Here is a 144179-nt window from a genome sequence, read left to right as displayed (position 1 = left end):
TTGCGCACATGTTCCCTGAACATATCTATGCGCAGTTTTGTTTAGTTCTTGCCAATCAGAGCCGTCTTCTTCATCTAATTGGGATCCAAAGGTGCTCTGAAACCCATTTCCAGTAACAGCCTCCCCGAACAGGCGCCGGAATGTGGCGACTAGGGACTTTTCACAGTAACTTCATTTGAAGCCTGCTTGTGACAATAAGTGATTTTCATTTTCATTTCATTTCATTTTGCACTGAAAGCAAAGACTGCAGTTCCGCAATCTGCTTCCGGCACTTTGCGTGATCTAATGAGCTTTGGCTGTGCTCCGTGGTGGCAGTATGGAGTGCTCTTAACGCTGCCTTTAGATCGCTACACTGCCTTTGCAATGCCTCTACCTGTTTCTCTGTCTCTTCTCTTACCAGGACTGCACATTGCATGTCCTGATAGGCCTTCTCATATTGGGTTTGGAAGCTGCTCAGATGCGCTAGACAAGACTGGTGTGCCCGCTTGGTATCATCCACCTCTCCGTCCGTTGCTGCCAACTTCCTTCTTAAATTTATATTCTCTCTCTCGATCTCATTAACATTGACCTTGCTCATTCAATGTCTCTCTTCTATCTCTTTGCGGAGCATCCAAATGACCTCTTCTGTGCCTCGCAATTGTGCCAGACAGGACATGATTGCCAGCGGCTTGCGAGCTTTCCCTAAGCTTTTCTTATGGATTTCTGACAGTTTCTCCCACCAAGTGTGTCCTATACTCCCGGGTCCTGTTTCCTCATTATCACAGAATTCACTCCAAAGCGGCTATCCTTTCCCTTTGGGATATTTTCTGATCTCTTCTTCCCAAACGGGACACTGTTCTACTCTACTGCTGGTCGCTGCGATTTTGAATTCCTGGGGGTTCATAAGGCGTTCCATTGCCTTCTTGCCATTTTTCCTTTCTGAATGCTCTTTTAAAATTTGGAATGAGGGGTACTAAGGCGGTGCTGTAAACACGGGTACGGCGGTCGCTATTTTCCGGAACAAAAACTCCCGACAGTTTTCGCAACAAAAATCTATCAGTTTTACCTTATCGCCATGTTAGTTATGCATGCATTAACACGCTTCCGAATTATGAGGATTGATCAGAACTGCTTGAACACTTGTGGTTTTCTGTTCCCAATTGGGTTCTAATTCAAATTTTGGGTTCTCCTGGAGTGGTTAGGCCACTTCTAAGTCGGGTCCCGTCATAATGTCGCCAGTAAATGTTGCTAACTTTGGTTGGCTCTTAATTCGTTGCCCGTTGTGTCTTTACTTAATTTGCTCTGTTTCAATAACCTTTGCTCTAGAGTCGCCAGGTATCTTTATGATACCTCCACGAGGTTCAAGTTCAAGTGCTGATCAATAACTCAATACACCAGTTAGTAAGATTCAAATCAATGCACATTTATTATACACAGTCAATAACTACTCATGCATAAAACTCGACTTGCTAGCCTATCTCTAACACTATAGGCCTATACTTAGCTTGGAATAGGCCCACCAGGTCAGGGGGACAAATGGCCTTTCGTTCAGGTTCTGAGTCTGTAGGATTCAAAGCTGGAATAGACTGGTAGCTAGGAGCGCCTATCTCGTAGCGTGCGTTGACTGGAGACTTACTTGGTTGATGCAGCAACTCAGGCAGGTCACGTTCAAGGGTTGATTTGAGCTGCTGAGTGACCCTGCCAAGGACAAATTGAACTCGGGGACTCTATTTTATAGTCCCCAGGGGCTTTGCGCCGTTCGGGGCGGACCCCGTACCTGGTACCAAGCGATTGAACTACGTTCCGATCACTTGGATCGATTTCTCCAATACTGGAGCGGTTCCCTGATCGCTGGGTGGTCCCCAAGTGTCCGTTGGCCTTCCTCTGTCTTGGCTCCTGCTGGCGCCGAGGAGTCTTGCTTGGCCTTATTCACCTTAAATGTTTCAATTAAGAAAGCAAATGCAATGTTGTCATTCATCTCAAGAGGCTTGGAATATAAAAGCAGGGATGTACTTCTGAAGCTTTATAAAGCATTAGTTAGGCCCCATTTAGAATACTGTGAGCAATTTTGGGCCCCACACCTCAGGAAGGACATACTGGCACTGGAGCGGGTCCAGCGGAGATTCACATGGATGATCCCAGGAATGGTAGGCCTAACATACGATGAACGTCTGAGGATCCTGGGATTATATTCATTGGAGTTGAGGAGGTTGAGGGGAGATCTAATAGAAACGTACAAGATAATGAATGGCTTAGATAGGGTGGATGTAGGGAAGTTGTTTCCATTAGCAGGGGAGACTAGGACCCGGGGGCACAGCCTTAGAATAAAAGGGAGTCACTTTAGAACAGAGATGAGGAGAAATTTCTTCAGCCAGAGAGTGGTGGGTATGTGGAATTCATTGCCACAGAGGGCGGTGGAGGCCGGGACGTTGAGTGTCTTTAAGACAGAAGTTGATAAATTCTTGATTTCTCGAGGAATTAAGGGCTATGGAGAGAGAGCGGGTAAATGGAGTTGAAATCAGCCATGATTGAATGGTGGAGTGGACGCAATGGGCCGAATGACCTTACTTCCGCTCCTATGTCTTATGGTTTTATGGTCTTAATTTCCCTGCATCCTTTGCGGATCTCCATTTTAAGTCGGGAAGTGGCCAACCCAGGTGGCTACACTCCAATTACCCTGAAGTCGTGAAGCTCTCAGACCTCACATCTCGGACCGTCATCAAGGACTGTAAGGAGACGTTCTCCAGGCATGGTATCCCACTCACTGTCATGAGTGACAATGGCCCGTGATTCAAACATATCACTTCCAGCCCACACTATCCGCAGTCCAATGGGAAAGTTGAAAAAGGGGTGCACATTGTGAAAGAGCTCATCTGCAAGGCCGCGGATTCAGCTTCTGACATCTACCTCGCGCTGCTTGCGTACAGGGCGACCCCACTGTCCACTGGCATGTCGCCGGCTCTAATCCTGATGAACATGGACCTGTGGACGACACTTACAGCCATACACTTGCCCAACCTGGATCACATCCCGGTCTGCAGCAGATTCGGCAGCTCCGAAACCAGCAAAAGCAGGGCTATGATGCTTATGCCACCAATTTGCCCGTGTTATCCCCGGCAGACACTGTCAGGATCAAGATACCAGATGGTGGCTGGTCTGCTCAAGCTGTCGTTGTTCGACAGGCTGCGCCCCGCTCGTCTGTTGTACGAATGGCTGATGGTTCTGTTGTGCAACGAAACAGACGGACAATGCGCTAATTTGCCTGCCCGCAACCGCTTTCTTCTCCGTTTCAGTCCGTTGTTTTGCCACCTCCTGATACCTCGAACTATGAGGCCACCAGTCGAGCTTCCATCCCGCCTGTCAAGGCGCCGTCGTCCCCACCACCAACTCTCTGGCGGTCGGCAAGGATCAGACGCAAGCCCCAGAGACTGGATTTATGAATATTTGTTTTGTTTGGTATGTTCTGTTTTCTTACATTAGACAGCTGTCTTCACATGTAAATACGTTCACATATGCCACCGCTTGTAAATATGTTAATATAAGCCACCACATGTAAATTTGTTCCCATGTGCCAACAAAACATTTTTAAAAAGGGGAGATGTCATGATATGCAGGCATGCAGATAATGATATACAGACAGGCACAGACAGGCAGCTAATGAACACAGAGAACAGGACATGACCAATGAGCAGGCAGGACACTAAGCGGTGGTATCTCACTATAAAAGACACGAGGCACTCACACTCCGCCTCTTTCCACTGATGAACATCTACAGAGTGAGTCAGGGTGTATGTACAGTATCGCACCTCCAGCGCGTGGCGAAGAGCTAGTCTGGTTCAGTCAGACAGAGTAATCACACTTAGGTTAGCAGAGAGTTGAACTCACAGAGAACAGTGCTAACTGTGCTACTGGTTCAATAAATCAGGTTGAACTAACTTCAAGGTCTGGAGTATCTTTTGGTTAAAGCTGCATCCAGTTGCAGCCTGTGTTATCCCAGAGTACATAACACGACACCATTGACCAGAAATTGAACTGTACAAGCTATATAAATACTGTGGCTACAAGAACAAGTCAGAGGCTGGGAATTCTGCGGTGAATAACTCACCTCCTGACTCCCCAAATCCTGCCCACCACCTACAAGACACAAGTCAGGAGTTTGTTGAAATACTTTCCATTTGCCTGGATGAGTGCAGCTCCAAAAACACTCAAGCAGTTTGACATCATCCAGGACAAAGCAGCCCACTTGATTTACACCTCATTCACCACCTTCAACACCCACCCCCTCGACGACTGATGCACAGTGGCTGCAGTTTCTCCCATTTACAAAATGCGTGTAGACTTGTGTGAATAGAATGCTTGAACCTCACAGAGGGACAGAGTGCAAGGCAGCAGAGTGTCACCAGGGAAATAGTCTCTTGCCAATGCCATGAGTTGCAGCGAGAACACAAGCCTGACATCATGGCAGATATTGCACTGCCTTTGACAGTGAAAACGTCTATGCATGTGGTTCCTTCTAAACTGCTTCTGGTGACATTCGCCACATCAATCAGTTTGCACAAAGCCATCTGTCAGGTTGCTGATGCATTCATTGTGAGGCATCAACTGTTCATTTCCTTCCCCATGGAGGCTGACAAGCAGGAAGAAAGCGCACTGGGATTTCCCTGCATTCAGTCATGTGTATGAAACTATACAGTGCACACACACACACAGACATACAAATACACATGCACACACAGACATGCAAACCCACATGTACGTACATACAAACCCACATGTACACACACAGTCATGCAAACACACATGCACACACACAGACATACAGGCACAGGCACAAGCACACATACACACATGCACACACACACAGGCATACAAACACAAACACACATGCAAACATACATACGAACACACATGCACTCACACAGAAATACAAACACACATGTACACATACAAACCCACATGTACACACATACATACAAACCCACATGTACACACACAGATGTGCAAAGACACATGCACACACAGACATACAGGCACAGGCACAAACACACATACACACAAGCACACATACACACAGGCATACAAACACAAACACACATGCACACACACACACAAGCACACATTCACACTCACAAACAACACAGATGCATAAACACACAGACGTGCAAACACACACACAGACACTCAAACACAAATGTGCACAAACAAACACACATGCAAACACACAGACAAACATGCGCACACTCACAAATACAGACACACACACACAGCCACAAACACACATAGATACATACACTCCTTAATGCTCCCCATCAGGAACAAGCTGTTTCTCAACAGGAAGAGCTTCCAATCACTCAATGCTTAACTTGTCTGAGGCCACAGGAAGGGACTCATGCAGGTTAACACCCTGTTTCCTGATTAATAATCATAACACTTTCATCCTGTGCCAGTCCTCAAAACCTCCTCTGTTCCACCCAAACCATCTGGCCGGCATGCGAGCTATGGAGAACAAGGACTAACCCAGATCAAGATTATGAACCCTGTCAGGAACCAGAGCAGAGACATGAGCACTGATAATGAGAGTCACGTAGCAACAGTTGAGAAAACCACCGGTACCCTGAAAGAATGGTTCTGCTGTGTGGACAAGTAGGAGAGATCTTTCATTTGAGCCTCAAGCAAGCGACAAGATTCATTATTATTACCGTAGAGTACTAAATTTTGTCGTGCAAAAGGGATTTGCTTTAGAGCTTCCTGTGGTGTAAGAAGGGGAGCAGGAAAATGAATAAACAGCTGTATGATGCCGAATCAGAGTGAGGCATGATCAATTTGGCTGGAGACGAAGTTGAATTCAAACTGAGGCTTTATTAGTATCTGAAGTGTGGCCTCCTACTGCAGCTGACGAAATGGCTGCGAGCTGAAGGCCACGCATATTTATAACCCGGCTCCTGGGCGGAGCTAGCATGGAGGGGCCCAGGTGAACCTGGAGTGCAGGTTCTACCGTACAACCCTTAATATAGGAACACAGTGCTTTACCACATTCACACCCTGTTAAAATTGAGTCCGGCGGGGATGGTGGATAACTATATACAATTCGCAATCTTTAATATTTACAGAACAGCAAAAAATGTATCTGGTCATCGGGTGGGCCGGTCAGAGGTTCAGCCAGTCCGGCGCTTTGATCGTCCTCTGGGATCGATGGAGTGGAGCCGGCGATTTTGGTGCTGTCGTGGTCGAAGTTGACTCCGGGAGCGTGCTGAAATCCTCTTCATCAATGGGGGTTGGCAGGGGGAGGATGGACAGTCCTGGGGGGGGGGGGGGGGGGGTGATGGGGGAGGTGGGGGAGGGGAGGGTGGCGCCGGGGGCGACGGGGGTGGTGTGGGGGCGGAACCTGCTGGTGCCAGGTCCCTGAGGGAGACGGTATCCTGGCGGCCGTTGGGGAACGCCGCGTAGACGTACTGTGGGTTTGCGTGGAGCAGGTGCACCCTTTCCACCAACGGGTCCGCCTTGTGGAGCAGCACATGTTTACGGAGAAGCACAGTTCCCGGAGCTGTGAGCCAAGTTGGGAGTGATACCCCGGATGTGGACTTCCTGGGGAAGGCAAAAAGACGTTCATGCGGTGTACTGTTAGTAGCAGTGCAAAGTAATGAGCAAATGGAATGTAGTGCATTAGGGAGGACCTCTTGCCAGCGGGAGGCCGGGAGATTTCTGGACCATAGGGCCAGCTGGACGGCCCTCTATACCGTCCCATTCTCCCTTTCTACCTGTCCGTTTCCCCGGGGGTTGTAGCTCGTCGTTCTGCTGGAGGCGAAACCCCTGCTGAGCAGGAACTGGCGTAGCTCATCACTCATGAATGAGGATCCCCTGTCACTGTGGATGTAGGCGGGGAAGCCGAACAGAGTGAAGATAGAATTAAGGGCTTTAATGACGGTGGCAGACGTCATGTCAGGGCATGGTGTGGCGAAGGGAAAACGGGAGTATTCATCGATCACACTGAGGAAATACGTGTGTCGGTCAGAGGAGGGGAGGGGGCCTTTGAAATCCACGCTGAGGCGTTCAAAGGGGCGGGAGGCCTTCACCAGCTGCACGCGGTCCGGCCGGTAGAAGTGCAGTTTGCACTCTGCACAGACCTGGCAGTCCTTGGTGATCGTCCTTACTTCCTCGACGGAGTAGGGCAAATTTTGTGCCTTAATGAAGTGGTACAACCGAGTGACCCCTGGGTGACAAAGGCTGTCGTGCAGGGTCCAGAGTCGGTCTACCTGTGCGCTGGCACATGTACCTCGGGATAGGGCATCTGGGGGCTCGTTGAGTTTGCCAGGGTGATACTTAATCTTGTAGTTATAGGTGGAGAGCTCAATTCTCCACCGCAAGATTTTGTCATTTTTGATCTGGTCGTCCCGAAAGACGTGCTGTTGTTGAACATGAAGGCTACCAACCGTTGGTCAGTGAGGAGAGTAAATTTCCTGCCGTCCAGGTAATGCCTCCAATGTCGCACAGCCTCAACGATAGCCTGGGCCTCCTTTTCGACGGATGAGTGCCGAATTTCGGAGGCATGGAGGGTGCAGCAAAAGAATGCCACGGGCCTGCCTGCCTGGTTGTGGGTGGCGGCAAGGGCGACGTCCGATGCGTTGCTTTCTACTTGGAAAGGAAGTGTTTCGTCTACAGTGTGCATTCCAGCTTTGGTAATATCAGCTCTGATCCGGGCGAAGGCCTTTGCCGTCAGGGGGAAATGAGTGGACTGTATGAGTGGGCGGGCCTTGTCTGCATAGCTTGGGACCCACTGAGCGTAATACGAGAAGAACCCCAGGCAGAGTTTGAGGGCCTTGGGGCAGTGGGGGAGGGGAGGATCCATGAGGGAGTGTGGCCTCCTACAGCAGCTGACAAAATGGCTGCGAGCTGAAGGCCACGCATATTTATAACCCGGCTCCTGGGCGGAGCTAGCATGCAGGGGCCCAGGTGAACCTGTAGTGCAGGTTCTACCGTACAACCCTTAATATAGGAACATAGTGGTTTACCACACAGAGTTTGGTGCAGTAGGTACAACGAGCTGCCAGTGCTGCAAGGCAGCAAATTGTGAAACTTTCCAGAACAATTCTTCCCTCCCTTACCCATTGTACCAACATGACCTGCTTCCATTTGATCTATTCCTGACACCCACCATATTAATATCCACAAACAGTACAACAGTCCTTGCCAAATTACCAAGGTTATGAGGACCAACAGTTATATCAAATCAAAACATGTTAACTTTTAGCAATCTCCATTTTTGATTTCACATTTATAGCGCTGTTGCTTCACAGTGCCAGGGTCCCAGGTTCGATTCCTACCTGGGTCACTGTCTGTGCGGAGTCTGCACGTTCTTCCCGTGTCTGCGTGGGTATCCTCCGGATGCTCCGGTTTCTTCCCAAAAGTCCCGAAAGACGTGCTGTTAGATAATTTAGACATTCTGAATTCTCCCTCTGTGTACCCGAACAGGCGCCGGAGTGTGGCGACAAGGGGATTTTCACAGTAACTTCATTGCGGTGTAAGCCTAGTTGTGACACAAATAAGGATTATTATTATTATTATCTGACAAATGACACTGACGTGAAACTCTGGAACATGTTGTGTGCACTCGTCGACCTACTCTCATGCCTCGATGAGTTGATTTCAGGCTTGGCTGCTGCATCTCTGCTGAGGTAACCTGTGCTAACCGGCATTGCTCTCAACTCACTGGCAAGTAGACTACAGCACTTAGAAGAAAGTTCCACTGACAAGTTGCTTGACAGTGCACCACACCATCAAGAAATGCCAGCTGCCTCTAAGTGGCATCGTCAATGTGCAAAACCAATGTTCCCAAAGAGGTTGAAATGAAACAAAAGAGCAAGTGTAACATTGGCAGTCCACCTATTTTGTTGAAATTAATGAGAGGCGTGAAATTGTGGCTTTGGTTGTGACAACGTGATCAGAGACGTGGCAAACTTTCTTTGTATGAAAATGCAATTTTATTAATTTTGAGCCCTATATACCCCCCACCTGAAATCTGTAAAATGAGAAGGGACACGGTAGCTAAAACAATTTCATGGATTGCTGTCCTGACCATCTTTATTGCTGGGACTCATCTCATATTTTCCACTCAACAAGTTCTTATATAGATCTAAGTCTAAAATAATTTCAAAAAAATGGCTACAAAGCACTGTGGTGCAGAAAGGTAGAACAGGGATTTGCAGTAACACTCCCACTCATAGTGAGTCACCAATATTACTCTCAGGGGGAGGTAGCGTGGAAAAGCTAGAGGGCTAGTCACCTAAAAGTGCTCTTGATTTTGGCAGTTTATGATAGCATATTACTTTCCTACCTTTTTCGCTGGTGATAAGAATATAAGAGCATTTAAACAGTGCCACAACACTGCCTCAGGGTATGACAAAACACTACTTATAATGAGAAGGCAAACGTGGTCGCCAAACCTTGCACAACAACATCACACAATAAAACTAATGAGATTAATGATCAATTAGATTGTCTTCTGGGTTGGTGTTTGAGGGACGCGATTTTACTCAAAGTGGACGGATGCCGTGTTCTTCTTCAAACAGTATCGTGGATCTTTATGTTCATCTAAAAGATGGATTGGACCTCATTTTAATGCAACATTCGAAACATGGCTCCTCTAACAATGCAATATTCATCTCAGTACTAAACTGAAGTATCAGTCTAGATTATGTGTTCAAACCCATAATGGGACTTGAATTCACAATCTTCTGAAGCAGAAGTGAGGTGTTTCCACCTGATAATTCCTATCAGATGATAATTTAAACATTTCAGTGAGTCCAAAGATCAGGAATACCTTCAGTAAGTATACTGAATAATTCCAAATCTAAGATTAAAGGAAAATTTTGTTGCAGAGATTCATCATGTGAGCGTCAGGCAATCAGATCTCAGTCCTGGCACTGAGTGCAATTTTTATTTCGAGATTAAGCCAATGCTCTAAGCAGCTGATTCAGCAGCTGTCAATTTTTAACACAATTTAATTCATGGATTGATATCTCTTTGCATCTCTTTAAAAAAAACTCACCAAGTTCTAGTAAGGTAATAAATTTAAACCAGACAACAGTTGTTTATATATTTCTAGGAACTGTGTAAAGTGTAATTTAATCTGACTCACAGGGACATTCCTTGGCATTATTATAGTCTTTTGCAGTAGCTAAGAACAGCTTGATTGTTACCTAACCATGAACACAAAGAACAGAGGAGAAAATACCATTCTCCCCACTGAGCTTCCAGCAGACTGTGTGCCCCGCCTGTAGGGATAGTTATTGCATCTTATTTTCCACACCTTGGCTGCTAAGAATGTACCCCCCCTGGGCACAATAGGAACAGGAGACACCTGTGGAACCTCTTCCCCCTTTGAAGTAACCCTGGGATTTCAGAGCTTCTCTGGGAGAAGCTTGTCAATCTTGGAAAGGGCCATTGTTCACCCAGCCAGAGCTGCTGGGAACCTTGGAAGTAGCTCTGTCTTTCGGTTTGTGCCCGCACGTCCTGATGGCCCGACATGTCAATTTCCACGCTGATTGGTTAGTTAGAAGATTCACTGAGACACACAAATGGAGTACATTGCATAAATGCACGTATGTAGAAGTTAAACAACACAGGAGGGAGAAAGAAATAGACGGCTATGCTGATGAGATAAGATGATATGGGGTGGGAGGAAGCCAGCATGGACCACTGGGCCAAATGTCCTTTCTCTGTGCTGCATAGTCCACGTAATTCTATGTAATACCTATGAAGAAATTACCCTTTCCAGACTCAGCAGCATCTTTATCTCAGATCGGGGCAGAAGATCAATCACCCACTCCTGGACAATCCAGAAAGGTTGGCAACCTTGATAGCTTCGTTGTTGAAAATATTAGTTCTCCATGGCAGGCATTGGCACCCTTAGCCAAGCATGAATATTTAGGGGCTGTTTAGCACAGGGCTAAATCGCTGGCTTTGAAAGCAGACCAAGGCAGGCCAGCAGCACGGTTCGATTCCCGTAACAGCCTCCCCAAGCAGGTGCCGGAATGTGGTGACTAGGGGCTTTTCACAGTAACTTCATTTGAAGCCTACTTGTGACAATAAGCGATTTTCATTTCATTTCATTTTTCATTTCATATCCAGCAATTAAGTAAATGTATTTACATTTGAAGCACGGCACTCTGGGATAGTGCACGGTACAATTCCAGCCCCACTTGACCTGAAGTCGCAACACAAGAGAAATTAGATGTTACTTTAAAATACTTGAGTTCCTTGGTTGAGCGCAATAAACTGCAGTCACTACGTTTGTAACTTTAACACAAGTAATCTTTTATTTTATTTTTAATCGTTCATGGGATGGCAGCATTTATTTCCGATCTGTTGATATTGCTCCAAAGCTCCCTGAATTTATGGGTGTTAGGGAGTCAACTTTAGTTGCTTGATACTTAAATTACAAATTATGTCCTGCAAAAGTTTAGACATAAAGTTAGAACCCTGGTCAGATTGTACTTCTAAGGGTAGGCTATAGCTTGTGATAAACTGTGTCAACTTTTCCACTACTACCTTAGCTGTAATTGTTCTTAAATATATAGCTTCCAGAAATCAGGTGGTCATATCCATGACCATAAGAACGTACGGATGCCCTGCCTTTGTTTTAGGCAATGGTCCTACACAATCTACCAATACCCGATTGAATGGTTCTTCAAAGACTGGTATGGGTCTCAAAGGCGCTGGTCTAATCACCTGTTGGTGTTCACCTATCACCTGATTCTACAGAATTGCACTACATTATTCTGCAGTCCTGGCCAGGAAAAATGCCTTTTGACTGATGCCTGAGTTTTTTGAATTCCCACATGTTCTGCCATTGATATCTCATGTGCTACCATAGTATTTAAAGATTAAAGATAATCAGCATGGCTTTGTGAATTAAAGATAGTCAACATGGATTTGTGAGGGGCAGGTCATGCCTCACAAGCCCCGTTGAATTCTTTGAGGATGTTGACGAGATACATTGATGAAGGTCGGGCAGTGGATGTGGTGTATATGGATTTCAGTAAGGCAATTGATAAGGTTCCCCATGGTAGGCTCATTCAGAAAGTCAGGGGGCATGGGATACAGGAACATTTGGCAGTCTGGATACAGAATTGGCTGGCCGAAAGAAGACAGTGAGTGGTAGTTGCAGTATTCTGCCTGGAGGTCGGTGACCAGTAGTGTCCCGCAGGGATTGGTTCTGGGACCTCTGATCTTTGTGTTTTTTATTAATGACTTGGATGAGGAAGTGGAAGGGTGGGTTAATAAGTTTGCCGATGACACGAAGGTTGGTGGAGTTGTAGATAGTTTTGAGGGCTGTTGCAGGGTACAACAGGACATTGACAGGATGCAGAGCAGGGCTGAGAAGAGGCAGGTGGAGTTCAACCTGGATAAATGTGAAGTGATTCATTTTGGAAGGTCGAATTTGGATGCTGAATACAGGGTTAAAGGCAGGATTCTTGGAAGTGTGGAGGAGCAGAGAGATCTTGGGGTCCACGTACATAGATCCCTCAAAGTTGCCACCCAGGTTGATAGGGTTGTTAAGAAGGCATATGGTGTGTTGATTTTCATTAACAGGGGGATTGAGTTTAAGAGCCGTGAGGTTTTGCTGCAGCTCTATAAAACCCTGGTTAGACCACACTTGGAATATTGTGTCCAGTTCTGGTCGCCTCATTATAGGAAGGATATGGATGCTTTGGAGAGGGTGCAGAGGAGATTTACCAGGATTCTGCCTGGACTGGAGGGAATGTCTTATGAAGAAAGGTTGAGGGAGCTAGGGCTTTTCTCACTGGAGCGAAGAAGGAAGAGAAGTGACTTGATAGAGGTGTACAAGGTGAAGAAAGGCATGGATAGAGTGGGTAGCCAAAGACTTTTCCCCAGGGCGGAAATGGCTGTCACGAGGAGACATAATTTTAAAGTGATTGGAGGAAGGTTTGGGGAAATGTCAGAGGTCGATTCTTTACACAGAGAATGGTGGGTGTGTGGAATGCACTGCCAGCGGAGGTCATGGAGTCAGAGTCATGAGAGACATTTAAGCGACACTTGGACAGGCACATGGACAGCAGTAAATTGAAGGGGTGTTTGTTAGATTGATCTTAGATTAGGATAAGTGGTCAAAGATACATAAAAGATAAGAGCAGGATAAGAGCAGGCCCTTCGAGCCTGCTCTGCCATTCATCACGATCATGGCTGATCATTCAACTCAATAGCCTAATCCTGCTTTCTCTCCATAGTCTTTGATCCCATTCTCCCCAAGTGCTGTATCTAGCTGTCTCTTGAATATAGGGGCTGGTTTAACACAGTGGGCTAACAGCTGGCTTGTAATGCAGAACAAGGCAGCAGCGCAGGTTCAATTCCCGTACTGGCCTCCCCGAACAGGCGCCGGAATGTGGCGGGTAGGGGCTTTTCACAGTAACTTCATTGGAGCCTACATGTGACAATAAGCTATTATTATTTTATATTCAAAGTTTTAGCATCAACTACTTCCTGTGGTAATGAATTCCACAGGCTCACCACTCTTTCTGTGAAGAAATGTCTCCTTATATCTGTCCGAAATGGTTTACCCTGAATCCTCAGACTGTGACCCCTGGTCTGGACACACCCATCATTGGTAACATCTTCCCTGCATCTACCCTGTCTAGTCCTGTTAGAATTTTCTAAGTCTCTATGAGATCCCCCCCTCATTCTTCTGAACTCCAGCGAGAACAATCCCAACTTAGTCAATTTCTCCTTATATGCCAGTCCCGCCATACCTGGAATCAGTCTGGTAAACCTTCGCTGCACTCCCTCGAGAGCAAGAACATCCTTCCTCAGAGAAGGAGACCAAAACTGACTGCACACAATACTCCAGGTGTGTATAATACACCACGGCCCTGTATAATTGCAGCAACATATCCCTGCTTCGATACTCGAAACCTCTCGCAATGAAGGCCAACATACCATTAGCCTTCTTTACCGCCGGCTGCAACTGCATGCGTACCTTCAGCGACTGGTGCACAAGGATAACCAGGTCCCACTGCACACTTTCCTCTCCCAATTTATAACCATTCAGATAGTAATCTGCCTTCCTGTTTTTGCTTCCAAAGTGAATAACCTCATACTTATCCAAATTTTATTGCAGCTGCCATTGATTTGACTACTCGCCCAACCTGTCCAGATCATGCTGTAGGATCCCTGCATCCTCGTCATAATTCATCCTCCCACCTAATTTGGTATCAGCTGCAAACTTTGAGATGTTACATTTTGTTCCCTCATCCAAATCATTAATATATATTGTGAATAGCTGGGGTCCCAGGACCGATCCCTGTCGTACCCCACTAGTTACTGCCTGCCAATTTGAAAAGGACCCATTAATCCTTACTCTTTGTTTCCACTCTGCCAACCAGTTTTCTATTCACCTCAATGCATTTCCCTCAACCCATGCGCATAAATTTTACACAATAATCTCTTATGCGGGCTTTGTCAAACGCCTTCTGAAAGTCCAAATATACCACATTGACTGGCTCCCCCTTGTCAACTGTACTGGTTACATCTTCAAAGAATTCCAACAGATTTGTCAAGCATGATTTTCCCTTCATAAATCCATACTCTGACTGATCCTGCCACTGCTTTCTAAATGTTCCGCTATAAAGTCCTTGATAATGGATTCAAGCATTTTCCCCATTACCGATGTTAGGCTTAGTGCTCTATAATTCCCTGCTTTCTCTTTACCTCCCTTTTTGAATATCGGAGTGACGTGAGCTGCCCTCCAATCTGCAGGGACAGTTCCAGAGTCTATAGAATCCCAGAAGATGACCACCAATGCATCCACTATTTCCAGAGCCACCTCCTTAAGCACTCTGAGATGCAGATTCTCAGGCCCTGGGGATTTATCCGCCTTCAAACCCATCAATTTGCCCAGCACCATTTCTCTACTAAAGTTGATCTCCCTCAGTTCTTCCCTCTCGCTAAACCTTTTATTTTTCCAGCATTTCTGATATCTGATTTGTGTCCTCTTTTGTGAAGACAGAACCAAAGTATGTATTCAATTTCTCCGCCATGTCTTTGTCCCTTATTATGCATTCCCCTGTTTCTGTCTGTAGGGGGCCTACATTTGTCTTTACCAATCTGTTTCTCTTCACATATCTATAGAAACATTTAGTGTCAGCCTTTATGTTCCCTGCAAGCTTCCTTTCGTACTGTATTTTCCCCTTCTTAATCAATCCCTACATCCTTCTTTGATGAATTCTAAACTGCTCCCAATCCTCAGACCTATTATTTTTCCTGGCCAATCTATATGCTTCGTCCTTGGATTGAACACTATTTCTAATTTCCTTTGTAAGCCATGGATTTGCCCTCTTACCCCCTTTGCTTTTCTGCCAGACAGGAATGAACAGTTGCTGTAGTCCCCCCATGCGTTCCTTGAATGTTTGCCATTGTCTATCCACTGTCATCCCTTTAAGTAACTCTCCCCAATCTATTAAGGACAACTCATGCCTCATATCTTCATAGTTCCCTTTATTAAGATTCTGCACCCTAGTCGCCGAATCAACTACTTCACTCTCCATCTTGATAAAAAATTCTATCATGTTATGGTCGCTCATCCCCAAGGGGTCTCGTACAGCCAGATTGGCAATGATTCCCTTCTCATTACACAGTACCCAGTCTAAGATGGCCTGCTCTCTAGTTGGTTCCTCCACATTTTGGTCAAGTAAACCATCCCTTATACATTCCAGGAATTCCTCCTCTACAGCATTGTGGCTAATTTGATTTGCCCAATCTATGTGAAGATTAAAATCACCCATGATCACCAATATTCCCTTATTACATGCATCTCTAATTTCCTGTTTGATGCCATTCCCAACCTCACAACTGCAGTTTGGGGGTCCATATATGACACCCACTAATGTTTTTTGCTCCTCTGTATTTCAGTGTAGATGGGCTTTAGAGTGGTTTCACAGGTCGGCGCAACATCGAGGGCCGAAGGGCCTGTACTGCGCTGTAATGTTCTATGTTCTACCCATACAGATTCCACATTGTCAGAGCTGATATCCTTTCTCACTACTGTGTTAATTTCCTCTTGAACCAGCAGTGCCACGCCACCACCTTTTCTTTTATGCCTGTCCTTCCTAAATACTGAAAACCCTGGGACATTCAGTTCCCATCCCTGGTCACCCTGCAGCCATGTCTCCGTAATCCCAATTATATCACAACTATTTACATCTATCTGCGCGATTAGTTCATCCACTTTATTGCAAATGCTCCGTGCATTAAGGCACAGAGCCGTTAATATTGTCTTTTTCACATTGTTTGTCTTGCTCCCAATATTTTTCTCTACTGCCCTGTTTGAATTTTGCCCTTGGTTTCTCCACCTATCACTTTTCTTCTTCACTTTTCTACCTTTTGTTTTTGTCCTTGCTCCCTCTTTCTCTGACTCCTTGCATAGGTTCCCATCCCCCTGGCATATTAGTTTAAACCCTCCACAACTGCTCTACCAAGTAGCCCTCCTAGGACATTAGTTCCAGTACTGCCCAGGTGTAACCAGTTCAGTTTGTACAGGTCCCACCTCCCCCAGAACTGGTCCCAATGCCCCAGGAATCTGAAACCCTCCCCCTGACACCATCTCTTCAGCCACGTATTCATCCTATATATCCTGTCATTTCTACTCTGACTAGCACGTGGCACCGGTAGTAATCCTGAGATCACTACCTTTGAGGTCCGATTTCTTAACTTCCTTCCTAGCTCCCTGTATTCTGCCTTCAGGACCTCATCCCTTTTTTTACATATGTCGTTTGTACCGATGTGTACCACGACTACTGGCTGTTTACCCTCCCCTTCCAGAATGTCCTGTACCCGCTCCGAGACATCCTTGACCCTAGAACCAGGGAGGCATCGTACCATCCTGGAGTCTCGTTTGCGGCCGCAGAAACGCCTGTCTATTCCCCTTACAATTGAATCCCCTAAAATGATTGCACTGTCACATTTATTAACCCTCCCCTCTGCAGCAGATTCAACCGTGGTGCCACGGGTTTGGCTGTTGCTGTTTTCCCCTGAGAGGCCATTCCCCTCAACAGTATCCAAAATGGTATATCTGTTCTGCAGGGGAATGGCCACAGGAGATTCCTGCACTACCTGCCTAGGTCTCTTGCTCTGCCTGCGGAGTCTGAGCCTGCAGTGTGACCAACTCTCTATATGTGCTATCCACGATGCTCTCTGACTCGCAGATGTGCCACAATGTCTCCAGCCGCTGCTCCAGCTGTGGTCGGCACAACATCGGGTCCGAAGGGCCTGAACTGTGCTGTACTGTTGAGTCGGTCCTCGTTATTGTCCTATTTAACTACGATATTTGGGCGGTACCACTAACTGATGAACAACCATCCATTCTTTGTCTGCAGCTCTATGAGGAGGTCTCCACTTCCTCCTCAGAACCTCATTTTTAATGTAATAGCACTCTGAAACCTCCTCAGCTTCAACTTATGTAAGAACTGACTATTAATAGATGTAACCCTGGATCTGCCACCTGGACCTCAATTAATGAAGTCCTATCAAACACTTCCTTGGAATTATCCTCATCCTTAAGGATAGTTTTGGCTATTCTACCATCCAATGTTGGTGTGACTTCCATCTCTGGTGGTGGACTTTGTTTAGCCATTGCCTTGGCCACCACACATGATGGAAAAATATATGGAAATTGTTCCTGTAACTGTTCTGTCTCCTTATCTTCCCTTGGACTCTCTGTAATCATGGGTGAAGCTACAACCTTTATTCCTGCCAAATCATTCTCCAAAAGTAAGTCTACTCCATCCACTGATAACTTCTTAACCACTCTGAAAACTACTGGGTCTGATAATAAATCACATTGAATTGTACTTTATACAATGGAACTGGGGAGTTTTTTGGCTTCTGACCCTTTACTCCATGATCTCCTGCCTCCAGTGTAGAGAGGAGCAACTCACCAGCAGTGTACGTAACCAGCCCTTTTTCAATGGGAACATTGAGTGTACAGAGCAATCTGTAACTATGCAGGACATGATCAGTAGCATATTGTAAAGCCTCTCCTGATCTATTACTACAGCCAAATAGACCTTTAAGATCCAATCACCCTCTCAATGACCATTTAGATAGAGGTACATGGTGTGCCGTAACACTCTTAAGCTGCTGTTCCTGCAATTCTTAGAAGAGTAACAACCCATGGCAGCAAATTTTCATATCCACAAGTTATATGTTCATTTAGCTATTTTCGTGGACAAAATTGTTGAGGCAGAAAACATTGGGGTACTTTCAGAAAAGCTGACACTCATGCAAAGAATTATTTTCTTCTGGTTATACATAATCTGGACATTGAGCAAGTAGGTATCCGTTTTTATGAAGGAAATTGAGGGGGTTAACAGCCTCATAATGGTACATGGTTGTCATTTGTGTACTGTGCACAGGAACCCAGAAACACAGTAACGCTGGATAGCTACATAATTGTTGGTGTCCCAAATTGGATGACTTTCCCAAGTGACGTAAAAGTCATGCAGTTACCTGACCGCTGCGGCCAGATGGTCCCTCTGCTGATCTCCTGAGGCAGCTTCATATAAGCCAATGGCATTAATATTGAACACCTATAACAATTTCACAGTCACAAACAAAGTTAACTGGACAAATTGGCACCAGTCTTCATACAGTAGTTGACACAGCTCATCTATTGCCTTTCTGGTAAAGTATACTCCTCAAATGCAATGCTCCTCCCTCAGGTCTTCATACTATTTGTGTGGCATGTAAATCCTTCAAGAAGAGGGTAATATCTTGCAGGGCATATTCTTTTCCAACACTGGCTCACTCTTCACTTTTCCATTTTGCACTGCTTTTCTATCTCCTTCCTTTAAATAATAATCCAGGGAAAGCCAATTGGAAGTCTGGGGCGGGATTCTCTGTTTCTGAGATGAAGTGTTGATGCCAATGCAGAATTTGTGGACTTTCACGACAGAAAAACTGGAGCCGCATCTGGGTCGATTCCACTACTATTAATGGGCTAGCAGAGGTGCCGCGTGGAACAGATTCAATTCCAATAAAAAACGGTGTGGGATTCACCGGATCTGTGATTGACACTTGGGAGGCTGACAGGCTGCAGCCACACATGCACATTACACTCCCCACACCTACTCATCCCAGCCAACAAGATGGCACTGGTTGTGCCGGAGCACGCCCATACAGCTCATGGGTCGGCTGGGGCCAGAGGGCACCCGGGGGGGGTGTCCTGGGGAGACACTATACGACCCGTGACACTAAGTTCAAAGTGCGCTGTTCGCGGTGTGCACAGCTGCATGGCTGCCTTGCCAGCTGCAGCAATGGTGTTCCGTGCCGGTCCACCCCCAACCCCACAGTCCACTTCTTGGCCACCTCCCACTGTTCCCCCCAGCCCTGGCAGAAGCTCCCCAGTCAGCTGCAACTTCAGCACACTATGGCGACTATGACACGTTCCGTACCCCCTCTCTCTCCCTCAGCAGCCACCACGCCGTTTTCACAATTTTTAAAAGCACAAGTGAACCATGCCGTTGGGAACTCGGCCCATCAGAGAATACTGGGTCGGGCCCTCTAATGGCATGCAAACGGTACTTGCTGTATGTGTGTTCCGGAACGCATTGACGCCGCTATCGAGTCGACGGTGAATTGCAATTTGGCGTCGGAACAGATTCGCCGCCCAATCATGTTTCCTGATTTTGCCGTCGGCTATCGAAGAATCTCACCCCTGGTATCTGGCACTCAGTATCTCTTGCTGTCTTACTGTGAGTAGAGGCAAAAATATACATCACAGACCGCAGCATGTTAACTCTATTGAAGTGCAAAGCAAAAATGACCACTATATGAAAGTTTTCTTCACAACTCTGGCATCTCTCATGAAAATTTCTACTTGGTTCCGGATCAAAAAGTAAAGCACTGCCACCTGTGGTTCCAGCAGCAATTTTATTTCACCTCTATGTCATTCTAATTCACCCATGGGACACTGAGAGTTCAAGTCATGGATTTTAGAATCTCCAACCAAATTTCTTCTCATTTTAATATATGAGGATAAGGAGCGTAATATATGAGGATAAGGAGCGTAATTCTCCGGTATCGGCGCGATGTCTGCCGACTGGCGCCCAAAACGGCGCAAATCAGTCGGGCATTGCGCCGCCCCAAAGGTGCGGAATGCTCCGCATCTTGGGGGGCCAAGCCCCAACCTTAAGGGGCTAGGCCCGCGCAGGACGAATTTCCGGCCCGCCAGCTGGCGGAAAAGGCCTTTGGTGCCCCGCCAGCTGACGTGGAAATGACATCTCCAGGCGGCGCATGCGCAGTGGAGGGAGTCTCTTCCGCCTCCGCCATGGTGGAGACCGCGGCGAAGGCGGAAAGAAAAGAGTGCCCCCATGGCACAGGTCCGCCCGCGGATCGGTGGGCCCCGATCGCGGGCCAGGCCACCGTGGGGGCAACCCCTGGGGCCAGATCGCCCCGCGCCCCCCCCCAGGACCCCGGAGCCCGCCCACGCCGCCTTGTGCCGCCGGTAAGGTAGGTGGTTTAATCTTCACCAGCGGGACAGGCATTTTAGCGGCGGGACTTCGGCCCATTCGGGCCGGAGAATCGCGGGGGGGTGGCCGCCAACCGGCGCGGCGCGATTCCCGCCCCTGCTGAATATCCGGTGCCGGAGAATTTGGCAACCTGCGGGGGCGGGATTCACGCCAGCCCCCGGCGATTCTCCGACCCGGCGGGGGGTCGGAGAATCTCGCCCCAGATTCCAATAGCATGGATAAGCACAGACAGGGAAGACCGCAAAGCACCTGGAGAACTGCCATCAGAAATCTGGTTGGGAGAATTCAGCCCCAGCATGCACACGCAAAATTCATGCTGTATGGATTGGATGGCAGGAACTAGCCACATACACCAAGCAAATTTGGGACACACTTGTTTGAAATGAAATGAAATGAAATGAAAATTGCTTATTGTCACAAGTAGGCTTCAAATGAAGTTACTGTGAAAAGCCCCTAGTCACCACATTCCGGTGCCTGTTCGGGGAGGCTGGTACGGGAATTGAACCGTGCTGCTGACCTGCCTTGGTCTGCTTTCAAAGCCAGCGATTTAGCCCTGTGCTAAACCAAATGTATTCTTACCTGACGTAAGCTATTAAGAATTCCTGAATACTTGTATTATTCTGGAGTTCATCGACAATGGTAAACCTTAGACTAAGGCACAGAAATAACCCGTAGAACATGAGAGAATATTTTAATAAACTTATGCATCCGTTGGTCAGTAATCCAACTGGTTCTGTCAGCCACGGATATCATGCCTAGGGGAAATTTGCAAAGGGTGCATTTATGGGTGAGAATTTAATGTTAGCCATTCCTGCCTTATTTACCTTTTGCAACTAGAATATTCTTGTTGACTGGCTGTTCATGAACTGAGTTTGCTAGAATATTGGGTGGCAGAGTAGCACAGTGGTTAGCACTGTTTCTTCAGAGAGCCAGGGTCCCAGGTTCGATTCCCGGCTTGGGTCACTGTCTGTGTGGAGTTTGCACGTTCTCCCTGTGTCCGCATGAGTTTCCTCCGGGTGCTCCAGTTTCCTCCCACAAGCCCTGAAAGACATGGGGCTGGATTTTCCGCAGCCCCGCGCCAAAATCGCGTTTGGCGCGGGGGCGTAGAATCAACTTTCACGACGAAATCAGGCCCGCCGCCGGTCCGGCGATTCTCTGGGCCCCGTAAATCGGCGCGTTCGCGTAGTACTCTGTGCAGCTGGGGGGCCATTGCCAGAGGCACGCCCAGCGATCCTCCGCTCCCAACCGGCCGTGGAACTAACATGGATTACTAACATTGCCAGTCAGGATGCTCGCGTGGCGGCTGCAGGCTCAGTCCATGGCAGCCCTGGGTGGGGGGCTGGGGTATCGGGCACCGGGGGGGGTGGCCAGGGAGTGGCCAGGGAGTGGCCAGGGAGTACTTGTGGGTGGTCAGATCTTCGGGCACTCGGCCGATCGGGGGGGGGACTACATCATTCAGCTGCATCCACGGTCCGAGTCCGCCATGGCGCTCGGCGCTGGAATCCGCCGCCGTGCGCATGCGCAGACTCGAAACAGAAAGTGTGGGGGCCCGTATCCGCAGTTAAAGCTGCATAAAGCACGCCGGGTCCCTCCTAGCTCCCTGAAGGTGAGTGAATCGACTGTTATTTTTATGAGGAAAATCGAGAGTGCAACACATGGGCCGGGATTCTCCCCTACCCGGCGGGGCGGGTGGTCCCGGCGTGATGGAGTGGCGGGAACCACTCCGGCGTCGGGCCACCCCAAAGGTGTGGAAGTCTCCGCACCTTTAGGGGCCAAACCCTCACCGTGAGGGGCTAGGCCCGCGCCGGAGCGGTTTCCGCTCCACCGGCTGGCGGGAAAGGTCTTTGGTGCCACACAAGCCGGGGCAGAAAGGTCTTCGCCGGGCGACGCGGGTCCGCGCATGCGCGGGAGCGTCAGCGGCTTCTGACGTCATCCCCGCGCATGCGCAGGGGAGGGGGTCTCTTCCGCCTCCATCATAGTGAAGACCATGGCGAAGGCGGAAGAAAAAGAGTGCCCCCACGGCACAGGCCCGCCCGCGGATCGGTGGGCCCCGATCGCGAGCCAGGCCACCTACCCCCGGGGCCAGGTCGCCCTGCGCCCCCCCCTCCCCCCCAGGACCCCGGAGCCCGCCCGCACCGCTTTGTCCCGCCGTTCAAAAGTTGGTTTAATCCACGCTGGCGGGACAGGCATTCCAGCAGCGGGACTTCGGCCCACCGCGGGCCGGAGAATCGGCGGGGGTGGGCCCGCCGACTGGCGCGGAGCGATTCCTGCCCCCGCCGACCGGTGCGATTCCCGCCCCCGCCGAATCTCTGGTGGCGGAGACTTCAGGACACGGCGGGGGCGGGATTCATGCCAGCCCCCGCAATTCTCCGACCTGGCGGGGGGGGACATAGGGCGTCATTCTCCACCGGCGGGAGTCTCCGTTTTGCCGGCGCCCGGGGGTTTCCCGACGGCGTGGGGCTGCCCCACAATGGGAAACCCCATTGACCGGCCGGTGTTACGGAGACTCCCGCCGGCCGGTCGGGGCAGAAATGTGGCGGGGCGGGTAGGAGAATTTCGTCCATAGCCCCATTTTGGGTGAATCCAGCCCCTGCTGTTCGGTAATTTGGACATTCTGAATTCTCCCTCTGTGTACCCGTATAGGCGCCGGAATGTGGCGACTAGGGCCATTTCACAGTAACTTCATTGCAGTGTCAATGTAAGCCTGTTTGTGACAATAAAGATTATTATTATTATTATTGTTTGCATAGAGCCGAGAAATTGATAGGAATCTTTGGTACTCTAGAGATTCGGAGTGTTGTTTACACCAATCATTTGTGGTGCCTTTGGAAAACAACAGACATTTTGGCAGGGTTGCTAACAAGCATTACATAGAGGCAACAAAAATAGCTAAAAGCAGTGACAAAAATATGGGCACTCCCGCCTGTTCTCCAACAGACTATTTCTGTGTCCTCTGGGTTCCCAATTAAAGTCAGCTCTTTAACCATGACTGATAGTTTTTGTCCTCAATGGAATTATCGGGACACTGAGTCACTGAGTCATCGTATAAGATTTCAACTCCACTGCTGTTACCGTAACATGAAAATATAATTTCCAGTATTCATTCCGGTTCTGTTCCCCTCTTTGACAGAAATCTTGCCGCTATCAACCTCATGACTAACTTCACCATTTCCCAATCAAACTCCTATTCAACCAACTGCCAGCAGAATAAGGAATATCTTTTATTCAAAGGGTTGCTCAACTTCTTTTCCTGGCATTCTTTAGTTTTGGCACAACAGAATCTCTCCACCAATAAATGTGAACAAACATCCTTTTGCCATTCAGAGCAAACAATGCACAAAACACCCACCGGAGCGAGGAAAGCACAAAGGCATGCGACCTCTCAGCTGCGAAGTCCTCACACCAGAAAGGATTCTTTTGCTGGCATAGACCAGACATTTCTTTCCCAAATTCCCCGCAGAAGCTGCAGTAACAAGTGGTCAGTCTTATGGAAAGCAGTGACACTGATCCTTTCAACAAATATCCCACCCAAGCGTAGGGACATTTTTGAAAAGATCCTCAACTACAATAACAAGAGCAAAAAGAACATGGGCTTCTTCATTGCCAAGTATATATCACCTGTCCAGCTGTTTCTGCTGCTTCTCTTCCCTTCCTCTTGTCCGCCAAGCTGAGCCTCCCCCCACGGCTACCTGCTCTATTCGGGAACCTCCATTTCACTCCTGTTTTTTCCCAATTCTACCCACGACCCAGCCAAGTACACCTCATCCATGCAACCTTTTTTTTGTCCTTTTGCCCTCGCCCCCACTAACCTGCTGACCATTCAATTTCTCTTGCTGGCCCCAATGCTAACTGACAGTAAAAATTGTTTTCCCACCTCAGGGCGCCGAGGACCTGGGTTCAATCCCGGCCCTGGGTCACTGTCTGTGCGGAGTTTGCACGTTCTCCCGTGTCTGTGTGAGTCTCACCCCTGTGTTAATCACCACTGTTGTATATATTAGGAGATGTGTGGTAAGGCCCTGTACTACAGGTATGGGGGTAGTCCCTGCCTACTGGCTCCGCCCAGTAGGCAGAGTATAAATATGTGTGCTCCCTATACAGCAGCCATTTCGCCAGCTGCTGTAGGTAGCCACACATCTTAGAGTAATAAAGCCTCAGTTGTATTCAACTCTCGTCTCTGTGCAATTGATCGTGCATCAACCCCCACAACCCAAAAGATGTGCAGGGTAGGTAAATTATCGACGTTAAATTGCCCCTTAATTGGAAAAATCTTTTAAAATACATTTTTAAAATAATTTGGGCAGCACAGTGTCACAGTGCTGCCTCACAGTGCCAGAGACCCAGGTTCAATTCCGGCCTTGGGCGTCTCTCCGTGTGGAGTTTGCATGTTCTCCCCTTGTCTGCGTGGGCTTCCTCCCACAGTCCAAAGATGTGCAGGTTTGGTGGATTGGTCAAGATAAATTGCCCGTAGTGTTCAAAGGTTAGGTGGGATTATGGGGTTGCAGGGATGGGGTGGGGGAGTGGGCCTGGGTGGGGTGTTCTTTATAGGTCGATGTGGACCCGATGAGCTGAATGGCCCCCTTCTGCACTGTAGGGATTCTATGATTCTATGACAAGCAGAGTCACAGAATTAGTAACAGTGCAGAAAGAAGCTTTCACCCCATTGTGGCTGCACTGGCTTTCCCAATGCCTACTAGTGCCAATCCCCCGCTTTCTTCCCATCCCCCTGCATATTCTTCCTTTTCAGGTAACAATTTAATTCCGCTTTGAATGCCTCGAGTGAACCTGCCTCCACCATATTCTCAGACAGTGCAACCTAGACTCCAACCACGCGCTGCATGAAAAAGCTTTTTGTCATATCGGTTTTGCTTCTTTTACCAATTACTTTAAATCTGTGCCCTCTCGTTTTCAATCCTTTCACGAGCAGGAATAATTCCTCCCGACCTACTCTGTCCAGGATGTTGAATATTTCTATCAAATCTCATCTCAGCCTTCTCTTCACCAAGGAAAACAATCCCAACTTCTAGTCATTTTCATAGCTGAAGTTCCTCATCCTTGGGACCATTTCCATGAATCTTTTCTGCACTCTCTCTCATGCCTTTACATCTTTTCTAAAGTGCAGCACGTAGAACTGGAAGCAATGATCCAGCTGAGGCTGAACTAGTGTCTTATTCAAGTTCAAGACATTATGGGCGCGATCCAATGGCCACGCTGCACCCGGCAAGCAGCTTGAAAAGCACATCTACCCGGCTTGTTGCGCCTCGCTAGATCCAACGGGATCTCGTGAGACATTGCAGTGTGAATCCCGTCCACAATGGCAGCCTGGCACTGCCAAGGTGTCCAGGTGGCACTGTCATCTGGCTTGCGCACTGGCAGGGTGTCAGGTTGACACTGCCAGGGTGCCAAGCTGGCATTGTTTTGCGTGAGCGATCGAGACCGGGTTTCCAGGTGTGGGTACTGGGGGGTCGGGGGGGGGGGGGGGGGGGGGGGGTGATTGTTCCCGGGGCGTCATAAATGGCGTCCTGATCTCTCACTACAATGGGGAGTTCCGCTGAATGGAGCTCTCCGCTGCACAAAACGGGGCTATATAAATGCATGATGTTATTGCCCTTGCTGAGCTTTTTTAACAGTACTGTTGCTGTAAGACTCCCAAAGTATGTATCAGGATGTACCATATGATTTCTGCAGCTGTCAATTTGCATCCTAAGCTCCCCCTTTTGATACCATCGTCTTGACTAAGATCATCACTCTGGCTGTTCCCCCAGTACTGCCTTCATCCCCACTCCCTAAAATACAAGGAACACAGACTTGAAAGGACATGGCAGACAATTGGTTGTTTACTATCCACGGCAGATATGGCTGCAGCATATACAATTCGATCCTGCTCTCATCCTGCAAAACATCTCTCTATTTCTATTATCATCCTGGAATGCAAAGATAATCTCTGCCTTCCTTGTAGTTGAAAACTGTTATTATAACCCTCCTGGAGGCCACCGGGTCTGTGTCCCCGTGGTCTCACCTGAGTATGATCTCCCCAGATGAGGGGGCGGGGCTACACCCATAACCAAAGGTGACCTGTGACATAAATTGGCCCGAGTGTGGGTCAGGGCACGAGAGATCCTTCAGGAGTAGAGTGTGTAGTGAGTAAGTTAAATAAAACCTTTTTGTTCCTATCCACTATTGCTTCCTCAAGGTCACCTGCCTGGATACAACTGTCATCTTAAACTCCTCTACCCATCCCCTCCATCCTCAAGTATGAGGTGCTCATTGACCATGAGTGGGACCATTTGATTAGCTGCCTCTGCCAGTTCACTTCCTTCCTCCATGGACCAAACGTCTTCTAAGGTCTTGTCTTTCCCTTGATCTGAATGCACATTGTTAGCTTGTTTCTCTCTTATTTTGTTTCATGCCCACTCCAAGCTTTTCCTATCCAGGTGACCCAACTCCTGCCTCCTTGATCCTGTTCCCACTGGACTGTCCACCACTCACCTCCTGACCCTTGTTCCACACGTTAGGTGGTATTATTAATGGTTCCCTTTCTTCAGATGTAGTTCCTTACTCCTTCAAATCTGCCATAATCAGCCGCAGCTCATCAAAAACTAACCCTTGACCCCCGCCTCCCGTCCTTGCAAACTATTGACCCATCTCCAACCCCTATTTTTCTCAAGCATTTTGCCGCCTCCGAAATCCCTGCTCATGCATTGAAGAATACCATGTTTGAATATCTCCAATCTGGTTTCCACACCTGCCATAGTGCTTAAACAGGCCTTGTCAAAGCCAAAAATGACAAAGGTAACTGTGACAAAGGTAAGCTGCTCACCCTCCTCAACCTGTCTGCAACTTTCGACTCAGTTGGCCACACCATCCTCCTCTAACACCCATTGTCTAGCTGGGTGAAACTGCACTTGTTGGTTTCATTCATAGATATCTAATTATCGCCAGAGAATCACCTTGTCTTCCTGCGTAGTTCCCAAGGATCGATCCTTGACACCTTTTTGTTTCTCAATAACATGATACACCTTGGCAACATCACCTGAAAACCCATTGTCAGTTTTCACACGGACATTGATGACACCCAGCTCTATCTCAACACCATCTCTCTCGACCTCTCCATTGTCTCTGAAGATCCAATACAGGATGACTAGAAAATTCTTCCAATTAAATATTAGGGTGACTAAGGTTATTGGATGGAATCTTTCCTTTTGGGGGATAGAACCAACCCTACCAGCAACTTAGTTTTTTAAAGATTGGGGCACCATTTGTAAAGGCTGCTCCAGTACACAAAAGTAAAAATTGAATCCTCCTGCACCAGTCCACGCAATACCCCTTTGGTCACTGCCCTCTGGCACATCCCCTGGATCTGCAGCGCCGAGAAACATCCCTCTATCCAACGGTACTTTGCCGTTTCTTTGTGCCTCAGGGAATTTCTCCCCACCAAGGCCGCACTTAGAAGCTCACCAGCAGGAAAGGCTCCTCACAGATCAGGGCACCATTTATCCAGCAGCCCCGATCTTTCCTTCAGTTGCGCCCCCCATGGTTTTGATCCCCCCCTTACCCTGACAACCTTTGTAAGATCCTCAGGAAGCCTGTCTCAACCCTCTCTACCTGGCAAAGGCCCTCCTGGGCCCGACCCCTGGTAGTGCCAACTTGGCACATGTGAACCCTGGCACTACCATCCTGGCACACTGGCAATGTCACCCAGGCACCCTGGCAGTTCCAGGATGCCAGTTTGGCAATGCCAAAATGTACAGGTGTTAGGTTGGCAGTGCCAGGGTGCCACCCTGCCTAGTCCCCAACCACCTAGGACGCCAAAATGTCCTGGGAGACCCCCCCCCTCCTCCCACCGAGGTGCCATTACGCCTGGTCCACGTTTGTGTTGACCAGTAGTAAACGGCACTCTGGCAAGGTCTTGTCGGCACGCTGTTGTGTCTCGGGCGCTAGATGAATCCGGTGTCCGGGTACTTAAATAAGCAAGACACAGATCGCACTAGGCGGGTCAGGTGACTTGCACAAGGTTTCATGCCCGGCGTGGAGCGTGCACGCGCTTGCTGAATCGCGCCCATTGTCTTAAGTGGCTTGGTGTCGATCTCTGCTTTATAATGCTCACTGATGCACATCAGGATAGTTCACTGTGTTAAAGATATTATGTAAAATAAGGTTGTTAGGCAGAATGTTCTCATTTTTCTGCAGAGTGGTGCAGCAGGTGGAAGCCATCGGCCCCAAGGATGGCTTCCTCTGCCTTATTTAGCCACTTAGGCAAACAAATGGTAAAGGGTGTGTCCCACAATGTCATGCTGGCGGAACGGGCTCTGATTAAGCCTACGCTGCCGACTTCCGGTGGCGGCTATGAAGGAGTAGGTCGCACATTTGGTGGCTCCGGCTCGAGTCGGACCTTTGGACCTTTTCCCCCGATTTTTTACAGGACTTGATTTGGAAAATTGATGGTAGAGGCAATTGTTGATTGGATTCCCACATCGGTGCATGGAGAGGTGGACTAGAAGTGCTCGCAAAGGTAGAAACAGCCAAACAGAGAAGGCTTGGGCTGAGGCTGCAACAGGAGAAAGCATGGCGGACGACCGGAGTCCTGGCTTGTCGACCCAGCGGTCAATGGAGCAGCTGATGCAATTTACCAGGAGGTCTTCGCCAAGCAGAAGCAGGAATGCTTGGACCCGATTAAAGAATCAATTGCGTGGCTGGAGCTCAGGTTGGACGCCCAGGATCGGGCGTTCCAGAAAGTAGAGAAGGCACTGGCTGAGCAGGAGGAACATCAAACTGCGGTGGAGTTGGAGGTGGGGATGCTGAGAGACCAGCAGAAAAGGCTCCTGGAGAAGGTGGAGGACCTAGAGAATAGGTCCTGCCGGCAGAACCTGAGAATTGTCAGTCTCCCGGAGGGGCCCGGAGGGGTCCGAAGGAGCGGTCGCTGGGGCATACATAGCAGGCATGTTCGAGAAGCTGCTGGGGGATGAGACATTCTCCCGACCCTTGGAGGTGGACAGGGCTCACAGAGTGCTCACGAGGAAGCCACGAGTGGGGGACCCCCCCCCCCCCCCCCCCCCCCCCCCCCCGGGGGCAATGGTGGTGAGATTCTACAGGTACTTGGACACGGAGCGTATTTTACAGTGGGCCAGGCAGACACGGAGCTGTAAATGGGAGAACAGTATCCTGCGGATCTATCAGGACCTGAGTGCAGAGGTGGCCAGGAGAAGAGCGGGGTTCAGTCTGATAAAGTCAACCCTTTTTAAGAAAAAGGTGAAGTTTGGACTGCTGTATCCGGCCCGTCTCTGGGTCACGTATGAGGAGCAACATTTTTATTTTGAGTCGCCCGAGGAAGCAATGGACTTCGCGAAAAGGAAAGGACTGGTGGCGGCCGACTGAGGACTTTGAACTTTGCTGCAACGTTCACGTTTTTAAAAGTTACTTGCTTTTCGTTTGTTGGATGTTATTTGTAATGCCTTCTGTATTGATTTGGGGCCTGTTGCAGAGCTGAGTGAGTTAAAGTTTACATTTGCACTGATGGGTGATGGAGGTGTGTTTGTTAGATGCTGGATCTTCTGTTTGATCTTTTCTTTGTTTCTCATTTTGTTTCTAAGGCAATTGGGTTGGGACTGGTTTTTCATTTGAATATGTGTGTATGAGTAGGGGGGAGGGTGGGGAGGGATTAATAGATGAGAGAATGTTTGGCGCCATGGGCGGGGGCCACCAGGTTAGCTGGGCGGGCTAGCTCACGGAGGCGCAGTGCGGGGTGAGCAGATGTTAGCCTGATCGAAGGGGTCGATATACATTGTACTGTTACTTGGGGGGGGGAGCGGGGTAAATGTTCTGCTGACGAGGGAGGGACTTTTGCTAAGGGACAGAGAGGAGGTCGGGGGCGGAGGCGGCCTGGGGGCGGGACGGTGGAGGCGTGGGGCGCAGGCTGGAGACTGGTCCAAGAATGGGGATGGCTGATCGGCGAGGGGAGGGGGGGGGGGGTGATGATCCCCCCAACTAGGCTGAACACCTGGAATGTACGAGAGCTAAATGGGCTGGTTAAGAGGGAGCCCGTGTTCGCGCATCTGAGAGGACTGAAGGCGGACATGGTAATGCTGCAGGAGACGCACCTCAGAGTATCTGATCAGATCAGATTAAGGAAGGGATGGGTCGGACAGGTTTTTCACTTGGGGCTGGACTCGAAGACGAGAGGGTTGCGATCCTGATTAATAAGCGAGTGGTGTTTGAGGTGGGAAGAATAGTCTCGGATGTGGGAGGTCGGTACATTATGGTCAGTGGGAAGCTGGAGGGGGTGCAGGTGCTACTAGTAAATGTGTATGCGCCAAATTGGGATGATGTGGAGTTTATAAAGAGGATACTAGGGCAGATACCGGACCTAGATTTGCATAAGTTGATCATGGGAGGGGACTTCAACACAGTTATTGACCCTGGTTTAGATCGGTTGAGCTCAAAGACGGGCAGGGTGCCAGCAATGGCGAAGGAGCTAAAAGGGTTCATGGAGCAGATGGGGGGGTGGACCCATGGAAATTTGGGCAGCCGAGGGTGAAGGAGTTCTCCTTCTACTCACACGTGCATAAAGTGTACTCCCAGATTGATATTTTAAATTTTGAGCAGGGCTCTACTGACGGGAGTGGTTGACACGGGGTACTCGCGATCACAATCTCAGATCATGCTCCGCACTGGGTTGACCTACAGGTTGGCAAGGACAGTAGCCAGCGCCCGCACTGGAGGCTGGACGTGGGACTTTTAGCTGACGAAGAGGTGTGCAGGTGGCTGAGGAAATGTATTCAGAACTACCTGGAAGTCAACGACATGGGGGAAGTTTCGGCCACGGTGGTCTGGGAAGCATTGAAGGCGGTGGTTAGAGGGGTGCTGATCGCGATATGGGCCCACAGGGAGACGGTAGACAGGGCAGAGATGGACCGACTGGTAAAGGAGATATTACAGGTCGACAGGAGGTGTGCGGAGACCCCAGAGGTAGGGTTTCCAAGGAAACGGCGGAGGCTACAGGCGGAGATTGGCTTGTTAACTACAGGGAGCGCGGTAGAGCAGCTGAGAAAGGCGAGGGGGGCAATTTATGAGCATGGAGGGAAGGCCAGCAGAATGCTCGCACAGCAGCTTATAAAGAGGGAGGTGACCGGGGAGATAGAGAAAGTAAAGGATGGAGATGGGAGCCTGGATTGGAGGGGTGAATAAAGCGTTCAAAGAGTTTTACTATAGGCTGTATGGGTCAGAACCCCCAGCCGAGCCGGAGGAGATGAGGCACTTCTTAGGGGGGCTGAATTTCCCGAAGGTGGACGGGGGGCTGGTCGAAGGGCTGGGGGCCCCAATCGGGTTGGAAGAGATAGCGGAGGGTCTGAAAGCCATGCAGTCGGGTAAAGCCCCGGGGCCGGACGGGTACCCAGTGGAGTTCTATAAAAAGTTCTCTGGGATTTTGGGCCCGCTGTTGATGAGGACATTCAATGAGGCAAGGGAGCGTGGGGTGCTTCCTCCGACGATGTCACAGGCCACGATTTCATTGATCCTGAAGCGGGACAAGGACCCGGAGCTGCGTGGGTCCTACAGCCGATATCCCTGTTGAATGTGGACGCCAAACTGCTGGCCAAAATCTTGTCCTCTAGGTTTGAGGATTGTGTTCCGGACATTATTGGGGAGGACCAGACGGGGTTTGTTCAGGGAAGGCAGTTGGTGGCCAATGTAAGTAGGTTGTTAAATGAGATCATGATGCCCCCGGAAGGTAGGGAGGTGGAGGTAATGGTCGCAATGGACGCAGAGTAGGCTTTTGATCGAGTAGAATGGGAATATCTGTGGGAGGTACTGGGACGGTTCGGATTTGGGCGGGGCTTTATTGACTGGGTCAGGTTGTTGTATCAGGCTCCTATGGCGAGCATAAGGATGAATAGGACAACATCGGACTATTTTAGGCTGTATCGGGGGCGAGACAGGAATGCCCCCTCTCCCCCACTGTTCGCGCTACAACCATACAACCGCTGGCAATTGCGCTGAGAGACTCAAGGGGCTGGAAGGGGCTGGTCCGGGGGGAGTGGAACACAGAGTCTCGCTTTACGCAGACAACCTGCTCCTGTATGTATCGGACCCATTAGAGGGGATGAAAAAAATTATGAGGATTCTAGGGGAATTTGGCCAGTTTTTGGAGTATAAACTAAACATGGGGTAAAGTGAGATGTTTGCGGTCCAAGCAAGGGGGCAGGAGAGGCAACTGGAGGAACTCCCGTTTAGAGTGGTAGGGTGTAGATTTCGGTACCTAGGCATCCAGGTGGCGCAGGAACGGTTCCACAAGCTAAATTTGGCCCGACTAGTAGACCAAATGAAGGACGATTTCCATAGGTGGAACGCGCTCCCGTTGTCAGTAGCTGGGAGGGTGCAGACAATGAAAATGACGGTCCTCCCGAGTTCCTGTTTGTGTTTCAGTGTCTCTCCATCTTTATTCCACGGTCCTTTTTTAAACGGGTCAATAAGGTAATCACTGGCTTTGTATGGGTGGGCAAGACTCCGTGAGTAAAAAAGGGGATGCTTGAGCGGAGGCGGGGGGAGGGCGGGCTGCCGCTGCCGAACTTCAGTAATTACTATTGGGTGGCGATTATAGCCATGATCAGGAAGTGGGTGGTGGGGGAGGGTCAGTATGGGAGCATGTGGAGGTGGCTTCATGCAAGGGCACCAGTTTGGGGACGTTGATAACAGCGCCTCCGCCGTTCCCGCCGGCACGGTACTCTACCAGCCCCGTGGTGGTGGCGGTCCTGAGGGTCCGGGGGCAATGGAGGAGGCATGTGAGAGCGGAGGGACCATCGGTGTAGTCTCCAGTCTGTAATAATCACTGGTTTGCCCCGGAAAGAATGGATGGGGGGTTTCGGAGATGGCAGAGAGCAGGGATTGAGAGGATGGGGGATATGTTTATAGAGGGGAGTTTTCCTAGCCTGAGGGAGCTGGAGGAGAAATTTGGATTGGCGAGGGGGAACAAATTTAGGTACCTGCAGGTGCGGGACTTCCTACGTAGGTAGGTTTCAACCTTCCTACTCTTACCACCAAGGGGGATACAGGACAGGGTAGTTTCCAGAGTGTGGGTGGGAGAAGGGAGGGTCTCTGACATTTACAAGGAACTCATGGGGTCAGAGGGGACGCAGACAGAGCGCAAGTGGGAAGAGGAGTTGGGAGGAGAAATAAAGGATGGTTTCTGGGCGGACGCGTTAAGTAGAGTCAACGCGTCCGCAACATGTGCCACGCTCAGCCTGATACAATTCAAGGTTGTTCACCGGGCTCACATGACAGTGGCCCGGATGAGCAGGTTCTTTGGGGTGGAAGATAGGTGCGCAAGGTGTGCGGGAGGGCCAGCGAACCAAGTCCACATGTTCTGGACATGCCGAAAGCTGAGGGGATTCTGGCAGGGGTTTGCAGATGTCATATCCACGGTGTTACAAACAAGGGTGGCACTGAGTCCAGAGGTGGCAATTTCCAGAGTGTCGGAAGACCTGGGAATCCAGGAGGAGAAAGAGGCAGATGTTCTGGCCTTTGCTTCCCTGGTAGCCCGGAGACGGTTACTATTAGCTTGGAGGGACTCAAAGCCCCCGAAGTTGGAGACCTGGCTATCGGACATGGCTAGCTTTCTCTGCTTGGAGAAAATCTGTATGCCTTGAGAGGTTCACTGTTAGGGTTCACCCGGAGATGGCAGCCGTTCATCGACATCTTTGCGGCAAATTAACCGTCAGCGGAAGGGGGGGTCGGGGTTTCACTTAGTTTAGAGTAGGGGGTTAGTAAAGGTGGGACCTGTAAGGGAGGAAGACAGCTTTGGCACTATGTTTATAAATTCATGTACATTGTTTATTTTAAAAAGCTAGATGTTTACCCCAGCAGCTCACGTACAGAATGAGGGCTGCTGGGGCGGCACGGGTTCTTATACCCCGCCTATCAGGGCGGAGCTATTATACACTCTAGCCAATAGAAAGCATACAGTTTCCACCAATGGTGCTTTAGCCTATCAGGTACCGTAATACCTATAATACCACAATTTGTTGTTGTTGTAAAACCATAAATACCGCAATAAAATGTTTATATAAAAAAAAATAAAGCTTACACTGCCAACAACTTAGATTTTCAAAAGATTTGAAAATGGTGCCCCAATTTAAGAAAAATAGAACACTCCCCCCTCCCCTCCCCCCCCCCCCCACGTACCGATGCACAAACCCTCTCCCACCAATGAACTCCCCCCCCCCCCCCCCATCCCACCATAGAACACCCCTCTGGCATTGCCCAGGCACTGCCCTCTGGCAGCCCCTGGACATTCTCAAGGAGCAGTGTCCAGGCGGTGCCGGGGCAGTGCAAGGGTGCTGTCCAGGCATAACCCTCTCACCCTTTGGGGGCTGAACTCACCGGCATGCCTCTGGTGGGTTCTGCTTGTCAGGTGCACGTCATTTGTGACCTGTCGTTAATCACACCAGCGTGCCCTCACGCCAACGTGAATGAACTGTGCTACAAGGGGGGGGGGGACTTATCAGGCACAAAGGCCTGACAATGATATTTACATCTATTCAATTGGGTATCGCGACTTTGAAAGTTGGGATTCCTGTTACATCATTGGTGGGGGTTGGAGACAATTGCTCCAGCTGGCAGAAAAGCTGTTTTGTTACTCCTGCGAGAATTACGCCCCGCTGCCGTTCCCGCCTCTGAAGCAGAAAATCCCAACCGTTGGTTTGATATGCCATGTATTCTCGCCATCAAAATGTAAGTAAATGTGTAAACTCTTGCAGAAATTAACATTAGCATAATTGGAAGAGGTATATAGAAAGGTAAAACTTCACTTTTATAAAGAGAACTGTGGACTTTGAATGCAATAGTGATCTTTACTGAAAACTGAAGAATACTTTATATCTCTCTAATTTATTTACTTTCATATCCTGGTACATCCTGAACTTGAAACTATTTTTTATATTTCAAAACTGACCACAAAAGGTTGTAATGAGATGGCTGTCCGAGTCTTATTTTGTGGATTGTAGCCACACCCCAGTCTCAAGTGGGAATAAAAGGACCTTACCAGACTGCTGTGGTATCAATGTCCTTCCCTGAACTAATTGAATAGATCAGTCAAACACAAAGACACGCTAATGTTGTGAAATTCCTCATCCAGACTGTATAATTGACTTAACCACTCAGCTTATTTGGAAAAGGACTTTGGACTTGTAGAAGGTCATGTGATGAGAAAGCCATACTTTATGTTTGCGTTTGAAAACATCAGAAGCTGTTCTGCAGAAAGTGTTCCACCAAAAGCTATTCAAGTAGCTGTAAGCCATCGAAACAGCCAATATAATAACCAGGAACCCTTGAAGGTGGGAGCTCCTAACCAAGACAAGGTCATACCCCCAACCTGCTCTAACCTCATGACCAAGCTCCAGGAAATTCAACTTCATGAAGCTTTGCAGCTTGCTAATTGGTGATTCTAGAACTTGGGGCAAAGTCTCTAGATAAGGGGGTCCGTTATTTAGGACTCAGATGAAGAGAAATTTCTTTCAGAATTTTCTCCGGGTCAAGAACCTTTGGAATTCTCTGCGCCAGACAGTTGTTGGCTTAGTTGTTGAGTATATTCAAGTAGATTTTTAGCACACTCAGGGAACTTGGGGTCATGACAATTGGGTAGGAAAGTGGAATTGAAGTAAAAAATCAACCATGATCTTATTGAATGGTGAAGGAGACTAATGTGGCCATATAGCCTATTCTTGCTATTTCCTTTTTTCTTCGATTTTTATACGATGTAACAAAAGTTATAATGCTGGACAATATGTTGGTACTATTCCTGAAACCAACAAGTTTTTGACTGATTACATCTAATTTGTTTGTTTCCAAACAAAGCATTGGTTTATAACTCTTTTAGTCATATTAGTCACTGAATTCAGGAATATTGTAGTCACTAATCGCAAAACTCTCCTATATCATCAGAGTGTTGGCACTCATAATTAAATTGCCTGCTTGACTCTTGATTGAAGAGTGTGCCCAAAGGAGCTGCGAGGACACAATCACAGAAAATATGCTAGGTTCTCGACTGTTACAGAACACTGTGACTCACTTTACCGCCATTCATGGGACAGGCCTCCAGCAATGGGCTTTTCCAGCAGTTTGAATGCACATCTGAAGCACTGGTGTGCTCCAGCAGTCGAAGACCCCAAAAGCATTGGCAGGTGACAACCAGCTTAGAGGGTATCTGGATCTCCCTCCCTCGGAAGAACAACCTGACTCCCATACTTTAAAAGGTACAACATAATTGCACCCAGCTGGCCACAATCTTACCCAAGATGCCAGGTGGGCACTGCTTCTGCCAGTTTTGGTGGTATTCCAGAATTCATGCCATAAAAAGATCCTGGGCGGGATTCTCCCATCCCGCGGCAGAGTGTCCACACCGTCGTAAACGCCGTCGCATTTTACGACGGCGTGAACAGCCCACTCCCACGTCCAATTCTGGCCCCTACAGGGGCCCAGCACGGTTCACTCCGCTCCAGCTGCAGATCCCGGCGCGAACTGTGCGCTGCGGGATCCACGCATGTGCAGTTGCGACCACATTGGCCTCCTTCAACACGCCGGCCGCAACACAACATGGTGCAGAGCTACAGGGGCCGGCGCATAGGAAAGGAGGCCCCCAGCCACAGAGGCCAGCCCGCCGATCGGTGGGTCCCGATCACGGGCCAGGCCACATCGGAGGCCTCCCTGGGTCGTACCCCCCCCTCTCCCCCCACAGGCCTCCACCCAACCCTTACACACCGAGGTCCCGCCGGCCCAGAGCAGGTTAGAATGGTGGCGGCGGGACTCGGCACCTTTTCCTACGGCCATTCGGGCCGGAGAATCAGTGGGCCGGCCGTGTAGAGCGGCCTGCGGCTGGCACCGCGCCAACTACGCCGGCGCCAATGGCACCGATTCTCCGCACTGCGGAGAATCGCATGTCGGCGTCAGGGCGGCGTGGCCCGTTCACGGGGATTCTCTGGCCCGGTGCAGGGCTGGGAGAATCCCGCCACCTAACTGAGGGCCATGGCATGGGATATCGCAGCCTAGTAACATGAAATGAAAATCGCTTATTGCCATAAGTAGGCTTCAAATGAAGTTACTGTGAAAAGCCCTTAGTCGTCACATTCCGGCGCCTGTTTGGCGAGGCTGGTACGGGAATTGAACCCGCGCTGCTGGCCTGCCATGGTCTGCTTTAAAAGCCAGCTATTTAGCCCTGTGCTAAACCTGATTCGAACCCTTTATTCAATGGCCCTGAATTGAGACACCCACGTCCACAAGGCCGTATATGACATTTTGACTGAAGGTGATGGTGTCATGTGAGAGTGCCTTTAAGAAATGGGTGTTTAAGAAATGTACCTTTAAGAAATGGATGTTTATCAGTGATGTTAGCGTGTGGGTGGAGCTGGACTGTCTGTCAGCTTTTTATTTTCGTTTTAGGCTGTTTGATGCAGGGTATGTTTTAGTTTTGTTTTCAGTGTTGGAGCTGAAGCCAGACAGAGCAGGTGCACTGTTGATCTCTCTGCCATGAAAAGACTATCGCTTGATCATTTGGTGAATTCAGAATTATAAATGTTCTCAGTAGTGAATGTAAACCTGCTGGCCGTGATTCTCCCATGCCGCGCCGTATGGCAGAATCGCCATTCGTGCCATTTTTTCCCACGGCACCAGTCTGGTGTCGGCAGGTGATTCTCCGGCCTTGATGGGCCGAGCGATGCGCGAAAATGGCAGAGTCCTGCCAGCGCCATTCGCACCTGCTCGCAGCCGGCGGGAACTCTGCGAGTCTGCCTGTGGTACGGGGAAAAGAGCTCCTTCACCGGGGGGTGCCTCCGAAGGGGCCTGGCCCGCGTTCGGGGCCCACCGATCGGCAGGCCAGCCTCGGCCCTATTTTATTATGCGGCCGGCCCCTGAACCCCCACGCCACGTTGCGTCGGGGCCGGCGTGCTGAGGAAGTCCCCCGCGCATTCGCGGGTTGGAGCGGCCCAACTGCGCATGCGCGGGTTGTGGACCCTTTCCTATCACTAGCTATGGTGAGGCACTCAGCACATGGTGAATGTCTGTGGTGCAGGCTGTGAGCTTTGTGCTCTGAGCTGGCTGCTGCTAGAATGAGCAGGAACTCTCCTGTCCCGTCTTATAGTGCTTGTGCTCTCACTGGTGATTGGCTGCGGTGTTATGTATGCTGGTCGGTCCTACTGCATGTCCATCAGTGTGTGTATGTGATTGCACCATAATGTCCTGATGTATATTATGACATCCCCCTTTTTTACAAAGAACATGTGCCCATGTGAGAATAAATAACGTGTAATGAGTGTATCTGACCATGTGTGTGCAGTATTTACATAACTATGTACATGAGGCTAGTCTATATACACGCGAAGGTGCCTGGTGCAGAGAAAAGAAAAACAAGGTGTTACACCAACAACAAAACTAATAACGAATGCTATAAACAAACTAGTGAAATGCTGAAACAGGATGAAAGAACAAAGCATTGAGTCCAACATTGTCAGGCTCATAAATCAAGTCTCTGAGGTGGGCGACGAATTCGGGTTGACCGCCTCAAGGGTGGGTCAGGAGCCACCGGCTGAGGATCGGGCCGGGCCACAGCCAAGTGAGGAGGATGCAGAGTATCCGGAAGCTCTACAAAGTCCAGGTCGGGGACAACAGGAGGGCGTGGCACCGGTGGAGGATCTCGTAGCGAGCGTGGAACCAGACAAAGGGCACGCCGATTGCGGCGGCGAATGGAGCCATCAGGCAGACGAACCAGGAATGAGCGGGGGAGCCACCAGCCGAAGAACCACAGCAGTCGCAGGCCAGCCACCCTCCGGAAGATGGATTCGGACGTTGGCACCTGCCGCCAGAGCAGGAAGATCAGTCGCTCGAGCGTCATGCGCCGCCTTGTGCTGCGCGCGAGACTGTTGCATCCGCTGAAGGACCGGAGCATGGTCGAGGTCTGGGACGTGAATGGACGGTACATTGGTTCTGAGGGTGCGACCCATCAGCAGCTGGGCTGGTGACAGGCCCGTGGACAGTGGAGCCGAGCGATAGGCCAGCAAGGCGAGGCAGAAGTTGGATCCTGCATCAGCAACCTTGCAGAGGAGCCTCTTTACGATGTGGGCGCTCTTTTCTGCTTTGCCATTTGACTGGGGGTGCAGGGGACTGGATGTCACGTGTACAAAGTTGTACCTGCTGACGAAGTTAGACCATTCCTGGCTCGCGAAGCAGAGGGCATTGTCCGACATCACAGTGAGTGGGATGCCGTGACTAGCAAAGGTCTCTTTGCAGGCACGGATAACAGCCGATGACGTGATGTCGTGCAGGCGTACAACCTCGGGATAGCTGGAAAAATAATCAACTATGAGAACATAGTCCCTGCCGAGCCCATGGAACAGGTCCACGCCTACCTTAGAACAAGGGGACGTGACCAACTCATGGGGCTGAAGGGTCTCCCGTGGTTGGGCCGGCTGGAACCGCTGATAGGTGGGGCAATTGAGCACAGTGTTGGCATTTATGCCAAGAGAGTAGACAGCCTCTCAGGCCCTCCATTGGCACTTCTCTACGCCGAGATGACCCTCGTGCAGCTGCTCTAAAACCAGGTGATGCATGCTGTGTGGGATCACAATGCGGTCCAGCTTCAGAGGACGCCATAAATGACTGCCAGATCATCTCGAATATTATAGAACAGCGGGCATTGTCCCTTGAGCCATCCGTCAGTCATGATGCGCATCACATGTTGTAGCAGGGGGTCAGCCGCAGTCTCATGGCGAATGTGGGTTAGGCGTTCATCCGTGGCCGGCAGATTGGCGGCCGTGAAGGCCACATGGGCGTTGACTTGGCAAACGAACCCCTCTGGGTTGGACGGAGTGGTGACTGCCCTGGACAGAGCATTGGCTATGATCAGGTCCTTACCCGGTGTGTACACAAGCTGGAAATCGTATCTCCGAAGCTTGAGCAGAATACGTTGTAGGCGAGGGTCTTTTTGGATGATGCCGACCAACAGGCGATGGTCGGCCTCCACAGTGAACTGGGGAAGGCCATACACGTAGTCATGGAACTTGTCGACACCGGTCAACAGGCCTAGGCACTCCTTCTCGATTTGCGCATAGCGCTGCTCGGTGGGGGTCATGGCCCGTGACGCATAGGCAACAGGGGCCCATGACGAGGCGTCATCTCGTTGCAGGAGCACCTCCCCTATGCCAGATTGGCTAGCGTCCGTTGATATTTTCGTCTCCCTTGCAGGATCGAAAAACGCCAATACCGGGGCGGTGGTCAGCTTGACCTTGAGCTCCTCCCATTCATGCTGGTGGGCGGGAAGCCACTGGAAATCCGTCGTCTTCCTAACTAGGTTGCGGGGAGCTGTGGTGTGGGAAGCGAGGTTAGGGATGAACTTTCCTAGGAAGTTGACCATTCCTAAAAACCGGAGCACCGCCTTCTTATCCGCCGGCTTCTGCATGGCCGTGATGGCTGCCACCTTGTCCGCATCCGGCCGCACACCCAACCGGGAGATGTGGTCTCCTAAAAACTTGAGTTTGGTCTGGCCGAAAGAACATTTGGCTCTGTTGAGGCGCAGGCCTTGGTCCCGTATTCGCTTAAAAACGCGTTGGAGGCGACTGATATGCTCCTGCGGGGTGGTGGACCAGATGATGATGTCGTCCACATAGACGCGCACACCCTCGATGCCCTCCATCATCTGCTCCATGATGCGGTGGAACACTTCAGATGCTGATATGATTCCAAATGGCATTCTATTGTAGCAGTACCAGCCAAATGGGGTGTTTAAAGTACACAGCTTTCTGCTGGACTTGTCCAATTGAATCTGCCAGAAGCCCTTTGATTCATCCAGCTTGATGAATATGTTGGCTCGAGCCATCTCGCACGTGATCTCCTCACGCTTGGGGATAGGGTAATGCTCCTGCATGATGTTACGATTTAAATCCTTCGGGTCGATACAGATCCGGAGCTCGCCGGAAGGCTTCTTGACGCACACCGTGGAGCTGACCCAGTCGGTTGGTTCCGTCACTCTCGAAAGCACTCCTTGGTCCTGGAGGTCCTGCAGCTGCTGCTTGAGGTGGTCCTTGAGGGGAGCTGGGACGCTGCGAGGTGCATGAACCACAGGCGTGGCGTCCTGTTTGAGCCAGACTTTGTATGTGTAGGGAAGTGTATCCATGCCTTCGAAGACATCTCGGTGTTGAGTGATGATGGCACTTAGTTGCGCCCTGAAGTCCGCATCTTGGAAGTCAGACGTGTCCTCTGGAGAGAGGGAATGTACGCGCTGCACGAAGTTGAGGAGCTTGCACGCCTGTGCACCTAGCAGGGAGTCCTTTGAGGAGCCCACGATCTCGAAGGGTAGATTATCATAGATTATCATAGAATTTACAGTGCAGAAGGAGACCATTCGGCCCATCGAGTCTGCACCAGCTCTTGGAAAGAGCACCCAAGGTCACCCAAGGTCAACACCCTATCCCCATAACCCAGCAACCCCACCCAACACTAAGGGCAATTTTGGACACTAAGGGCAATTTATCATGGCCAATCCACCTAACCTTCACATCTTTGGACTATGGGAGGAAACCGGAGCACCCAAAGGAAACCCACACACATGGGGAGGATGTGCAGACTCCGCACAGACAGTGACCCAAGCCGGAATCGAACCTGGGACCCTGGAGCTGTTAAGCAATTGTGCTATCCACAATGCTACCGTGCGAGTTGTGCGTCACCTCGAGTTGGCATGACCCGGTGGCGGGGATGACTATACTATTATAGTCGACCAGTTGGCAATTGGATGGAAGAATTGTTGGTTTGACCCCCAGGGTTTGAAATTCTGACCATGCGAGGAGATTGGCGGAAGCACCAGTGTCCAGACGGAATCTGATCTGGGATTGGTTGACCGTCAGGGTGGCACACCACTCGTCGTCAGGATCAATGCTGTGTACCAACAGCGGCTGGTGCTTTCGATTCGGGGACAGCCTGTTCTTGGTTATGACAGCGACTCAAAAAGGCTCCCTGTCCCCGGTGTCACTGGTCTGCATGAAGTCAGCTTGGACTCGGTGAAGGTGGGTTGGATTGCCCGAACATTCCTGTGAGGCTGGTTAAATTGTTGCGAGTTGGCAGGCTGGGCTGCTCGACAGCAGGCAGCATAGTGGCCAAGCCTGCCACAGCGAAGGCACTGTCGTGATTTTGCAGGGCATTGCTGCTTTAAGTCAGCGGAGCCACAGTTGCCGCACGTCGTGACATCAGTGCGTTTGTTGCGCCACCGTGCATGCGCGGTACGGTCTTGCATGGTGGGGGCCTGCGCATCGCGTTCCTACACGTCACCGTCCCCTCGTTTGGCACGTACAAGCACGGGAGGCCTCGGAAAGCGCGCAAAATGGCCGCCCTCCTCCAGACTGCGGCCCGGGAGGTGTTTGATCATTTGGACCCGTTCCGCCTCATGGGGCCCTTGCTGCGCCGTTTCAGCTGCCTGTATGTAGGAGTACTGGCTGGTGGCATTCTCATGCAGGACACAGATCTCGATGACAGTCGCTAGAGTTAGTTGCTTAACTTTAAGGGGCTGCTGACGCAGGATGTCCGACATGACCCCAAAAACAATCTGATCGCGTATCATGGAGTCGGAGGTGGGCCCGTAGCCGCAGGATTGCACGAGGATGCGGAGGTGTGTTAAATAGGATTGGAAAGGTTCGTCCTTACCCTGTAAGCGCTGCTGGAAAAGGTACCTTTCGAAGCTTTCGTTAACTTCAACACTGAAGTGTGTCGAATTTGAGGAGCACCGTCTTGTACTTGGTCTTGTCCTCGTTGTCCGCGAATGTCAGGGAGTTAAAGATGTGGATGGCATGTTGCCTAGCCGTGGAGAGAAGAAGGGCTATCTTCCTGGTGTCCGATGCATTCTCCCTGTCCGTGGCCTCGAGGAAGAGCTGGAAGCGCTGTTTAAATATCTTCCAATTTACCCCGAGATTGCCAGTGATGCGGAGCGGCGGCAACGGGTTGATGTTCTCCATGCTGTAGGATGCCGGAATGCTGAGAAATTGCAGGTAGGTCTCACAAGTGCTAGATTGCGGCCACTCCTTGTACCATGTCGTGTTGGGTGGTCTGGTTCACAAACAAGCCAACAATGCTGGAAGTGGTGTAACGCTATTTTATTAACTGTTCAACTATGCTAACACACTGTAAATGTGGGTATGAGCAATACCAGCTTAACTGTGGACCCTTTCCTATCACTAGCTATGGTGAGGCCCTCAGCACATGGTGAATGTCTGTGATGCAGCCTGTGAGCTCCGTGCTCTGAGCTGGCTGCTGCTAGAATGAGCGGGAACTCTCCTGTCCCCTGTCTTTATAGTGCTTGTGCTCTCACTGGTGATTGGCTGCCGTGTTCTGTATGCTGGTTGGTCCTACTGAATGTCCATCAGTGTGTGTATGTGATTGCACCATAATGTACTGATGTATATTTTGACAGTAACAAGGTCACAAAGTCATAGGTTAAGACAAGAGGAGAAATCAAAGAGTGAAGATGCAATTATCAAAAACGATTTTAGATCAGATGGTTGAAAAAGAACAAGAACAGGTGAACCATGAGGCAGATATTTTTAGTTCAGGAAAATTGGCGGAGTTACAACAGAAAGATATAGAAATAAAACAGGTGTATCAGAAAGCATATATGGAAGAGGAATCTGAGTGTATACCAGAGTGTTATTACCGTCAAAGTAATGTCTTGATGAGAAAATGGAGACCTTTACATGTGCAGGCAGATGAAAAGTGGGCAGAGGTTCATCAAGTACTATTGCCGGTAGGGTATAGAAAGGAGGTGTTGCGAGTTGCACATGAGGTACCAGTGGGAGGTCATTTGGGAATAAGGAAAACTCAAGCTAAAATCCAGAAACATTTTTATTGGCCTGTACTACATAAAGATGTAGTTAAATTTTGTCAATCATGTCACACATGTCAAGTGATAGGGAAACCTCAAGCAGTGATAAAACCAGCGCCCTTAATACCCATTCCAGCATTTGAGGAACATTTTACAAGGGTCCAAATTGATTGCGTAGGAGCGCTTCTGTTAACGAAATCAATATCTTTTGACGATAATGGATGTGTCTACTAGGTTTCCAGAGGCCATTCCAGTACGTAATATTACAACTAAAAAGATTGTGGAGGAGTTACTTAAATTCTTTACTAGATATGGACTACCCACAGAAATACAATCGGATCAAGGATCAAATTTAACCTCAAAGTTATTCAAAGAAGTTATGGATAGCTTGGGAATAAAACAATTCAAATCACCTGCGTACCATCCAGAATCACAGAGAGCGTTAGAAAGGAGGCATCAGACATTAAAGGCAATGTTAAGGGCTTATTGTCACGATTATCCAGAGGATTGGGATAAAAGAATTCCATTCGTACTGTTTGCAATTAGGGATGCACCTAATGAGTCAACCAAATTCAGTCCTTTTGAACTAATTTTTGGTCATGAGGTAAGAGAACCACTTAAATTGATCAAGGAAAAATTGGTGAGTGAGAAATCGGAAATTACATTATTGGATTACGTGTCAAATTTTAGGGAACGATTAAATAGAGCAGGTGAATTGGCTAGACAACATTTAGAAGTTGCACAAAATGTGATGAAACGGGTAGCGGTAAAGAAATCCAAAGTTCGTAGTTTTGCCAGTGGAGATAAAGTTTTAGTGTTGTTTCCAGTGGTAGATGAACCTTTGAAAGCTAGGTTTTGTGGACCTTATCAGATTGAAAGGAAATTAAGTGAAGTGAATTATATGGTAAAAACACCAGATAAAAGGCAGATTCACCGAGTGTGTCGTGTGAATATGCTTAAAGGGTACTTTGAAAGGGAAGAGAAAAAGGAGGAGGTTTTAATGATTCTAACTCAAAGTGACGAACCAAATCCAGATGACTGTGAATTTGACATACCTCAAATTAAATTGGAAAATGAAGATGTTCTTAAAAATTGGGATAAATTGTTGAGTTACCTTCCAGAGGAAAACTGAACTGACCTGAAAGAGTTATTGATATCATGTGGGCAAGTTTGAAGAGATAAATTGGGAAGTACTAAAATGGCTATACATGATGTAGATGTGGGAAATGCTGTTCCAATCAAACAACATCCATACAGACTTAACCCTTTAAAATTGGCACAGGTTAACAAAGAGATTGAGAGTATGTTTAAAAATGTCATAATTGAAGTGGGTTGCAGCCAATGGAGCTCACCCATAGTGATGGTACCAAAACCAGATGGTACCCAACGGTTGTGTGTGGACTATAGAAAGGTTAATGCAGTTCCAAGACAAGACTCTTATCCTATCCCACGTTTGGAGGATTGCATTGAGAAAGTGGGACAATCAGCTTTTATTTCCATACTGGATTTACTTAAAGGTTACTGGCAGCTACCTTTATCCGAAAGGGTGAAGGAGACTTCAGCTTTTGTGACTCCAGATGGTATATACCAATTCAAATTTATGCTATTTGGCATGAAAAACGCCCCAGCCACATTTCAAAGTTGTTTCAGGATTATCCAATTGTGCGGTAGACATCGACGATCTGGTAATTTTCAGCCAGACATGGACAGAAGATTTGAAACATCTGATGGAGTTATTCGATCAACTTCAGGAGGCGGGTTTGGTGATAAACCTAGCCAAAAGTGAATTTGGAAAGGCCCAAGTCACTTTCCTTGGACATTCAATCGGACAGGGTCGAATGGTCCCACGGGATGTGAAAACAAAGGTTATTGGGGAGTTTCCGATACCCTCGACACGACGGGAAATAATGCGATTTCTTGGTATGAGTGGATATTACCGGACATTTGTACCGGATTTTAGCAGTGTGGTCACTCCACTGATGGACTTGCTGAAGACACGTCAAAAATTTCAGTGGACAGCGGACTTTCAACAGGCATTTGACTGCCTGAAAACTGTGATAACCAATGCTCATGTGTTGGAGAATTACAAAGGACTCTGTGATCAGATTGAACTCAAGTATTTGACTTTAAAGAGACATGCCGAGGCGTAGAGAAATGGACGGATCGTGCAAGGACCTTCTTGTTCAAAGAGACTGTCAATCGAGACGGATTTCAGTTGGAGGAAGAAGAGCGGGAAAAAATGGACTATATTATTATACCTGTTTGTATGTGTTGTTTTTTGAAATGAAAAAGTATATTTACTGTGTGCATTTCTTAAAGGATAGTGAAAAGGCAAAAAATGAAACCATCTTGAAGTTGATGGGTTTTTTTTTCTTGAGGGGATGTGTCATGTGAGAGTACCTTTAATAAATGGGTGTTTAAGAAATATACCTTTAAGAAATGGGTGTTTATCAGTGATGTCAGAGTGTGGGTGGAGCTGGGCTGTCTGTCAGCTTTTTACTTTCGTTTTTGGCTGTTTGCTGCAGGGTGTGTTTTAGTTTTGTTTACAGTGTTGGAGCTGAAGCCAGACAGAGCAGGTGCACTGTTGATCTCTCTGCCATGAAAGACTATCTCTTGATCATTTGGTGAATTCAGAATTATAAATGTTCTCAGTAGTGAATGTAAACCTAATGTGCTTCTGTTAAAAGGTGTTTCTTTTGTCTTCTGGATGTTGTTTGGGAAGTTATTAAGGATTACATAGTGTTGTATTCTTTGGGGGGTTTATTTGAATTAATGGTTGCTAAGATGTTCACTGTATGTTTTAAAAGGTTAACTTGAGTTCATAGGATAAACATTGTTGTGCTTTAAAAAATACTTTTCCATTTCTGCTGTACCACACCTGTAGAGTGGGCAGTGTGCTCCCCATATCACAATCTATTAAAAGTTGTGGGTCAGGTGAACTCCTCTAAACCCTGGCCCATAACAAAGGCTTAGCATATCCAGACCCTCGTTCATGGTTGTTCCACTCTTGCCAAATATATGGCAAGAAGTTGTCAGAACAACGAGCAATTTTGGGGCTTTAATATTTTAGGAAACTATAATCCATTTGTTCAACAACATTTTCCCTTTCCAACAGTGCTGCTATTTCTCTCACAATCTATATGCGGATTAAAATGTTCAATTATTTCTACAAGGGGCAATTCCATAATCCCATGTTTTTATTGCCAAGCTCAAAGGGTTAAGAGTCAGAGTTAGGAATGTAAGCAGTAGAATACTTCCTGCTGATTTGCCTCCCATTTTTCTTCTTCTTCCAGTCCTCCCTGGTCAGCACATACATACATTCCTGTGTTAAATCATTAGTTAGGAGGTGTATAAAATACTCTAACTAGCATTTCACTAACTTGTGTTCCTTAATTCTAGCTAAAGTCATTCCATCAATAATTTATTTATTCACACATGGAGCAATTGATACAAATATGATAGATTTATTGAAGAGGAAGCAAGATGGGTGTATAAGGGAGAAAGGAATAGAAGGTTGTGCGGCTAGGGTTACATGAAATAGGCTGGGAGACGACATGTGTGGAGAATGAATACCGGCACAGACCTGTTCGACTGGAAGAGGAGCAAGATTGGGTAGAATGCTCTTATAGTAAGCCAAATGCATTTGCTGATAGGCTTTTGAGCCGATCAGCAGGCAGTGCAAAGCAAAATCAGACTCTGATTGAGTCTGAAAGAGCAGCAACAGCGAGAGACAAAGCGCCAAAATCCACCACAAGGTGAGGCCAGCCGCCAAGCGGAGCAGGCGAGGCGAGCAGGTTTGCAACTCAACCAGGGCAGGCCAGCAACAGCGAGGCACCAAAATCAAGCCACCACGAGGTGAGGCCAACCACTGTGTAAATTCAACAACAACAACCTGTATTTAAATCACAGAATCTTTACAGTGCAGAAGGAGGCTAATCGGTCCATTACGTGAATGCCATTCGGCTTGGTGAAGGAGCATTTTACCCAATCCTGCTCCCCTGTCTTATTTCCATAACCTTGCACATTATCTCTTTTCGGGTTGAAATCCAATTCCCTTCTGAATACCTTGCTCAAACCTATCTCCACCACCCTTTCAGGAAGGTCATTTCAGACTCCAGTTACCCTCTGGGTAAACATTTTTTTCCTCACATCACTTCTACTCCTTTTGCCCATTATTTTGAATCTGTGCCCTCTAGTTTCGAGGGCCCCTGCCAGCCAATGCACTGGGCATCCAATCAGAGCCTGATTACTCTGCTTTTGCTGATAGGCTCAAGACAGTGCTCAACAAAGTCAGACTCTTTTCTGAAAGAGCAGCAACAGTGAAGCGCCAAGTGCCGAAATCCACTGTGAGGTGAGGCCAGCCACCAAGCGGAGCAGGCGTGGTGAGCAGGTTTGCAACTCAACCAAGGCAGGTCAGCAACAGCAAGGCGCAAGGCACCATGGTATGACCTTTGCAGCTTCCCAGATATTGGTCTAAAGTCCCAGAAATCTGAAACTTTCCTTCCCATATCATCAGTCAAATGGTGCTTTGCTGTGCCTGATCTAGCCCTCTCTAGCTGATCTAGCATGTGGCCCCAAGAGTAATCCTTACATTAGTAAGGCGGATAGTGGTATTGTCACTCGCCTAGTAATCTGGTAGACCCAGAGCAATCCTCTGGGGATTCAGGTTCAAATCCCACCACAGCAGATGATGAAATTTGAATTCATTAAAAATCTGTCATGAAAAAGTCTAATGATGAGCATGAAACTAGTGCCTATTATTATAAAAATCCATATGGTCAATGTCCTTTAGGGAAATAAATGTGCTGCCTTTACCTGGTCTAGCATACATGTGACTCCAGATCCACAGACTCTTAAATGCCCTCTAAAAAAGGGAAATTAGGAATGGGCACAAAATGCTGGCCTAGCCCACAGCCCATGAATTTTTTTAAAGTCTAGTTTTCTTCTCCTTAATTTAAAATTTGCTTCCCAATGTTTCTCTTTAGAAGACCTTCATCGTACTCTTTCCTAAGTTATTGACTCCCGTGTGATCCACGAGTTCTGGCCATTCTCCCTCCTTTTTTCTACTGGTTTCCCAATTCACACAACTATTTCCCTTACTGTCACTTTGAGTGCTAATATGCAATTAAGGATCTCCTGTCATTGCTGCAAAATGGCTATCGGTTCCACTAATTTAACAACTACAATGTTCCTGTTCTATGTTTCTCGGTGGTTTTCGGTGTTGTAGTATTGCGCATGTTATTCCTTCTATTTTCACTGATCCTATCTGCATATCACAGATATCCAGCAATATATACTTGTTAACCTATTCCAGACTCAAAGAGGACTGATTCTATCTGTACTCACAATGAACGGCCATCCACTGCCCCTCCTCTTGCTCAGTTTATTTCTCTACCTGTGGTGTGACCATTTTCTGGAATTTACAGTCGAGATCATTGTCTTATGTCCTCTTCAGCTATTACATAATATAACATGCAATTTGGAGAACAAAACAGACCAATCATCTAACAGGTCGATGTTGGTGCTGGTGTTGCTTGCGTCCTTTGGTTTTAAGTTCAAGCAAGTACAATTGGAGACAAGGACACTAAAGCTGATAAGGTTAAGAGATGACCAAAAGATTACAAAGAATCATGATAATATAAATAATGGTTGATTATTTCCACTTGTTAGTGACATGACAATAATGTGGCACAAATTTAAGATAATCATAAAAAGAATTGCAAGGGATTTTTAAAAAATCTTTAGAAACAAAGATTATAGTATAGCACATTGTTACAACCCATTGCAAATGCAGAGACAATTGTTAAAGCAGATAGTTGCTTTAAAAATAGGAAGGTTAAAGAGTGGGGAAAAGAAACAAGAGAGTGGTATTGGACTAGATGGCTCGTGGAGTAGAACTCCAGTATAGACTTGATGGGAGAGACAACCTGTTCCTGTGCTGTAATATTTTATGATTCTATACCATTACCACTGAGGGGAGAAACACTCAGTAGCAGTTTGAGCACTTATAAGCTAAAAGCTGTTATTATTTCCTGCTAATCCCTTTCTGTTTCTCAGCAACCTGGGAACTTGGGTACACTAATGTTCCCCAATAGTATGAACAGTCAGTCTGAGGCATGCTGTAAATGACCTCATGATCCACTCAAAATATAAAGTGAGGGGGGGATGGATTGGAGAAGAATATTGGGGGTGGATTGGAGAAGAATATTGGGGGAGGAGAAATCAGCTGTACGGCATTATTGGGAGGAGGAAGTAATATTGTTCATTTTTAAAATATGCATTCTTAAACATTTTTAAAGGGAAATTAAATAGCTACAATTGGAAAAAAAGCAAGTCAACCTGCAATAAATACTTTGCATGCTCAGAATTGGAAATTGATTAATCGATTGTCCCTGTTTTTATTTATGCTGATGCCGACATAAAAGTACTTGTATAAAACTAAACACTGTTACTAGAACAATTAGCAGTAGATTTCAGCTACTAGACTCCTCAAAATGTCTCCCTGGGACAGATCTGCTCCCTGTAAGGCACTATATTCATGACGTCCTATGCTGCTCTTGCTCATGTATTTGTTTTGTTTGGCCCTTGTTCCGCACTGTAACCAATTACTTATTTGTCGATGCACTTTGTCGATTATTCTTTTTGTCTATTGTGTACGTACTGTGTATGTCCCCTTGGGCGCAGAAAAATACTTTTCACTGTGCTTCAGTATATATGACAATAAATCAATCAATCAGCACTTCTCAGAAAGTGAACACCGAAATCGGGTTGTGCATAATTGTCAACAGGTGATGAATGAGGTGAGATATGTTGAGCTTGATGGAACAGTATACAATAGCACCAATCTGAAAAATAACTTCAGGAAAATTGTATCCACCAGCAACCCCCGTGTTCTGACACTTCAGTTAGCACTTCCAGACCTTAGCCATTTGTTCTATTTCCTGGTCAGTTTCTTTCAATCACATTCAACTTTATTTTCTATTTGGCGTGCTGTTGTTCAATTCCTGCCTTTCTAACACCTTTTCAAAGCTATCGAGATACTTTGATGAATCATCCAGAACATATAAGCTCGTCCAACCTTTTAGAGAATACATTCACAAGCTATTTTGCACATCATAACTGCCACTTTATATTATTATGCAGTATATCTGGCCACCTAACTGTTATTACCTGCCTTCTCCTCTGTTTTGATCAAGAGAACTTCCTTGTCTTCTCTTTTCAGTTCTAATTAATAAATAGCCTCTCTTGGAATATCTATCCTTTCTTTTCTATTTTCAGATGCTGATGTTGCTGTTGCGCATCCACAACATTTTTGTTTCATTTTCAGATTTCAAGCTTCTGCCGGACAACTAGGATGAGAATCATCCCACGCCTCACTTAAGAGCTTAAATATCTTGAATGAAAGACTGGTTTTCTACATGCAAGTCTTTCTTTACGGGGAAAATTATCTTGAAAACCATTTTAAAAGCAGAATTATCTTTTTCATTTTCAATAATAGCATTAATGCAAATAAGCCAATTTATTTTAAATGTGCTAACAGCTGAAATAAATAATTGCACACCGCAATTTCGTGCAAATACATTAGCAAATGCTGGAGACGGCAGGTGAGTTATATTTGAAAGCAGATGTTTGTTTGATTTCAATTATTCATTTGGTTTGAATTGTTGTTATAGAAAAAAAAATGTTCAAAAAGGGGTGTAAGGATGAACCCAGCAAGCCAGTCAATTTAACTTTGAAGAAGGAAACATTGTTCGAAACAATAATCCGGGCAATAATAATAGTAAATTGGACAAATATGGCTTCATTAAGAAAAGCCAACATGGGTTTGTTAAAGGCAAATTATATTTAATTAGCTTGACTACTTTTTGACAATGTAACATCGAGGGTCAATTGAGGGTAATGTGGTTGACGTAGCTTATGTGGCCTTCCAAAAGACAAAGACAAAATCCAACATAATAGGCTTGCCAGCAAAGTTGAAGCCCGGGGAATAACATGGGCAATAGCTGCATAGATAAGTAGTTGGCTAAGTGACAGGAAGTAGAGAGCAGTTGTGAACTGCTATGTCTTGGACTGCAGAAAGGTATGCAGCACATTCCCCAGGGGCTGTTACTTGGATTGCTTCTTTCCTTGATATATTTGTTAATAACTTGGACTTGGGTGTACAGAGCACAATTTCAAAATTGCTGATGATATAAAACTGGGAAGCTGTTCTATGTTCCATAGTGAACTGTGAGGAAAATAGTAAGAAGTCTTACAACACCAGGTTAAAGTCCAACAAGTTTGTTTCAAATCACTAGCTTTCGGAGCACTGCTTCTTCCTCAGGTGAATGAAGAGGCAGGTTCCAGAAACATTTATATAGACAAAGTCAAAAATGCAAGACTGTGCTTTGAATGCGAGCATTTGCAAGTAATTAAGTCTTTACAGATCCAGAGGGATAATCCCAGGTTAAAGAGGTGTGAATTGTCTCAAGCCAGGACAGTTGGTAGGATTTCGCAAGCCCAAGCCAGATGGTGGGGGTCAATGTAATGCGGCATGAATCCAAGGTCCCGGTTGAGGCCATACTCATGTGTGCGGAACATGGCTACACGTTTCTGTTCGGCGATTCTGCGTTGCCACGCGTCCTGAAGGCCGCCTTGGAGAAAGCTTACCCGGAGATCAGAGGCCTGTTTCTGTATGTATCGGACCCAATAGATGTTATGGAAGAAATCATGAGGATTCTAGGGGAATTTGGCCGGTTTTCGGGGTATAAGCTAAATATGGGGAAAAGTGAGATGTTTGCGGTCTTTAGGTACCCAGGCATTCAAGTGGCGCGGGGATGGGACCGGCTGCATAAATTAAATCTGGCCCGACTAGTAGACCAAATGAAGGCCGATTTTCAGAGATGGGTCGTGCTTCCGTTGTCACTGGCTGGGAGGGTGCAGACGGTGAAGATGACGGTCCTGCCGAGATTCCTGTTTGTATTTCAGTGTCTCCCCATCTTTATTCCGTGGTTCTTTTTTAAACGGGTCAACAAAGTGATCACTGGCTTCCTTTGGGTGGGCCAGATCCCGCGAGTAAGGAAGGTAATGCTTGAGCAGAGTCGGGGAGAGGGCGGGCTGGTACTTTTAGTAACTATTACTGGGCGACAAATATTGGATTGGATTGGATTTGTTTATTGTCACGTGTACCGAGGTACAGTGAAAAGTATTTTTCTGCGAGCAGCTCAACAGATCATTAAGTACATGAGGAGAAAAGGGAATAAAAGAAAATACATAATAGGGCAACACAACATATACAATGTAACTACATAAGCACTGGCATCGGATGAAGCATACAGGGTGTAGTGTTAATGAAGTCAGTCCATAAGAGGGTCATTTAGGAGTCTGGTGACAGAGGGGAAGAAGCTGTTTTTGAGTCTGTTCGTGCGTGTTCTCAGACTTCTGTATCTCCTGCCCGATGGAAGAAGTTGGAAGAGTGAGTAAGCCAGGTGGGAGGGATCTTTGGTTATACTGCCCGCTTTCCCCAGGCAGCGGGAGTTGTAGATGGAGTCAATGGATGGGAGGCAGATTCGTGTGATGGACTGGGCGGTGTTCACGACTCTCTGAAGTTTCTTGCGGTCCTGGGCCGAGCAGTTGCCATACCAGGCTGTGATGCAGCCTGATAGGATGCTTTCTATGGTGCATCTGTAAAAGTTGGTAAGAGTCAATGTGGACATGGCGCATTTCCTTAGTTTCCTGAGGAAGTATAGGCGCTGTTGTGCTTTCTTGGTGGTAGCGTCGACATGGGTGGACCAGGACAGATTTTTGGGGATGTGCACCCCTAGGAATTTGAAACTGCTAACCATCTCCACCTCGGCCCCGTTGATGCTGACAGGGGTGTGTACAGTACTTTGCTTCCTGAAGTCAATTACCAGCTCTTTAGTTTTGCTGGCATTGAGGGAGAGATTGTTGTCGCTACACCACTCCACTAGGTTCTCTATCTCCCTCCTGTATTCGGACTCATCGTTATTCGAGATCCGGCCCACTATGGTCGTATCGTCAGCAAACTTGTAGATGGAGTTGGAACCACGTTTTGCCAGGCAGTCATGTGTGTACAGGGAGTAGAGTAGGGGGCTAAGTACGCAGCCTTGCTGTTGAGGACTATTGTGGAGGAGGTGTTGTTGTTCATTCTTACTGATTGTGGTCTGTTGGTCAGAAAATCGAGGATCCAGTTGCAGAGTGGGGAGCCAAGTCCTAGGTTTTGGAGCTTTGATATGAGCTTGGCTGGGATTTTGGTGTTGAAGGTGGAGCTGTAGTCAATAAATAGGAGTCTAATGTAGGAGTCCTTGTTTTCGAGATGCTCTAGGGATGAGTGCAGGGCCAGGGAAATGGTGTCTGATGTGGACCGGTTGCAGCGGTATGCGAATTGCAGTGGATCAAGGCGTTCTGGGAGGTTGGAGGTGATGCGCTTCATGATCAACCTCTTGAAGCACTTCATTACGACTGAAGTCAGGGCCACTGGTCGGTAGTCATTGAGGCACGTTGCCTAGTTCTTCTTTGGTACCGGTATGATGGTGGTCTTCTTGAAGCAGGTGGGGACTTCGGAGTGGAAACGAGTATAGGTTAAGTAAAAAGTGGATCTGTTTGGGAGAGCTCGCAGAGAGTCGCCTCGCTCCAGCGCCATCTTGGAATATAGCCATGATCAGAAAGTGGATGTTGGGGGAGGGGTCGGCATGGGAGCGTATGGAGGCAGCTTCTTGCAAGGGCACCACTCTGGGGGCATTGGTAACTATGCCTCTGCCGTTCCCGCCGGCACGGTACTCCACAAGCCCCGTGGTGGTGGCGGCCCTGAGAGTCTGGGGGCAATGGAGGAGACATGTGGGAGCAGAGGGAGCATTGGTCTGGTCCCCAATCTGTAATAATCACCGGTTCGCACCAGGAAGTATGGATGGGGGGTTCCGGATATGGCGGAGAGCAGGATTGAGAGGATGGGGGATATGTTTATAGAGGGGAGCTTTTTGAGTATGAGGGCGCTGGAGGAGAAGTTTGGGTTGGCGAGGGGAAACAAATTCAGGTATCTGCAGGTGCGGGACTTCCTATGTAAACAGGTGTCAACCTTCTCGCTCCTATCGCGAAGGGGGATTCAGGACAGGGTAGTTTCCAGAGGGTGGGTAGGAGAAGGGAGCGTCTCTGACATTTACAAGTAACTTATGGGGTCAGAGGCGACACAGACCGAGGAGTTGAAGCTCAAGTGGGAGGAGGAGCTGGGAGGAGAGAAAGAGGATGGTCTATGGGCGGACGCGTTGAGTAGAGTCAACGCGGCAGCAACATGTGCCAGGCTCCGCCTGATACAATTCAAGGTCGTTCATCGGGCTCACATGACAGTGGCCCGGATGAGCAGGTTCTTTGGTGTAGAAGAGAGGTGTGCAAAATGTGCGGGAGGACCAGCGAACCATGTCCACATGTTCTGGACATGGCCGAAGCTTAGGGGATTTTGGCTGGGGTTTGCAGATGTCATGTCCACGGTGTTAAAAACAAGGGTGGCGCTGAGTCCAGAGGTGGCGATTTTCTGGGTGTCGGAAGACCCGGGAATCCAGGAGAAGAGGCAGACGTTCTAGCCTTTGCTTCCCTGGTAGCCCGGAGATGGTTACTATTAGCTTGGAGGGACTCAAAGCCCCTGAAGTCGGAGACCTGGCTATCAGACATGGCTAGCTTTCTCTGTTTGGAGAATATCAAGTTTGCCTTGAGAGGGTCACCATTAGGGTTCGCCCGGAGGTGGCAACCGTTCGTCGACTTCTTCGCGGAAAATTAATTGTCAGCTGATGGGGAGGGGGGGGGTTAGTTTAGTTTAGAGTAGGGGGTTAATAAAGGTGGGATCTGTAAGGAAGGGAGACGTCTTTTGCACTATGTTTATAGTTTCATGTACATTGTTTATTTTGTTTTTGTTACAATACCAAAAATACCTCAATAAAATGTTTATTAAAAAAAATATGTCTGTGCTAGAGTCTCCCAAGGTGCAGGATTGAATGTCCTCGTTTGGGAGACCTCGCCATGGCACCGTTTAGCACTGGTCCACACAAACATGGACCAGGTGTAACGGCACCTAGGGGGGTCTTTCAGGCCATTGGGAGGTTGGGCTCTGGGCAGGGTAATATCCTGACACTCCTGCTGCAACATGGGTACCTTGGCACTGCAAGGTGCCTGGGTGGCAGTGCAAAAGTGCCCTGCCGTGGCTGCACTTACTTTAATTTCCGTCAGTGCAGGAAGAGATCAGGGCACCATTTTTAAATCATAGATTATCATAGAATTTACAGTGCAGAATGAGGCCATTCGGCCCATCGAGTCTGCACCGGCTCTTGGAAACCCAAGGTCAACACCCCCACCCTATCTCCATAACCCAGTAACCCCACCCAACACTAAGGGCAATTTTGGACACTAAGGGCAATTTATCATGGCCAATCCACCTAACCTGCACATCTTTGGACTGTGGGAGGAAACCGGAGCACCCGGAGGAAACCCACGCACACACTGGGAGGATGTGCAGACTCCGCACAGATAGTGACCCAAGCCGGAATCGAACCTGGGACCCTGGAGCTGTTAAGCAATTGTGCTATCCACAATGTTACCGTGCTGCCCCAATCTCTCAACCCCCCCCAGGCCCATCCCCAACACAGGCAACCTGCCACTTGGACATTGCCAGCCTGGCACCCTGAAAGTGCCTTTGCTAGCCTGGCCGTGCCAAGGTGGCAGGTTGCCCATGCCGCGGATCAGGCCAGGGGTGCCCTGCCCATATGAGGTGAAAGGGGCTTGAGGGTCCCCTAACAAGCAAATTGGGGCATGGGGGGTGGGGGGGGGGGGGGGGCGGGGGCCCAGAGGCCGCGGTGGGGTGTTGAGAGATCAGGTGGCATTTAAAAATGGCATCCCGATTTTGTCCTGCGCTGATGAGCCATCAGTGCAGGAAATGAAGGTAAGTGCGGTCTCGGTGGGGCGTTCCTCACCCATGCCAAACAGGTCCTGTTCTAAGTAGGATCATTCTTGGAGCTGCAGGGGCCGAGAAATGGGACTCTCTTTATTTCCTGTTAAATGCGCCCAAATTAACTAAAGAGTACAATTCTGAAGATGGTGCAGGAGCAGAGAGACCTGGGATTATATGTGAACAAATTGTTGAAGGTGCAGGGCAGGTTGAGAAAATGGTTAAAGGGACATTTAGGTGGTGGTGGGGGTAGCATGGTGGCACAGTGGTTTGCACTGCTGCTCACACGCTGAGGACTCAGGCCCCGGGTCACTGTCTGTGTGGAGTTTGCACATTCTCCCCGTGTCTGCATGGGTTTCCTCTGGGTGCTCTGGTTTCCTCCGACAGTTCAAAGACATGCATGTTAGGTGGATTGGCTACACTAAATTTCCCTTAGTGTCCAAAAAGTTTAGGAGGAGTTATTGGGTTAGGGGGATAGGGTGTATGGGAGGGCTGAAGTGGGTCGGTGCAGACGCAATGGGCCAAATGACCCTCTTCTGCACTGTATGTTCTGTTATCTATGTTAAAGTGAGGCATAGAGTGCAAAAGCAAATACATTATAATGAACCTTTATAAAGCACTGGTTCGGCTTCGACTGGGGCATTGTGTTCAGTTCTGGGCATCACACTTTATGATGGATTTGGAGGCTTTATAGAGAATGCAAAGGGACTTCAGTGACCTGGTTAGAGTCAAGAAACCGGGCTTGTTCTCCTCAGAGAAGTTGAGATAGGATAGAAATGTTCAAAATCATGAGAGACCGAGGTAGAATAGGGAGACACTTCTGCCACTGGGAGAAGGGACAGACAGTAAGGTGATTGGCAAAAGAGCCAAAAGTGAATGCAGAAACGGTTTTTGGTGTGCAGCTGTGATCTGGAATGAACTGCCTGAAAGGGTGGCGGAGGCGCATTCTTTTCCAATGGGAATTAATTGGCTCTTGCACCTGAAAAGAAAAAGAACTGCGGGCTGACAGGACAAAGGTTGGGGAATGGGACGAGGTAAGCTGTCCTTGCAAAGAGTTGGAACGGATCCGATGGGCTGACAAACCTCCATCTGGGCTGTAATCCTTCTATAATTCCTGCCAAGCGTCTGATTTTTGAGATAAAAGCAGAAAATGCTTTAAATGCGGGTTTCTGACAGGCTTCTGCGCACGGTGAATATTTTATGACTGCTCTTGCCCAATTGGTATTGTAATCGTTGGCTCTGTCTGATTTCCTTTGCATGATGCAAAGTGCAATCTGAAATTTTTTTTCACCATCAGCGCCCCCAGATTTTTTTTCCTCCCCCTTTTTGCAAACGCTGGACGATTTCTGCAGACATCGCTTCGAAAGGCGAGCGGGTAACCCAGGCGGGCTGGAGTGACTCACCGCCTGCTCATCGCGCTCTCGACACCACCACCCCCCAACACCAAAGGCCCCGCCCCACCCCAAATGGCCACCTCCCATTGGTTCGCTGGTTGCCAGGAGCCTCAGCCACGGGCGCCTCCCGCGCGACTGGTCAGGTCTCGCTGTCAGTCATCGGTCGTCATGGAGTTTCCGCCAGCAGGTTAGGGGGTCCGTCACGCCCTCCCATCCCCCACTCTCCCTCCATCTTTCTCCTCCAAATGTTCACGCGATCACCATTAACCGTCCGGGGAAGCCAGTGAGAGCTATGGCACTGCCGGTCTGACGCTTTTCCCGTTAGGAAAACCCTCCCGGGGATCTGCCGCTTGGGCCCCATCCCCCGGTTGGTCGGAGTTTGAGTCGAGCCTTCCGCCGGCGCAGCTCCCCCCCCCCCCCTCAATCTTTTTTTCTTTGCAGCGTTGCTGGTTGAGATGTTTCGAAAAGCGAGGGGTTTACGGGGGAGCTGAGGTAAGTGCCTTTTGGAGGATGGGTGGCGGCTGGGGCCCGCCGGGGGCGGCGGGGGGGCGGCGGCGGGGGGGGGGGGCAGACAAGGTCTAGGGCTCACTACCTCCTGATGAAATAACTAGGATGCCTGTGTACAATTACAATGCGTTTTAAAACTCGAGATTTGTGCAAATCGCCAAGTATTTGCTCCCTTCAACCTCTTTGTGGGGATATAAAGAACAGAAGTTTTATTGCTGAGCTCCGACCAGCTCCCTCAGCCCTGACTGTATCGCAGGGAAACTTACTGTATTTTACACGCAGGGCATGCACTGAGTTTAAACCTTTATTTATTGTACGTATGCGGCCCAGCTGTATATTATATCTCTCCCTGTTTGCATACTACTTTTCGACGACTCTTGTCTGGCAGCATCTGTGGGGAGAGGAAGGGTTACCGTTTGGAATCCCATACGTTCTTCAGTTATGAAATTAAATAAAAATCTGAGCAATTTGAGAAGTCGGTGGCACGGTGGTTAGCATTACTGGCTCGCAGCGCTAGGGACCCGGGTTCGATTCTGGCCTCGGGTGACTGGAGTTTGCACGTTCTAGCTGTTTCTGCGGGTTTCCTCCAGTGCTCTGGTACCCCCCCCCCCCCCCCAACAAAAAAGATCGGCAGGTTAGGTGGATTGGCCGTGCTACACTTCCCCTGTATGTCCAGGGATGTGCAGATTACGGCGATAGGGTTGGGTGGGCGGGGGAGTATCTGGATGGAGTGCCCTTTCCGGGGGTCGTGCAGGCTCAGCGGGCTGAATGGCCTGCTTCCGCACAATAGGGATCCTATGAATCTATATAGTCACTTTTTTTACGCTGTTATTTTCTTGGACTGAAGACTTTGACTTGTGAATATTCCTGATATAAATAGGTCAAGTTCATTTCCTTTGCTCTCTAGGTAGGCTCATCAAAAAAGAATTTACACCTGATCAGCCAACAATAGGAACTATGATTCTATCTCTCTGTATAAACGTATTCGCTTTGTCTCTGAATTTATTGGCCAATTTCCTGTCATTTCAACACAGTTGAATGTGGGTTGAAATATGCTATGTGCAGTTGAATTACTTGTGATGGTATTAGAAATAAGTTTGTTCATGTTCTGCCTTTTTACTTTTATGTCCGGTGGTTGGTCGAGATCGAATACGTGTATTAGATGAGATGAGAGACCAATGATTTGAAACTTGGCTTTAAGAATTTGGCGAATAATGCATACTCGGATTTAGAGTATTTGAAGTTTTCCTTCAGCTAAAATGGAAATTTGTGTCTTTGTAACGGCTGACACTAAAGTATTGTAGCAAAATATGTATTTCCTAATTTGATTATTAAAGTTATGTTTGTCATCCTTAACAATGAGTGTCTATAAAAATAAGCAAAACTTTTTTAAACTAAAAATAATCTGTGTTCGTCTTTACTCTGAGAAATGGTAAATAACTCGTGATTGGGTTGGAGAACAGTGAATCAATTTCAAATTCTAATTAATCTTGTATCTCTTACATGCACAAAGTTATATTTACTAGATATGTGTATATCCTCAAGTGTGGGGTAGTCTGGAAACAAATTGCTGCAATTCCCAAATGCCTTGCCCAATTAGTACAAATATTTAAATTTAGCTGGGGAATGTAATATTACTTATCCAGGAACCTGCTCATTTTTTCCTTCATTGTAAGTAGGTATATCGCAAGAAGGAACCAAACTTGCATTTATACAGCACCTCTCATAACCTTGGGATATCCTAAAGTGCTTTACTTTTAAGTAAAATATAAGAAACATGACAGGCAAGCAGCAATGAAATAAAGCACTGACCATCTGTTAGTGATGTTGGATGAGCGATAAATGTTGACCAGAGACCAGGTGGTCCTCCAGTAGCATTAGAACATAAAACTGTACAGCACAGTACAGGCCCTTCGCCCCACGATGTTGTACCCAACTAGTCTGAAACTAAGATCAAATCAACCTACTCCCAATCATTCTAGTGGACTCCATATGCCTATCCAATAACTGCTTGAAAGTTCCTTAAGTGTCCGACTGCCTGGGTTATGTGCGTAAGTCTTTGGAACTTGAGCTCATGATTCAAAAGTGTAATATCACTAAGTCAAGGCTAGCACTGAGACAGGCTCGGATTTGAGTGAAATAGCTGGGCTGAAAGGCCTCATTCCTACATTCTTTTGTATTCGGTGGCAATTAATCACCTGAATTCATGTTTTAACCATTTGCTATACAGTGCAATAAACAATTAAATTGCTGTGTACTTGTCAAGGTTGCTGTGTTACTGTATCCTTCATTTTCCTGGCATGAATAGGAGGGAAAGCTTTTTGTGATTAGCTTAAGGCAGTGTCCTGTTTGACAAATTTGAAAACTGCCCCCAAATTGGATCAGCTCTTAATTGTCCAACCTATTTCCAAATTCTAAGAAAACATGATGGTCTACATGTACTGATGTTCAGTAAACCTGACCATATTGGTGTAATTTCAGCATCTCATTCCCTAAATCTATGCAACAATTCCAGGACTATGCTTGCTTGATGCAAACAAAGAGTAATTAATTGCTTAAAAATCAACTGGAGAGAATCATGATTTAGAATAATTATGGTATGTTAAATGGTACTGTACATCAGGTAAACCTCTCAGGTCATAGACCCTAATGGGATGTGAAAAGCTGAATGTACATCAACAGAAATTTGGTCATTACCCCAACTTGCTATATAAATGACCTGCAAGCAGGGACAGAGTGTGTAACATAGTAAAATTTGCGGATAATACTAAAATAGGTGGGAACACAGGCAGTGAAGAGGAGATCAAAATTTTACAGATGGATATCGATAGGCTAGGAGATTGGGCCAAAAATTGGCAGATGGAGTTTAAAGTAGATAAGTGTGAGTTTATCCATTTTGGCTGAAAAAACAGAAAGGCAAGTTATTATCTAAATGGAAAGCAGGTTCAAAATGTCTGGGCAGAGGGATCTGGGTGTCTTTGTTCATGAATCGCAGAAAGTCCGTATGCAGGTACAGCATGGCAAATGGAATGTTAACGTATATTGCATAAGGACTGTGAGTATAAAAGTAGAGACGTTTTGTTGCAATTGTATAGGATGTTGCTGAGACCACATCTGGAGTATTGGGTCCAGTTTTGGTCTCCTTATTTGAGGAACGATGTGGTGGCATTGGAGGCAGATCAGAAGAGTTTTACCAGATTGATTCTGAGGATGAAATGGTTGCTGTATGAGGAGAGATTAATAAGCTTGGGCTTGTACTTGCTGGAGTTTAGAAGAATGAGAGGGGATGTGATCAAGGTATATAAAATACTAAGAAGGATTGCTAAAGTAAATGTAGACCAAATGTTCCCCCTTGTAGGGCAATCTAGAACGAGGGGTCACAGATATAGGTTAAGAGTTTTAGAACTGAGTAGTTTTAGAACCCGAGTAGTGGAGAAACTACTTTTTGTAGAGGGTGGTGAATTTGTGGAACTCACTACCCCATAGTACAGTGGAATTGGAGTCATTAAATGGTTTCAAGAAGCACATAGATATATTTCTGATTTTTAAAAATGGGTTAAAGGGCTATGGGGAACAGGTAGGGAGGTGGATTTGAGACCAGAAAGAGATCAGCCATGATCTGATTGAATGGTGGGGCAGGCTCGAAGGGCTGAATTGCCTAGCTCTGCTTCTAATTCCTATATTGTTCATCGGTAATTCATTTAAATTGTTAATTTAACTTTATTATGTTGGAAACTGGTGTGGCATCATAGCGAAGTTGAACTTGTCCATTTATTAACTTAATTACCTACAGAGGTGATGGTGGACAGCAGTCTTGTAATGCTGCAGTTCTAGTAGTTAGTGAAGGTGCTCCCTCAATGCCGTTGAATATTGACCCAGTGGTGATGGAGGAATTATGTTTTATGTCCCAAGTCCAGATGGTGTGTGATTTAGAAGCGATCTTGTAGGTGGTAATGTTGGTTTTCTCTTGTCTGTCTAGGTGATGGAGTCTGTGGGTTGGGGTGTAATGCTGAAATTAGATAATTTGCAGCACTTCAGCCTGACGGCCTGTAACTAGTAAGTACTGCAATCATGTCCCACTGACGGTCCAGTGGAAAAGATGATGGTGATTTAAGCAAAGCAAACCCCTGTTGAGCTGCTTGGTGATGTTATGGCTGTGTTTTCAATCATATGGTGGGTGTAATGGAGGGCTGTGGTTGGACTCTTTTGTGTTGGAAATAGACATCACCAATCACTTGTTATGAATGTTGCCTGCTGGGGGAGGTTTGGTATTCTATTTGGTTGGTATAGGTTGTGTTGTGTAGGCTTATTTTTGTAATATTGTAACATTTTGGTTGGGATGGGTTGTGTTGGGGTTATTTTTGGAATATTGAAAAAAATTGTTTGAATAAAAATATTTTTTACATGAATGTTACCCGCCATTTAACATCCTCCAGCCAGGAATTGACCTGGTTCTAGCAGTCTTGCAGTGATATCCTGGGGCTGCAATGTTTCTCTCGAAATTATTGGTTAGTTTCACAAGTCAAGAAAGAAGGTTTACCAGTTTATTCCAGATACTCTGGAGATCCTTCAACTGGCCACAACACCTAATACTTCTAAGTTTGTTTACTGCTAACAAAGTAACTCAAGGTATTGTTTAGACTCCTTTGTATCATCAATTGCAAGGATTGTTAAACTTTCCTTTCAATGTAATTTATTTTGTGTGCACTTGTGTTTTTGCAGCAATCGTGAGCATCTATATTTCTGGAAAGAAGTAACTCCAATTTCTCAAACCTCTTAATTCCTGTACCACATGCTCCAATCAGACTTGTGAAAAACCCATATTAATATTATCCATGTATGGATAACGTTAAGGGCCATTTGGATGAATCTGTCACAACCAGTCAGCAAACCAAGGATTAGGTAGCTTTTGTGTTAGAAAGAATTGTGGTTAAAATCACAATTCAGTGATACTGCTAAAAATTTGTGAATTAATTCTGAACAAACATACAAAGATTTTCTGCTGGGGGAGTTTGTAAATGACCAGGTCACTGTTCGCTTAGCTGCGGTGGATAATTTAGTGGTTGAACAACTAAACACATTGATATAGTGTCTATTCAACATTGATTTTTATTGCTGCAATTGTTGGATTAGCTGTTTTGTGTTCCCCTTAGTGGGAGAGAGTTACTCAGGGGCACAGGCAAAGTACCTACCCCACAAACTAATATTTCTTTTTAGAAGGCTACCCTGCACTCATTGGCAATTTAATCAGCTACACAACCTGAGCTCAGTAACATTTTAAATTTGCAGTTTTCTGCTGTATATTCATCCTCTGTTGGTATTTGAAAATATCAACCTTGGGCATTTATTTAAATCATTACAAATTCAAAAAATGCTACAGCTAACCAAGAAATTAATTAAAATATATAAAGTAACTGGAAGAGTAGAGTATTTTCTGTTCCTAATTTCAGAGCTTTGAAGTTAATATGTACTTGAGATCTATAATCAGCCACAGAAATGGCCATAGTGTAAAACAATGTACAAATCACAAATTTGGTGCCACTCACTTAAGAATATTGCCTCAACATAGCACATAAACTAAACATACTTTCAGTACCATCTTAGGAGTGTCGTAATGTTGAAGTTGCCGTCATTTGGATGAGATGTTGAATTGAAGCTCCAGGCGTCTATTAACATGGTTGTAAAAGCACTTTGTTTGTCTTCCTCATTTCTTAATGTTACATATACAGTTCCAGCCTCCATCCACCTGTAAAAGATAATAAATATGCAGCAAACAAACCCATTTCAGATATCTTCACATGCCACACCTTTGGCTGAAGAGGCCAATCCAGACGAGGCAGGTTCTGCCACAAGTACCATGCCTGAAGCTTCCAAGATTGGAGCATGTTGTTGTGGATTGATGGTTTCAGTATTGGCATCTGTTTCCAAGCCACTGTAGTCACTGGATATCATGGTGGTGCACATCAGCCCACAGCAGATGTTGCCATTTTCCTGTCAGCTAGTGATTCCAAGGTGCAATAATTGAAGCCTTCGGGTCACACTTGCAAGTGCCCTTGAAGTGCCCTTGAAGTGGAGCTTTGGTCACCTGGCTCCGGCTACCTCACCAAACAGAAAGCCCTTGGGTTTGCAATCGCCTTCCACCCTGAGCTAACCAAGCTGACTGCTAACAAACTTGGAAACTCTGCCTTTTGAGAGGACTGTTGCACTTGTAATTTTTGTCTTGCCAGAGTATACACACAATGTGCCACATATGGCAAAAATGGAAATTGTTGAGCTTTTCTTGCTGGCTCTTAAGTTGTCCATGCTTCAGAGCCCTACAACAAGGTGCTGAGAACAAAGGTCTTATGAACAGTCAGCTTGGTCCTAAGGGTCAGCTTGATATTCTGAGTATTTCATGAGTCAACCAAAGGTAATAGCTGCTTTCCTATGCATATATGAAGTTCTTAATCAAGGGACAGATTATCAGTCACCATGAACCCAAGGTAGCAGAATTTTCTAATTGCGTTCAATGGGGGGGAGATTTAGTGTGATCAGGGACAGATGTAATGTCTTGTCCCATGACTGCAGTTTTCGTAACACTTGGGTTATTTGACCATGGTAGATTTGAGATAAGCTATCAAGTCTTCACACTCAACTTTTTTTTTTTTAGACCTGCAAAGATCCTTTTTGTTCCTGGGGTATATTTCTTTTCAGGTAAATCCTGAGTGTGTCCTCATCCAAAGTAATACGTATATTTTTGTTTGATTTGGTGTAAGAAACTACTTCAACCTGTCCAGTCTTGCATCCAAATATACCAGACAGGTTTGGCCCAGTCTTGCTCGTCTTCACTTTCAACAGTGTAACATTGCGCACACTTGTCAGGGAGAGCAGGTTACTGGCATGGGAGAGGCAGACTGAGTCTTTGTTGCTGAGTTTCATATGAGTGATCAGAGCAGTAGCATCAGCGTAGAGGAATTCACTGATCAGGACAAAATGTGTTTCATCTTTCAATTTTGATAGATTGTAGAGCTTGCCGTCAGACCTACTGAGCAAATAGTCTGCCTCTATATTGAAGAGAAGGCGAGGATCAGAAATATGGAGCAGATGAGGCCAAACCGAGTGGGGACGAAGACACAGCCTTGTTTCATTTCATCTCAATCCTGTTGGAAGTGGATCCATCATGTTGTCCTCCGAGTGGGTGAGACGGAGGAATTTTGGTGGATAAACTAATTTTCCCCCAAATCATGCAATGCTGCACTGCTGACGGTATCAAATGCCTTTGTGAGATCTGTGAAAGTAAGATAAAGAGGGTATCCTGTTCCCTCCACTTCTGTTATAGCTGGCGTATGGAGAAGATAATGTCCATATATGTTGGCACAGAACCACACTGCTTCCACATAGACTTGTCTGCAAGTTATGAAATCTTTTTTAACTATGGCCTGAGTAAAGACCTTTACTGATGGTAAGGAGTCAGACCCCAACACCGCCCGCCCCCCCCCCCCCCCCCCCCCCCCCCCTCATAGTTATTGCAGTCTCCTCTGTTTCTTTTGTTTTTGTAATAGTATGCTGATTTTTTGATCTTGGTATGTAGCCTATTTTCCAACCGAGAAGAAGGCCATAAAGCTGAGGTAATAGAATTGACTTTCCATGCTTGAGCAGTTCAACTGGGATGCTGACCGTGCCAGGTGTCTTTGTTTACTCAACAATCTATGGTCTTCTCGGGCTAAGTGATGAGTGTTCTTCATCTAATTTACCTATGACAGAAACTCTGCGAGAATGCCAAGTGCGCAGACTGGGAGGTGCTCATCTCAGGAGTACAGCTCGTGTTCAGCCTAGCGGGACATCTGTTTACTTCTGTAGGCAGGTGTCACCATCTGGTGACAACTTTGGTAGTTGTAAAGATCCCTTCATACATGGTTTATAGATTTCCATTAATGAAGTTGGATTGGATTTCTTGACATAAGTTGATCCAGTGTATATTTGCACAGCATCTCCGTATTTTTTGCATGGCCTTCTTGGCTATGTTTTGTCAACTTTGTTTTTGCCATCAATGACATATCATCTTGGCTGAGTCAGTCTCAAATGAGTCCTTGTTGCGCGTTCGACCATTACAAAATGGTGCTTCTGTTGCTTCGTAAATTATTGAAATTGGTGACTCTCAAGCTTTTATCAATACTTGTACTGGTGATATCTGATAAACCTTTTGGCAGCAGCTGTTCTAACAACAGGGCAAAATGCTGGTATTTGGCATCATTATTTGTACAAGGGGTGTTGACCTGTGGCGACAGGCTATCATGTTTGAAAATATGAAACTTTTCGCTCTGCTACTGATGAGTGGTCACTGTTGCAATTTGCTCTGCACTGTGCTAAGTGCAGAGAACACTGGGCGGATTGTGTTCCATCATCACAGACCAGCTCTAGTTAGTTACAATCCCAGGACCTTGGATGATGCCATGATTCCTTGTGGTGATGTCTGCCCTGAAAGGTGTCGGTGATGGAGTTCATTCAAGCCACAAAGCACAAGAAGAAATTGTACATTATCGTTCATCTTTCCACCTCATGATAACCGAGGCACGTTAGCCATAAATCATTATCTTCCCAAAACATGCACTGATGTCACTCGGGCCGAATAGCCTCTCGTCATTTGGGATGTTCTTCAGAATGCCACTGAGGGAGTCCTAGAAATGCTCTTTGTCTGAGGCGTTAGCATTTAGAGTTGGTGTGTTAGCATTGAATGAGATGATGCACTCCATAGTTGCTACTGGCGACTCAATTGGCTTTGTCAGCCTGTTGCTCATTGCGAAGCCTGCACCTTCCTGACATTGGTCTTCTGTGCCATTTTCATGCCACTGAATGGCGTAATTAGTCTGGTTTCTTCTAGAGCAGCAATGTCAACACCCAGCTTGTGTTAGCTCATGTGGAATGTGGGTTGTTGTTCATGTCCTCCTAGCTCCCATTCCAGCTAACAAGCTGAAAGGTTACCTTTCTTTGTTTGCTGCATAGCCTATGCATGGTTTTAGGAGATACATACGAGACTAACATCTGTAGCCTCTTGAACTCTAAGGCTGGTATCCAGAGGAAAGAAATAAAGCCGATAGGTTTTGAGGCTGAGTTGGTTGCAGGAGTTGCCGGAAAGTGCAAACTTGAGAGAAACGGCAACTGCCTAATGGGAGACTACTAGATTTACTCCTTTGACCATTAACTCTTGAATGTTTTTAATGCTGAAAGGCACCAATCAGAAGGGCCCAGATTGCCACACTGTTAGACAGTCCACGCATGCAGCCCAGGGGGTGGGTAGCTGGCAGCCTCAGTGGCCAGGGCACTTCTCCGTGGCGGTTAGTATGGGTGCCGGCATGTGGTGCAGGGTGGGGGTTATGCCGCCCTCTGGGTTTGGGGTGGGGGGGGGGGGGGTTAAGAGTGTGTGTGAAGGGAGTTAGTGCCAGGGGCACAGTGCTGCCTACTCGCCCTGTCTGCCCTAAGGAGGTTGTGCAGTTTTTTTCCACCACTGCTGACCTGTCCAAACGGTGTTTTCCACGGCGCTCATCATTTCTGCCACCTGTGCCCAGGCACGGCGAATGGCGGTGGCTGGCAGCCTCCTTCCCGGGACCGGGGTACAGCGTCATCCACCTCTCCTCCACCACGTCTAGGAAGGTCTCCAGCTCGGCATCCGTGAAGTGTGGGGCCATATGTCTTGCTGCCATCTTGTTGGCTGGGATGATGTGTGTGTGGGGAGTGCAATTTGTATATGTGGCTGCAGCTTGTCGGCCTTCAGAGTGTCAATTGCGAACCCGGTGAATCCTGCCCTGTTTCTCATTGGAGTAGATTGTGTTCCATGTGGCGCCAGTGCTAGCCCCTTAACTAGCAGAATCGGTCCAGGTGTGGCGCCAGTTTTGCAGTCGTGGAACTCCACAAATTCTGCGCCGGCGTCAATACTTAGTCTCAAAAATGGAGAATCCCATCCATGGTCTTGGACTCTTTAATGACGATAAAAATTGCTTGGCTGTTCAATAGCACCCAATAAAATGCCATAGAAAACATTGGCAAGCATGTTTGCATAAGTGACTGCATTGTAGAAGTAATTCATTGGTGGTAAAGTACGTTGATATCTCCTGAAGGTAAGAAAGATATGAACGGATGTTCTTTATTGGTTGTAATTTCTCTCAAATTGTCTTCTCCAGAGCTGGATTAATGTCCTACCTTTCCCCACGATAGTCCCTCAGGATTGAGGAAGTCTTGTTTCCATTCCAATTCAGTGGATTCTGAGATGGCTGATATGTCCTATGTGTGATCTGCAGACTGCCACAGGTGGAGCAAGTGGTGCTTGAAGGGTTGGATAGATGGGTTACTTGACGTTTTGTGTGTCTCTCTGAAACCTTGGATTAAACGCTGCGTGTTACCTCCAAAGTTTCTCAATGTGTTTGGTGTCTTCCCAAATTAACCGTCTCTATTTTCATAGAATCATGGAATTTACAGTACGGATTGTTGATTGTAATCCAGGGTCTCCCGCGTGTTGGCAGATCCGTTTGTTGACCTCTTCAGGCTGCTTGGAGGAAATTCCAGATGTGTTCACTGTGTCATCCTGGGAGTCTCCTTGTGACCAAATTCTGAGTAGAGCAGTTGCATCGGAGTCTGGTGTCAGGAATGCGACTGACATATCCTACCCAGCAGAGCTGTTAATTGATTAGTGCCTCGATGTTGGGTAAGTTGGCTTGGGAGAGGATGCCTTTGTTGCCACTGGGTTTGGAGGAGCTTACGAAAGCACTGCTTGTGATTTCAGTTCATTGGAGGTGGCTGCTGCAGGTCGTCCAAGTCTCAGAAGTATGGAAGAGCGTGGGGATCACTGCCCGGTAAACCATGACCTTAGTCTTGAGTTTTGAGATCCTGGTCCACATAGCCTTCAGCCGACTGAGGAAGGAGGAGGTGCTGGCACGTTGGAGGCAATGATGAATTTTATCATCCATGTCTGCCTTCCTCGAGAGGAAGCTCCCAAGGTTTAAAAATTTGTGACCGTGGTCCGCCTACTCCTACAATGATATGCAAGCAGTGACCCTCACCAACAGAACCACCACAATCCATGTCTTCGTGAAAACTGGAATCAAACAAGGCTGTGTCATTGCATCGGCTCTTTATTTTCTTTGCTGCAAACCTGCATCTCATTTCCAGCAAGTTACCCATTGGTGTGGAGATAATCTACAGAGTAGATTGGAAACTATTCAACCTACACTGTCTTCAAGACAAAACCAGACTAACCTCAGTTATGCTGTTTCAGTATGCAGATGACTCTTGACTGTGCTCACTCAGCAACTGTTTCAGGTTATTGTCAACTCCTTTTCAAAGCAAATGAGAAAATGGGTCTTTTTACCAAATGCTGGAAAACAAAGGCCCTCTTCTTGTCACTCCCACGGCAAGTTTTTTAAATCTTTAAAAGGTAAAAGCATCCGCATCAAGTTACTTTGATCATTAAGTTAATTCCCAATTTTTGACCAGCAGAGGGTTAGCTAATTGCACTTACTTGCATCCATTATCTAATTGCTCTTACTTTCCAGAGGCTTGGAAATTGAGCCACCTTGGCTCTCAATGGAGTTGATTCTTGAAGGACCAAGAAGACTGGAGGGAAAGAAAAAACTGACTCTGTTTCATCCGTTCAGACATGTACGAATCTAGTTATTATACACTGCTGCTGGAACATGACTGATAATGATGTATCTGAAGATGCCTTAATTTTTTAATGTCAAATAATTCTGGAATTTTGTCAACTATCTCAAAAATTAGAACTCTTAATTTGCCTGCGCAAAATTGCAAGGCTAATTTAAGAAACCATTTTGGGTGCGCAAGTTGATTTTATCCATAGTATGCTACAGGCAAGGTCACCGTAATCATTAAATCTCCATCTGTGTTAGTCTCCATGGCTGCTGAGAAAACATGGACCTTGTATGTTCTTCACCTTTATTGGTTGCAAGTCATGTTAGCCCTTACATTTTATTACTGACTCAAAAAATGGGCAGGTTTTGGGTCAAGTGGAAAAGTGAAAATGTCAAAATACAGATGGGAACCCAATTCTCTTTGAGCCTACTCTCTTCCTGTTCTAATAGAGGCACGCCTGATGACCAATCTACTTTTTTAGGAGTTCGGGATGGCCATTGAAAGTTTTTTAAGATGGCTAGGTACCTACATTTTAACGAGGTTTCCATTTTAACATGATGGTTAGGTTTCTTCTACCTTAGTAAAAGGGGGCAAGCAGCTCTGCATCCAAAAGGCAAGTGCTTGAGGACTAGGAGGAGCAGGATTATTTCCTCCAAGCCTGATAAGCTTGTTTTGTAAACCTCCCCTTAGAATTCATAGAATCCGTACTGTGCAGAAGGAGGCCATTCGAACTCCAAAAGAGCAACTCACCCAGGCCCACTCCTCCACCCTATTCCCCATAACCCCACCAAACCTGCACATCATTTTGACATTAAGGGGAAAATTAGCATAGCCAATCCACCGACCCTGCATGCCAGCAAGCCTTTGGACTGAGGGAGGAAAGTTGAGCACCCAGAGGAAACCAACGCAGACACTGGGAGAATGTACAAAGTCCACACAGACAGTCATCCAAGGCTTGAATTGTACCTGGGTCCCTGGCACTGTGAGGCAGCAGTGCTAGCCACTGTGCTGCCTCTCTGGCCCCTAACTACTAAAGCTACCTGCTTCTGGGTAGTGTTTTTTTTTTTCCTGGAACCATCCTTATTTGACAGGCAGCCTGGCAATTAGGCTAGCTTCTGGGTGGTACACTTGGAAAGAAAAAATGCATGCCTCATGGAATTAAAACTCCACGGATGGTCTACACCTGAGCAGGACTGGAACCAATGCCCTTGGGGTGCTTTTGCTAACACTGTTGGAGAGGTTTTAAACTAATGTGGCAGGGGGATGGGAACCAGATTAGGAAGTTGGAGGTCAGTAAAGAGGCAGCAACTAAAGCCAGTAAGGTACTAGATGATAAACTCAATGTGACTAAGGGGAAGAGTAGACAGGGAAGAGATGATGAACGCAAAGGGACAGGTGGTTTGAGGTGCATTTGTTTCAATGCGAGAAGTGTAGCAGGTAAGGCAGATGAACTTAGGGCTTGGATTAGTACCTAGGAATATGATGTTATTGGTATTACTGAGACTTGGTTGTGGGAAGGGCAAGACTGGCAACTAAATATCCCAGGGTATAGATGCTTCTGGACGGATAGAGAGGGAGGTAAAAGGGGTGGGGGAGTTGCATTACTGGTCAGAGACGATATCACAGCTGTGATTAAGGAGGGCACGATGGAGGATTCGAGCCCTGAGGCAATACGGGTAGAGCTAAGAAATGGGAAGGGTGCAGTAACATTGTTGGGACTTTACTACAGGCCTCCCAAATCGAGCGTGAAGTAGAGGTACAAATATGTAGACAGATTATAGAAAAATGTAGGAGCAATAGGGTGGTCGTGATGGGAGATTTTAACTTCCCCAACATTGAATGGGATTCATGCTGTGTTGGAGGCGTAGATGGAGCAGAATTTCTAAGGAGCATCCAGGAGAGTTTTTTTTTTAGAGCAGTATGTAACCAGTCCAACTCGGGAAGGGGCCATACTGGACCTGGTATTGGGGAATGATCCCGGCCAGGTGGTTGAAGTTTCAGTCGGTGATTACTTTGGGAATAGCGATCACTATTCCGTAAGTTTTAGAATACTCATGGACAAAGACGAGAGTGGTCCTAAAGGAAGAGTGCTAAATTGGGGAAAGGCTAAGTATAACAAAATTCGGCAGGAGCTGGGGAATGTGGATTGGGCGCAGTTGTTTGAAGGTAAATTCACATTTGATATGTGGGAGGCTTTTAAAGAGAGGTTGATTAGAGTGCAGGACAGACATGTCCCTGTGAAAATGAGGGATAGAAATGGCAAGATTAGGGAACCATGGATGACGGGTGGAATTGTGAGACTAGCTAAGATGAAAAAGGAAGCATCCATGCGACTTAAAATTGATGAAGCTTTGGAGGAATATCGGGCAAGTAGGACAAATCTCAAACGCGCAATAAAGAGGGCTAAAAGGGGTCATGAAATATCTTTGACTAACAGGGTTAAGGAAAATCCCAAAGCCTTTTATTCATATATAAGGAGCAAGAGGGTAACTACAGAAAAGATTGGGCCACTCAAAGACAAAAGAGGGAATTTATGCGTGGAGTCAGAGGAAATGGGTGAGATTCTTAATGAGTACTTTGCATCGGTATTCACCAAGGAGAGGGACATGACGGGCAGCACGGTAGCAATGTGGATAGCACAATTGCTTCACAGCTCCAGGGTCCCAGGTTCGATTCCGGCTTGGGTCACTGTCTGTGCGAAGTCTGCACACCCTCCCCTTGTGTGCGTGGGTTTCCTCCGGGTGCTCCGGTTTCCTCCCACAGTCCAAAGATGTGCGGGTTAGGAGGATTGGCCATGCTAAATTGCCCTTCGTGTCCAAAATTGCCCTTAGTGTTGGGTGGGGCTGCTGGGTTATGGGGATAGGGTGGAGGTGTTGACCTTGGGTAGGGTGCTCTTTCCAGTAGCCGGCGCAGACTCGATGGGCCGAATGGCCTCCTTCTGCACTGTAAATTCTATGACGGATGTTGAGGCTAAGGATGGATGTTTAAATACTCTAGATCAAGTCGGCAAAAGGAATGGGGGAAGTTTTGGGTATTCTAAAAGGCATTAAGGTGGACAAGTCCCCAGGTTTGGATGGGATCTATCCCAGGTTAGAGGGAAGCGAGGGACGAAATTGCTGGGGCCTTAACAGATATCTTTGCAGCATCCTTGAGCATGGGTGAGGTCCCGGAGGACTGGAGAATTGCTAATGTTGTCCCTTTGTTTAAGAAGGGTAGCAGGGATAATCCAGGGAATTATAGACCTGTGAGCGTGACGTCGGTGGTAGGTAAACTGTTGGAGAAGATGAGGGATAGGATCTATTCACATTTGGAAGAAAATAGACTTATCAGTGATAGGCAGCATGGTTTTGTGCAGGGAAGGTCATGTCTTACAAACCTAATAGAATTCTTTGAGGAAGTGACAAAGTTAACTGATGAGGGAAGGGCTGTAGATGTCATACAGATGTCAGTAAGGCGTTTGATAAAGTTTCCCATGGCAGGTTGATGGAAAAAGTGAAGTCGTATGGGGTTCAGGGTGTACTAGCTGGATGGATAAAGAACTGGCTGGGCAACAGGAGACCGAGAGTAGTGGTGGAAGGGAGTGTCTCAAAATGGAGAACGGTGACTAGTGGTGTTCCACAGGGATCTGTGCTCGGACCACTGTTGTTTGTGATATACATAAATGATCTGGACGAAGGTGTAGGTGGTCTGATTAGCAAGTTTGCAGATGATACTAAGATTGGTGGAGTTGCAAATAGCGAGGAGGACTGTCCGAGAATGCAGCAAAATATAGATAGATTGGAGAGTTGGGCAGAGAAATAGCAGATGGAGTTCATTCCAGGCAAATGCGAGGTGATGCATTTTGGAAGATCTTAATTCAAGAGCGGACTATACGGTCAATGGAAGAGTCCTGAGGAAAATTGATGTACAGAGAGATCTGGGAGTCCAGGTCCATTGTACCCTGAAGGTGGCAACGCAGGTCGATAGAGTGGTCAAGAAGGCATACAGCATGCTTGCCTTCATCGGACGGGGTATTGAGTACAAGAGTCGGCAGGTCATGTTACAGTTGTATAGGACTTTCGTTAGGCCACATTTGGAATACTGCGTGCAGTTCTGGTCGCCACATTACCAGGAGGATGTGGATGCTTTAGAGAGGTTGCAGAGGAGGTTCACCAGGATGTTGCCTGGCATGGAGGGTGCTCGCTATGAAGAAAGGTTGAGTAGATTAGGATTGTTTTCGTTGGAAAGACCGAGGTTGAGGGGGGACCTGATTGAGGTCTACAAAATTGAGAGGTATGGACAGGGTGGATAGCAACAAGCTTTTTCCAAGAGTGGGGGTGTCAATTACAAGGGGTCACGATTTCAAGGTGAGAGGGGGAAAGTTTAAGGGAGATGTGCGTGGAAAGTTTTTTTACACAGAGGGTGGTGGGTGCTTGGAACGCCTTGCCAGTGGAGGTGGTAGAGGTGGGCACAATAGCATCATTTAAGATGCATCTAGACAGATATACGAACGGGCGGGGAACAGAGGGAAGTAGATCCTTGGAAAATAGAAGACCGGTTTAGATAAAGGATCTGGATCAGCGCAGGCTGTGAGGGCCTGGTCCTGTGCTGTAATATTCTTTGTTCTTTGAGCTTGGGAAATCTGCACTTGTGGGTACTGTAACCATCAACCCAATGAACATCAAGGACAGTATTTCCTAATGCTAGATGGAATTGTGTGAACATAACTCCTGAGCCGTGGGTTGCCCCCCCACCACCACCCATCTAATTTCATAGTCTCCATCATTGTGTTTTTTTTGTATTAGCTAAAGGACTTCGGCCCTTGTCAGTTGGAATTGACAATCTTGGCCGGAAGTGAAGCTGCTTTTCGCATTTACCTGCTGATGTCCTGTAACATTAATGGCTTGGCATTAGTCACCTTTTGTAAAGAACTTGTTCCTGTGTGTGGGCAGTCAAGTTGATTGAGCAGCCATCCCTCACTTGCCCTACTTAAAAACTAGTTGATTAATGTTGAAACTTATGGCAATTTTTTATTGTCTTATATGCAGCTTTCTGAAAATTGCAAAGCGTTATTAACACTTGTTTTTGAAGGCTTTTTTGATTTAATTACATTCCCGCCAACAAGGAATTGAGCTCCACCAGTGTGGGCACTCTGCCTACTCGTAAGAGAAAAATTGAAAGATATTTACTGCTTGGAGGTGATGACACCCATGAATAAATCTGGGCTGGGAAATCCATATTTAATGTGGTCCAACACCGAAAGATATTGTAGGATCATTTTGTTTACTTTGCATTGTTACTGCACACTATTTAGATACCTTGGATCAATATTTATTGAGTTTCAGTTAACGTCGCCTGTGAAAGTTTCTGTAGGATCTGTGTGGGAGGTTAAATAGGTTCTATAACGTCCCCATATCTCTCCAGACACTCGGGCTAACAAAGGTAGCTGTGTAAATCGGTTTGTTTTCTCCCTCAAAGTTTCCCATTCGGTAAGAGTAAAAATTAGGTGCATGGGTGCAGAACCTATTCGTGAGGGAATCTTTGAGTGCATACTTTTTATCTAGTGAATTGCTGGGTAAAAGTAGCAGCTCTGTATACAACATTTTTGCCTAGCTGACAGTTGTGGAGAAGGCAATTGGCCACACAGATAAGACAGGTTAATTGTAGTTATGGTTAGTTTTGACATTCTACATGGCTGATCATCTCTGGTTGACATAAAAGATTTTCAAAACGTCTTTGTTCGTGGTGGGTTGGTCAGTAGTTAGATGGGCACAGCTCTTAAGAGTTTTAACAACGGCAGCTGAATTTTTCAGCAAACCTAGGAATTGGTTCTGTGAAGGTTACATTGTCCTACTAGGGGTGCCATTATGCAGAAGCAGTCTTCTCTTGTGGCGGCCGTGGAGTGAGTTGGAGGGAAGGACCCATGGCGGTATGGGAGGCAGAGGGCGAGAGAATTCTCGTTCTTTTTGCATGTTCAGCGGGTGTATTCCCGGATCAATTTTTAAACTTTTCTTTCTGAATAAGTTGTTACTGGTGGGGGTAGTTGGGATGGAATATTCGGCGACCTTTGTATTAGACCATGTGCCACATCTGGTGGACCTGTGTGTGGAAAGCGGGGGTTCCCAGCAGCCGCAGTGGAGGCTACATGTGGGGCTGTTGGCTGATATGGGGATCTGCAAAAAGATGGGGGTGGCTATTGTACCCATCTAAGATGGCCACCTGCACAGGACCATGGGAAGTATGGCCAGCCCAAGACTCCGACAGATACACAGCCGATGTGTATCTAAAACACAGGTAACCACACCTGACCGAAACTCCCACTCATTTACATTTCAATGGCCCATTTTCACAGGACAATAGAACTCCAATCAAGCAACCGGTACAGCCACAGACTGATCGGCACCACCCCCTTACTTAGAAAGCACAATTGCCACGGTCAATGACCGCTAAGGACCCGTCCAGCTACCAAGGCACCCGCCCCTTTATTGGTCCAAATCGAAGAGAGTGATCCGAGCCCTGTCGAACTATTGGGTCCAAGGTAAAGGACCGCCCCAAAGAGCGCAAAATCCCAGGGGAATAAAAGAGGGCGCAGCCATGTGTTCTGTCTCTTAAATCCGGCCTGTGCCTACCCAATTGCAGCAGGAACAGCCAGCTAAGTTCAAAACCAACGATCGCTACCTGACGGATGAGCCCAACACAGACAGAGCCACTTTCTTCGAACCAGCCAGGTGAAATCCAGATAAAGGCCGTTATCCATTTGCACAGTGCCGGTTGCCCTGAGGTTATGTATAGGTTATTGTAGCTGATAGGTGTAGTTTAACTCTTAGTGGATATTGTGTTTGCATGTTGCGATAACTCTTGTGTATGTAAATAAACCATCTTTTGAACTAACTAACTGGTTGTGTAGTCATTTGATCGATATAAGGGAAAAGCTTGTGGTTCACCGAGATAAATAAATAGAGCAACACTATAGAAAACTCTGTGGAGCTTTATGGGACGTACAAGGTTTCCACCTCCGTATTGTGGGAGGTGGTGATTAGAGGGAAGTTGGAGTGGAGTTTATCTCTATCCTGTGCAGACTCCACACTGACAGTGGCCCAAGCCGTGAATTGCACCTGGGACCCTGGAGCTGTGAAACAACAGTGCCACCCCCTGTGCTACCATGCTGCCCCTTTGATAGGATCATGAGGATATTGGTGGAGTTTGGCTCATTCTCAGGGTATAAGTTCAGGGAGAAGATGGAGCGGTTAGAAAGGCAAAGATTGGAGGCCATTCTGGAGGTGGATTGGAGATGCTTGGCCCCTGAGGAGGTGCTGGAAAGGAAGAAGCTCCGGATGGGATTTGATCTTGCGTGTGCGAGAAAGGCGGTGGGACAGGGGGGTCGATGTATGAACATGGTCGATTGGGGTGGGGGAGGCGGGAAGCCAGCAGGATGCTCAGTTGAGGTGGCAGGCAGCGGCAAGGGGCATTGGTCAGATGAAAGATCTGGAGGGGGTGGGGTGGTAAGGTTTTCACTTGAGGCGTGGGAGGTAAAGGGGTATTTGAGCTCTTTTACCATAGACTGTACAGCCTCTGGTGGGGGATGAAGGCATGAGGTGTTTTATGGATGGACTGGATTTCCAGATAGTCAAGGAGGGGGAGGTGCAGGCTTGGGTGCGCCGATCGGGCTGGGAAGTAACTGGGTGCATGGGTTCAATGCAGCCTGGGACGACCCCTGGTCAGAATATGTTCCTGGCATGGGGACCCCTACTAGTGGAGACGTAAAATTAGAAATGAGTTGGTGCGTAAGGGGGAGTTTCTGCCCACATTATCTCCGGCTTCAAGTTCGCGCATTTTTAAAAAAGAATAAAGACCCAGAGGAATGTGGATCATACCATCCGATATTGCTGCTACATATGGACGGGAAGGTGCCCGCAGTGTGTATAGAGGACTGTGTCGGGGGTGATAGGTGAGGAATTAACGGGGTTCGTGAAAGAGCGGAAGCTGTCGGCTAATATTAGAAGGTTGTTGAATGTACGCAGACGACCTCTTGCTGTATGTTACAAACCCGGTGGCGAGCTTTTAGTAATCTTTATTGTCACAAATAGGCTTCCATTAACACTGCAATGAAGTTACTGTGAAAAGTCATGAGTGGCCACATTTCGGCACCTGTTCGGGTACACAGAGGGAGAATTCAGAATGTCCAAATTACCTAACAAGCACGTCTTTCTGGTCTTGGGAGAGGAAACCGGAGCACCTGGAGGAAACCCACGCAGACCCAGGGAGAATGTGCAGACTCCACACTGACAGTGACCCAAGCCGTGAATTGAACCTGGGACCCTGGAGCTGTGAAGCAACAGTGCCACTCCCTGTGCTACCGTGCTGCCCCTTTGATAGGATCATGAGGATATTGGTGGAGTTTGGCTCATTCTCAGGGTATAAGTTCAACATGCGAAAGAGCTAGGTATTCCTGATCAATGCGTGGGTGCAAGGAAAGGGCTCGGAGAAGTTGCCGTTTTGGCTGGTCGGAGCGAATTTCCAATACTTGGGGATGCAACTGGTGCATTGAGTATTTTAAGAGCTGGGATGTTTTGTTGTAAGGGCCCAGACAGTTAAAGTTATGGTGCTGCCGAAGTTTCTGTTTGGCTTCTCTAATCTCTCGATTTCTGTGCCCAAATCCTTTTTTGGTAGGGTCAATGGGATGATCTCTGAGTTTATATGGGCGGGTAAGGTGCCCGGATTAGAAGGGCGTTTTTGGAGAGAGACAGGCCGAGAAGGGTTGGCACTGCTGAGTTTGCTGAATTATTAAGAACATAAGAACTAGAAGCAGGAGTAGGCCATCTGGCCCCTCGAGCCTGCTCCACCATTCAATGAGATCATGGCTGATCTTTTGTCGACTCAGCTCCGAACACCATAACCCTTAATCCCTTTATTCTTCAAAAAACTATCTATCTTTATCTTAAAAACGTTTAATGAAGGAGCCTCTACTGCTTCACTGGGCAAGGAATTCCATAGATTCACAACCCTTTGGGTGAAGGAAGTTCCTCCTAAACTCAATTATCCCAGGTTCACGAGTCGGCTTGGGCCACTGTCTGTGCGGAGTCTGCACATCCTCCCCGTGTGTTTGTGTGGGTTTCCTCCGGGTGCTCCAGTTTCCTCCCACAGTCCAAAGATGTGCAGGTTAGGTGAATTGGCCATGATAAATTGCCCTTAGTGTCCAAAATTGCCCTTAGTGTTGGATGGGGTTACTGGGTTATGGGGATAGGGTGGAAGTGTTGACCTTGGGTAAGGTGCTCTTTCCAAGAGCCGGTGCAGACTCGATGGGTCGAATGGCCTCCTTTTCTATGATAATTACTGGGCAGCGAATGTGGAGATGGAATGGAAGTGGGCAGTGGAGGAGAGGGTCGGATATATAAGCCTCATTTAGATGGACGAGTTTGTGGGCATTATTATTAGCACCTCTTCCGTTCTTGCTGGCCTCAAGCCCAGTTGTGGTATCTGTGTGAAGGGTATGGAGTCAATGATCAATGCTGGCAGGATGAGTTCCACTCCATACAGACATGGTGCTTTTCCTCTCTCTCTCTCTCTCTCTCTCTCCTTTTCTCTTCCCCCCCCCCCCCCCCCTCTCTCTCTCTCTCTCTCTCTCTCTCTCTCTCTCTCTCTCTCTCTCTCTCTCTCTCCCCACCCACCCTTGTATTCAGTATGATTAAGATAATTCCTTTTAAAGTAACTAGCAAATGTTGGTAAAACTTTACAATCTTTATATGTTGCATATTAATGCACAAAAGTGTGAAGTGATAGGTTTTAGTGAGACGATTATAAATTATGGGGTGCAAGATACAGACCTTGTGTTTATGTATATATCTTTTGAAGCTGGCAGGACAGGTTCACAAAGTAGTTGATAAAGTATATGGGATCCTGGGCTTTCTATAAATGGAAGCATATGAGTACAAAAACCGGAAGTTGTGCTAAACCGATATAAAACCATTCTTCTCCAGCTTGGAGTTGTGTGTTAATTCTGGGCACCACAAGTTGGGAAGGATATGAAGGCTTTGGAAAGGGTACAGAAAAAGTTGGAAAAGTTTCCAGGGTAGGAGATTAGAATTAAGTGATTGGGGACCTGGAGTTTATCTGCTTGGAGATAAGGTTAAGGAGATTTGATTTGAGGTGTTTAAAACTATGAAGGGTTTCAATAGAGTAAATAAAGAAAAGAATAATGGAAAGCTGTTTCTAGTGGCTGAAGTGTTGATAAATAGAGGACACTGAGTTAAGGTGATTGATAAAAGAACCAGAGGAGACATGGGGAAAACCTTTTCATACCAAGAGGTTGGCATTTGAAATGCATTGTCTGGTAGGATGATGAAAATAGTGCAATCGTAACCTTAAAAAGAGGAATTGGATAAATACCTGAAGAAGGAGAAAAATGCAGGGTTATGGGGAGAGAACCAGAGAGTTTGGACTAACTGAAATACTTTTCAAAATAGCTGGCAAAGACCTGGTAGGCTGAATGACCTCTGAATAACTTCATTCTGAGCTGGTGAAGAGAATTTCTGAACATGGATCAGTAAGATAGAATTTGGCCCCACAGTTTATTAGGCGGCCCAAATGCACAGTGGTTAGCACTGCTGCCTCACAGCGCCAGGGCCCAGGTTCGATTCCAACCTTGGCTGAGTGTGTGGTGTTTGCATGTTCTCTCCATGTCTGCGTGGATTTCCTCTGGGTGCTCCAGTTTCCTCCCACAGTCCAAAGATGTTCAGGTTAGGTGGATTGGCCACGCTAAATGTCCAAAGGTTGGGTGGGGAAATGGGCGTAGGTAGCGTGGTCCTTTGAAGGATTCAATGTGCCGAATGCAGACTCGATTGGCCGAATGGTCTCCTGCACTGCAGGGATTGTATGTATGAAATGTAATCTGTTCTAAAGTCAATTGGAGGTAAAGTAAGTTATCATTGGCAATGGACATCTGTAAACGATGGGGGCTTCAAATTAATTTTCTGTTCTATTCTTTGCTATAATGTAGGCATAAAAACATCTTGTTTCAAGAAGAATTCAGTTGGATGTGTGATTTATTTTTTTATAAAGTTCTAATTTTCTCCCAAGGAGTCTTTTGGAGGGCGGTACCAAAAATTCAACTACAGCATTAATTGTTTTGCCTAAATGAGTTGTTTGGCCTTCAATCCAGCAAAGAGCTGGTTGTATTTGTTTTATATGTGCTTACTCTAAGGAATGTTACGTGGGCGCTTCAGCTCCATGGAGTACCTTCATTTGCCATAATGTGGGGATGTCAAATAGAACTGAGCATGTCCAAATATACTCTTGGCTTTCTTTGAAGAGAAGGCAGGCATTGAAGAATAACTAAATTCCTTCTCCAGAATCCAGTAATCACAATATTAACCCTTTGAGTTCTAGTTTGTTCACTGCAAACACATGTAATTTCAAAAACTGGTTTCTTATCAAACACCAAAGTAAGGTGCTTCTCCATGTAAATGTAATAGCTATCTCAGATTGTCTTTCTGCTTTTTGAAGAATCTGATTGCATGAGCCATCAATTTTTTAATTTCACCAAAAATTGGGCCTGGAAAATGGTAACTTAAGTAAGATACTGTTGCAGTGGTTATAACAACTCCTTATTCTTTTTGAGTGGCTTAATGTAGGGGTTCAGCAGTATTGCAATTCTCCAGAATATTTAAAAAAACACTAAACCACTTTGCCTATACATGTGAGGATCACAGCTTCTACAAAGTGAAATGTGACATGCCAGTAATTTTATCTGATCGTCAAATTCTGAAAGTGAACTCCATCTCCAATCTGTCCATCTAACAGCTATTTCTACAGTTTAATTAATAGTTTTTTTTTGGGGGGGTGACATCTTGCGCTCATCTGTAAAAGAATCACCTTTCCCAGTTGCCATACTTGTTGACTATTAATTCCCATATGCTCGGGCAGCACCTGCCTGCTTTTCAGAACTGCTGCTGTCGTCGCCCACATGTCAAAAAACTACCCGGGGCAGCACGATGGTGCAGTGGTTAGCACTGCTGCTCACAGAGTCGAGGTCCCAGGTTCGATCCCGGCTCTGGGTCACTGTCCGTGTGGAGTTTACACATTCTCCCTGTGGCTGCATGGGTTTAGCCCCCACAACCCAAAAGATGTGCTGGGTAGGTGGATTGGGCACGCTAAATTGCCCCTTAATTGGAAAAAATGAATTTGGTACTCGAAATTTTTTTTTTAATTAAAAAAAAAAAACCTCTAACCTGTACTTTTGAAACCTCTAAATACCATCTCATCTCTAACCTCCTTTTCTTTGTAAGATCTTTAAATATGTAATTTATCAGCTCTATGCATTACTCCAGAGGTGCCCTGTATAAATCCTTTGTCTTATCTTGCTACAGCTCTGTTCATATGGGTAGAGTTGCATAAAATCCTCTGTTGCAGTGCTTTTATCCTTTTCCTTGACCTTCTGCATCTTCTTTCCTGTCTCCAAGTTCTGTGGCAGTGCATGTGTTTTTCCATTGCTATATGTTCCTTTGTGGCTTTAGGAATGACTTCTTTTTAATTGCCTTTCACAGTCCACTACAACGTCATTGGCTCCTTTCTTTTCCTCATCAGCAGGTTTTTGCCTCAGTGACATCATTGGTGAGCATGGGACCAGCTTCTAAATTCATGCTGACTGTTTCTAGTGCTCCCTTTCAACACTGCTTCCCTTGTCAATGTCAATGCAGCCATCCATAAGCTTTCGGAGTATCTTACTGACATTAAGTTTTGAATGAGTCAAATTCTTGCACTGAACATCAGGCTGATTGAAGTTACCGTTTCTGGCCTCCAACAGAAACCCTGCTCTCATCCCATACTTTTCACTGTTCCCAAAGCACTTGCTTAGGTTGACTCAACTCTCAAATGGCCAATGTTACAGCTGGGGACAAGAAAAACACTTCAAAATCACTCTTAAACATTCCTTGAAGTGTGGCAGCAATTAACGTGAACTATTGAGAGTAATTTATAACCAATCATTCAGAATGGCAACAATTTGTCTATCAAGCTGTATCATAGAATCCCTGCAGTGCTGAAGGGGGTCATTTGGCCCATCAAGTCTGCACCTGTCCTTTGAAAGAGCACCCTATCTAGACCCACACCCCCTCCCTATCCCCATTACTCCACCGAACCTGCATATCTTTGGACGCTAAGGGGCAATTTTAGAATGGCCAATCCACCTATTCCGCACATCTTTAGAATGAGAGAGGAAACCGGAGCACCTGGAGGAAATTGCGCAGACATGGGGAGAATGTGCAAACTCCACTCCGACAGTGACCCAAAGGTAGGATCGAACTCGAGACCATGCCACTGTGAGGCAGCAGTGCTAACTACTGTGCCACCCTCCTACTTTTGAGTCTTAATGTTTCAGTGATGAGGCAGAGTAGTGACTGAGAAAGAAGAGGAAGCAAATCCTGCAATCCAGATCAATCACTCCCATGTACCTAAAAATCTGCAGGTTGAAAATCAAGCCTTTTCAGTCACCTAAAGACCCATGGCAGAAAGTTGTGATCCTGAGTAGATGTCATCCTCGAATTGAGGGACAGTCAGCGATGGCTCAGGCTGAGTCAGATCTTGTGGACCTTCGGTTTAAGTAATCTTGGTGAAGTTTGAAACTTCATTCCACACCTGAACTGTGTTTCCCACAGTTCCCATCTATCCTCATTATAACAGAAATCCTTGTGTATGTTTCTATTACCCCAAACCTTAATTTCTCTAGTGGCTTGCTGGCCTCAAATGCTCCTCCTAATATGAACATTGCTGTGTTTAAACTTAGCTGTTCATCTCCTCATTTGTGCACCCATTGCCCCTGACTTGATTGATCTACAGTTTCCTGTACCCCAACATTGGAATTTAAACTCCATGCTCTGATCTTTATTTCTTTCATGGCCTCATCTTGCCTTTTTTCCTACTTCTCTCTTCTTTGTGCCCTTCTGTATCCTGATCCTTATTCAAGTCTGATCATTTATGTACCCCTCCTGTTGCCCATGAGCTGTTTTGGCCTTTTCACCACAAATGAGGGGAAACAAGGAATGCAAGTCAAAACTCAATAAAAAGACGTTGAAGGGTATTGAGGAACAGTGAGATTTTGGAGTTCAAATAATTTGAAACTGCAATGAAATAATTAGCACTGCAATGAAGTTACTGTGAAAAGCCCCTAGTCGCCATATTCTGGCACATGTTCGGGTACACGAGGGAGAATTCAGAATGTCCAATTCACCGAACAAGCACATCTTTCAGGACTTCTGGGAGGAAACCGGAGCACCCGGAGGAAACCCACGCAGACACGAGGAGAATGTGCAGACTCTGCACGGACAGTGACCCAAGCCGGGAACCGAACCTGGGACCCTGGCGCTGTAAGCAACAGTGCTAACCACTGTGCTACTGTACTGCCCGTATTTTGTGCCACATCATAGAAAGGGCATTAAAATCATGAATGTTACCAGAGATAAACTATTCATCAGGAGAAACATCAGCATAAATATTTTACCTCAAAGAAACTTGGCAAAAATGACAATTTAAAATGCAGTTGCATACATATTTGAAAAAATATAAAGATGTAAAAACTGGAAGATGGGATTGAAGTAGGTTGCTCTGATTGAGCTAGTGCTGGCCTTGGTATAGCTAACTTCTCACATGCTGTAATATCTGATTAAGCTTGTCTCCACCACAAAATGAAGCTGATCAGTTCAGCCGCGGTTGTGAGGGGCCTGTGGAGAGATGCAACATATCTTGCATCAATTTTAGTCTGATTAAGAGGAAGGAGGAAATTTATGCAGCAGTGAGAAAGATTATGATGGTTTGCTGCTGGTTTCAACCTCTGTCCTGCTTCTTCTGGCTCACTTTTGTACCAAAGGTTGATGGATCCAGAAAGAAAAGCTGGCCAACATATTTTCTGACCAAAGCTAAAAAATTTCCCAGTGAGGCTCGAGGGTCTTTATTTCCAAAATTCCCTCAATTTACTCTGATAATAGTGCAGACGTTCACCTGTTGCTTAACATCAGGAATTGATCATTTATGGAAAAAATAATGGAATAGTTTAGTGCCAGCACATCTTTCAGAAATGAATATATTCTTTGGATTGTGAGTTTTATGATTGTGTTCTTCTGACTTTGCAGTCGTGTTTTTAAAAAAAAAAAAGAGTTTTGTGCTGTTTTATGAAATGCTAGAGAAATGTCATATGGACACCTTATTCTTGTAACAAAACTATGCTCACTGTTGCCTACAGATTACTTCTAGGATTGGGCTGTTTGTGTGCCTGTATTTTTGTCCCGAGGTTCTGATTCTGAATTGTAGGATTGCACAATTAATACTGTTAAATAAGTGAACCTTGTGGCTTTATGATTTGTCACTGAAGGGGTGTTTTTAAAAAATGGATTATTTCTCGAGCCAACACCTTAAAAAAACATTTAATTCCATTCCTTCAGTGACAAACCATAAAGCAACCAGTTATCTCTAGAAACAACACTGATGCTGTTCTATGAAATCATTAAAATAGAATTGTCATCAAAGCAGGCCACTTGATCCATTGTGCTTAAACTAGCTCTGTGCTGGAGCTATCCATTCCAAGCACATTTCCTTGTTTTTACCAACTGTTCAATCAATTTAATTAGCAATTCAGAATTGAAAAACACAACTCTGTCCCACCCACATTGTACTGTATGTGCAGATAAAATATAATAAAAGTCTTTGATTTTTGTCATGCTCATGCTCTGCAGAATGAGTTCATTCAGTGCTGTTGAATTCTGTTTAATTCATCCAGCATCAATCCGGCATAGCGGAGACTAGAATAGTTAATTTGTTGAGTGAAGAATTGTTACAAAAGCAAATTTGCACAGATTTGAAAGAAACAAATTAGTATGATAGTTAATTGTCAAGATTGTCATTAGAAAGGAAACTGAAAAAGACTAGTTTTTCAGGAAGTACCATTTTCTGTCCTTGCTGGTAAAATTGAGAAAGGAAAGCTTTACATGTATAAATTTAAATATGTAGGTTGGTTCTTCTGAATTGCCTTCACAAGACATTTTGCACACACAGGTTGAGAAACTTGATTTTGTTCTAAAAGAAACTTTTGATTAATTTTGCCTCTGTTTCTAAATCTTTTTTTAAAAATAACTTTTTAGTGCTCTGTCTGCATGGAAAGTAGTTCTGGGAAATAGAACTCCCAGTACCTGCACTGCACAGTCCCCAGATTAAGAGTAGTACTGCTAAATGCAGCATAAAACTTATTCTGCTCTGCACCATTTTCTTTAGGCCTGCCTTACCAGTTGGGGAAAGAGCAGTTATTGCAGTGGTCAGCTGTAAACCAGTCCCAGAGGTGAAAGGCTGGTTTCAATTAAAATTAAGTCAAGTCTGTTTGCAATTTTGGTGTTGGTTTTGATCCCGGGATGAGCTTCCCACCTCATTCGCAACATCTCTAAGACTGCCTGTTTCAACCTCCCTAACGTCTCTCAACTTCGCCCCATCTAAGCACATCCTTGCCTTTTGTTTCCTTAGACTCTGTTATTTCAACACTCTCCTCGTTGGTCTTCAACACTTGTTGTTATTTCCCTGGACTGTAATGTACATACTCACCAAATTGAAGGTTCATAATGCGAAGTATCTTGATTTTAAATTTTATTTATTATAAATCCTTTCACTCTTCCTGGGGAAAAAGTCTGTTAAAATCATGGTTGTAACAAGATTGATGAGGGAAAAAACAAAATGTAGACGGCCAAAAAATAATCTGCGTATTCGGACATAAATTCTTAGTACACAGCAATAATTTCAGAGAGTGCGCTACTTTATGGGTTTCATCAACCTATCTGCGTTCATGTTCATGTATGCTGTGAAATTTTAGGAATTTAGATATTTCTGCTTCTCTCACGTGTATAAAGTGTATTCTAGAAACTATTTCTTTGTGGTGAGTCAGGTGGTGCTGATGAGGGTGGTGGGGGACGGAGTATTGAAGAATTGTGACTTCATATCATGCGCCACATTGGCTGGAGATGAGGCTTGGCTCGGGGCAAGTGCTGAGGCCGGGCTATTATTCGCATTGGCGTTGAACCCTCGGCGATGACCCTTCGGGGGTCTGCTGAGTGGCAAGGGATTGTGAGGGGGGGGGGCAGGGAACATTGGGTGTCATTGTAAGTGGACGACCTGCTGTTGTTTGTATCGGACTCTCTGGAGAGTATGGGCAGGATCACAGGATCGTTAGAGACGTTTGGGGCCTTCTCCGGGTACAAGTCGATCGTTGGGAAGAACAAGGTGTTTCTAGTGAATGTGATGGGCGGGAGCCAATTTGGGGGCACTGCCATTTAAGGGTTTAGGCATTTGGGATTCAGGTGATGTGAGAGTGGGCCACGATGCACAGGTGGTATTTGACAGCTTTAATGGAAGAGGTTAAGGGGGATTTTAAGAGGTGCGACACTTTGCATTGGACGTTAGCAGGGAGGGTGCAGGTGGTGAAGATGAATGTGCTGCCACGGTTCCTGTTTGTCTTTCTGAACCTTCTGATCTTTTTCCCAGAGGATGCCTTCTGGAGGGTGGAGGCATTGATCTCGGAGTTCATATGGGTGGGGAAGGTGCCGTGGGTAAAGAGGGCTCTGATGCAGAGACCGAAAGGGGGCTTGGTGCCCCTGAACATGCTGTATTATTTTTGGGTGGCAAATGTGGAGAAGCTGAGGCAATCGTGGGGGGGGGGGGGGGGGGGGGGGAAGAGAGAGAGAGGCTGGAGTGGGTCAGGTTGGAAGAGGAAGTGGGCGGCACAGTGCAGCAGTAGTTAGCACTGCTGCCTCATTGCGCCGAGGACCCAGATTCGATCCCGGCCCTGTGTCACTGTCCGTGTGGCGTTTGCTCACACTCCCTGTGTCTGCGTGGGTCTCGCTGCCTGCGACCCAAAGATGTTCAGGGTAGGTGGACTGGCCATGCTAAATTGCTCCTTAATTGGAAAAATACTTTTAAAAAGGTTGGAAGAGGGGATGCAATCTGAGGGCCATGGTGACTGCTCCGCTGCCGTTGGCTTCGGGGAAGTATATGGGGAACTCGGTGGTACAATCAATGGTCAGGGTATGGAACCAGTTCAGAAGGCATTTTAAGTTGGAAAGGATGTCGGTGTTGACCCCACTGTGTGGGAACCACAGGTTCAAACCTGGGGAGCTGGACGAGATGTGTGGGAAATGGAGGGAGGTAGGGCTGGAGACTTTTTCTCAGAAGGGAAGTTTGCGGGACTGGACGAGTTGCAGGAGTGGTTTGAGCTGCCGAGTGGCAGTGAGTTTAGGTATATGCAGGTGCAGGACTTTGCGCGAAAAGAGTGGAGGAAGTTTCCCAAGCTGCTGGAGTACACACTGTTGGAGAAACTGCTTCTCCTGGAAGAGTTGGGGGAGTAAGTGGTGAGGATCAAGAACAAATGGGAGGAGTTGGGCAGGGAAATAGGTTGGGGGCTATGGTGTGAGGTGAAGCGGTGGCTGAGCTCAACCTCCTCCTGCACAAGGATGAGCTTGATTCAGTTCAAGGTGGTGCATAGGGTACACATGACTCATGTAAGTGTGAGTGGGTTCTTCCAGGGGTGACCAATGTGTGAGAAATGTGGGCAGGGGCCAGCGAATCATGCACATGTCTGGGGCTGTGAGAAGCTGGAGAGATACTGGGAGGTGATGTTTGGGACGCTATCAAAGATGGTGGGGATGGGGGTCAAGTCCCACCCTATAGTGGCGGTTTTTGGGGTATTGGAAATGCTGGAGCTTCTAGAAGGGAAGGGGGCCAATGTTGTGGCCTTTGCCTCTCTAATTGCACGGCAAAGGATCCTGTTGAAGTGGAGGTCAGGTACCCTGCCGGGGGTGGCAGCTTGGCTGGGAGGGTGTACGACTTTCTCCAGTTGGAGAAGATTAAGTTTGAGTTGAGGGGGTTAGAGGAGAACTTCGGTGCGGTGGGGCCTGTTCATGATATTTGAGGCGTTGTTTGTCGTGTGGGGGGTGAAGGAGGGGACAAAAGGGGGGAAATTGTAGAAACTGTGGATTGTGAGTTTATGGACTGTGTATTTTGCTGTTGTTGTGTGTGTTTGGAATAAAATACCTTTTTTTTGCACTTACATAGAACGATACAGCGCAGTACAGGCCCTTCGGCCCACGATGTTGCACCGAAACAAAAGCCATCTAACTTACACTATGCCATTATCATCCATATGCTTATCCAATAAAGTTTTAAATGCCCTCAATGTTGGCGAGTTCACTACTGTTGCCGGTAGGGCATTCCACGGCCTCACCACTCTTTGCGTAAAGAACCTACCTCTGACCTCTGTCCTATATCTATTACCCCTCAGTTTAAAGCTATGTCCCCTCGTGCCAGCCATTTCCATCCGCGGGAGAAGGCTCTCACCGTCCACCCTATCTAACCCCCTGATCATTTTGTATGCCTCTATTAAGTCTCCTCTTGACCTTTTTCTCTCCAACGAAAACAACCTCAAGTCCATCAGCCTTTCCTCATAAGATTTTCCCTCCATACCAGGCAACATCCTGGTAAATCTCCTCTGCACCCGCTCCAAAGCCTCCACGTCCTTCCTATAATGCGGTGACCAGAACTGTACGCAATACTCCAAATGCGGCCGTACCAGAGTTTTGTACATCTGCAACGTGACCTCCTGACTCCGGAACTCAATCCCTCTACCAATAAAGGCCAACACTCCACAGGCCTTCTTCACAACCCTATCAACCTGGGTGGCAACTTTCAGGGATCTATGTACATGGACACCTAGATCCCTCTGCTCATCCACACTTTCAAGAACTTTTCCATTAGCCAAATATTCCACATTCCTGTTATTCCTTCCAAAGTGAATCACCTCACACTTCTCTACATTAAACTCCATTTGCCACCTCTCAGCCCAGCTCTGCATCTTATCTATGTCCCTCTGTAACCTGCTACATCCTTCCACACTGTCGACAACACCACCGACTTTAGTGTCGTCTGCAAATTTACTTACCCACCCTTCTGCGCCTTCCTCTAGGTCATTGATAAAAATGACAAACAGCAATGGCCCCAGAACAGATCCTTGTGGTATGCCACTTGTAACTGAATTCCATTCTGAACATTTCCCATCAACCACCACCCTCTGTCTTCTTTCAGCTAGCCAATTTCTGATCCACATCTCTCAATCACCCTCAATCCCCAGCCTCCGTATTTTCTGCAATAGCCTACCGTGGGGAACCTTATCAAACGCTTTGCTGAAATCCATATACACCACATCAACTGCTCTACCCTCGTCTACCTGTTCAGTCACCTTCTCAAAGATCTCGATAAGGTTTGTGAGGCATGACCTACCCTTCACAAAGCCATGCTGACTATCCCTGATCATATTATTCCTATCTAGATGATTATAAATCTTGTCTCTTATAATCCCCTCCAAGACTTTACCCACTACAGACGTGAGGCTCACCGGTCTATAGTTGCCGGGGTTGTCTCTACTCCCCTTTTTGAACAAAGGGACCACATTTGCTATCCTCCAGTCCTCTGGCACTATTCCTGTAGCCAATGATGACATAAAAATCAAAGCAAAAGGCCCAGCAATCTCTTCCCTGGCCTCCCAGAGAATCCTAGGATAAATCCCATCAGGCCCTGGGGTCTTATCTATTTTCAGCCTGTCCAGAATTGCCAACACCTCTTCCCTACGTACCTCAATGCCATCTATTTTAATAGCCTGGGTCTCAGCATTCTCCTCCACAACATTATCTTTTTCCTGAGTGAATACTGACGAAAAATATTCATTTAGTATCTCGCCTATCTCTTCAGACTCCACACACAACTTCCCATCTCTGTCCTTGACTGCCCCTACTCTTACCCTAGTCATTCACTTATTCCTGACATACCTCTGGAAAGCTTTTGGGTTTTCCTTGATCCTACCTGCCAAATACTTCTCATGTCCCCTCCTTGCTCGTCTTAGCTCTCTCTTTAGATCCTTCCTCGCTACCTTGTAACTATCCATCGCCCCAACTGAAACTTCATACCTCATCTTCACATAGGCCTCCTTCTTCCTCTTAACAAGAGATTCCACTTCTTTGGTAAACCACGGTTCCCTCGCTCTACGCCTTCCTCCCTGCCTGACCGGTACGTACTTATCAAGAACACTCAGTAGCTGTTCCTTGAACAAGCTCCACTTATCCAGTGTGCCCAACACTTGCAGCCTACGTCTCCAACCTATCCCCCCCCCAAGTCACGTCTAATGGCATCTTAATTGCCCTTCCCCCAGCTATAACTCTTGCCCTGCGGTGTATACTTATCACTTTCCATCATTAACGTAAACGTCACCGAATTGTGGTCACTGTCCCCAAGGTGCTCTAATTCCTTATTTCGTATACTCCTGGCATTGAAGTAGACACACTTCAAACCACCTACCTGAACACTGGCCCCCTTCTGCGACGTCAAATCTGTGCTCCTGACCTCTCTACTCTCATTCTCCCGTACCCTAAAACTACAATCCAGGTTCCCATGCCCCTGCTGCATTAGTTTAACCCCCCCCCCCAAAGAGCACTAACAAATCTATCTCTCTTTCCCCCCCCCCCAAGGATATTTGTGCCCCTCGGGTTCAGATGTAGACCATCCTGTCTGTAGAGGTCCCACCTTCCCCAGAAAGAGCCCCTGTTATCCGGAAATCTGAATCCCTCCTGCCTGCACCATCCCTGTAGCCATGTGTTTAATTGCTCTCTCTCCCTATTCCTCATCTCATTATCACGTGGCACAGGCAACAACCCAGAGATAACAACTCTGTTTGTTCTAGTTCTGAGCTTCCATCCTAGCTCCCTGAAAGCCTGCCTGACATCCTTGTCCCCTTTCCTACCTATGTCATTAGTGCCAATGTGGACCACGACTTGGGGCTGCTCCCCCTCCCCCTTAAGGACCCGGAAAACACGATCCGAGACACCACGTACCCTTGCACCTGGGAGGCAACATACCAAACGTGAGTCTCTCTCGCTCCCACAAAATCTCCTATCTGTGCCCCTGACTATCGAGTCCCCAATTACTAATGCTCTGCTCCTCTCCCCCCTTCCCTTCTGAGCAACAGGGACAGACTCCGTGCCAGAGGCCCATACCCCATGGCTTACCCCTGGTAAGTGGTCCCCCCCCCCCCCCCCCCCCCCCCCCAAGTATCCAAAGCGGTATACTTGTTTTTCAGGGGAACGACCGCTGGGGATCCCTGCACTGACTGCTTCTTCCCAGTCCCTCTGACAGTTACCCATCTATCTCCAATCTTTGGTGTAACTAATTCCCTGAAGCTGCTATCTATGACCCCCTCTGCCTCCCGAATGATCCGAAGTTCTTCCAACTCCAGCTCCAGTTCCCTAACTCGGTCTTGGAGGAGCTGGAGATGGCTGCACTTCCTGCAGGTAAAATCAGCAGGGACACTAACGGCATCCCTCACCTCAAACATCCTGCAGGAGGAACATTGCACTCCCTTCCCTGCCATCCCTCTAACTTTCAACCAAGATCAGGCTAACAATTAAATTTAAAAAAATAATAATAATAATATAATATGGTACTTGCCTCACACCAATGGGTTTTATTATTAGGTTAGAGGAGGAGGGCGGGTGGGAGACACTACACGTGTAGTGTCTCGGGTTTCCTCTCCACCAGAATTTATTGGTGAGGGGAGGGGGGGGAAACCTTCCCAGAAGTCCGCGGGTCGAACTTCCGGTTCCCGCCTTAAAAAACTTGTATACTAAAATTGTATTTCGATTGCAGAGTTTTTTGTAACCCAACTGCAGAAGCTATATTTCATTCTCATAGTCTATTTCCAACTGTATAGCATTAATTTGCATTTTAAAAACTGGGTTAGATTTTTGATTTGAAATTGAATTCACTTCCTGAAGTAAAATTGGCCTTGCAGCATGTGATGTGAGTGTGGACATCGCAGCTTTTCCGCAGGCTCGGGCGCTACTCATTTTCTGATCATCTTATTCTGTTTGCCTGGCACATGTTTGCGAACCCCCGGGGGTTAATACTCCATAGTGTGTTCCTTGAAGATTTTTGGTTGAGTGTTGGAGGAAATGTGCCGAGGAATCCTAAGAAAGCTGGTGATAAAAGGGAGCTGTCGGATGCAACAGGGGTGGAGCCGTCTTCTCAATATGGCAACCTGATCCAAAGTGGGCTTTGGATCCATTGCTTTCAAAGGAAGAGTTTGGGGAGGGTCGCAAGGTTGTGGCATTCCCGATCAAGGGAAGAAGTGCACAATGGCCACAACCAGTTTTTAAAAATACCATCTGCGACCGGCTTTCAGAATGCCAGCCATCCTGTACATGCGTGCCCTCTCAGCAGTGCACAGCCTCTGGTCCCGCGAGGCAGACTGCCTCACCCTTATGGAATAAAAAGAAGCCTCATTTGCAGTTGTCCAAGTTGCAGCTCCCAAGCTGTAAGGGGAGATTGGGGTGCTGAATATTAGAAAGAAACAACATGGAAGTTGAAATACTTTACCCTACATGTGGCACTCTGCATTCCTAGCTGGAATCACTGGTAAAATGAAATAAATGTCTGAATGTAAGAAATACTATATAAATTCAAATTGGATAACGCTAAATCACCCAAACAAGCCCTAATTACATGACTTTTGCATCTAACCTACAGTGCTGCTGAAACTCAGTTTAACTTTTTGCTTGCTTTCCTATCCCATGGTTCTACTGCACACCCCTGCCCCACGACAGTCTGCAGATGCAAGTCCCTGACCCTAAACAGATCAGTTTAAACAAGACATCACTTGCGTGAAGCCATGTGCCTCTTTGATAAATGTTTACTTGCTATATCTCATATTTCAGATTTTCTGGGTCAGAACTTAACATAGAAAATAGGAGCAGAAGGAGGCCATTTGACCCTTCGAGCCTGCTCCGCCGTTCATTTTGATCATGGCTGATCATCCAACTCAATAACCTGATCCTGCCTTCAATCCTGGCTGATCATCCAACTCAATAACCTGATCCTGCCTTCAATCCATATCCTTTGATCCCCGAGAGCTGTATCTAACCCCTTTTTGAAAACCTCCGATGTTTTGGCCTCAACTGCATCGTGTGGTCGCGAATTTCACAGGTCAACCACACTCCGGGTGAAGACATTTCTCCTATTCTCAGTCCTAAAAGGATTTTGTCCCTTATAAAAGAAGGGGTAGAGTTATTTAATGATGAACAGATTTTAGCGCACTCTCTTCCAATGGGAAGATGATTTTAGTGCACTCTCTTCCAATGGGAAGATGAGTTGAGTGTGGGAAGATGAGTTGAGTGTATGTTTAGATTAAAGAAAATAGAGCAACATGTATGGAGGCAAAACAAATAAATTTACACAACAGATATGAGCTGAAGCACCATGAAGAATGCAGGATGCCAAGGAATGAGCTACAGAGCTGTTGGGGAGCACTCCTTGATAGTTGAACTGCAAGAATGTAGACGTTACCTACATTCCCAATTTTGTGTACAAGTACATTTATCCATTGTCTGCCCCAAATTGTTTCTGGATCAGCAAACTATCACTGTTCCATTTAACATGCTTTTATTCCCTATTCTCATATATTTTGTCTATCCATATTGAAATACACTGGACAGTTATTCACAAAATTCCCCAAAGTATCTCTAGTTGTATTGCTCACTATTTGCCATGTTAGCTATTTCTTGTAGATTCTGGATATTTATATTTACGTCCCATTAAGCCATATATAAAGGAATCTTGGAGTATCTGAGAATGGGAAGCAAGTTGCTATTTTCAGCACCCTTTTTGATGCTGGCAATTTGCTGGTCCTGCACAATGAATCACAACACAGGTAGGCCTGCTTGATTTATGCTGCCAGATCTGTGCAAACCGTCCCTGATCTCCAATGTAGGGACACAGGCTGCAGAGGCTAACACCATTGACAGCATCTCGTCACTTCCTGCAACCTCATTGACGTTTTCTGAAGTACTGATCTCATCAGAGCTGCTGATTTATAAAAAAAAAAAAAAAAAATCAGTTGGCGTCATAGGTGGGGAAACGGAGAACTGAATGAATTCAGTGCCTCGGCTTATTTTGTTGCTAGGATCGATGGAGTTGACTGCTGCTAGGCTGTACAGATGAATAAAGAACTAGAAGCCACAGTAACCAATGTAGTTTTGGGGACACTGCCAGGATGAAGGTAATTTGACAATTGTTTATTTAAAAACCAGGCTCTTGACACTGCCCCTCTGGTTTACCCTTTTTGTATTTTCTTTCCAGCCTGAAAAGATCCACCTGAACCATCCTTCAGATATTTCTTGGTTAATTTTACATCGAGTGTCCTACTTTTTCATCCTGTTCCATGACTTCATTACCTTTGCCATTGATTGGCAATGTAGAACCTTTGTGGACATTTTTTTGGAATCCAAGTGTTTGACCAGCTGTTTCCTTTAGATGCCATGTTGCTAATATTTTCAAAAAAACCTGCAGCAGATCAGTTTAAACAGAACCTCGCATACATGAAGCCATATGCTTGCTCTTTAAATGTTCACATGCTTTAACCTCGTGTTTCAGTTTTTCTAGATCAGAACTTAGAGATCATGGTTGTGTTTCGGGTGCACACCTTGACCCCCTTCTAAAAAAATAAACAGCAGAGTTATTTAACTATGAACAGATTTTCACACTTGTGTTCCAACGGGAAAATGAATTGAGTGCATGTTTAGATTAAACAAAATAGTGCAACATTTTTAGAAGCAAAAACAAATTAATTTACATGGAACAGGCATGAGCTGAAAGCACGTTTATTCAACAAGAACAGTTTGAGTTTGCCATTGTTATTCTTTATCTCCTCATCGTCCTCCCACCCTGCTCTGTGGTACAGATTCCTTGGTATGCAGGCTCTAAAATGCAGTCATTCACTAGCACTTACACCCAGCTTACTGCTTAACTAGATAATTGTATAATGATGCCCTCTCCCTGTAACAGGAACTGGATGTCAATTCCCAGGATGTGTCCCTGTATATACTTGGGTCTTCCAGCAGGGGGAATTGATGAGCACTCTAGGACCATGCCAGTGTAAAATTACAAACTCAGTTCATTTTGCAGGAAGCAGGTGATGAGGTTAGTATTTCCTTATTTGTTTTAAACTTTAATTATTTCATAACATACAACAATACCATCCCAAATACCAATCCTGGTATTTTTATATTTTAGTTTTCCTTTCTTTCCGGTCAGTCTCTGCTATAAAATTGGCTATATCTTTACCATGTCATTTGAAGCCTTTGGACCTCACGTCCCCACATGTAGATTGTTGTTCTCCTGGTCCCTGAATTTCCTAATCTCCCCCCCCCCCCCTTTACCTAAGAAGAATGTAAGCGATAGGGGCAGGAGTAGGCTATGCGGCCTGCTCTACCATTCAGTGTGAATATGGCTGACCCAGAGCCGGGATCGAACCTGGGAACTCCGCGCCGTGAGCCTGTAGTGCTAACCACTGCACCACCGTGCTGCTCCCAAATTGTTATGTTAATAAGTCAAACATTGAAATATTTTCCAGTGGGAACAGTAGGGGAGTGGGTATTGTTTCAAAAGCCTCGAGTTCACACTTTGAGTGAATTTTGCGTGAAGTCTGATTCAAGGATGGGTGTGCAGTTTTCTGAACTGCATCCACTGCAGACATATCCCTTAATTAAGAAGACCACAACTGTACACTATGTTCAATGTTGGTCTTAAGATGCCTTGTGCAATTGTAACAAGATGTCCCTACTTTTATACTCTTATCCCCCTTGCAGTAAGGGTCAAGTTTCCATTTGCTTTCCCACTTGCTGTATCTGCATGTGTTTCATGTGCAAGCCTATCCAAATCTCTCTCTTTCAGCATTCTATAGTCTTGTTCCATTGAAATAATATTTTACTTTATTATTCCTACCAATTGGTAACCTCATATTTCTTTCCCTCTTTCCCACATTACACTCCACCTGGCAGAATTTGGCTCATTTCACTTAACCTATCTATATCTCTTTGCATTTTGTGCCCTCCTCACAACTTAACTTTCCCACGTATCTTTGTATCGACAGCAAATTTGGTTGCAATATATTTGGTCTCTTCATAAAAGTCAATAATATAGATTTTGAATAGATGAGGCTCCAGCACATCCCCATGGAACCCTATTTCAGTTTTCCAACTGGAAATAACCCATTTATCCAGACTGTTTTTGTTTCGTCCTTGTCTAGCGGTTTAGTCAGTATAACTACCAAATAAACTTGCACCATACACTTTCTCATCCGCCGCCCACCCACCCAGACCTTTAACGTGACTTCATGCAAAACACGGTGCTAAAGTCTGAATGATTGCAAGCAGTTGAAAGAATATTCACTCCCCTATCTTTCCCCCTTATTATTTCAATGACTGACTTATTAACTTGCCAATCTGCCATTGTCCCAATAAATTGTAGTTTAATATTGATTTAGATACATTTTAAATTGCGCCTTGCTAAGTTCACGCAGTGGCACCCAACCTATGATGAAGACAATAGCTTCAATTTTAAACGTTTATCATTTTTCAAGGGACAATATTACTTTGTGCACTGTTTTGTCGCTCAGACACTTCCCAAAGATGCACACAGCGTTTAAAAAATTTAAAGTAAAAGTATATGTACATTCTGAGCATGCGTAGCTGCAGAATTTTGATAATTGTCTTTCTGTGAATATGACATGCTTTGCTTTTTCTGCGCTTTGGGAGAAAAAAGGCAACCACTGCTGAAATGCAAAGCTGTTTTCACTTTCAAAAACGGAATGACGATACTATCATCTAAAATGCCGATTTTTGCATCCACAAAAGCTTGTGTGATGGTTCCAAGCATTATTTAAAATATTTCCCAAATTGATTTTAGATTTATTTTTGTTTAAATATTTGTTTCAATATCAATTTTAACCAAAAATTCTGTATTTCCATTAGAAACCAAAATTACACTGCAGTTAGCTTGATGTGAACTTGTACTGGCAATAAATGTCTGTATTATTGATTTGTTGACACAACCTTTCAACAACAGTTCTGTGTTTTCCTGGAGGAATTTTATTTGGAATCTTGCAATTAATCTGAAGCTCTACAACAGTGTGGCCAGCATGTTGGAACAAAAACTCTAGTCTACATGTGTCCATAGTTGAGCAAACAAGACTTTTAAGTATAGCTTTGTCTAAATTTTGGTTCCAGCTAACAAATGTTGGGGAAAGTATGTACATGACCAAGTATTAAATACTGCATGCAATCAAGGTGTGATTTATTGTGCACTAAATCTCCCGGCTTGTTGGCGCGATCAACTTTCTGTGTACAGTACTTGTACAACTGACATAAGCGCAAGGTAAATTAAATTAATTTTCATTCATTTATTTGCCCTTCTATACTGTTTTATTGAGTGAGTTTTCACCTTGAATTGTGTGCATCATTTGAAACTTGGTTTATGTGTTATGACATGAGCGTAAGAGACTGTCCTATATACAAATATCTAGTATCCTGTTTTAAGCTGATGATTGCTTTTGTCTGTAATTTGAGATTCCAAACTTGAAGCTAAAAATGTACTTTTAAAATAAGATCTAGCACTTTCAAGCAAAGTATAGTTTAGGATTAAAACAGTTGCTATTAATTTGCAGATACCGTAATACCATCTCATTTCGAATGGCTCAGTGATCAAAAGTAAATGCAGAGGGTTCCTTACAATGTAACCTTCATCTACAGCTCCTAAAGATTGCTGTGTAAAAATACACACCTATTCAATAGTCATCCATTCACAATACATCTACAATATTGGAACTAAAATTTAAAGAATGGGAAATCAATAGGTTTTAATCCTAAACTATACTTTGCTTGAAAGTGCTAGATCTTATTTTAAATTCTTTTGTACATAAGTGTTAAATGCCATAGCAGATTTTGCAAGGACTTCTTTCTAGGGCGATATCTAGTCACTGAGCTAAATTGCCAAATTAACACTAACTTGCATGTTAGAACATTTTTGGTTTAATGGATTGGGTCAGCATTAAGGCAGCTCCAACTGAATAATTACTGTGGGCTTTTCACAGTAACTTCATTTGAAGCATACTTGTGACAAGCAATTTTCTTTCATGTCATTTCATTAATTAGAACTGTCTTGCAAACTTCAAAAGTTTAGCCGAAGGGAGGCTTTCTGTAAAAAGAATGTATATTGTGGCTTGAGGTTCTAGGATACTTATTCAGTCTGAAGGTTTGATTCAATAGTTGTACCTGCATTTCACAAACTTAGAATGCCAATTTTAGTGAAAGTTGGGCAATGATTTGGAGGTGTAACACCTATTTATTGAGATATTCAAATTGACCTCCTACAAGCTTTTACAGGCCAGTCACATTGTCAGTGATTTGGTTTCACAGAAGTGAGTAAAATTTACAAGTCCTCCAGTATACCCAGTGCCTATCTGACTGTTCCAATAGCTCAAATGGATATAAAGTATTTCCTTGTACGGAGAACTCGCCCAAGTACCTTGCCAATGTCTCTTTCTCGATCAACCCAAATAGAAGTAGACTACCTCAGTTCCTCCCTTTTTCAGTTTATCTGATCTTGCTGTTTGCAAGTTAGTGGCTATGTTTAAATACATAATTAACTGCATTTCAAAAGTAATTGTTGCACCTGGAGCAATTTAAAATGGCATGATTTGATGTAACACCAAATGAATGCAAATTTGGTTTACTGGTGGCTTAATTTTGGTTATGCAGCCAATGGTTTTTCACAGTAACTTCATTGCAGTGTTAATGTGAGCCTACTTGTGACAATAAAGATAATTAAATTAATTAATGTAGGGAGTAATCAAAATTTACTGGGGTTTGTCACTGCACTAACTAAATCTATGATCTTTTAATAGTGAAAAGGGTTTGGAGATTTGCACATTATAACATGAAAATGTATTCTATTTGTCCAGGAATTTTATTCAATCATTAGTAGAATTGCATTTTGTTTTAGATATGCAAGCAAATGGATTGTATTAATTTCTGGTTTATTAAGTGTGGTGCAGGATTGGATATAACCTTATTTCTGAACTGTTATTTTGGTTTGTTTTAATATTTTTTTCTTGTATCCTTAGATACGTGTTTAACCTATGGAGAAAGTTGGAAAGATGTGGAGCAATTTAAAATACAGATGTCAGAACCTTTTTGTTAATGAAGATGGAGGCCGAAATGAAAATGACTTAAACTGTCCAAAAAGTTCAGTGGGTAAAAATGCAAGCGCGCAAGTTGGTGATCTGCCTCAGCAACGTTCAAGTCCATTAAATAGACATGCAACTATACCATTGGTTACAGACACGTGTCTAAAAGCAGACAGAAGAAATAGGAACTGTGTTTCTGATGCCCCAGAGATTGTTGAAGCTGATTTAGATAAAGAGAATGAAAATTTGGCTGCTGCACCAGAGTCTCGTCTTGTTAGAAGAGACTCTTACTCTCGTCATGCGCCATGGGGTGGGAAGAAGAAACATTCTTGCTCTACAAAAATGCAAATGTCTTTTGATACAGATAAACGCTTTAATCGGACACGGTATGGGTTACAGAGACGGGAAAGACGATATGGTGTAAGTTCCATTCATGATATGGATAATTTGTCAAATCGGACTATGACACGACAATCTATACGCCAGCGTTTCCAAGAAACTGTAGGTCTGTGTTTTCCACTGCGAACACAGAATAAACAATCTAAGAACTTATCCTCAAGCAGGAGAAAAATATTGCTCTCTGAGCTGATGCTTGAAAAATGTCCTTTTCCAGCTGGGTCAGACTTAGCCCAAAAATGGCATCTTATTAAGCAACACACTGCTCCTGTAAGCTCACAATCAGCCTGCTGGCTTGAGACATTTGACCCAACTTTTGCTTCTGCGGAAGATGAAGAAGATCGGCTTCGAGAAAGACGAAGGCTCAGCATCGAAGAAGGGGTGGATCCCCCTCCCAATGCCCTAATACACACTTTTGAATCCACTGCTCAAATTAATCAGGCATACAAGTTGGGACCAAAGTTGGCACCTGGGATGAGTGAGATTTCCGGTGACAATCGAGCAATGACAAATGGAGACTGGGACTCTGAAGAGGACACCACAACTCTCTGTCTCCAGGCACGCAAACAGAAACCACGACATATGCCAGGAGAAAACCTTGGTCACTCTACCAGACCTGGGCCCTGGAAAGTGCACACACAAATAGATTACATTCATTGCCTGGTGCCAGATTTGCTTCAGATTACAAGTAACTCCTGTTACTGGGGAGTGATGGACCGTTACGAAGCTGAGGCTCTCCTTGATGGCAAGCCTGAAGGCACCTTTTTGCTCAGGGACTCGGCACAAGAGGACTACCTCTTCTCCGTAAGCTTCCGCCGTTATAACCGCTCTTTGCATGCCAGGATCGAGCAGTGGAATCACAATTTTAGTTTTGATGCCCATGACCCCTGTGTTTTTCACTCCACCACAGTAACCGGCCTTCTGGAACACTATAAGGATCCCAGCTCATGCATGTTTTTTGAACCATTGCTTACTGTTCCATTGACCAGGACCCTTCCTTTCAGTCTGCAGTACATCTGCCGTGCAGCTATCTGCAACTGTACAACATATGATGGGATAGATGCACTTCCACTTCCCCCGCCTTTACAAGAGTATCTGAAAGAGTACCACTACAAGCAGAAAGTAAGGGTGCGATGGTTAGAGTGAGAACCATCAACGGTCAAGTGAGAATTGCACCCAATGATTCTTCGCTTTTTAAAATTGCCGCAAAGTTGCTTACTCATGGGATATTATGTTGGGTGCAAATTTTTTCGGAAAGAATTAATCCTTTCTGAATTATTCAAGGCTTGAATTGACTTAGTGTGTGGTTTCTCTTTCTGGTACTTGAGCACTTTGTGGTGTCTGATTTTCAGTGGATACTGCAGATCCACCTACAAATTAATGTGCATGTATTTATTCTGTTGGCAATTAGGGATTTACTAGCTTTTGAAATTGTGTCTGCAAGATATGGTCAAAAAGGAATCATTGATTTGGGGCAACTTTGGGGCTCTGGAACTGATGCAGAATCTACAAAGTATGCACATTCGCTGTAGGATCTTGGAAATCATGTGTTGGAATTCAAACTAAATTTTAATGAGACCATCATTTTGGAGATTAAACATCCATTTGTGTTGGATTACCTTTCTGGCATTTAACCTGGATGATAGCCAAACTGGAAGGATTTTATTTTTATTTGGATATCTGCAAAGTTCTAATTTCAGGATAATTGAGTACCAGCTGATACAGTGTAGCCTGAGTGTTTGAGAGAATTCTGCTTTCTTTGAGAAGAGATGTTAAATTGAGTAACTGCTCCCTCGTGTACATAAAGATCCCATAGCGCTATTTTGAATAATAGCAGGGGAGTTATCCCCAGTCTCATTGCCAGTATCTGCCCTTCAATTAACATCAGTAAAAACAGATTGATGTAGTCAATATCACACTGCTGCTTGCGGGAGCTTGCTGCACACAAATTGGCTGCCACGTTTCTTGCAGTACAACAGTGAAGCACTTTAGGATGTCCTGAGATTCACAAAGGCACTATATAAATGTAAGTCTTTTTCTTTGATGATCATTGTCTGACCCTTGAGATTACTACCTTGAAATCATTTCCAAGCATTTTCTTTTGAAGGAGGTAGACAGCTATTTTGTTATTTTCTTGGATGTCATGCTGGGCATTGGCAAAGATGGTCCTTGTAGTTTTTGCACCACGTCCTCCAATGAAATGTTAATTGATATTAATGAGTGACCAACTGGATTATCACTCGGTGGGTGTTACTTTCTGATTGCCAATGTAAAATCTGTCTGAACAGTTAACTATAAGATTTGAGTGGAGGAATCCGTATATTGAGTTCAGAAATCCAGGTAGAGCATACAAATGGTATGTTTTTCAGCCTGTGAGCAGGAATCCAGGCTAACAGTTGTGCAGTCAGATTATAGCTGTTTACTTTGGTGGGGGTGGGGATGGGTGTAGAGGACCAGAGAATATAAATTTCAATGATTGAGGAGTACATTTAAAACCGGTTGAAAAACTTCAATGCCCAAGGGGTCATGTTTGGAATAATTTGATTTGAGAGTAAACATGCGAACAGTGTGTTCTGCAGCTGGGTCCTATGTTAATATAGAGATGGGATGAACTTCGGTGGGTGGATTTCACTTCCTGTGTTTTGATTATGATTGGGAAATTCGATGCCCTTATAATTTCTCTGCAGTTCTAACAGTAGTTTTTGCTGCAAATTGACGACTATGATAACGATATTGCCGCTATTGTTTAACTGAGGCATCACAAAACACCGGATATTGAACTCTCTTTCTCTCTTTGTGCAAATTAATTTCACCTCTTAGTATCGCTTTTTTGATGAATATGAGGCCACTTCCAAATATATGGTCAGGGAGTAAACGCGATAATTTTTCATATTTGTATTAATTACAGTTATGTGGCTATATGCTGTGTATTAATGTGAGTTTTAGGTGAAGGTTTTGCAGGGAATTTGTTCCCATTTTTAAAGTGACCATTAGATTATTTGGGACCTAAAACCAAGCATTGTTTAAATTTCAAGTATGGACTAAGCATTTAAGTGAACACCTTGTGAAGGGAGAACGTTTTACTATAAAGGTGAAAACCATAATCTCACCACATTTGATTAGCCCACTTTTTCACAGCAGGGCCAGTTTTACTTATTTCAAATGATAACATGCAGAGAAGTGTTTGATTTTCACGTTCTCTTTGGATTAAAACTTTTAAAATATCCAGTACTCAGAAGGATGTAAAGAAAATGTTTTATTATGTATTTGTTCCAAAAAGAATTAACTGATATTTCTTAAATCTAGTCCTGTTCTAGTAACACAACTGAAATTGCTGCGACAGTGACTAGAAGCTCAATAGTTGCTGTATAAAATGCTATGTGATTCATTATCTGCTTTTTGTAAAATAACCATGCTCGGCAGCCACTGCAATTTTGGTTGTCCATTCCTATCCAAGACTCGATCATTTGGTCCTATGTGTACTGCAGCTTCTGTATCCCATGCTGCGCATCTATCCTCTGTGACAAAGAAAAAGAAAGCATCTGGCAGAGTTGCTTTTTAGGAAAAAAACAAGGCGCAAACTTATTTTGTTAAATCAAATTCTTTCACGTCCTTGTGCTGATTTAAAATCTTCAAGCAACCAGGATTTTAGTTTTTTAAGTTTTTAAAGGACTGTTTGATGAGTCAGAAGGCCTCTTTCTGTGCTGTAAAAACTCTTGACTATTTTGGAAAGTGCCAACTTAAACAATTCAATCTGTACTAGATACTTCAAATTTACCATTTCCAGGGCAATAAATAGTGTTATCGTGTGAAATGGGCGACATGGCGTCACAGTGGTTAGCACTGCTGCCTCACAGCACCAGAGACCGGGTTAAATTCCAGCCTTGGGTGACTATGAAGTTTCCCCTTGCTGTCCAGGGATGTGTAGATTAAGGGGTTACTGGGATGGGGCCGGTAAGTGGGATAGGGTGGAATGCTCTTTCGGAGGGTCAATGCAGACACGATGGGCTGAATGGCCTCCTGCACTGTAGGGAATCTGTGAAATCAGTTTCAAAAATTATCAGCAATTATTTTATTCCTAATTATAGGATCACCTTTTTGCAATGCTTGCTTTAATAGCATGATATTTTTCTACCGTGCTCGCAATTGCACCCTAGAAAATCCTTAAACACTGAATAACCTTTATAAAAGAGTTGTATGATTATTTTTGATATTTTGTCCACAAGTTCTGTGAAGCTGAACTTCCGCTTCATTGCATCAAAAATAATTCTGAATTAGCTTATTTCAACTGATAACTGAGCTATTCAGTAAGCTTGCAAACACTTTCACATTTGTTCTAATAGTCTGTTCCCATTATTAGTGTAGAGGTCTGATTCTTGCCATACAAATGATAATATAGTTCAATTAATGTCTTACTAAATGTGTAGAATTTGCACGTTTAGACTGTAACCATTTGTGTCACCAGCAAAGTTAACCTCTCACAATTATTCATATATTCCAACTGCATCTGGTTTTTATTTTCATTTATGTACCAGTGCAAGATTGTTAATTAAAACAACCAGCTTTGTTGAGCCCTAGTGGTACATTCTCCAAGTAATAGAATTGGTTCAACCATGTAAATTTGTTCTCTCCAGCGTGTCTGTAATTGTTAATTGAGAGGGGCTGGTTTAGCTCACTGGGCTAAAGAGCTGGCTTTTAAAGCAGACCAAGGCAGGCCAGCAGCACGGTTCAATTCCCGTACCAGCCTCCCCGAACAGGCACCGGAATGTGGCGACTAGGGGCTTTTCACAGTAACTTCATTGAAGCCTACTCGTCACAATAAGCAATTTTCATTTCATATAGGCCTCTGATAAACACATGCAACTGATTTACATGAGGTGCTTTTTGACAGCAATAATTTGTTTAAAGAGCATGCCTGTCTGATGTTCTGTAATGATCCTGAAAATGGAAGCATTATATTTTCCAACACTACTTTTTCCAGCTCAAAGAAATCTTATTGACAGATTCTCAATTTCTGGTTGATGTTTTTACTCAGGTTGTTGAGGGTGGCATGGCGATGATAGCAGGGTCTAAAACCCCTTATCTAGAATTAATAATTAACTTTTCCTCCCAAACTGTTAAAATCTGCTTGGAATCTTTGACTTTAAAGGAAAAGATAAATCTGAAGGAAAGTTTCTTCATTGGCTTTTCATCAATTTAAAATGTAGCTGAAATATAATTTAAAAGCAGTTTTTATTAATGAAAAAAACCATCATGTTCAAATAGGATATTGCTCATCCAAAAGAGGAAAATCAATAGGACATTGTTCCATTACGAAAATCTTGCTCTGGTTGGAGAATAATTTTCATAAGGTGCTGTACAGGTAGATTAAAACAAGATGTGCATCTTTAGCTGGATATTACAGATTCTATTACATTCAAAAAATTAGGGATTCTCCTGGTGTCCTCAACATGCCTCTTTATTCAATACTATCTGAACCTGGTTAACTGGCCATTGATTGCTGCGTGTTTGTGAAATGGTGCTAATGTAGAATGGTTGCTGGGTATGTCGTTATACTTCAAGAAGCAACTTCTATAAATGTTTGATATTTTGACTTGAAAGGCATCATAAATGTAAATATTTACTTTCCATCTGCAATGTTCTGGTACCATTTACACCAATGCTATCATATGTAGTGGTCTGTTGGGGCCTGCATCAGTCACATTGCACTGGTTTCTAATTGGTGCGAGTTCCTTAAAAACAAAATTGGTTGCCAATGGATCTTTTCTAATAGACTCTTGAAATGTCTTTTGTGCCTTCATTATTGTACAATTTTTCAGAATTTGAAGCTCTAATATTTGTGGAGATTAAACAACTGGGAGAATTAAATCATTTTAGTAAGGGGTGTTTTTATATTATCAGCCTTCTCACACTAAGCTCCATCCTAATCTACCCTCCCATGTCTCTTGAGGTGGTTTGAATTTTTATTTCCTGTATTTCGTACTCCTTTAACTTTTGGATCTCCAAGATGCTTGGCACAGAGCAACTTACTTCATACTGAAATGGAGATCACTTGACCATCCAAATTACAAATTTCTAAAATGATGTGGTACCAATTGATTCTCGTAGTGGGATACTGGTGTCCTATATGTGCATGCAAATTGAACAGCATTTGAACACTTCTGTGATGACCGCTAAAATTCCCAAGCCTAAATTGCTGCAGTAATGTATTTTGATGTACCCAAGTTGAGAGTTTGCTCAAATTTGCAACTTGCCCCACCTTAGTTGCTCTTTCTGGCCTAAAGTTGAGCCAAATACAGTTATCAAGCCCATGTATTACACTCTTGCGTTTTACATAAACAATTTTCAAACTTTTTAAAGAGGTGGTGTCCTAATTTATTTGCTTATCTGGGTATATAATGAACTTGAATTATTTTTGATTTAAAATCTATTAACAAATTTGATACAGTTGAATGGATCCACAAGTGGATGTTAACCAAGTTCCATGGAGCATTTCCCTCCTATTTGAAACCAGGTTCACGTATCATCAAACGTAAAGGATCATTTCTTTAATAAGTTAATGGCAGTGTTTAAGTTAGTTTAATTCTGTGATTTTAATATTGCCTTGAATGGGGGCAGGTAAGATCATAGAAATTCAATATGGAGTTAACACGCGCTAGCCTTTAACTTCTGAATCAAGCCCATAATGATTGGATGAAAATAAACCACCTGTTTTCAATCGCCTTTGTAAACTTAGAACTAGGACAATCTTCAAACCATGATCAAGAAGGTGGTTCGCCCAGGACGAGGCCAGCCCTTTGCACTTCGGGTGTGTTGGCGGCTGCAACATCCCCAAATGCAGGATACTCGACTGCATAATTTGTGGGTCTACAGCACAATACTGTCCCTGAACTGATGTACACTGGCCATAAAGGTGGCTGATGTGGAAACTGAATTCCTGGTTATGAATTCAAACCCAAGCAAAATATTACACTGCTTTCAATTTTTGTCATTTCCATAAGACACCTTAATGCTTATGAACCTTGGGGGCGGCGTGTCAGCACAGTGGTTAGCACTGCTGCCTCACTGCACCGAGGACCCAGGCAATCCATCCCCGGGTCACTGTCCGTGTGGAGTTTGCTGTTTCTCCCCGTGTCTGCGTGGGTCTTGCTCCCACAACCCAAAGATGTGCAAGGTAGGGTAGATTGGCTACGCTAAATTGCTCCTTGATTGGAAAAAAATGAATTGGCACTTTAAATTAAAATGAAACTCTTATTTTAGTCCTCAAAAAGGTACAATTTAATTGTTTTGCCATTTCTCCTGAATGTTTTTAATGTCTGCTGTATATGAATGCTGCCAGAATGAATGTTGTCTATTTCTGTGCACATAGATGGAAAACATCTTGCCGTTTTCAACCCTTTTTTTGTGTGCTATGGTCTAATTTGCTTCGTGGATTCTGAAGAAATTTGCAAGGTTTCTAAAGCTATATAAATATTGGGTTCCAGTGTTCCTTTATTTTTCACCAAAACAACCCAATGCTGAGTAAACTGTAGGGATTGAGATGTGAGCTAGAATTTCTATTTCATTGTCTGTTCAACAGTAAGAGTCAAAGCTTAGTGGAGAAGGTTTTAATCTGATTTCTTTGCAAAGCAATTGTCAAAAAATATCAAATTTGCACCACAAATGTGAACAGTAAGTACATGGGTTGTTTCATGACATTTTAAGCTTGTTTCAAACTGTTTATTTAATTTCAATAAATGAAAAGCTGTGTCATCTTTCCGATGTGTTTTGTTTTTAGAAAACAATTTTGAGCAAGGTGGTGACAAGGTCCATTTGTTACAGCAACTGCCGCTTAACCTATGTAGTACATTCATGGTTTTGACTTCATCTGTTATGACTGTTACCAGAAAAAAATATTTTTAATTTCAACGGAAATGTACAGCTTTTTGTGTGGGCACGACGACTTGGGGCATGAGAGCCCATATTATATGGTAGTATAACCTGGTCACTTCTAAATGTGCTTTATATTGTATTAAAGCTTTTTGTGCTGTCAAACAGTATTTTTGCAGCTTAGCTGAACGTAATTATTTGCATATGTTCAACCCCTCAAACAAATACATTTGTGCACTTTGAGATTTGTAAAAATCTACTTTTTTGAGGGGGAAGTGTGTGTGCCTATCAGTTTTTCAAATGCTTTGACGTAAGCTACTTGCTATAATATGTAAAGTTTATATGTAATGCTTTGTTTATAACTAAATGTTCGTGCTTCTAAATTCAAATAAAAACTGGCTACATTTGCTTTTCTGAGAGAGCCAGCTTTTAGCACATGGCCAATAAATGCATTTATTGTAATATGTATTATGTTATACTCTGAATACCTGTTTAGGGTATTGTTTATGTTGCATATAAATATAATGTATGATTCTCTTAGCTGTAGATCAAAACTCATTCAGGTGTGTTGTACAATACAGTATATTTGTATTATCAGCTCTTTTCACTTGCTACAATATTGCAGCCATCTTTTTCTTTCTACACCCTGAAGACTTCCTTGGTGTTCACTCTGGCTTAATTGTCTTAATATGGAATAAAGACTACACACACAAAATGCCTTTTGTAGCTGTGCTTTTCTTCCTTGGGGATCATTGTACAGAATCAGTGCTATGGTGCTGCTGCTTAAAAGCGAGAAAGAGGTTGCCTAGTTCAATCAGGAAAATTCTGCAAATCTAGTTTTTGATTTTTTAAATCAAAGATCGGAAACCATGGGTTTAATTGAATTATAATTGCTTAGCTTTGAGCAGAGACTACCTTAAGGCTGCACTCTCAGTACATGGTATGTCTCAATCAAAATTATTAGTTAAGCATGCACACATGCAATTATGATGTTGGAAATAAGATAGAACTTTGTTAGGTACTTTTATTGCACAAATCTCAGACCTCTTACTGTAAGAACATAAAAGAAGCAGGAGTAGGCTTTATGGTCCCTTGTGCCTGCCCCATCATTCCATTAGGCGATGGCTGAGCCCCTCTCAAATTTACTTTTCCTGCACTATCCCTATCTTCCTTTATTTGTTTGGTATCCAAAAATCTATTATTTCTGCTTTGAGTATACTCAAGACCCAAATATCCACAGCCTAAGAATTCTGAAGATTCACAACTACTTGAAGAAATTTCTTGTCACCTTGGTCTTAAATGGTCAATCCCTATTCTGATACGTTGCTCTCGATACTCCAGCTCAGGAAAATAACCTCTCCGCATCTACCCTTGATCTCCTGTTTTAATGAGATATCTCCTCCATAACACCAAAAGAGTTATAGACCCATTCTACTCATTTTCTCATTGGACCCCTCATCCCAAGTGTCAGCTTTGTGATCCTTAGTTGCTAAGAGGCAGCACAACCATATCCTTCGGTATGTGGACCAAAACTGCATATGGTACACCAATGTGACCGTCCTAATTTCTTGCTTTACCTCCATGTTAACTTGTGTACACCAAAATTCCTCTGAACACCCAACATTTAATAGTCATTCAACATTTAAAAAAACTAATTCTATTCATACAACAGTGAACACATTTCACCCATTGGTCACTATTAGCTGGTCTAAAATTTTTTCCCATCTGTCACATTGCCCACTCTTAGCCTGTCAAAAACTTTTTGAAGCCTCTGAGAAGCCCTCAGCTTGCTTAACCAACTTGGTTTATGTCATCAGTAAAACTTGGATACATTACACTCAGTCCTTTTGAGCAAGTCATTAAAATAGATTGTAAATGGCTGTGGCCTCAACATTGTACTTGTGGTGCTCCACGAATAACAACCCTACCAACCTTAAAACAACCTGTGTATTTCCGGTCTCCCTTCCCCCACTCCCCGGCTATCCTGTACCCTTGCTAATATATTAACCCCGACCCTGTCTTCTGTAACAATCTATGTTTCGGGTGAAACTTCTCCCCATATTAGATGGATTATTGAAGTATGGAATAAGATTTTCTTCCTCTACATTTAACAAGTTAGGACACCCAGGTTATCAAAGAGTTTTCCATGTGCAGTTTGGTTTATTTTTTTTCCAGGTTTCCCAACAGCCTTTGTCAGTCAACATTAAGTGATGAGAATCTAGAAGTATCGGTGGTCCTGAAATGATCATAACTATAGTCCCTATAGATCATTGCTCCAATCATGTTTCTACTCCAGGTATTGTGTAGTTTGCAAAACCATAGAATAGTTACTGAATAGAATGTGGCTTGTCTGTGCTGGAAGGGGCAATTTACATATTGTTGCTGCCCCTCTTCCACCCTGCACTTCCTCCTTTGATAATGGTCAGATTAATGCCTCAATTCAACTTGCCTCCACCACACTCTTAAGGCTGTGCATTCCAGATCCTAACCACTCATTGTGTAAACATTTTCTCTCATGCCTATCTCTTTATCTAGGCTGTGTCCTCTGGTTTGCAATTCACCAGTGGGAACAGTTTCTCCCGGTCTCTCTAGCCGCCTTATTATTTTGAATGCCTCCGTCAAATCTCTCCACCTGAGAGGAAAATACTCCCCACTTCTCCAATCTATCGACGTACCTAAGTTCCTCATCCCTGGAATCAGACTTGTGAATTTACAGCACTCCCTAACTCCTTCACATTATAAATTGTGGTGCCCAGAACTGGCTGCAACACTCCAGTTGAGGCTGAACCGATATTTTATGCAAGTTTAGCGTAACTTCCTTCTTGTACTCCTATGGCCCCTTTGATAAAGCCTAGGATGCATGTGATATATTAACGATCTAACTTGCCCTGCCACCTTCAATGAATTATGCACATATACACCCAGGTCGCCCTGCTCCAGCACTCTATTTAAAATAGTATTCTTTATATTGCCTGTCCATGTTCATTCCACCAAAATGAATCACTCCACACTATCTTTGCATCACAGCCTGGTCGGCCCAAGACCGTAAGAAATTGCAGAGAGTCGTGAATGCAGCCATCACACAATCGCCTCCCATCTGAGGAAGGAGCAGCTCTCCGAAAGCTAGTGATATCGAAACAAACCTATTGGACTTTAACCTGGTGTTGAGAGACTTCTTACAATAATATACATCAGGGAGAACGGCAGTCTTATCAACCCAAGGAACTCCACTATAAATCTTCCTCCAGTCTGGCGGAAAAAAACATTAGCCACAACTGTTTCCTGTCACTCTACCAATTTTGTATACTGGTTGCTACTGTTCCTTTTATTCCATAATTATTGGAGATACGATAGCATAGTGGTAATGTCTCTAGACTAATGATCCAGAGGCACAAGCTAATCCTCTGGGGACATGGGTTCAAATCCCACCACCATTAAATCCAATTAATAGTTTTTTCACATTCGCTCTGAAGTTTCTTTATTCAACCTGGTTTTTGGTTGTATTATCCACCTGACATCTGCCAGAAGGACACTTATTCTTGAATAATTTTTATCTGTTTTGTCATCTAGGAAAGCTCTGCCCATTGCATGACTGCTATCCCAGCATGTGTATACATGGATGTGATTTTAACGGAAAAGTTTCTAAGTATCATTTTAGGCGGGTTTGGGTGAGAGTTTTTCTCCAGCTCCGTTGGCAAGTTCCCCACTGCTGTCTAGCCACACTGCCATCTTTTCCATCATCACTGGGGAGCTGAACTCTGGCCAGACCAGCTCCTCTAGATCGGGCCACTATTTTGAAAGGGTGCTGCGATCTCAAAGTGAGCTTGCGGGTCCCCCTCGCCCACATTCAATGTCACCCCTCCCCCCCCCCCCCCCCCCACCACACACACACACACACACACACACCCATGGGCATTATCCCACACTCCCAAGTGATTAAACCTTGCTATGGGATCCTTGAGAGGTCCTGCTTTTCAGGCCTTCCCACGCCCCATTTCAAACCTCCCACCCTTCATCTCTTGCCCTAAGGTCGTCCCCCCCCCCCCCCCCCCCCCCCCCCCCCGGAACATTTCAGAGACTCCGTTACATCTGCCCTTTGCTCTCATTACTCCTCTCATGGTCATGGCCCCCCTCAGGGTAGTGCTTCTGCCAGCCTGATGGTGCCATCTTGGCAGCACCGTGCTAGCTTGGCTGTGCTCAGGTGCCATGTGGAGAGTCAGGACCACTCTGCCCTGACCCTGACCATTCGGGGTCCTCCAATGGCCTGGGAGACACCCCGGTGCCATTCTCCCTGGTCCACATTTGTGGGGACAACTACCAATTGGCGCCCGGCTGGGATCTCCCTGGGGAGGCTGTTAGATGCAGGTTAGATCTGGCGTCAGCACGATTAAGTGGGTTTAAGAGACTAGTTCCTGCCCAGTGGGATCCTGATCACAATGTCTCGTGAGAAGACCGTCAGGCATCCCGTGAGAGGCCTCCCCCGGCCGTGTCCCGCTCCCTTTCTGATGGGACGCAGCAGGTAAATTGCGCCCCATAAGGTCAGAGTTCTGCAACACAGAATGAGACCCTTTGGTCCATCGTGTCTGTGCCTGCCATTGAGCACCTATCCTAATCCCATTTCCAGGCACTTGATCCTTGTATGCTATGGCTTTTTCTAACTGCTTCATATATGTGGAGGCTCCTGCCTCTTGTATTTGGAGAATTAAAGTTTTCCATGATATCTACTCTTGCACCTCTCTCATCTTGCAGATTTGTGCCTCTATGGGGGAATCCAATGAGAAACTAAGGCGAATCCCAAGGGTGGGAAAACTCACCACATATGCAGCCTCTTCAATGGGCTCGATTCTCCAGTCTTGTTGCAAGCGAAACAACGGCGGTGAATAATGGGAGAGGCTAAAAACGAGAACTGTGCCAGCTGGCAAAAAGTTTGCGATGTAACTGCCTCGTTCCAATAGGCGAAATCGGGATCTCGCTGTTGCGTGGCGCGAAACCAATTCTAACCACTTAAGCCCAATTTCCATGCAATTAACGAGAGCCACCCCATATCCAATGGCCTCCTGTCATTCAGTGACCGCCCAGGCAAGTGGTGCCGATTAGTACCCCTTGAACCTGGCGGAAAGGCTTCTGTGGGGAGCCGAGGAAGTGAGTAGCCATCTTTGCTCACAGGCCAAGAGCCCGGGAAGCTGGGCTTGCTGTCCCCGTGCTCGGTCGGGAGTGGGGGACCCTCCACGGGGGTGGGCCGCCCGGCTCTGGGGGGCAACCGCTCGCGACACCACTAGATTATGTTTACCCATTTCGGGGGTAAATCTTTTCCCTGCCCGTCTACCCCACAGACCACCCATTGCCCCCACATCCAGCCGAGGCCTCTGGCCGTGAGGCTGAAGGCTATCCCTAATCGGAAATTGGGAATCGTGGGTATGTGAGCACTTCCCACATCCCCAGTGGATTCCTGTGCGTGGGTCAGCCATGTAGCATGTGGGAGTCATTGCCTAGCACCCCAGTCACACCTTGATGCCTGGACACTGTGCATGAACACTGCAGGAGGCAACACCACACACACAGCAGCCGACATCGAAACACCCTGCAGATGGGACACTGCGCCAGGCACATGTCCACGGCTGGAAGGTGGGTGGGTACCATGGGGATGGAGAGATGGGAGAAGGAATTGGAGATCGACCTGCATTGTGGAAGAAAGTGACAGACATCATACTGGTTGTACAGAAGGGTATTTAGTGTGTAATACAAGTCCCCATTCTCCCTATGGTGCCGTTCAGCCCCCTCCCCCAGTGACCTCCGTGATCCTCAACATGCTTGGCCCTCCTAGCTCTACCGCTACGTCTAGGTGTCTCCCCAGGATGCACATCTGAGGTGGAGGCAGCCAGCTGCTTACCTCGTCCCGTGACCTTGATGCTGAGGCGGGCGCCCTCCGAAGCCGGAGGGCCCAGCCTCACTTGTCGGCGGTGTCATGTTCTGTGTTGTGGCCGTGGTAAAGATGTACACAGAACATCTAGTTCTTTACTGGTAAGATAGTTTATTGACAAAATAAGAACTATAATAAAAACGGCAACGAATAAGTGAATTCTCCTTCGGCTACTTCTAATGCGACTGTCCTCTAGTACGACTTACAACTAACTACTGATCTGTAGAGTCACATGGTGAATCACCGTCTCCACCTGCTGGTTGGAGGTCATGCATCCAACTATACAGGCGGCAAGATAGCACAGTGGTTACCACTGTTGCTTCCCAGCACCAGAGTCCCAGGTTCGATTCCCAGCTTGGGTCACTGTGCGGAGTCTGTACATTCTCCGCATGTCCATGTGGAGTTTGCACATTCTCCCCGTGTTTTCATGGGTTTTGCCCCCACAACCCAAAGATGTGCAGGGTAGGTGGATTGGCCACACTAAATTGCCCTTTAATTGGAAAAAACGAATTGAGCACTCTTAAATTTATTTTAAAAACAAATTCTCGTGTGTGCATGGGTTTCCTCCGGGTGGTGCAGTTTCCTCCCACAGTCCAAAGATGTGCAGGTTAGGTGGATTGGCCACGCTAAATTGCTCTTAGTGTCCAAAGAAAAGGTTAGGTGGGGTTACTGGAATAGGGTGGAGGTGTGGTTTTAAGTGGGGTGCTCTTTCCAAGGGCTGGTGCAGACGCAATGGGCCGAATGGCTGATGATTCTATATACATTTCTATGCATATCACCACAGGTGGCACACGCACAGCCCTGCCGTCCTATCCCGTGTGCTGACTTCGAGATGTGATCTGATCAGAGGGGTGACATTTAGGGGAGCTGGTGGCCACCGGCACTAATCCATGGGATGAGTCTGGGTTGGCACTAAATGCCCTCTCTTTCTGCTTGTTGCCCATAGGCCCCTGGGGTTCAACTTGGGCCAGACAGGCAGCTGGTTTGTGCCCCTGCTGTCCCTGCATCATCTGGCTCTTCCAGCCCTGATGGTTCCTATGGTCTGCACCATTATGTCAACTCCCTCGGCCATGTTCGTCAGTGTTTCGGACATGCTCTGCGATTGGGACAAGCTCTGCAGCACATCCGCCATGCCCATCTGAGAGTGGGACATGTGCTGCAGAACCTCATCAAGGTCTGGTACTGGGTGACATCCACAGCGAGGCGGGCATTCTGCCAAGACCCTCGGCCATGGCCATCACCGACTGTGTGATGTCTTATATGTCTTCACCAATGATGCAGAGGTTATGCACCAGGCTTTCCACTGCTGTAGCCACTCTAGCAGTGTTGGCCTTGGTGCCATGCATTGCCGGCGACATCTCGTGTCCAGAGCTGCTGGGACACCTCCAAGTGGCTATGGATCTGCTGGACTGGCGCTGACATCCACTTCTGAATGTCCTGACTGCTCCCAATCATCTCCATCAGCTCCGGCTAACTCTGTACCACAGGCTCAGCATCAGGCTGGGACCAAGCTGGATCCTGGGATCCAGCAGTCTACTTGGCTGGGGGTTGCTGCCTGCACCTGATCTGCATCATTAGCAGTGTGTTGCTTACCAGATTGTGCCCCCGAAACCTGTCCACTAACGTCCCACCGAGGTGTGTGTTTCTGCGCTGGTGAAAGGTGGGGATGACCGCTGCACCATGACTATAACAGTTGCATCCTCGGAGCTCTCCTCCGAGGTGGTCTCTTGGGAGGCAGGAGAGGGAGCCGCCCGGGATCGGCCGGAGCTATCGGCTGGAGGACCTGTGGGAGAATGGACATGTGGTCAGTGGGAGGGATAGGTCAGTCAGTAAGACAACAACTCTCGTTTGACAGGTCCTCCAGGTGGAGCCCAGTGATTCCTCACCTCTGTGGCATCCGCCAGCCTCCGCGTGGGTGACCGATCTGTCTTCGGCCACCCCAGTCACCTCCAGGGCACGTTCCTTGAAGGAGGTGAGGATTCTTAAGTCCTCTGCCAGTCTGGGCCCTCTCTCGATGATTATGGGAGAGCATTTCCTGGGGAGACACCGAGGGGACATTGTTAGCCACATGTGTGGTTCACAGTATTGGGAAGAGGGGGTGAGGGAAAGTTGGGGGTCGCATGGAGAGTGAGGGAGGGGGAGGGTGGATGCTCCCTTGGCTAGGGGGAGGGGCATGAGTATCTATTCACTCATGCTGCCTGCTGTAGGTCGTTGACCTTACGGCACTGGAGGCCAGTCCTCCTGGTCACAATCCCCAAACTCATAGCTTCCGCCACTTCATCCCAGGCAGCACTGGCTGCCTTATGGCTCACCCCCCGTGACCCTCCAGGGAACAGGACATCCCCTCCTGGCCTCCACTGCTCCCGAGGTCAGCGTCCCCAAATCTTGGGGCTGGTCTCCTTGGCACCATTATTGTGAGCTGGCTGCGGGTTGGCTGAGCAAGTGCTGCTCGACCTTATTAGCGGGGGCTGGCGAGCACGATCTCGGAGAATCAGCTGGCGAGCCTTCATTTGTGGTGAGAAGCCAGTGAGGCCTCGTTAAGTGGACCAATTAACGTTAAGTTGCTTTGCCGGCCTTGCTGGACTGAGCGCCGGGAAATTCGCAGCAATTCCCGCTCGCTACCATACTCAGAAATATTTCCGGAGAATCGTGCCCAAAGTTTTCTTTCCACGTAAACCATGCTGCGCTTTTGGGAACTTGCCTTGGGAAAACTTAATCTCTGTAATCAATGGGGTGCTCTTTTTAAACACCTCCCCACCAATGAGGGGTTGGGGGGAGGAGGTTGTGCCTGCTAGAAAGACTGCACCACATTTTACGGAGGGAGCCAACGCCAAAGTTCCCAATGGGATCAAGTAGAGTTGGGAAACCCTCTATCCACAATTGGGCAGGCATCCACCCAGCAAAGTGACTGCAACTCTGCCCGGGAGTCTGTGGCCGTAAGTATGAGCGCCAGCTCATTCCAAAAGAGAACTGTGCTACAGTGTCCTAAGAAGATGAATAATGACCTTCGTGTAGCCAGCATAAGTCCACTTCCTCATGTCTCCCTCAGCACCCCTCCACGGTGATCTCACTTCAACACCCCTCCACGGTGATCTCGCTTCAGCACCCCTCCACGGTGATCTCACTTCAACACCCCTCCACGCTGATCTCACTTCAACACCCCTCCATGGTGATCTCGCTTCAGCACCCCTCCACGGTGATCTCACTTCAACACCCCTCCACGGTGATCTCACTTCAACACCCCTCCATGGTGATCTCACTTCAGGACCCATCCACGGTGATCTCACTTCAGGACCCATCCACGGTGATCTCACTTCAGCACCCCTCCACAGTGATCTCACTTCAACACCCCTCCATGGTGATATCACTTCAACACCCCTCCACGGTGATCTCACTTCAACACCCCTCCACAGTGATCTCACTTCAACACCCCTCCACGGTGATCTCACTTCAACACCCCTCCACAGTGATCTCACTTCAACACCCCTCCACAGTGATCTCACTTCAGCACCCCTCCACGGTGATCTCACTTCAACACCCCTCCACAGTGATCTCACTTCAACACCCCCCCACGGTGATCTCACTTCAGCACCCCTCCATGGTGACCTCACTTCAACACCCCTGCATGGTGATCTCACTTCAGCACCCCTCCACGGTGATCTCATTTCAGCACCCCTCCATGGTGATCTCACTTCAGGACCCCTCCACGGTGATCTCAATTCAGCACCCCTCCCCGGTGATCTCACTTCAACACCCCTCCATGGTGACCTCACTTCAGCACCCCACCATGGTGATCTCACTTCAGCACCCCTCCACGGTGATCTCACTTCAACACCCCTCCACGGTGATCTCACTTCAACACCCCTCCACGGTGATCTCACTTCAACACCCCTCCACGGTGATCTCACTTCAGCACCCCTCCACGGTGATCTCAATTCAGCACCCCTCCATGGTGATCTCACTTCAGCATCGCTGCACGGTGATCTCACTTCAGCACCCCACCATGCTGATCTCACTTCAACACCCCTCCATGGTGATCTCACTTCAACACCCCTCCATGGTGATCTCACTTCAGCACCCCACCACGGTGATCTCACTTCAACACCCCTCCACGCTGATCTCACTTCAACACCCCTCCATGGTGATCTCACTTCAACACCCCTCCCCGGTGATCTCACTTCAACACCCCTCCACAGTGATCTCACTTCAACACCCCTCCATGGAGATCTCACTTCAACACCCCTCCATGGTGATCTCACTTCAGGACGCCTCCACGGTGATCTCAATTCAGCACCCCTCCATGGTGATCTCAATTCAGCACCCCACCATGCTGATCACACTTCAGCACCCCTCCACGGTGATCTCACTTCAGCACCCCTCCACGGTGATCTCACTTCAACACCCCTCCACGGTGATCTCACTTCAGCACCCCACCACGCTGATCTCACTTCAGCACCCCTCCACGGTGATCTCACTTCAGCACCCCTCCACAGTGATCTCACTTCAACACCCCTCCACGCTGATCTCACTTCAGCACCCCTCCACGGTGATCTCACTTCAGCACCCCTCCACAGTGATCTCACTTCAACACCCCTCCACGCTGATCTCACTTCAACACCCCTCCACGGTGACCTCACTTCAACACCCCTCCATGGTGATCTCACTTCAGCACCCCTCCACGGTGATCTCATTTCAGCACCCCTCCATGGTGATCTCACTTCAGGACCCCTCCACGGTGATCTCAATTCAGCACCCCTCCATGGTGATCTCACTTCAACACCCCTCCATGGTGACCTCACTTCAGCACCCCACCACGGTGATCTCACTTCAACAACCCTCCACGGTGATCTCACTTCAACACCCCTCCATGGTGATCTCACTTCAACACCCCTCCACGGTGATCTCACTTCAACAACCCTCCACGGTGATCTCACTTCAACAACCCTCCACGGTGATCTCACTTCAACACCCCTCCACGGTGATCTCACTTCAACACCCCTCCACGATGATCTCACTTCAACACCCCTCCACGGTGATCTCACTTCAGCACCCCTCCACGGTGATCTCAATTCAGCACCCCTCCACGGTGATCTCACTTCAACACCGCTGCACGGTGATCTCACTTCAACACCCCTCCACGGTGATCTCACTTACACAACCCTCCACGGTGATCTCACTTCAACACCCCTCCATGGTGATCTCGCTTCAACACCCCTCCACGGTGATCTCACTTCAACACCCCTCCACGGTGATCTCACTTCAACACCCCTCCATGGTGATCTCACTTCAACACCCCACCATGGTGATCTCACTTCAGCACCCCTCCATGGTGATCTCACTTCAGCACCCCACCACGCTGATCTCACTTCAACACCCCTCCATGGTGATCTCACTTCAACACCCCTCCATGGTGATCTCACTTCAGGACGCCTCCACGGTGATCTCACTTCAACACCCCTCCACGGTGATCTCACTTCAGCACCCCTCCACGGTGACCTCACTTCAACACCCCTCCATGGTGATCTCACTTCAGCACCCCTCCACGGTGATCTCATTTCAGCACCCCTCCATGGTGATCTCACTTCAGGACCCCTCCACGGTGATCTCAATTCAGCACCCCTCCACGGTGATCTCACTTCAACACCCCTCCACGCTGATCTCACTTCAGCACCCCACCATGCTGATCTCACTTCAATACCCCTCCATGGTGATCTCACTTCAACACCCCTCCACGGTGATCTCACTTCAACACCCCTCCACGGTGATCTCACTTCAGCACCCCTCCACGGTGATCTCACTTCAACACCCCTCCATGGTGATCTCACTTCAACACCCCTCCACGGTGATCTCACTTCAGCACCCCTCCACGGTGATCTCAATTCAGCACCCCTCCATGGTGATCTCACTTCAGCATCGCTGCACGGTGATCTCACTTCAACACCCCTCCATGGTGATCTCACTTCAGCACCCCTCCACGGTGATCTGACTTCAGCACCCCACCATGCTGATCTCACTTCAATACCCCTCCATGGTGATCTCACTTCAACACCCCTCCATGGTGATCTCACTTCAGCACCCCACCACGCTGATCTCACTTCAACACCCCTCCATGGTGATCTCACTTCAACACCCATCCACGCTGATCTCACTTCAACACCCCTCCATGGAGATCTCACTTCAACACCCCTCCATGGTGATCTCACTTCAGGACGCCTCCACGGTGATCTCAATTCATCACCCCTCCATGGTGATCTCAATTCAGCACCCCACCACGCTGATCTCACTTCAGCACCCCTCCACGGTGATCTCACTTCAACACCCCTCCACGGTGATCTCACTTCAGCACCCCTACACAGTGATCTCACTTCAACACCCCTCCATGGTGATCTCACTTCAGCACCCCACCATGCTGATCTCACTTCAGCACCCCTCCACGGTGATCTCACTTCAACACCCCTCCACGCTGATCTCACTTCAGCACCCCTCCATGGTGGTCTCACTTCAGCACCCCACCATGCTGATCTCACTTCAGCACCCCTCCACGGTGATCTCACTTCAACACCCCTCCACGCTGATCTCACTTCAGCACCCCTCCACGGTGATCTCACTTCAACACCCCTCTACGGTGATCTCACTTCAGCACCCCTCCACAGTGATCTCACTTCAGCACCCCTCCGCGGTGATCTCACTTCAACACCCCACAACGCTGATCTCACTTCAACAACCCTCCACGGTGATCTAATTTCAGTACCCCTCCATGGTGATCTCACTTCAGGACCCCTCCACGGTGATCTCAATTCAGCACCCCTCCACGGTGATCTCACTTCAACAACCCTCCATGGTGACCTCACTTCAACACCCCTCCATGGTGATCTCACTTCAACACCCCTCCACGGTGATCTCACTTCAGCACCCCACCACGCTGATCTCACTTCAACACCCCTCCATGGTGATCTCACTTCAACATCCCTCCACGGTGATCTCACTTCAACACCCCTCCACGCTGATCTCACTTCAACACCCCTCCATGGTGATCTCACTTCAACACCCCTCCATGGTGATCTCACTTCAGGAAGCCTCCACGGTGATCTCAATTCAGCACCCCTCCACGGTGATCTCAATTCAGCACCCCACCACGCTGATCTCACTTCAGCACCCCTCCATGGTGATCTCACTTCAACACCCCTCCACGGTGATCTCACTTCAGCACCCCACCACGCTGATCTCACTTCAGCACCCCTCCGCGGTGATCTCACTTCAGCACCCCTACACAGTGATCTCACTTCAGCACCCCTCCACGGTGATCTCACTTCAGCACCCCTCCACAGTGATCTCACTTCAGCACCCCTCCACAGTGATCTCACTTCAGCACCCCTCCACGGTGATCTCACTTCAGCACCCCTCCGCGGTGATCTCGCTTCAACACCCCTCCATGGTGACCTCACTTCCACCCATCCTTTGGGGGTCACAGCATTTGTCTTGTGCCGGCTGGCCTGTCATCCCAGTAGCTTCAATGCCCCCAACATTCCTGCTCCCATGTCCTGCAGGTCATTGTGCATACCAGCCCAGACCACCCTTGCAGCCACTGGACACCATGCCCTAAAGCATTTCCGAGACAGACATGAGACCAGCATTGAAGAGGAATCACACCTGTTACACACACCCACCACCAATGCAGATACTTGCACTTCAATGTGATTTAGTCGGCAGACTTCTGGTTCACTCACTAGTGAGCACCTCAAATGTGATGAGCCACAGCAGGCAGAGACAGGGGCGTCTCTGGGATCCGGCACCTGGAGGGATTCTGGAGCCCAGGAATCTGCTGAGCTCAAGGCCGAGGACATGCCCCTGAGTCTTGTCGGCCCAGACCTGCTGCACCTGGGGAAAGGCAGAGTCTCGAACATCAGGAAGGGATGACCGCATCCCTCACCGGACCGAAAGGCCAACTACAGAAGCCCCATCTCCTATCCGAGGAGATGGTGCCGTCCGCCGAGGCAACGAGACCAATGCTGCGAGGGTGGCCTCCACTGTGGAGATCTTGGTGCAGGAGGTGCACCCCATGGTGGGGGATGTCAACTCCATGATTCAGCTCATGACCTCCATGGCTGAGGGCATGAACTCCATGTTGCTGGGTTTCAACTGTGTGGTACAGGTACTAGTGCGAATCCACAAGTGTTATCGGCATCCGAAGGGAAGAGGATCGGCAGGAGTGAAACCCAGATCCGTCCACCCAGGAGACCCTGTAGGCGCCCAGCCCATCCCAAGGCTCTACTATCTGTTGCCCTGCTCCTGGGAGAGCAATGGGCCCAGCCTCCCTTTCCTCTGCAAGGTGCTGGTCCTGGCCGCATGCATCAGCATGTCGATGTTACTGCTGCTGGCAATCTAAAGAACTCGAACCAACTCGGCTGGCTCCATGATTCTCCAGAATCAAAAACTGAAAGGAAGAGAACATCAAAGTGAGGGATGAGGAGTCCTGACAAAGTTCTGGTGTGGGATTCTTCGCTGGTGGGATGCTCCGTTTTGCTGGCAGCCCGCGGTTTTCCTGACCACGTGGGGCTGCCCCAAAATGGGAAACCCCATTGACCGGCCGGCGTAACGGAGCATCCCACTGGCGGGGTGAGGCAGAATTGTGACACGGGGGAGCATCCCGCCTCAGATCTCAGGCCCCGGATTTTATTTTTGCACAAATGCCAAAAAACCTGGTTTGAAAATTCGGCTGTGCATCTGGAGAGAATCAAAGCTACAATACTTCAAACCAATCAACTTATCGCCTTGCTGTAGTCTCGATTTGATTGTTTTTCTTTGTCACCTTCTTAGACTGGAGCACACTCCGGTCCACAATCGGATCTGCGCCTCTCGCTCTTGCACTCTCTTTCTTGCATTCTCTCTTGTGACATCTTTCCAATTTTGTTTTCCCTCTCCCAAAAATAATGCACAGGTCTACTGTGAATGCTGATCCAGTTGCACTTTGAAATGTTGCTGCAATGTCATAGATTCCTTTTTCAAACAGTGACTTTGTAATTTTTGATTCCCTTCATTTTAACTTCCCATGCTTCGACTCTTGACCGTTCATTATTCAATTAGTGCCTATGTTGTTGCTTTATCCTCCTGTTTTATGTTCATGCTTTATCCTCCTGTTTTATTAATTTAAACTGTGTCTGACAGCTCTGGTATATTACCTTACGTAACATATATATATTACTCTTTTGAACCAGCCGAGTTGTTGAAATGAGCAGTAGTCTTCTTGTAAATATAAACTAATTTATTGAGTAATATAAATAAATATTGTGAATTCTTTTACTTAATACTCAACTAGTAAAATAAATAAATAATTGTAGAGATAACTAATTAAATTATACAATGCAATACATTGATAACAAATAACTACTTCTCTCTCTAGCTTTACTATGTCTGTTCTCTCTTCACTCTGATACACTCTCTCCTCAGGAAGAGCGGGAAAACCATTAATATAGGTCCTGATGGTGAGAACTCTAGTGTTCGATTGCCTGTAATGGCATTACATATATTGATCATGTATATTGATATACAGAGATGCCTACAAGCTCTAGTTGACTTTCCTTTTCAGGGCCTTGGATTCAGTTCTACTCGCCATAACTGTCCTGTCAGTAAAATTCATTACTAATCATAATGCTTCAGGGAACTTCAGTTTTTCCTCCTTGGTTGTATGTCTATAACCAAGCATTTTTCTCCTAATACGTACTGTTGCACTAATAATCTTTGAGATAATATCTGGGACCGCTCTTCACAGCACCTGTTTTTCCCCAGTGTTTTTGGTTCTGACCTGAAGCATAACTTTAGCTCCTCTCCTTTGAATGTGAGAAACAGCTGGAGACACTGCATGTTAAGGGAAGTAAAATGTTCTTTTAGAATGGAGTGGGTTGGTAAGGCAGAGGAGGGGAAGTGACTTGAGGTTTTGCACAGTGCCGCTTTTTTCTTTGTTCCTAAACCTGGCATGTTGGAGACAAAAAAACTATTTGACACTCTTATTACAGAAGAAAATGTATATTACACTATAGCATTTCACACTCTTGTCCTGCACTTACCTTGGCCATCTATTTGTTCTGCTGTATCATGGCAGTATTCATGGATTCCCTTCTACAAATCAGGACCAATATATGTTGCAGAAGGATATTATGTGCTAAATGCTTGTCATAGATTGTCAACCCATTGAGGTATTCTTGAACTGATCACTGAGCTAAGTGTCAGTCTGCATCAGATGGTTATAAATTCATGTCACAATCTGGAGTCTTAACACTTCAGTGCAGTGCTCAGAGAGCAGTGCAACATCAGAGATACTGCCTTTTTGATGAGACATTAAGCTAAGGACCTGTCTGTTTCATTGGGCAGATGTAAATTAACCGTAAATTAGGCATTACAACAATGTCTAAGCTTCAAAAGCACTCTACTCTCTGACTCTGAAGTGTTTGAAGACATCCAATGGTTATGAAAAGCATTATATATTTAGGGCAGCACGTTAGCACAGTGGTTAGTACAGTTGCTTCACAGTTCCAGGGTCCCAACTTCGACTCCCGGCTTGGGTCACTGTCTGTGCGGAGTCTGCACGTTCTCCCTGTGTCTGCATGGGTTTCTTCCGAGTGCTCCGGTTTCCTCCCACAGTCCAAAGATGTGCAGGTTAGGTGGATTGACCATGATAAATTGCCCTTAGTGTCCAAAATGTGGGGTTACGGCGTGGGCTAAAGGAGGGTGCTCTTTCCAAGATCCAGTGCAGACTCGATGGGCCAAATGGCCTCCTTCTGCACTGTAAATTCTATGAAATTCTATGATATAAATGCAAGTTCTCTCTCTACCTCATTTATTCGTCCCATGTGATGTGCAATCTAGGAACCCTTCTTTCTATGTGGTGTGGAATTGTTTCCCAAGTTCAGTTTATTTTGATTGAAGGATTTCACCAAGAGTCGCTTACAATTATCAAGTATGTTCATAGTTTTCAGGAAGAATTGTTCATGCTTTGTTAAATGCTGTTTTCCACTATTCAGATATAATAAATGGTCTTAAAGGAATCATATTTGAAATATTTGAAAGTTACAAATCAACCTCGGTTTCCGACAAATTCTTTGCACGTAACTGTTTCATTTTGGCTCCACACAATGCAAAAGAATAAATCAAGCTGATAACTCTTTATTCATGCACACCACTTGAACATGCCAATGAGAAAATGCAGGAATTTCACCAGTTGACATTTATGTCACCATTTTTTAATGTCGGATAACATTCCAAGCAAAGTAAGATTTAGAAAATGATGGCAAGCCAAGAATGGAAATCGTAGGACAAGTGACTAAAACTTTGGTCAAAGAGAGTGGTTTTACATGGGGCAAAGAGAGTGGGAGTGAGTCCAGTGTTGGAGTTCTTGGAGGATTGCCAGGTGGAGGAGATCTTCTTGCCTTTGCAAAGAAGGGGTAAAACACGCTGGTCCTAAAGACCACCTAGTTTCCTGGAGTAAAGTGGGAATAGACTGTCAAGGCAGGTGGAAAAAATGGATAGATAGTTCAGTGAGTTAAAAGTTGAAACAATTTTTAGAACTGGCCAAATGTTTTCTTTAAATTCATTGACGGGATGTGGGCGTGGCTGGTTAGGGCAGCATTTATTGCCCATTCCTAGTTGCCCTTCAGAAGGAGGTGGTGAGTTGCCTTCTCGAACCGCTGCAGTCCTTTAGGTGTAGGTACACCCACTCTGCTGTTATGGACGGGCGGCATCTCCATATCATCGTTAGGGAGGGAGTTCCAGGATGTTGCTCCAGCGATAGTGAAGGAACGGCCATATATTTCCAAGTCGGGGTGGTGAGTGACTTGGAGGGGAGCATCCAGGTGTTGGGGTTCCCAGATATCTGCTGCTCTCATCCTTCTAGATCGTAGTGGTCGTGGGTTTCGAAGGTGCTGCCGAAGGAAACTTGGTGAGTTACTGCAGTGCATCTTGTAGATAGTACACAAAGCTACCACTGTTCATCAGTGGTGGAGGGTTTGAATGTTTGTGGGAGGGGGAGCAATCAAGCGGGCTGCTTTGTCCTTGCATGACTGATGAGCCGAACCCAGAGCTACATCTTCAACCGCACAATTGGCAGGTGTTTCCGGGAGGTGGGATCCTTAGACTCTAGATCACTGGCATTGATCTCAAGGGGGTTTTACCGCGGGCAGTTTTTGGCAGGCTGTTCCGCACGCGGCTGGCGCCATGTTGCACGGCGCGGCCGCCACAGGTTGCCGCCATGCGCATGTGCGGCCACGGACCCGGCCATTCTGCGACCGTATCCGCAGGTAAAGGCGGGGTCTTTACTCTGTGCGGCTGCTAGTCTCCCACCAGGTGGAGGATTGGTGTGGGGGCAGCGCCGACTTTCTGGTTGTAAGACCAGAAGGATCCTGCGGACATAACCGCAGGATCGGAGAATCCAGCGCTATGTTCTCCCGCCGGATTGCACTAGCTTTATGATCCCCTTGTAGTCGTAAAACAGGATGCTATTCAGTGTTCCACGCCACGCAAATTTATGAATGGCGTGGAATATGAGGGATTCCCGATATTGGGCCGCCATCTTGAGCGGACAGCTCGATAGACGATCCCGGGGGTGGAAGGAAGTCCCCTATTACAGGAGTCCCTGGGGAGGATGAGTTGGGTTGCGGGGGTGGGGGGGTTGGCCTCGGATGATCTCTACCATCATAGTCCTGGTGTGGTGAATCTCGCGGTGGGCCAAGGAGGTACCGCAAGGTCCACCACATCAGAGCCAGGTTTGTAGAGACCACTCGTGAGCCTCGCCCACGTGATTCCCGGCCACGGGGACCGGAGAATCATGGGAGGGTGGAGCATAAGATGCCGGGCCCACTGAATAGATGTAAATGGGTCATTACCCATTTGCATTTATTTTCATGCTCCTGCTGGCATGTGGCATGGAACCTGTTCACGTTGCCAGCGAGCGGAGCATGGCATTGGGCGCCAATCCCGATTTTGCCCGAACGCCCGATTCTCCCTCCCATTGAGGAACGCATTCTGGGCATCCCGGGGATTGAGAACCCCGCCCCGGATCTTGCCCTGCGGCAGATTGGTAAAGGGCTTGAATCTTCTTCAGGCTGAGTCCGATTCTTTGGTATGCTTCTGCGAAGGTGTCAAGCTTGGCTTGGAGAGTCTCTTCTAAGACTATGGGCACATTCCAAACTGGTACAATTTAAGAGGTGAGACTAATGTTTAATAAATGGCAGATTACACTTGACAGTTTGAACAGTTTCAATCAATTGCAAAGATGTTGATGCCCCGATATCCTTAACCTGTAACAATGGGACAGCACGGTAGCATTGTGGATAGCACAATTGCTTCACAGCTCCAGGGTCCCAGGTTCGATTCCCAGCTTGGGTCACTGTCTGTGCAGAGTCTGCACGTTCTCCCCGTGTGTGCGTGGGTTTCCACCGGGTGCTCCGGTTTCCTCCCACTGTCCAAAGATGTGCAGGTTAGGTGGATTGGCCATGATAAATTGCCCTTAGTGTCCAAAATTGCCCTTAGTGCTGGGTGGGGTTACTGAGTTATGGGGATAGGGTGGAGGTGTGGGGCTGGGTGGGGTGCTCTTTCCAAGAGCCGGTGCAGACTCGATGGGCCGAATGGCCTCTTTCTGCACTGTAAATTCTATGAATGTTCGCTGAAGTGGCTTTCGGTTTAAAAACGTAATGCTTCCCTTTTAGAATATCAAATGAAATACAACTGATCTACAATGTTTTCTAATTTACATATTAGAAGCCAAAACTAACAAAATAATTGTGGTTTTCCATGTGAGATAATTAAAGGGACTGACTCTGATAACTGTGTGTGCTTCACAGGCAAGGATTGTTGGCTCAAACACTATATCAGACTTCTTTACAGAATCTAGGCTGTATAATGCAGAGGGAATGTTGCATTGTTCAGGGTGCCCGTTCTTAATTGTGTCTGCTTGGTCAAGTGGATGGAAAAAATCTTTCAATACTATTTGAAGAGCAGTTTCCTCAATCTTAGCCAATATTCTTTCCTTGGCCAGTAAGTCATAACCAGAAAACTGTTGATTTGATTTCATTACCGACAAGTTGCTTGAAGGCATGGTTTAGAAACATGTCCAATTGTCTTGAAAGAGAAAGGGCAATTGGGGAATTGCGACATGCCTCTCCAATTTAATTTCTTCATAGGAGCTAAACAAGGTGGTAGGCGATGAAAACTCATGTAATGGATTTTAAAAGTTGCTGAAAAAAGTGCTGCACCAAAGACTAAATAAAGCTTTCACTTTCGAGATCGGCAGATAGATCGTTGGATAACAAATGTCAGGATTCTCCGTTCCTGAGACTAAGTGTTGACGCCGGGGCAGGATTCATGGACCTCCATGACAGCAAACCTGGCGCCACAGCTGGATCGATTCAGCGACCATGGAGGGGCTAGCACCGGCGCCACGTGGAACACAATCTATTCCAATGAGAAACGGTGCGGGATTCGCCGGGACCGTGATTGACACTCGGGAGGCTGACAAGTTGCAGCCGCATATACACATTACACTCCCCACACACACTCTTCCCAGCCAATAAGATGGCACTGGTTATGCTGGAGCGCACCCATACAGCTGATGGGTCGGCTGGGGCCAGAGGGCACCTACGGGGGTGTCCATACGACCTGTGGCCCTAAGTTCACAGTGGGCACCCAGCGGCGTGCGCAGCTGCATGGCTGCCTGGCAGGCCGAGGCAATGGTACTCCAGGCCTGTGCACCCCGACCCCACAGCCCACCCCCTGGCAGAAGCACCCCCTCGTCCAGCAGCAAGACTGTCAGCAAAACTATGGCGATATTAGAGCCTTTCCGAACCCCTCTCACTCCTTCAGCCTGTATCGCAATTTTTAAAAGCACAAGTGAACCTTGCCATCTGGAATTTGCCCAGTGGAGGCGGAGCATCGCGGAGGCCCCAGAGAACACCGGGTCAGGCTCGCTAATGATATGCCAACAGCGCTCACTGTACATGCGTTCTGGAACACGTTGAAGCTGCTGTTGATGCACCGGAGAATTGCAATTTTTTTTTCTTCTTTTATTTTCAAAAAAACACATTTATTCAGAAATTATCTATGTTTGTTCAAAACTAATAATTAGGATTACAGAATGCATTACACGAGTAGAATTACCAATCACAATTAAGGCACATACGTAATATTATAATATTCCCGTACCAGCCTCCCCGGAATGTGGCGACTAGGGGCTTTTCACAGTAACTTCATTGAAGCCTACTCGTGACAATAAGCGATTTTCATTTCATTTCATTTTCATAATATCGCAAAGCAAGTAAGTGGCTCCACTTACCTACAAGTCTTATCGACATGTATTAGATTAAATATATGCGTTAACCTGGTTCCCATGCTCCCATCTCACTGTCTTGTGTCATGTAAGTACCACATGAGCGGCAGCTGCATGATCAATTAAATCTCTGTGTGCAAGCATCCTCGCTGAAACTAAAAATCCTTGAACACTTATCTGTTACTACAGCAACAAGTTTCTGCTATCTGTGGAAATTCACTGACCATGGTAAACAACAATATGTTGTGGACACTTAGGATTTCTTCAAACCTGTATAGTTTAATATATAAACTTACATATATATATAATATATATATTGATTTATTAACCCTTTCACTCCCCCTAATGGTCTTTGGTTTACCCAAAACAGGCCAGTTTTATGTTGAGGTTGCCTCTCAGATCCTTCAGATGGCCAGTCCCTCTGAATAGCAGGCACTACAAACAATAATTCAGTTCCATACACAATTCACAATTTGGTCAGTGAAAACTGCTGCTTGTTAACTAATCCCAACCCTCATCCCACAGTGTGATGAATGATGTCATTTCATTCTAATTGGCCTAAATGTGGCAAGACTAATTTTTTTTTTAAAAAATATTTTAATTCTCCTTTTTCACATTTTCTCCCACATTTACACCCATCAACAATAAACAATAATCAGCAAGATATGTCAATCCCCATAATAACAACGATCCCATCCGTCCATCAACCCCCAAACATCAGCCCGCATGTTTACATAAACAAATGACAAAAAGGAATCAGGGATTACCCATAGTCACCCTTAAACTACACAGCCCCCCTCCCCCCCACCCCCTCACCTCCCCAACTAATGTTCGATGTAATCCAGTTCTTGAAAGTGCATAATAAATAGTGTCCATGACTTGTAGAACCCCTCCGACCTTCCCCTCAGTTCGAACTTAACCTTCTCAAGGGTCAAGTATTCCAACAGGTCCCCCCACCACGCCAGGGCACTGGGTGGAGAGGCTGCTCTCCATCCCAGCAGGATCCGCCTTCGGGCGATCAACGAGGCGAAGGCTATGATATCTGCCACCGCTCCCGTTTCCAACCCTGGCTGGTCCGACACCCCGAATATGGCCTCCTGGGGACCCGGGTCCAGTTTCACAAGCACCACCTTGGAAATTACCCTAAACACCTCCTTCCAGTACTCCCCTAGCTTTGGACAGGACCAAAACATATAAACGTGATTCCCCCGCAACGCTCACACACATCCTCTACTCCTTCAAAACATCGGCTCATCCTCACCCTCGTGAGGTGCGCTCTATATACCACCTTCAGCTGTATCAACCCCAACCTCGCACATGAGGTGGAGGCATTCACTCTCCGGAGCACCTCACACCAGACTCCCTCCTCTATAACCTCTCCCAGCTCTTCCTCCCACTTTGCTTTGATCCCTTCCAGTGGTGCCTTATCCTCTTCCAGAATAGCTCCGTACACCGCTGACACTGCCCCCTTCTCCAGTCCCCTTGTCGTCAACACCTCCTCCAGCAATGTGGAGGCCGGCTCCTCTGGGAAGCTCTGTATCTCCTTTCTGGCAAAATCCCGAATCTGCATGTACCTAAACACTTCTCCCTGCTCTAGCCCATACTTCGCTTCCAGCTCCCTCAATCCTGCAAACCGACCCCGAAGAAACAAATCTTTTAGCGTCTTAATCCCCTTCTCTTCCCATTTCCGAAAACTTCCATCCCACCTCCCTGGCTCAAATCTGTGGTTGTCCCGAATCGGCTTGTGCTGTAGTTTTTGATGTTGCTGACGTTGTTCTTGTTTCTGCAGCGCTTCTTGTTGTTGTTGTTGCTCTTGTTGCGCTGCATGTTGTTTTCGTTGTTGCTGTTGTTTTTCTTGTTTCTGCTGTGCTTCTTGCGGTTTTTCTTGTTCCTGTTGCGCTCAATGAGTTTTCCGTGTGGATGATTTGAGTCATTGTCACAGTTATTGGTGTCAGTGTCCTTTGTGGTACCGGTTACATTGAGCGTTTCTTCTTGAGAATTGTGAGAATGATCTGATGTTGTATAGATGATGGTGACATCAGTTATTTGTGGTGGATTTGATTCCTCTGCTTTGCTTCCTTGGTACTCCTCTTCTCGAGTCATTTCTGGTTCACTTGAATCATCTGTGATCTCTTTGTGCTCCTCTTCTGGAGTTATTTCTGGTTCATTTGAATCACCTTTGGTTTCTTGGTGCTCCTCTTCTGGAGTCAAAATCTTCAAGATTTCTATTGACGTGGTCTCTCTGGACTCATGAGTAGCTGTCCTCTGATTGTTGAGTGCTTCTGTGCAGATGAGCTGAGATCTGTCAGTCTCGCTGTGATCCTGCACATCCTGTATGGGAATTGTGATTTCTTCATCACTTGTCTCACATACAGTGGGTAGACATTCAGTGTCTTCTTGTTGGTTAAATGAGCTGGGTAGACTTTCATAGTCTGCTTCTAGTGGCTCAAATACGCTGTGTAGGCTGTCTTCTTGTTGGTTAAATGAGCTGGGTTCTGGTGGCTCAAATAATCTGGGTAGACTAGCATAGTCTTTTTGTTGTTCACGTGAGCTTGGTAGACTTTAATAGTCTTGTTCATACATGGCGTTCGCTATGGAATATTTGCTTGCTTCCATTTTTGAGTCTGCCACAGAACTGTCTGTGGAGGCTAGCATCGCTCTCTCTGTGGAGTCTTTCGTCGCGCTCTCTGTGGAGTCTTTCATCGCTCTCCCTGTGGAGTCTTTCATCGCTCTCTCTGTGGAGTCTTTCATCGCTCTCTCTGTGGAGTCTTTCATCACTCTCTCTGTGGAGTCTTTCATCGCTCTCTCTGTGGAGTCTTTCATCACTCTCTCTGTGGAGTCTGTCATCGCTCTCTCTGTGGAGTCTGTCATCGCTCTCTCTGTGGAGTCGTGCAGTGTTCTCGCTGTAGAGTCGATCTGTGCTCTCTCAACGGAGTCGTTCTGTGCTCTCTGTGTGGCATCGTCTTCTTCTTGGGTATTGCTGTCATCCAATGCATCGATGATCTGCCATGGCATCATGGTATTGGATTCATCTACCATGAGAAGAGCCGTGTTGAGCTTTTCAACCATGTTGCTGATGCTGTGATCAGGATCGCCGAATAACTCAGCCATGTCTGAGCAGTATTGTGTGTATTGTTTGATAGACAAATCATCTCTTTTTGTTTCGGAGTTGGTATCGTTCTCTTCATGTTCAATGAACAAATCATCTTCTTTGGTTTCAGATTTGTCATTGTGCTCTTCACTTTGGGTGGTTGTTCCTGGGTGTTGTGAAAGTTATTTTCAACTGCTGGTGTAGGTTCGGGCATTGTTTTGTCTTTTAAGGTAAGAAAATTGGATTTTGCAGCTTTAAATTTCATTTTAGTGCATTTCCCTTTTAAGTGGGCGTGATCCGGGTCCTCTGACGTCATGATGCTCGTGACATCATGAGTAGGAATTGAATGTGCAACTCGAGTTTCCTTTACTGTGCGCTCTTTTCGCAACTGCGCATGCGGGCAAGTGTAGTTTGCCGTTTTCCTTCTTTTTGAGAAGTGCGCATGTGCGTACTGGCTGGAACGCTCTCGCTCAAGATGGCTGCCAATCAAAAAGTGCTGTTGCATCAAGTGAGATCCTGCCTCTGCCTCGTGGTGCGTGTTCACCATTTTACCAATTTTGTTTTCTAAATATTGATTCTGGGTTTGTAGAGTCTCAAAGTATTGATTTTGTTTTTGTTCATAAGCAAGGCATTTTCGTACAGCGATTTCTAGAGTTAGATACTTATCTTGTGATAGTTCTTCCCTCAAATTTTTATCCGATAGTCCAGAAATTAATTGATTCATTATCACAGTATCTCTGAAATCAGCATAATCACAGCCTTGTGGTATTAACTTGAGATTTGTAATAAAATCAGTGATGGGCCTTCCATTTCTCTGGCATTTATGATAAGAGTTAAATCTTTCCAGCATCTCTCCAGACTGACTCTTACAGTGTTCATCAAATTTTTTGAGTATTACTTCTATTTTGGTGTTGTCTTCACCTTCTAAGTAATTAAAGCAATTATAGATTCCTCTAGCTTCATGCCTCCTATTGAGAGTAGTAGTGCTATTTTCATTGCATCAGAGACCGTGCTTAAATCATTAGCTGCGATAAATATTTGGAATATCTGTTCAAACATTTTCCAGTCAGAACTTAAATTACCGGTTGTTTCCAGCTGCCCTAGAGGTCCAATGAGTCCCATAGTTGGTCGTCGAGGATCCATTTGCTGTGAAGTCTTCCACCGTCGAATATCCAGTCTGAATTTCCTTCTCTTTTTGTCTAACCTAATCTAACTAGTTCTGTTAAAGCCACACGCCTGGTACCATGTTTTGTTACCTGTGTGGTAGGTAACATGTGCTACTCAAACATTGGTTAGTGATGAGGTCTTCTGAATCTCGATGAAGAAGACTCGAACTCGTCCAGTAGTAACAAAAGGTTTATTGAGTAACTATAACAATAATTGCATGAGTTCTTTACTTTAACTTTGATACTAGTGATAAGGTTAACACGATCTAACTACGGTAACTATACATAACTCCACTAGCCATCTGAACTAGTTTGCTGTTGCCCTGGTCGCAGTGCACCCAAGAGAGAGAGAGAGACCCAATGTGGTTGCCTTTTATACCCCTGTTGGTCCGGCCCTCTAATGATCATGTGGTGCTACTGATTAATCCCTTGTGTACATGCACATATAGAGATCACTACAGGTGTAACAGGGTGGTTGGGGAGTGGGTGGCATGGCGGAGGTGGGGTGGTGTGGGGATTATGTGGGGAAGGGGATTGGAGTTGGATTGGATGGAATTGGGGGAAAGGGGAATTGGGGAGGATTGGGAAGAAGGAGGGAAATGGGGAAGGGGAAGGAGGGAAATGGGGAGAGGACGTAGCCTTGTCCTATGAGAATCTGGTGAGTATGAGGACCACCCTGGTCCTCTGGACGTGTCAGACCCTTATTGCCACCTGTCCTCTATCCTCCGGTCCCTCCCCCAGCCCCTGACCAGGCTTGTCCTCCAGCCCCTCCATGTCTGCCTCCTCCTCCTCAGGGGTGGCCGGATGTCCCTCCCCCACTCCTCCAGCATGTCGATCCACAGCTGTGACAGGATGTGGAGAGCACAACAGACCACGACAAAGCGGGAAACCCTCTTGGGGGTATACTGCAGTGCACCGCCAAAGTGGTCCAGGCATCGGAACCACTTCTTCAACAGTTAAATGCACTGCTCAATGACAGCATGGGCGGCAGCATAGGCCTCATTCTCAGTCTCAGGCCTCCGCACCGGCGTCATCAGCCAGGACCTCAGCGGATATTCCTTGTCCCCAAGAGACATCCCGTCATCCTGGGGTAGTCCTCGAAAATGCTGGGAATCTCCGAGTGTCCCAGGATGTAGCTGTCATGCACGCCCCCTGGGTAGCAGGCATATATGTGCATGATACAGAGGCGGTGGTCACACACAATCTGAATATTCAGGGAGTGGAACCCCTTCCTGTTAATAAAAGGATTCCCGGTGATGGCGGAGAATCCTGCAGCCCGAGCGTCCTGGTGGGCCTGGTCCAGGTTGTAGGTGATAAAATCTAATGCCTGGGCACAGAGGGGTTCTGTGACCTCCCGGATTCACCTGTCGGCTGTATATTGTGAAATGCTACACAAGTCCCCACACGAGCCCTGGAATGAACCAGTGGCATAAAGGTTGAGTGCTGCGCTGACCTTCATGGCCAGCGGGAGCATGGCTTCCTCCTCCACGGGAGGCCACATCCACGAGGACATGTTACAGGTTGTCTCCCTGCTGAAATGCAGTCTTCTGCAGCACATCCTGTCTGTCATCTCATTGAAAGACCAATGACGCCTGCACACTTTGGGCCATCATGAGTCTTCCCCTCTGGGTTCCTCTTCAGCCTGATGGATGGCCGGGCCTCCAGGAAGTGCGTCGGCCCCCTGCACATGGGGTGCTGCTTCCAGCCTGTGTCATCGTGGCTGCCTTGTATGGAATCTGGCCACCTGGGCTGCCACCAGCGAGGCGAGGGCAGCCGCTGCGGCACCAACACCACCAAACATTTTGGTATCTGTGAGGAACTGGAGAAGGAGAGAGACCGACAATCAGTTAGCGCTTCCATCCCGGGACCCTCAAATTCCACATCCCCCCACAACCATCCTTACCATGACTGTCCCACCTTCTCTCAGAGTAGTAGCCATGTACTGGCCATGTAGTGAGCCAGTTGTGCCGGCAAACCTTGCTCTGCACACTCACCCCTGGCCACATCAGGAACCCTAGACCCCAGATCTATGCCGGCAAAATTAAGGAGGCCATCCTCAGGCGACCTCCCCTGATCCACACACTTACCCTTTGTTCACAAGATGGCCCACTGTGCTGAAACCCAGGCCTTTCGCGTTTGATTGTTGACAGCTGCCACTATGGTGTTCCCATTCCTAGAATTTAGGCACACTATTCAGGGGCATTCAACCACCGTTTTGTGCCAGCACTGGGTTCATAGCAGGAAAAGGCAAAATCGAGATTCGCGCTGGATGTGAACCAGTTTGCAATTCACCCGGCCCGTTCCTGAAGGCTCTGTCCTGGAAGGACAGACAGGCTGCAGCTGTGGTTGCCCATGTTATGGGTCTCCACATTATTTAAAGGTAGCTTGAAGGCCACACACACGCAAAGCTCTCATCGCCCCCCCTTCCCCCTCCCTTCCAGCTCAAGGGTGACCCGCGACTTGGAGTGCTTCTGCCCCCGACCAAGCCCACCACCCCTGAGGGGTCCCCCACTATTCCCAAGCGCAAGGCCAGCGGCTCTGGTGCCCTTGAACTGTATGCCGGAAAATGAAAATGGCTACTCACCTCCTCACGTCCCTTCAGTAGCCATTGCGCCAGCTTCACGTGAATTCTTGCTGGGGAATTGGGTAATTCCCGGTAGTCGTTGCATTCGACTTCAATATCACCAATGAGGGTTAATGATATGCTTGCCATTTTTGCGTGAGAACTGGAACTCGCCATCGGGAACGGGCCGGATGAATTGTAAACTTATTCATGCCTGGCGCTAATCTCGATTTTGGTCTTTCCCGCTATTTACCCAGCACGACCAGATCTGTGCTGGATGAAAGTAGCGGCAGTGGAAAATCCATAATAAGATTAGCATGTGATGCATCACTGGAAATAACCTCCGGGTCAACTAAGGATGGGAACTTAAGGACACGTTTAATTAAATTTGACTTTCTGAATAAAAACGAGCACATTTTGGAAAACTCAGCTGATCAGACAGAATCTGGGGAGAGAAGCAAAGTTTACGATACAGGTTGTTGACCTGTCATCAGTATTTAGAAAGGTACGGCAGTAGAAGGGGGGAGCAGGCAGGAAGGACAAAAAGGAAGGTGTATGATAGGGGGGAGGGCAGGAGATATTAACTAGGAAAAGATTTCATGATGCAAAAGGCCAAGGAAGTGCTAATGAATAGAGTAAAGAAACCAAAGGGCTGTGTCCAAATGTGGCATGAATGGCTATATAACAACCATCTGAATGTAACATGATTTAAAGTTGTTGAACTCAATATTGAGTCCAGAAGGTTGCAGAGTAAGAATATTAAAGATGAAGTTCTGCTTCTTCTTCAGTGTTGAGCTTTATTGGAACACTGTGGCAGGCCGTGGATAGAAAGGTCAGGGTGGAAGCAAGGTGAAAAATTAAAATTAAACAACTCAGGGTCATGTTTGCAGACTGAATGGGGCTGTTCCACAAAACGGTCACCTAGAGCGATTTACTGACCTTGTCACCCCCAAGATTCACCGAAACCTCGCGAGACATCGTGATCTGGATCTCGCCCTCGCTGCGCGGGATCCCGAGCAGTATAGTTAAATGTGTTGTGTGGCTCATTTAAATACGTCTGCATCGCATTCTCCTGGCGGGCTGGGAACTAGCAGACTCCAAGGGAGGCCTGGACCAGGCGCCCTTTAGTACTTAGCCACACAAATGTGGACCAGGCGAAACTTCTCGGTGGTGGGGTACAGGGCTGAGTGGCTCCCTGGCTCTCCCTCTGGCACCCAGGCACCCAGGGTCTCTGGGTTGCACTGCCATACCAGCAGGGACACTGCCAATGTTCTAGAATGGCAGTGCCAGGGTAAATCCTGAGGGGAGCCATACCCGTGAAAGGGGGGAATGAGGGGGGTTATGAAGTGTAGGGGGTGAAGGTCAGGTATGAAGGGGGCTCATAAAGGTTGTGGTTTAAGGGTGGAAGTTCTGAAAATGGAGGCCCAAAAGTGGGTGGGGAGGCCTCAAAAAGAGGGTGCCCACAGCAACCCCATAGTGTCTTCACTTGGCGGGGGATGGGAGGGGAGGGAATAATGCCCATGTCTGCATGGGACGAGATTGTCTGTGGGTGGGGGGTGTGGAGGATCCTCAAGCTCACTTAGGAATTGGGGCACCCTTTCAAAATGGCGGCCTGATCTCTGAGGAACTGCCCTGACCGACAAGTTCAGCAGTGACTAGGGTGGGCTTGTCCTGCCACGCCCGCCTGGCAACCTGAGAATCCCACCAGAGGTCAATGGACTTTCCATTGTCCGTGTCTCGCCCGTGGCAATGTTGTGGCGGGCGGGGCAGAAGAATCCATCCCAATAAGTGGGGCTTGACTGGGGAGAAACACCCCAAAGCCCCAAAAAATGACTTTTGGTTGAATAGCGGTGGGGAACTCACCCAAAAAGCCGGCGAGAAACACCCCACCAAACTCGTCCAAAATGACAAGGATGCCATTCTCCCGAAAGGAAATTAAGTCCCCGAGCGAGAGCATTTAGCCACGTGTTTCCTGGCACTGGCAGTGCCGAGAAACACATGGCTTTTCACTGTAACTTCCGTTGTATAAGGGGCCTGAATGGGGAACATGCAGCCAACTGCTCATAGACTCCGGTTTGTACAGTGGGGAGTTCCAGCGAGCAAAGCTCTCCAGTGTAGCGAGAGATCGGGACGCCAATTCTAAATGCTGTCTCAATCTCCGAGGCCCCTGAAACAATTCTCTGACTCCCCCCCCACCCGCCCAGCCCAAACACACCATGGGAGGGTCCCTGACCTCTCCCGCACCCCCACCAAGCACCCTGGTCAGATCACATGTTCACAAAGATGTTAGCTTGGCAGTGTCAACCTGGCACCCTGGCAGTGCCCGTGCTCATGCCAGCACCATTTGAGCACCTTGACAGCGCAAGGCTGGCACCCAGGTGGTACTCCCAGGGTGCCCAGGTGGCACCAGCTTGGCCAGAGCACCACCCTGCCAAAAGGGCATGTAGTTGGGGACCTTCGAACCATTGGGAGGCCCCCATGAGTGCTGTTCCATCTGATCCCCATTTGTGGCACTCACCCAAGGTCTCTGAGGCATAGGGAATGAATTCCAAAGCCTCAGATACCTGGGGATCTGCACATTAGAGTGAGATAGCTGCCTCGCTCTAATATGCAGATTTGTAAAAAAGTGATCCCGCAAAGGATGTGATTCACATCGCAACGTCTTGTGAAATCGCGTTGGATCTCATGAGGCATGGCGAGCCGGGTAGACCCCCGGAGCGGGTTAGAACATAGAACACAGAACATAGAAAAATACAGCACAGAACAGGCCCTTCAGCCCACGATGTGGTGCCAAACCTTTGTCCCAGATTAATCATAGATTATCATAGATTTTACAGTGCAGAAGGAGGCCATTCGGCCCATTGAGTCTGTACCGGCTCTTGGAAAGAGCACCCTACCCAAGGTCAACACCTCCACCCAACACTAAGGGCAATATTGGACACTAAGGGCAATTTATCATGGCCAATCCACCTAACCTGCACATCTTTGGACTGTGGGAGGAAACCGGAGCACCCGGAGGAAACCCACGCACACACGGGGAGGATGTGCAGACTCCGCACAGACAGTGATCCAAGCTGGAATCGAACCTGGGACACTGGAGCTGTGAAGCAATTGTGCTATCCACAATGCTACCGTGCTGTCCTTAAGAACAAATTAATCTACACTATATCATTCTACCGTAATCCATGTACCTATCCAATAGCTGCTTGAAGGTCCCTAATGTTTCCGACTCAACTACTTCCACAGGCAGTGCATTCCATGCCCCCACTACTCTCTGGGTAAAAAAACCTACTTCTGACATCCCCCCTATATCTTCAACCATTCACCTTAAATTTATGTCCCCTTTTAATGGTTTGTTCCACCCGGGGGAAAAGTCTCTGACTGTCTACTCTATCTATTCCCCTGATCACCTTATAAACCTCGATCGAGTCGCCCCTCATCCTTCTCCGTTCTAATGAGAAAAGGCCTAGCACCCTCAACCTTTCCTCGTAAGACCTACTCTCCATTCCAGGCAACATCCTGGTAAATCTCCTTTGCACCTTTTCCAAAGCTTCCACATCCTTCCTAAAATGAGGCGATCAGAACTGTACACAGTATTCCAAATGTGGCCGTACCAAAGTTTTGTACAGCGTGCATCATCACCTCACGGCTCTTAAATTCAATCCCTCTGTTTTTAAAAAAAATAATTTTTATTAAAGGTTTTCATAAAATATCAATAACAAAATGAAAAAGAAAAAAGAACCCAACAGGGTTAAGGACAAAACACAATCTAAAAAAGCAACCCCCCAAACCCCTCCCCCCCCCGTACATAAATACTAAATTAACATTAACACCCCGACTTAACACAACAGGTGTATACACCCCCTCAGACCCTCCAGTGTAAATAACATAAACAAAAATAAAGTAAACCCCCCCTCCCCCGAACTGCTGCTGCCATTGACCAATGTCTATCGTTCTGCCAGAATGTCTAAGAACAGTTGCCACCGCCTAAAGAACCCTTGCACCGACCCTCTCAAGGCGAATTTCACCCTCTCCAATTTAATGAACCCTGCCATATCGCTGATCCAGGATTCCACGCTTGGGGGCCTCGCATCTTTCCACTGAAGGAGAATCCTTCGCCGGGCTACCAGGGACGCAAAGGCCGAATTCCGGCCTCTTTCGCCTCTTGCACTCCCGGCTCCTCTGCCACCCCAAATATTGCGAGCCCCCAGCCCGGTCTGACCCTGGATCCTACCACCCTCGACACCGTCCGCGCTACGCCCTTCCAAAATTCCTCCAGCGCTGGGCATGCCCAGAACATATGGGTGTGATTTGCTGGGCTCCCTGAGCACCTAGCACACCTGTCCTCACCCCCAAAGAACCGGCTCATCCTTGTCCCGGTCATGTGTGCCCTGTGCAGCACCTTAAACTGTATGAGGCTGAGCCTCGCGCACGAAGAGGAAGAATTCACCCTCCCTAGGACATCTGCCCACGTCCCCTCTTCGATCTCTTCTCCCAACTCCTCCTCCCACTTATCTTTCAACTCCACCACCGAGGCCTCCTCCTCCTCCTGCATCACCTGGTAAGTTTCCAAGATCTTCCCCACTCCCACCCACCCCCCCAGAGCAGCCTGTCCTGTACTGTGTGTGGCAGTAGCCACGGGAATTCCACCACCTGCCGTCTGTCAAACGCCCTTACCTGTAAGTACCTGAAGGTGTTCCCTGGGGGGAGCCCGTACTTCTCCTCCAGCTCACCCAAGCTCGCGAACTTCCCGTCCACAAACAGGTCCCCCAACTTTCGTATCCCTGCCCTGTGCCACCCCGAAAACCCTCCACCTGTTCTTCCTGGGACGAACCGGTGGTTCCCCCGTAATGGGGTCCACGCCGAGGCCCCAACTTCCCCCCTATGCCGCCTCCACTGCCCCCAAATTTTGGGGGCCGCCACAACCACCGGGCTCGTGGTATACCTCCTTGGAGGGAGCGGAGGCGGCGCCGTTGCCAGCGCCCCCAGACTCGTACCCACACAGGACGCCGTCTCCAGCCTCTTCCATGCAGCCCCCTCCCCCTCCATCACCCACTTGCGCACCATCGTCGCATTGGCGGTCCAGTAGTACCCACAGAGGTTGGGCAGCGCCAGCCACCCCCTATCTCTACTGCGCTCCAGGAACACCCTTCTCACCCTCGGAGTCCCTCGCGCCCACACAAACCCCATGAAACTCCTTTTAACCTGCCTGAAAAAAGCCTTCGGGGAGGCACTGGAACAGGAACAAAAACCTTGGGAGCACCGTCATTTTGATTGACTGCACCCTACCCGCCAAGGACAGCGGCAACGCGTCCCACCTCTTGAACTCCTCCTCCATTTGCTCCACCAGCCTTGTAAAGTTAAGCCTATGCAGGGCCCCCCAGCTCCTGGCCACCTGGACCCCCAAATATCTGAAGCTCCTCTCCGCCCTTTTTAGTGGGAGCTCGCCAATCCCCCACTCCTGGTCCCCTAGCTGAACTACGAACAGCTCGCTCTTCCCCATATTGAGCTTGTACCCTGAAAAGTCCCGAATTCCCTAAGGATCCTCATTACCTCTGGCATTCCTCCCACCGGGTCCGCCACATACAGCAGCAGGTCGTCCGCATAAAGCGACATCCTATGCTCCTCCCCACCCCGCACCAACCCCCTCCAGTTCCTCAACTCTCTCAGTGCCATAGCCAGGGGTTCAATCACCAGTGCGAAGAGCAGGAGGGACAGGGGACACCCCTGTCTCGTCCCTCGGTGCAACCAAAAGTACTCGGACCTCCTCCTATTTGTGGCCACACTCGCCATCGGGACCTCATACAACAGCCTAACACACCTGACAAACCCCTCCCCAAACCCGAACCTTTTCAGCACCTCCCACAGGTACCCTCACTCTACCCTATCGAAGGCTTTCTCAGCGTCCATCGCCATCACTATCTCCGCCTCCCCCTCCCTCGCCGGCATCATGATAATGTTCAAAAGCCTCCGCACATTCGCGTTCAACTGTCTCCCCTTCACAAACCCCGTCTGGTCTTCATGGATGATCTGCGGCACACAATCCTCAATCCTCGTGGCTAAGACCTTCGCCAGCACCTTGGCATCTACATTTAGCAAGAAAATCGGTCTGTAAGACCCACATTGCAGGGGATCCTTGTCCCGCTTCAGGATCAAGGAGATCAGTGCCCGGGACATCGTCGGGGGTAAAGCCCCCCCCCTCCCTTGCCTCATTAAAGGTCCTAACTAACAGCGGGCCCAAAAGGTCCATATATTTTTTATAGAATTCGACCGGGAAACCGTCCGGCCCCGGTGCCTTCCCCGCCTGCATGCTTCCTATCCCTTTGATCAGCTCCTCCAGCCCAATCGGGGCCCCCAGTCCCGCCACCAGTCCCTCTTCCACCTTTGGAAACCTCAATTGGTCCAGGAAACGGCCCATCCCTCCCTCCTCCCGTGGGGGCTCGGATCGGTACAATTCCTCGTAGAAGCCCCTGAAGACCCCATTGATGCCAACCCCACTTCAATCCCTCTGTTAATGAAAGCTAGCACACCATAGGCCTTCTTCACAGCTCTATCCACTTGAGTGGCAACTTTCAAAGATGTATGAACATAGACCCCAAGATCTCTCTGCTCCTCCACATTGCCAAGAACTCTACTGTTAACCCTGTATTCCGCATTCATATTTGTCCTTCCAAAATGGACAATCTCACACTTTTCAGGGTTAAACTCCATCTGCCACTTCTCAGCCCAGCTCTGCATCCTATCTATGTCTCTTTGCAGCCGACAACAGCCCTCCTCACTATCCACAACTCCACCAATCTTCGTATCGTCTGCAAATTTACTGACCCACCCTTCAACTCCCTCATCCAAGTCATTAATGAAAATCACAAACAGCAGAGGTCCCAGAACTGATCCCTGCAGTACGCCACTGGTAACTGGGATCCAGGCTGAATATTTGCCATCTGTCTTCTATCGGTTAGCCAGTTTGTTATCCAACTGGCCAAAT

General features: G+C 46.7%; 1 protein-coding gene across 4 annotated transcripts; it reads left to right on the top strand.

Moving 5' to 3' along the window:
* The first annotated feature begins 58857 nt into the window (after window positions 1-58857).
* LOC140426147 (suppressor of cytokine signaling 5-like) lies at window positions 58858-109856 on the top strand. Of its 4 annotated transcripts, XM_072510565.1 has the most exons (4): window positions 58858-59175; window positions 95816-95911; window positions 96697-96831; window positions 100814-109856. In XM_072510565.1, the coding sequence occupies exon 4, from the start codon at window positions 100829-100831 to the stop codon at window positions 102416-102418; it is 1590 nt and encodes a 529-aa protein (XP_072366666.1). In that variant the 5' UTR covers window positions 58858-59175; window positions 95816-95911; window positions 96697-96831; window positions 100814-100828; the 3' UTR covers window positions 102419-109856. The 4 variants fall into 4 exon arrangements, with proteins under 4 accessions (XP_072366666.1, XP_072366673.1, XP_072366693.1 ...); XM_072510572.1 differs by lacking the exon at window positions 95816-95911; XM_072510592.1 differs by lacking the exon at window positions 96697-96831.
* The last annotated feature ends 34323 nt before the right edge of the window (window positions 109857-144179 follow it).

Source organism: Scyliorhinus torazame, chromosome 1 (genome assembly GCF_047496885.1).
Source record: "Scyliorhinus torazame isolate Kashiwa2021f chromosome 1, sScyTor2.1, whole genome shotgun sequence".
NCBI lineage: Eukaryota > Metazoa > Chordata > Chondrichthyes > Carcharhiniformes > Scyliorhinidae > Scyliorhinus > Scyliorhinus torazame.
The sequence above is the reverse complement of the archived record's forward strand: the minus strand, read 5'-3'. Positions and strand labels throughout refer to the sequence as shown.

Bases quoted from the DNA above. Each gene is read 5' to 3' on its own strand.
- LOC140426147 (XM_072510582.1), top strand. From the start codon at position 100,829: ATGGAGAAAGTTGGAAAGATGTGGAGCAATTTAAAATACAGATGTCAG.